Source organism: Orcinus orca, chromosome 3, assembly GCF_937001465.1.
Source record: "Orcinus orca chromosome 3, mOrcOrc1.1, whole genome shotgun sequence".
NCBI lineage: Eukaryota > Metazoa > Chordata > Mammalia > Artiodactyla > Delphinidae > Orcinus > Orcinus orca.
Window position 1 is genome coordinate 178,632,779 of NC_064561.1, and position 121,896 is coordinate 178,754,674.

Here is a 121,896-nt window from a genome sequence, read left to right on the forward strand (position 1 = left end):
ATTTGGTACTTGACCATGACTGATGAGATTTGTGTGCATATCGTGGACCAATACGCATTGTGAACCAATGGTTCATAAACATCTAAGCCATGCATTTCACCAGATTCTGCAGTCAAACCTCTAAGACATTTCAAATATCTTATGAAATTTCACTTGAATGGCTGTGGTTTGCTGAGTAAGACTAAAAAAAATCAAAGTATTATAAATCCCTAAAGCAGTCTATTAAACTTTCCCACAGAGAGTTATTATGTTTTCATATCCTACACAGCTCATTAAAACTTCTATTTTCCTCTTTTTAATGTTTGTTTAGTACCTTTCTGCAGCTCATGCATTTATTTTCTGGAATTAAGTTGATTTTTTTCTCATTTGTTGCTTTTCTTTCAAAATGGAAATGGCATTATTTTTCTTATTATAAAATGAATGGGCAGTCACAGAAATAAGTCACATAGGAAAATATTAAATATTTAACCTACCTTTCCAAAGCTTTTTCAAGCACACATACACTCATATACATGTAATTATACAACAGATTATAATACGATATTATTAAATTACCTTACTAGTTTTAGATGCTTAAACTAGTTGACAACATCTGTTTGCCAAAGCCTCCCGCTTTCCTTAGCCTGTGCTAGATACTCTAGTAAGATACCCTCAGCTACCTCTTCCTCAGACCTGTTCTACCCATGGTCAAAACGATGGTGTAGCTGCCTCAGGTAAGCAAGGAATTTCAGGGTCGTTGTTCTGCATCACTTTTCTGGCTCTCAGTGACCCTCACCCAACAATCCTTGAAGACCTGATTTCTGAGCCCCTTGAGATTTTTCACTCTGCCTTCTTGGAGACCTGTTGCTCTGTCTCTTAGGACTTGGATGTCCTGTTCTCTTGGATCCTTGATGGAACCCAGCTTACACACATGGCTCAGATTCACAGCCTAAAGTAAGATGTGCCACAGCCTCAACACAGTCTGATTTGGTCACTTGATCCTGGATCCCTGACTTTGCCTTAATTAGGAGCTTCCAGAACCTATTCCAGGAACAGGAACTCTCACCTTTGCATATTGTCTCAAATCTTACAGTGTTTACAGTTCTGACAACAAAACCAAGTATTTTATTTGAATAATTAGAAATGAGTTGGAAACAACAACATCTGAAGGAATGTATTTCATTTCCTAAGGCTTTTGTAATAGATTACCACAAACTTAATCATTTAAAGCAACAGACATTTATTCTCACCCCAGTTCTGGAGGCCAAAAATCTGAAACCACGATGTCAGCAAGGCCATGCTCCCTCTGAAAGCTCTAGGAGAGAATCCTTCCTGGCCTCTTCCAGGTTTTGGTGGCCCCACCTGTTCTTTGGCAGCATCACTCCAGTCTCCCCCTTCATCTTCACAAGGTCTCCTTCCCTCTGTTTCTCTGTGTCTTCTCTTTTTATACAGACACCAGTGATTATGTTTAAAGTGCACCCTAATCCAGGATGAATTGACCACTAGATCCTGAGCTAATTACAACTGAAAGACTTTATTTCTGAACAAGATAAATTCTAAGATTCTGGATGGACATGAATTTGTGGGTGACTCCATTCAGCCCACTACAGACAGCAATATATGGTTCCATCCCACAACTGGAACAGAACTCGCAGGACATAAGGGGAAATTAAGGACATGTCTTCAAAGAGATTCAAGTGTCATAAATGTTTTTCAAATAAATTCACCATCCCATTCCAATTCCAACAAACAGGGATACAGAATATTATTCTCTACAATTGTTATATGGATCTTTGAGTTATCATATTGAGTTTCAAGATGCCAGTTAGATATTGAGACTGATCACATGCATTTGTCTCCACTGCCTTCCAAATGCCCTTAAGATGACAGTTAAGCTCTAAAAACAAAAGCCAGAGAGGATATACCTGGAAGGCATCAACAAAATTTGGAAGGTGGAAGGCAGATGGATTAAATCATAACTGACCTAAAAGACTCAAGATGCTGATAGCCAGGTACCTGCAGTGAAGGATGCAAAGAACAAATCAGTTCACACCACAGAGCCCCAGGAAGGTCCAGGAATCAAGAATAGGTGTGAGTGGGGCTGAAACAGAGGGACTGGTTAGAAGTCTGTACAAGAAATAGTTAAAGCCCCAGATCGCCTTTCTCACAGTACACAGTCAAACAAACACCAAGATCCCGAACCAGCAGAATATTGACATTTCAATTCCCTAAGTAGTTGAATAGGAGAGATGCTGAATTCATGACAAGAGGTGGCTGCAGGAATGAGTGTCATTATGAAAACAGGAGAACTGAATGAAAGTCTACTATAAAATGGTGAGTCATCCCTGTGCCTTTCTAGCTTAACTCTAAAAGCACAGGGGAAAGACCTTATGGCCTAAGCAGGAGCTGGGAGAGTTCTTCTCTTGGAGAACACATGCCCAACTGAAAATCCTCCATGTAAATACTGGGTCTGCTGCTGTGTGCACAGCAAAAGAGTTGGGCTCTTGCATGATTATCCTGTGGTGAAGCCCACCACTCAATAAGCCCTGTCCCTACCCACAGAACTTCCCAGTAGCTATTTATGACTCGCTAGTGGCTATGAGTAGACAATCAATCAAGACCCAAGATTTGAAGAAAACCTCTATCATGAAAGGCGGTATAGAAAGCAACAAATAGAAAATAAGAACTACAGAGACAATTTAGGGAGCAAAATGGAATTATGTAAAAAATAAATAACTGCTTCAGAGAAATACAGAAAGAGCACCATAAAACAAAAAGAGAAGGAATATTTTGAAAGAAAAATACAAAGAACTTGCAAAAATTAAAAACTGACACTAAGGTATTTGTCCAGGATCTCACAATGGTAGGTCTAGGGATAGAGCTGGATCTGCTAATTTCTGGTCCAGAGCTCTTTATTCAAAACTGCTTTCCCAACTTTACCTACCATTATTTCTACTTTTAAAATTTGATGTTTTAATATAACTTTACTAAATGAATGTCAGAATGATTCTAACATTTGGTATGATTTTAATAAATTTCCACATGTGGGTACAAGTGCTTCCCCCACTGAAGTTGTGACTTAACTTCAGTTCTGTTTTATCTAAGCTGGATGCTGTGAAGATGCTGTGAAGTCACCAGAGCCACTGGTGAGTGCAAACCTGGTGCGATATATTTGCCTCTGAATGGTTTACTAATTGATATTTCTAAATCTTCAAATCATGGCTTAAATATTCAAAAGATTTTTTTCCTTAGTGGTATTTCAGAAATGTCATTCTCAGAGAATCTGTGGACTTACATATTTCATTTCTCATCAATGTATAATTTCTATGAACCCATCAATTCATAATTCTTATGAAGCCAAGAGTGATTTTCACAAGGGCTTGACATTAAAAGTACTGTAATCCTTGATAGACTCTGTGACCTTGAAGAGTTTGAAACAATGACATAGAATGTCTCTCTATAAAAAAATAATATGCATTTTTTGTAAAGAACTTTGATTCTTATTGGCAAGCATTTAGAAATATATATGTTCTGTAAGGCCAAACTCCTCTTATAAAAGTCAGCTATTTTTAACATTATGTGTCACTATAGATATAAAAATGGCACTTACTGAATAAACAATAGTATTGAAAAACACTAGTTTTCTTTTAAAAGAAATCAGTATCCAAATTCTTAGTATGCATGTTGTGTAGAACTACAGAAAAATTTTAAATGATGTTTCAGTGAGAGTTAAGGTAAACTAACTGCTTTAAGAAATGGTTCCAGTATATGGTTTTCAAATATTTTCTCCCATTCTGTAGGTTGCCTTTTCATGTTGTTGATCATTTCCTTTGCTTGTGCAGAAGATTTTTAGTTTGATGTAGTCCCACTTGTCTATTTTTGCTTCTGTTGCCTGTGCTTTTGGTGTCATATCCATGAAATCATTACTTAGATGAATGTCAAGAACTTTTTCCCCTATGTTTGCTTCTAGGTGTTTTACAGTTTCAGGTTTTATGTTTAAGTTTCTAATCCATTTTGTATGGTGTAAGGTAGGAGTCCAGATTCATTTTTTTGCATGTGGATATCCAGCTTCTCCAACACCATTTGTTGAAAAGAGTATCCCTTCCCCATTGCGTATTCTTAGCACCCTTGTCAAAGATCAGTTGGCCATACATGCATAGGTTTATGACAAGGGACAAACTACTATGACTCAACAGCAAAAAATCATAGTAGTAATAACCCAATTAAAAATAGACAAAGGACTCAGACTTTTCTCCAGAGAAAGCACACAAATGGCCAATAGGTATACGAAAAGATGCTCAACCTCATTGTCAGGAAAATGTAAATTAAAACTACAATGAGATACCACTTCATTCCTGTTAGGATGGTTACAAGGTTAAAAAAAAAAAGGGGGAGAAAAGGGTAACAAGATTTGTCAAGGATGTGGAGAAATAGAAATTGGAATCGTTGGGGGTTCCAATACCCCAACTGTTTGTGAGTATTTAAAATGGTGTAGCAGCTATAGAAAATAGTATGGAGGTTCTTCAAACAATTAAAAATAGAACTACTATATGCTCCAGCAACCCCACTTCTAGGTGTATATATCCAAGGAGATTGAAATAGTGATCTCAAAGAGGTATCTGCACTTCTGTGTTCATCACAGTACTATTCACATTAGCCCAGATACAGAGACAACTAAAGCGTCCATAGACGGATGAATGGATAAGGAAACTGTGGTATATTCATACAATGGAATATTATTCAGCCTCAAAAAAGAAGCCTCCAGATATAGAAATCCTTCCATTTGCAACAGCATATGGGTAAACCTGGAGGACATCACACTAAGTGAAATAAGGCAATCACGGAGGAAAAAATACTGCATGCTTCCACTTCTATGAGGTATCAATAATAGTCAATCTTACAGAGCAGATAATACAACAGTCATTGCCAGGGGCTGGGTCTGGGGGGAATGGGAAGATGTTTAATTGTTATAAAGTTTCTGTTTAGCTAAATGAATAAGTTTTAGAGATCTGCTGTACACCATAGTCCCTACAGATAATAGTACAGTACTGTGCACTGCAAAATTTAAGAGGCTAAATCACAGGTTACAAATTATTACATAAATAAATATACATATATATATATATTTTTTAAATGAGACACAACGAAACTCTGGAAGTTGTTGGTTATGTCTTTTACCATGGTTATGATGATGGTGTCTCAGGTATTTGTATATGTCAAAACTCATCAAATAGTACACATTAAATACGTACAGGTATTTTTATATCAATTATATGTCCATAAAGCTGCTTATATCTGTCTATCTGTATAAATCCATGGTTCAAGCACCACTGAAGTTATATTTTCTTATTTATGTTTGTTTCTGGGGTTTTTTTGTATCTTTGCTCAGATAAATCCTTCCAGGTCAGGAGAGGAGTACAGGGAGTTCTCTGCTCTGCAGTCATTTGAAAACCTAGATTGGAGGGTTTCTGCCCTTGTCCACACTCCAACTCTGCCCATTTTCAGTTAGAGACACTTTTGCTCCCTGCAGTGGAGGCTTCACTGTGAGATATTTGCCCCTGCCTTGACACCTAATATTAATTCTAGACTAGATATTTTAATCAATTTTTTGAGCTATAAATTACATAAAATAAAATTCAACAGCTTTAAGTGTACAATTCAATAAGTTTATTTGTGGGCTTCCCTGGTGGCGCAGTGGTTGAGAGTCCGCCTGCCGATGCAGGGGACACGGGTTCGTGCCCTGCTCCGGGAAGATCCCACATGCCGCGGAGCGGTTGGGCCTGTGCGCCATGGCTGCTGAGCCTGTGCGTCCGGAGCCTGTGCTCCGCAACGGGAGAGGCCACAACAGTGAGAGGCCCGCGTACAGCAAAACAAACAAACAAACAAAAACAACAGCAAAAAAAGTTTATTTGTATTTATGTAGCTACCATCACAAGATATAGAACATCTACATCATGCAAAAAATTTTCCTTGAGCTTCTTACAATCAATATCTTCTTCACCACCCCTTCTACCCTCCAGCAAACATTATTCTGCTCTCTGTCACCATAGTTTTGCCCTTTCTAGAGCTTTGTAAAAATGGAATTATGCATCGTGTAATTTGTGTGTGTGGTTTCTTTCATGTCATGTAATGCTTTTGAAATTCACTCCTGTTGTTGTGTGTACGTGTAGTTTATTCCTTTTTCATACTGAGTCGTGTTCAATTGTATGAATGTACAACAGTTTGTAAATCCATCCACTAGTGGACCGACATTTGGGTTATTTCCAGTTTGGGGCCATTATTAATAAATCTGCTATCAACATTCATGTGAAGTCTTTGGTTGGACATATGTTTTCATTTCTCTTTTACTGAGTAGCTAGGAGGGATCACTGAGTTGCATGATGAGTGTATGTTTAGATTCATAAAAAACTGTCCATTTGTTCTTAAAGTGCTTACATACCATTTTGTTTTATCATCAACAATTTTGTGTCACATGTGAGCACATATGTGTGGACCTATTTCTAGACCTACAACAGTAACTTGAATTTCCTACCTTCACTTCCTATGTGCCATTGTCATCCCTCTTTATTCTACCCATATTAAAACCCTTCAGTATGTTATGACTCAAACACTCATTTTCTTCTGATGAGTTTAAAAAATGAGAATATCTTTTATTTTTTACCCACATACTCTTTCCAGCATGCCTCCTCATTTTACGTAGATCCGTATTTCCATCTAGTGTTATTTTTGTTCTTCCTGAAGACTTTAACATTTCTTTTAATGCAAGTCTACTGGTAATTAATTCTCTCAGCTTTTGTCTGAAAAAAAAAATCCTTTATATATAGTAGTGTGTGTATGTTAATCCCAAGCTCCTAATTTATCCCTCCTCCCCACCTCCCTGTTTCCCCTTTGGTAACCATAAGTTTGTTTTTGAAATCTGTGAGTCTGTTTCTATTTTGTAAATAAGTTCATTTATATCATTTTTAAAATTAGGTTCCGACATATGAGTGATATCATACATACACTACTATATATAAAACAGATAACCAACAGGGACCTACAGTGTAGCACAGGGAACTCTACTCAATACAGTATTCTGTAATAACCTATACAGGAAAAGAATCTGAAAAAGAATGAACATATGTATATGTATAACTGAATCACTTTGCCATGCACGTGAAACTAACACAACATTGCAAATCAAAAATACTCCAATAAAATTTTTTAATCCTTTATTTTATTTATAAAAGATATCTTTGCTAAAGTTAGAATTCTATCTTGATAGCTTTTTCCTCCAGTACTTTAAAAATGGTGTTCCATATTCTTCTGCTTTACATAGTTTCTGGAAAGAATTCTTCTCCTATCTTACCTTTGTTTCTCTGTATGTAATGCGTCTGTTTCTCTAGCTGCTTTAAGAGAGTCTCTTAAAAATTTGATTATAATGTCCCTTGGTGTGATTGTCTTCATTTTTCCTCTGCTTGGGTTCTGCTGACCTTCTTGAATCTGTAGGTTTATCATTTATACTAAATTTGGAAACATTTTGGCCACTTATTTCTTCAAATACTTTTTTCTCCCCTTCCTTTCCTCTCCTCTGAGACTGCAATTATAAACAACCACTTCGTACCAGCCACCAGCGTTCTGTTATTTCTTTTACAGCCTCTTCTCTCTTTGTTTCATTTGGGATAATTTTTATTAGTATGTTTTTTCTTCTGCAGTGGGTAATTGGCTTATAAATTTTGAATTTCAGGTATTGCATTTTTCTTTTTTCTTTTTTAATTTATTCATTTTATTTATTTATTCTTGGCTGTGTTGGGTCTTCGTTGAGGTGTGTGGGCTTCTCTTGTTGCGGAGCGTGGGCTCTAGGCACGTGGGTTTCAGTAGTTGCAGCACACGGGCTCAGTAGTTGTGGCTCACGGGCTCTAGAACACAGGCTCAGTAGTTGTGGCGCACACGGGCTTAGTTGCTCCACGGCATGTGAGATCTTCCCGGACCAGGGCTCAAACCCGTGTCTCCTGCATTGGCAGGCAGATTCCCAATCACTGCGCCACCAGGGAAGTCCCCACAGGTATTGCATTTTTCAAATCTGAAAATTCCATGTAGGTCTTTTAAATTTTTTTACATTTTTTTCTTCATTGTATTCATGTTCTCCTTTATGTTCTGGAGGCTATGAAGAATATTTATAATAGGTCTTTAACATTGTCTGGTAATTAATTCCAGCATCTCTCTCATTTCTAATTATTGCTCTTTTTCCTGGTTTGAGGTCATAGTTTCCTTCTTATTTGTATGCTTAGTACTTTTGAATGATTCTTAGAAATTATGAGTTTTATTTTATTTTGTCATTTTATGATGCTGATTCGGTTTTTTATCTTTTAATATTCCTTTATAGAGTGCTGGACTTCAGTTCTGGCATTCAGTTAAGTTACTTTAGATCAATCTGATTCTTTTGAGGCTTTGCTTTTAAGCCATGTTTTGGTAGGTCCATGACAGACTTTATATAGACTAGTTTTTAACAATAATTTCTGTACTAATCTCTTCGATTACATGTAGTATGAATTAAGAACCCCAAACCAATGCATATTACAGGCTGGATTTTCTGTTTTCTCATGGGTTTCTGTTTTCTAAACATAGCTTACAACTAGAACTCCACATGGGCACTGGATCCCTAAAGAGTGAGCAGAGGTTTTTCAAGTCCTTATATTCTGTCCTTTTATAAAAAGTTTATTTCCAGTTCCACTCATATCAAGAGAATATTGGCCCTGCAGGGACATTGAACACCTAGTATTAAGACAATATCTGTTTCTGATATCCCATGTACAATATAATCAATGCCAACTCAGGCTCTGTATTTAAATCCCCCCTCATTTTAGGCACCTGTGGTGTTTTTTATCCCTTGCAATCTCAACTCTGCATTTTAATTTTACACTGACTATATTTATTCAGCATGGGCCAGTTTTTGACATGTGTTCATTGGTGGAAGGTTAAAGAGAAATATATTCCAGGTCAGCACAGTCTCCCTTGGACTAGAACTCTCACAGTGCTGTCTGTCTAAGGGAGATGGTCCCAGAGGCTCACAGCTGCCATGGGTGCTGGAAGAGCTGTTGACAACAGAATTTGGGTCTAAATGAGCCTTCATGTGAATCTATTGATAAATGTCTTGGCTTTTCCGAGTGTCCAAAATAAATGGAACAACTCTTTACAGCAAAAGTTGGTATCTGCTGTGTTACAGAAAGAGAATACACAGGAAATTCAAAAGTTTCATATACCTAAATGTGAATTAGTAATCTACCTGAGGTCACTCTCCTGAGACTTTGCTAACTCTTCATTTCAACTGTGTGAGTCAATGAAACACCAGTAATTTAAACATGGAAAGCAAGAAGCTTTCATCAATATAAGCTCAGTACTGTCTGCCTTAATGCTAATTAGCAAAATCTTCTTTTTTTTTTTTTTTTTTGCGGTACGCGGGCCTCTCACTGTTGTGGCCTCTCCCGTTGCTGAGCACAGGCCCCGGATGCGCAGGCTCAGCAGCCATGGCTCACGGGCCCAGCCGCTCCGCAGCATGTGGGATCTTCCCAGACCGGGGCACGAACCCGTGTCCCCTGCATCAGCAGGCGGACTCTCAACCACTGCACCACCAGGGAAGCCCAAAAATCTTCCGTTTTAATACAACTTAGTTGAAGGGGCGTTAGGCATTTTTTCATAAACATTTTGGGTGTAAAGTGTTAGGTAGCCAAACTTTTTCTGAATTTGTTTTTATTTTTATTTTCTTAAAGCTATTCTTTGAGTCTTAGCAGAGTCAGCTGCAGCGAAATGGGAGGCTTAGGTCTAGGACACACTGGTCACAGTACTTTGGAGGTGATACAAAAGCAATGTAGGCAGCTTTCCCACAGCAAATAGTTTCTCTCCTCAAAACCCGACCTATCACAAAGGAGAAAATCCAATGTTATTTAGCAGACACAATAAACTTCTCAAAAGAGACAAAAATCGCAACCTTCTTTCTAATGTATGCATTTGAGACAGACACATTATCTTGGTTTGCTGCTTCAGGCTGTCAAAGTTTTGTAAATATCTATGTCCAATTCTGGAAGGATGAATGTAGGATTGAGACGTGCTCTGGGTTTTTGCCCTTAATCCCTTGCTCTCCTTTGTTTCCCAACATCTAATCTTTATATATATATATATTAGTGGGATTAAACTTGGGCCAAGTGGGTAAAACTCTGTGTCCTCCTCGGTTGGATAACAACTCATTGTTGGCTCCAAATGATGGTGGCCTTCCCTCACAAAGAACCACTTCCACAAGCTGCAGCAACTCATGCAGTCCCAGAAGAGGGCCTGCTGTTACCCAGGTCCCAGCTTCATTTTATTACACTGCTGAAACTTGTTTTCTGAAAAGCTTCCAGAAAATAACCTGACCACATTGTAAAGTTCACAGTGATGGGTTTTAAGATAAACAGGACGGCTGGCTATTTTCTAAGCACTGAGAGCTCACCCTGGTGAGCGTCCTGGTCTCCAGGCCTGGCAACCTGACATTTGCTGACTGCCAAGGATCGAGGGCCCAACACAAGCCCAGCCCCTGCCCAAGGGGCCTTCCGTGTTCTCAGCACACCTATCTTCCCTCCTTCTTTCTCTCCCTCTAGATCACAAAGCCGCTTTCCCTAGCTGTGCTGCGTTTGTTGCCTCTGGGTCTATGAAAGGACCATCCCTTCCCGGTGATGTCTTCCGAGCGCTGATTCTTCCCAAGGCAGCCATGTGGTTGGGAGTTTGGACGGTACCTGCGGCCCTGGCCATGGATGAGAGCTTGGAAGAAGGTCTCTCTACGCCTCGCCATACCAGCTCCACTCTTAACTGTTCTAATTGTGCTTCACAAAAATTTTATTTTAAAAAGAAAGGAGCCGCACAATTTAAAATAAACAAAACAATAAGGCCACTCATTTTGCGTTGTTTGTGTTTTTGACAAAGGCTCCCAGCGCCGTCCGTGGCGGGCCCCTCCTGACCTTTCTAACTTCTCTCTCCCCTCACCTGGCTCCACAGAAACGCTCTGTCCCCTCAAACTCTGCTTCCTCCAGGCCTCGCAGCAAACTGCCCCAAGCAGCGTCTCGGGCTTTCACCAACTAATACTCTCTGCTTTGCCTGGACATACGGCTGCTGATTGTGACACCTGCCCTTCCTCTGCTCGGTCCCCGCCTCCCAGGAAAGAGGCCGCAGGGTCTCTCAGGAGTCTCCTCCTCCCTGGTCCTGGCGACTTCACACCAGAGCCTGACGCCTCTCCTCCTTCCAGGCACCCAGGGCTGCGAGCAGAGGCCTGGCTGCCCCGCATCTGACAGCCCCTCGCCGCTCCTGTGCCCACAGCAGCCCGCAGAGTGGCCCGCTAGCCGGGAGCCAGCAGTCACCCCAGCTTCACGAATTCCAGTTTTGCATAACTTTAGACAGAGGTTTGCGTTTTCAGGAAGGCATCTTCCGATGAGATTGCTCCTATGAAGGAGTAGGTTTGTATTTAAATTAGGCTGCTGTCAAAGGGATGATTTTGCTGAATTACGTTTATCCGAGCAGGTGCCGGTCCCTCCCCAGGGATGAGGCGTTTGGATTCAGTCAGTCGACCTGATCTGGCACGCGGTCTCCCTCTTGCGAGGACAGGGACCTGCGGATGAATGGGAGGAGGAAGAAGGAAAGAGAAAAGCACCGAATCTGGGTATCTCTCGAAGAAGGCCGATCACATCTGGGTGCGGGCAGTTGTGGAACTTACTGAGATGCCTGATGCCGCCGTCCTGCTGGCCGTCCTCAAGCCAGGCATTTCCCACGTGGCGCTGGCGTTTCTGAAGGGGTTTGCAGGCCCTCCCACTGCACGTGCGGCGGCTGTGCTGTCGTGATCACGCACACACCATCCCACGCTCCTGCCGCCAACTGCGCACGGCGATGCGAGGCTGTCCTCTCGCGCATGCGGAGCTCGCTCGCGCCCGTTTCTAGGCACGTCTGGTTTAGCTGTGAGCGCTCTTTGGCCCGGGTACCTTTGGGAGGTGACGCGCGGCAGGTGGGCTGGAGCAGATGTGCTCCTGCAGCTGATGGACACCTGTGGGCTCCGCGCTTCGGCCTTGCCTGCCCTTCAGGTGCTCCGCAGGTGCTCGGCCCGTGGCCACCTGCACCCCAGGACCTCGGGAGCCCGGGGCCGTGTCCAAGGGCAGGACGCGCACCCGTGGCCACACCGCAGGAAGGGGTCCCGTTCTCCTCACCTGGGCCCACTGCCCTCCCTGAGATCAGCACCTCCGCTGCTGCCTCTGCTTGCGGTTGCCACCACTCGACACCACCCCCAGGGGAAAGGCAGGGGTCTCGCCCAGGGCACAGCTCTCGTTCCCAAGACCCAGGGCTCAGGGGACGGAGAGCTCTGGGCCCGCACACAGCGAGGGAGACAGTATTCTCCCCACCACTCTTCACTGTGATGGCTAAACTGATTTTAATTTCCCCAAAGAGTCACAGGTCTCTCATGGGAGAGAGTTCATTCCAGAGCCGGCCCCAAAGCATCACATCAGCTGGGCTCTCACTTCCAGGGTTGAGCGGGAAACAGACCCATCACTGTGTCAGCGCTCCTTGCCAGTATTCCCATCCTCACACCTGAGGGCTGCCCAGATTCCCCCACAGTACCTGCCTTCCTCCTCAAAACCAGAAAAAGCACATAAACATGTAAAATATATCTATATAAATGCCATTTATTTACCCAACAGCTGCTAAACTCTCAACTTCCATCATCTCTTTTGTCAAAAAAAAAAAAAAAAAAAGACAAAAGAAAAGCCAAACTAAACTAAAATCAAATCAAATCTACCTGGCCTTAAGCACTCATGTCTTTCTGATGATCTCAAGGGCAGAGTCTAAGATAATTAGCAATCTTGACTCATTGAGCACAGCTATCTTATCCATAATTTCTCAATGAATTAAAGTATCTCACACGGTTCTTTGGAGGCATACCCACTAATTACGACAGTGTTATCTTAGTTGTAGAGAAAGCCTTCCTTCCTAAGAGCTCTATGAATATTATGTGTTTGAACAAGTCCTTCCATCACTGGAGGGCAGGAAATGGCTTTGCTCTGACAGGTTACTCTGTATTTCACAGAACAATGAAGAATCTAAATGGCTTCCTTGATATTGACAACTCTGCCACAGAGAATTATAACTTGTTTATGATTTTGTAGAGCCCTTAAAGACTCCCAAGGTTATATCATTGCCCAAGTTTTATTGACATGTGTTTGTTCCTGCTTTTCTAGTATCCTTCCACTCTTCAAAGCTGCGTATTTTTTTTCTTTTTAATTGTACAAGCTCCCAGCTGCCACAAGGACATTTTGGTAAAATATTACTCCTTGAAATATTATTTACATTTACGCTCAATCTAATGATAGTAATAATAACTTACTTTTGTTGAAATTACATTCCTACCTGGCCAGGAATTTTTCTAAGTGATATATATATATCTCAACTCAATGAATCATTAGCATGTCCCTATAGGTGTTATAATTATCCCCATTTTGCAGAGGGAAAACTAAGTCATGGAGAGGTCAATTAACATCCTAAGGTCCCGGTAAGTGGCAGAGGGAGAGGTTGAGCCCAGGCAGTCCCGCTTGTGCCCACCCACTCAGCTGAACAATCTTCATTCCCACGAATGGACAATCATAGTTCCCTTTCACAACTTGCCAGATTATTTTGAGGGTATTATTTTTTAAGGGACCGAAGTACACTTTGGAAGATTTAAAAGCCAATATACATATGCAGTATATACTCTGATATTTTGTACAATTGAGGGCTTTTACATTTTTTCTTCTCTAATCTTTGTATGGTAAACGATAAGTTAAATAATTTTGAAAAAAGACTGAATATAATGTAACAAAGGTTTGGAAAAAATGTTTCAGACTATGTGATCATAATCTCTCAAATTATGAAAATGTGAAATATCCCCTAGACCTGAATTCACCCCAAAGACCAAATAGTGTAGGAAATTACACTGAAGCTCCCAGTTACCCACCCCGACTCCCCAGGCTTCCTATCTTGCACAGCTCACGCTAACGGGGCGTAACTCTGACCGCGGAGGGATAATTCATTCCCAGGGTCTATTTTTCCTAGCTGCTCTGTGATCCTCTTGAGAGCAGGAAATTGAATCCTTTACTTCTTTGTATCAGTGCTGCGTCTCCAGAATTAATAAAAGTTTGTGGATTAGTCTCCTCTCCTTGGCACTTCCCAAGCTAGGAGCACAGAGCTTTCCGACGTCTATTAGCATAGTGAGGTTGGCAGATTTGGGCACAAAGTGTATTTTCACTTCAAGCCGAGACTTGCAAGGATGTCTTCATTTCTACTGCTCCAGGCACTTTGCTGGTACGAGTTGGTTTTCAGATTCCGTCAGATTTATTCAGGTCAAAAAGCCACTCAGAAGCAAAGCCAGACATGGACCTCATAACTGATGGAGGCTGGTCTTGCTCTGAGCATTTGGCTTTTTTTCTAGATTCTTCTTTTCTTAATAGAACCACAGTCCTCTTGCTGTTTCTAACCACGGACACACTTTTCCCAGGTGGTGCCAAATGCTGATCTCACTGAGGCCAGGAGCTTCTCCTGGGAGGTTGAACTGATAGAGATGCCCCAGCCTGGACCACGGCTTAGAGGATGCCTTCCCACGTGCATCAATACATGGTTGGTTATTTTGCAATCACCTATGCGTTCCCTTACGATGCACTGGGATCTAGGCATCCTCTCTGTTCTTCCCCGTGGTCCCTTCTCTCTGAAACACAGCTCTGCTCCTAGCAGGCTCGGCCACCCTGAAGCCTGTCCCTTCCCCCAGGTCGTTAGAAAGTACATTGACACCATCCATCATGACAACCCCAGTGACTTCTCACTCCTCACCTTCGTACTCTAGGAACTGGCTGTTCAATCAGACTCTTCTTCCCCCTCACAGGCAGCTGCTCCTGCCTAGCCCTCTATGAACTGCATCTTCCTTAATCTCTTGTGAGCAAGTTAGCAAAAGGCCTTCATATCTAGGAAATGTTGCGCGTCTAAATAAATTATGTCTCCTGAGCATCCTTTACCCACGACTATGTCAACCTCAAAAGTTCTATGATATATTAATTTTGTAAAAATTGGCATTCTCTACTTTTCCTGTTTTTATTAAATCTCTATTGGCTAAGGACTTACTTTGTTTTCTTTGTTCCTTTTCTCTTGTTTCTCCTGACATTAGAGGCCAAATCTAACCATATCCACTGGACTCATGCTCACTTCAGATTCTTCTTCTCTTTTCTTTTAAGGATGTCATTCCTCATTGAATTTGCATTCTCATACAAAACCAGTCAGTGACATCTTTGGATGCCTTTTGTCAGTGTCTGTAGAGTAATTACCAGGACATCTGTGTTGATCTTGAGAGTTTATTCATAAAAGAATGTCTGTACTCTAGTTGGACATCTGGTCACCCCAGCATAAGATCTGACATTTCACACCTCTGCCCTTAAGCCTGATTACATCTGCAGTGATGAGGCTCCATCCTGGGGTGAAATTAAAGCCCCATTCAATTTCTTATCCAAAGACATGAAGTTCACATTTCACTCTAGAAACTTAAGTACTGGGAGCTATTCAATTAGGAAATATCTATCAAGAAATGTTCAGATTACCTCTCTCATGGCCTATGTGTCATGCAGACGTGTCCAACAAGCAGTGAGTCCCTTGTGGAGCTGCTCTGAGGACAGATGTGGGATGTAGATCAAGGAAGACCATTGGACCATGACAGGGTTAGTGTAATGGATTCTACATTGTGCTATCACAGCTGGAGAAGACCTAGGAAAGGAAAGGACATATATGCATACTGGATTACCCTAGAAAGAGCCAGGGTCCATGACTGAAGCTTCAAGAGGAGGAGGCTAAGGTTGATGTTCTAATCAGAGTGGATTTTTATTGTCCCATAAGGGGCGGCTGCCCACACTCTGATGGCACACAGGTCTCACGAGTCCTGAATGGCAGAGGCAAATCCTCTATCAGTCACTCTTCTCCCCTCCTCCCAGGTCAGATTTCTGGTGCATCAGCATTACGAGGGTCCATAGTGCTGGTCTCAGCTTAGGGATGACCAGGAGAGCAAATCAAGAAAAGACAGAAGGGAGCTGTTCTGCCTGAGAGGTTTCTGGGAGGGGCACCCAGAGAGGACCAGGTCTAACTTAGACTGTATCTCATGACTCCAAAAGACCAGGAGAGCCTTCCAAAGTGGGTGATGCAACCTCATTTTTTATCCCATATCTGATGACCATAAGATAGCCCTTAGACTGAATTGACCTACTGCAAATTCATTTGTTCACTTAAACACAGAATGCAAGTGTCAAGAGGCAGAGCAAAGAGAAGAGGAAAGAGAGAGAAGGCAAGGATGCTGGGGGTGGGGTTGAGTAATGTGGGAAAGACCATGAACTGCGAGGTTTAAGGAATAGACAATCCTTAAATGCTGGGTGGGGAGCACTGTAGAGCCAAACGTACTTGGTGTCTAGGCACCCTGGGTTCTGGGAATTCTTTGGATGCCTCTACTTTATCCCCATCAGTTCCCACCTGTTTTTACCTCAGCATCCCTGACCATCCCTCCCACTAGCTACCAGGATCAGCAACCATCTTGCCTTACTGTCCTTCCCTTCCATCTGGTCAAAGCCCCAGAAGTGGATAATTTAACATCAAGCACTCTTAAATTCCATAAAAGACAATCTGCAAGTTAGAAAGAAAAGAAAGGAAGAGAAAATCTATTGATATAAACACATTAGAATTATTGTTTATATAACAAGAAAATGTCAACATCTGTTTTGGCATATCTCTAGAACTGGCAGACTAATTTGTTTAGCACTTTTCTACCAGGGGTTGGTGATATTTCAAATGTTAAATGAAAACAATGAGACTGTGTTTTCCATAGCTTGACTCAATCACTAAAATGGAAAAAGGTACGATATTTAAATTCTAATGTATGGGCTTGGTTGTTTTGATTTATTGAATCGATAGTGCCAAGTACGCAGTATCTTATAATTTCTGAATTGAGATTTTTAATTATATAAACCATTAGGTTTTATAACATTTATGATAAAGTCTTAAAGACCAACTACTTCACTTAAAGGCAAAAGTAACGATAATCTCTTACAAATGTCTCATAATGTCAACCTAATTTACCTTGAGTTAAATATGGAAACGTTTCCCACTCTTTATGTGTTTTGTTGTGTAAAACGGCTCTAAATCCCTCAACTTATTTTTTAGCACTTTGATAGATCGATTTAATACTTTTAACTCTTTAGAAGAAAAATTATACAGAAAGCCCGAATCTTTCTTTGCAAACACAGGTACAATCTCCAGTGCTCAGAAGGACATTTCCATGTGTTGTCTTATATCTGGAGAAGATTTTGGACCATCACCGTAAATTAGAAAAACAGAACAATTTATTAGTTTCTTGAAAGGAGTTGAGAAGTAGATACTACATTTTTTCAGAAAGAAAAACAGAACTAAAAATCTGTATGCGGTTAATGAGATAAAATAATGATCCGGGAGTTGTCTCAATCCTTCGTGTTTGTTTCCCACTCGCCTCCCTCAGGATCAGGGACAAAGGATGCCCACCTCAGTTGGGATCCTGACAGCCCCCTTTTCCAGTCCTCTCCCCTATCCAGGTCACCTGTTTCTGAGACCCCACCATCTCCTTAAGCCCAGCACTGTATTTTACGGAAATCTCCTGAAACCCGTTACCCTCTCTAAACTGCTCCCTCAGCCAACACACTTTTACAGAAACCACAAGGTTTGCTGGAGGCTGCTTCCGCACCTGACTTCTTCCCCCACCTTGGAGGAAGGAGGGAAAGTTTCTTCCTCCTGGCTGCCAGCGAACAGTGTCAGCATAGTGCATCATCGTCTTTCCCACTTCTCTCTTGGGAATCCCATATCACGTGATGATCCCTCTGTATTCTCCAGCGGTGCCATGGCTTACTCCTCAATTCACTGCTCCTCTCTTGTTTGGGGATGCCACCCGGGTTCAGCGTTCTTGCCTCCACCTCATCCCTTGCCAGCACCAGAGTTACTAGGGCCTCCACATTCATGCCTCATTAATGACATGATATCAGCTCCAGTAATAACTTCCCCCTGATGTCTCTTGTCTTCAAATGGCATGGCCACACCGCAGATGATGCCATTACCCAGGATGGCTCCACCTTGAAAGAAACAGATCTGAAATTCTCTGCCATGGTAACAGCCCTCTTTCTTTGCCCTTGCCCCGTGTACCATAACTCACTCTTAACCTGCTGAAATTGATTCCTTACATTCTCTAGGCCTTCATCCTCTCTGGGCTGTATTTCTCCCATTAACCACCTGCCTCTCACCTCACCTTTTCAACTTCATTCTCATGAAGGCTTATAATCCACCTCCCTGTAGAATCTCCCTCCCTGCCTTGCATTTTCCCCACTGAGGTACCCATTCCTGGGATGCTGAGTCATGCTGGAGAGAAGTGAAGAGCTGCTGTCAGAGTCATTCCAGACTCAGATTCTCCCATCATCTGCACCTTCAGGGCAGCTGTGGGGTCCTCTCACTCATCCCTGGTTAGTGCATTTTTTAATTCCTCATGATGTTATACTTTTCTCCAAGGATTTATACCTCCAGTAACACCTTTTCGCTGTAGATGTTCTTCCTGAGCACCTCATTGAAAATAAGACGTCATTAGCTATGAACTACTTTAGTGTTGATAGGCTTTTCATCAAATTCTGACTTTATTTTCCTTTTTCCTTATCTTTTCTAAGTTAGAGGAAGGACTCTTGTTTCCAGGGCTTACCCCATCACAATCAGGAAAACTTGTGAATACCATGCAGCATAAATACAAAAACAGCCACACTTAGGCACATCCTAATTAAACTGCTAAAAGGCAAAGACAAACATTCCATGTGGTTTCACAATCATGAAAGTTTCAAGGTGAAAAATAGTGCAAAAAGTTTTCCTCACTTCTCTGCAATGTCGTCTTCTGCAGAATTGTGTGAGGTGAAGTCCTGCGTTTTGTTTGTTTTTAGTTTGGTTTGCTTTGGTTTTGGTTGTCCTTAACTCCAAACGTGTTTCTCTAAGTCCTATGAAACTGATAAAAGCTTTGAGCTGCTGCACTTTGCCCAGCCTCTAGATCCCTTAGAGCTTCTGAATCAGTAATTTGCATAAAGAAAAGAAAAAGCACAGAGAATGGACTTTCTTCAATATTTCCTTCAGTTATCTAATATGTTTGTTTATAAGTGATCTGGATCCTAGAAAATTTGGTCAAAAACTATTTATGGAAATAAAATTTCTTTCAAATATATGTTGACTATCAAAACAATTAGATAGAAAGGTTAAACTACATATTCATTGGCTTTCATACACATAGGAAACTATATTGTGGTTTTGTCACCTTTTCCTGAACTTAAAGTGGTAACATTTTTATGTAAGTTTTCACCTTTACTTTTCAAATCAATTTTAGTCAATTATTCCTGTTCTATATTGTGCCAGAGCGAATGTAAGGGTATATACACCTGTATAGGAAAAAATGCAATAAAAGGAATACCTAGCAATTGCCAGATTTAACTAATAAATCAAATTAGGTTTTGAAACTTTTATCAGATTTCTTAGAAAGAAACAAATTATATTTCTATGTATATATGTGTGGGTATGTGTGTGTGCATAGTGTGGGTGAATATATAGACAGTGGCTAAAAATCATGGGCTCCAATAACCAACAGTTGTGCTTCTATCCCAGTTCAGCATTGCCTGAGTGGTGCCAATGAGCAAGTTTCCATTTTGCTCCTTTTTATAATTTCTGTCTCTTTATTTGTATTCTCTATGTGGTGAGACACCCTTCTTATACTTTCCTTTAATTGTTTAGAGGGCTTTTTTTTTCTTTTTCTAATTTTTTAAACATATTTGCAACAGCTGATTTAAAGTCTTTGGTAAATCCAGTGTCTGGGCTTGCTCAAAGACAATTTCTGTCAATTATTTTTTTCATATATATGAACATTAAAGTTACGCTTTCATGTTTCCTTGAATGTATCAGAATTTTTTTGTTGAAAACTGGACATTTTTAATTATATAATCTGGCAACTCTGGAAATCAGATACACACTCCCCCAAGGATTACTGTAGTCACTGTTTGTCATTGTGATGCTGTAGTCACTGTTTATTGTTGATGTACAGGGATAATAACAACCCTTACTTCATAAGATTATAAGTATTTGAAAAATATAAAAGCATGCAGAGTATTCCAGGAACATATAAGTATTCACTCAATATAAGCTGTTACAATTATGAGCAGAATCAAATGTGGAGGGACATACATAACAGTGTTAACAGTAATTGTCCTTGGGTAGATAGAATTATGGATATATATTTTTAGCTCTATATATTTTGGGTATTCTATGATGATGCATTTGTAACAAAAAAAGGGAAATATAAAAATATAACAGAGATAAAATCTGTCAGTTTTCAAAAGTTTGCATTTTTCTCTCTAACTTATTAAATAAAATATTTAAAGCCAATGATGCCCCCTCTGCCTATATAGTAATATTTTTATGTTTGATTGGAAAGTACAAGGAATAAAAGACATAGATCACCTTCAGTAATTTAAAATTCTTCAACAATCACATTTCCTTCTCTTGTACTTATTAAATGACATTCAGGTAGGGATCAGGGATGTGTGCCTGGTTTCCCATGAGCAGCAGAGAGCTGTACATCATTTTGTGTTGGTATCCTGGGGAGGGAGCCAGCTTCAGGTTGTGGTTGTGTATGCACCTTGGGAGAAGTGACCCACTTCACTGGACCCTAGTCTCACTAGAGACCCCCTCACTCTCTAGTCACAGTTTGTGACATTGAGTGGACCACGTAGCCTATGGGTGTCTTGGTTTTAATCAGCATTATTAAGTGCTAAAACATGAGTGGTATCCTCCATCCTCCAATTTTTGGTTCTATGGACTTTTCTTCTTTGGATCATGGAAGCTTTGCACCATTTGGAGGAGAGAGATTGGGTGGGGAAGGTCCCCAGATTAACTGAGGTTGAAGATGAGTTAACTGATTCAAATATATAAAAGTGAGCTATTTCCTGTACATCTGAGTTTGCGGACTCAGTTGTGAGTGTTGTGGAGTCTTACATTATCATAACTCTCATTGTACATTTAAGTTGATTTCATGAAAAATTATTAAAGATGTATATAATTTTTGAAGATTATTTTCTGTTGCAATTATAATTATTAGGACTAAGACAAAGAATAAACTATGACTGGGAGGATTTATTTCTGCCCCTATTATTGCTTTGACCAAATTGCCACATAGAGCAACTTGCTGCTAACAAATCTGATTTAAATTAAAACATATTTAACTAGATGATGTGCCACCTGTTTCTTCTTATGCACCCATTTACCAGTTTGTTCCCACCTTCTCCCTGCCATCTTGAGGTATCTACTCTCCACTCATCTCTTTGTAGAGTCTTAGATGAAGAGTCACCACATCAGGGCTGTCTTCTCCTGCTCCTGCAATGCTTGTATGCCTGAATTATCATAAAAGGAAAGAAAACATGTCTGCTTATAAATAGCTTTGTGACACGGTCAGAATCATTTGTCCCATCACAAATTACTGATGAATATGACCAAGCCCACACCCACTAAGATTTTTTAAATCATATTACAGCAAAGGTTTCTCGCTGTTCTCTAGCAAGACTTATTTTCATAATACCAGCAGCAGTTTTTCAAAATATAAATTAGGATTTATCAATAGCAGCTCTACTGATGTTTGGGGCTAGATAATTCTATATAGTTGGCTGGGCACTCTCCTGTGAACTGGAAGATGTTTTGCCTAGTAGATCACAGTAACAACCCACCCTCCAGTTGTGACAACCAAAAATGCGTGGAGACATTGCAAAATGTACCCAGGGAGATAAAATCACGCCTAGTTAAAAACCATAATAGAGGTGAGCACTTCCTGTTCCTGTACATTGTACATAGGACAATTTTACAGAGGATTATCTTTGAATTTTATTTCCTCTGTGATTCTTTCAGTAACTACAATCTTAAGAGCTTTGAATTCCCAAAACGATGTTTATCGCACTATTCTCACTGTGATTTGCAAAGGTGAGGTGAGAACTTCAAATCTTTCCACAAGGAAATTTATGCAAAACAGATTGAGAGAAAAGCAATTTCAGATTTTATTTTCATATCTACTATGAAAAAATCAATCAAGTATATCCTCCTTAAACGAAACCGGTTCAGATATTATTTTAAGAACAATTTCTGCTTGTAGTAAACATTTATGGAGATGCAGTGGGTGCAAGCAATCATTTCTGCTATTCTTCACACACTCTGGGCTCAAGGAAACACTTTTTTTTTTTTTTCGGTACGCGGGCCTCTCACTGCTGTGGCCTCTCCCGCTGCGGAGCACAGGCTCCGGACGCACAGGCTCAGCGGCCATGGCTCACGGACCCAGCCGCTCTGCGGCATGCGGGATCTTCCCGGACCGGGGCACGAACCCGTGTCCCCTGCATCGGCAGGCAGACTCTCAACCACTGCGCCACCAGGGAAGTCCAAGGAAACACTTTAAGTGGAAAATTACACTATATATTTCAAATACGTCCAGACAGAAATTTTAAGTTACATTTCACATTTTATTTTATTTAGAACAAATAAAGCAGATTCTAAGTAGAAGATTTAGATACACAAGCATCATGTGAAACCATCCAGGTTCCAGAATATAGACCTCTATAACTGCAAAGGAAGTTTCAGAAAAACAAGAAGCAAGAAAGCAAATTTTTTCAACCCGCTCACCTTCTGAACTGAGAAAAAGATGTAAACAATTACTGGAATTCTTCAAAAGTTCAACGTTTCATTACTTGGTGTTTTGGGTGTTTTGTGGGGCCTTTCTATTGAGATTTATTTTGTCTTTTTGATCAACTGAAGATTTCCACACAAGGTTTGTTTCAATGGATGTATTTACTATCTTCATTGTGGTGATGATTTCACAATGTCTACATATGTCCAAACTCATCAAACTGTATACATTAAATATGTACAGTTTTTTGGTATATACATTATACCTCAATTAAAGCTGTTAAAAAACAAAGAGGAAAACCTTTTTTATGCAAGGAGGAACAAAATACGGTGTGCTGGGCAGAGGGTCAGTATAATAGGACTTAATAAATCAATCATCAACATGACCAGGTACCAACCCCTTGTAAATTAAAAACCTGGTTGACTTTCCTTACCTCCCATCTCCTCTGGAAATATTTGTGAAAATTGTTTGCGACGTCACAGAATCATCACAAAGCTTGTTGGTCCCATCCGGGCCTCACCCAAGAGTCCTTCGGATCTGCTCACACAGGAGCGTGTTATGGGGTTTACCCACGAGGTCCTCTGCAGCTTCACTCTGATGAATGTGCTTCTTAAAGGTTTACAAAGATCTTTAAGTAGCAAGCACATCTGGGGAGACAGAGGCCACTGGGGCTACACAAAGAAAAATGCCGCTAAATTGTTTCCTAAATGGCCGGATTTATCTCAATGCTCGCTTACAATGGAATGAGACAAACCATTTACATAAAGCTTAAGTACAAAAAATATAATACAATTTTTACTGTACATAATCAGGATTCTCTTATTTTGTCCCCAAAATGTTGGCAGATAGAGATGAAGAGGGGCTGGTATGGAAGGAAGCTTGTTGGCAATACTCAGGATCATCCTTCATGAATTTATTATTCATAAAAGATGCAGAGGTTTGGGTTATAGAACCTGGCAACTCGCCAAGAGCAGGGAGTGAGCGGGACACTTTCATTTCTGGGACACCACCTCATTTTACCTTATAAATATGTTTGTTTTCCTCTGAGTTGAGGCTGGGAGCCGGTGAGAGTTGGTTTCCGCTGACTGACTGGGAGACACCTGCCCACGCTTTCCCTGAACTTCCGGCATTGATCCAGGGCAGCGGGCGATGGGCTCCCTGCCTGCACTGCTACAGCTGGTGTCTTAAACTGATTTTGAAAACAACGTATCTGTCTGGTGTCATCAGACAACTTTCTTAGATATAGACCTGGACAGCTCTCAAGCGAGCATTTAAGACCAGTAAGTTGATGAGCAGAAAAGATGAAAGTGAAGACCACTGGAAATCTGTATTACACATTTCTAACCACCAAGTTTCCGATGACTGTAATAATTAAGATCGTAAGAACTGAGAAACTGAACGGTGCATCCAATGACCCAGTGAGGAAATACCCGGCAAAACAGGAGCATTCCAACAGGACAACCAAAATTCCATTTTCTCCTTCAGCTGAAGGGATGCTCACTGTTGTGGCCTCTCCCGTTGCGGAGCACAGGCTCCGGACGCGCAGGCTCAGCGGCCATGGCTCACGGGCCCAGCCGCTCTGCGGCATGTGGGATCTTCCCAGACCGGGGCACGAACCCACGTGCCCCGCATCGGCAGGCGGACTCTCAACCACTGCGCCACCAGGGAAGCCCTGATATCAACATTTTTCATGGGTAATAAGCTTGATTTTTTTCAATGGCAGAGCTAATATGATCTTTAGAAAAGGCTGTATATGAGGTGATTTTTGCTAGGAACTATACAATTGGTGTCAGGTTCTGAATTAGGTTTAATGGGGGTCTAAGTCACTTTGCTATGGGAACTATTTTCAAGAAGATAACAGGTCTCTATTCCTGTTGATTCTGATACCAAATTTTTGATAATAAACTATATTAAAGTTGAATCAAACCTTGTTCCATCTGCTAAAAAAATGTATAATTCACCTTTAATGTAAGTCCATTTTAAAAAGGGCATGGAGGGAATTCCCTGGTGGTCCAGTGATTAGGACTCTGCACTTTCACTGCCGAGGGTCTGGGTTCAATCCCTGGTCAGGGAACTAATAAAAAAATTTAAAAGAGCATGGAATACAGTCATTTAAAAAAATCACTGCCGACACTTCAGCATTGCGGAGAGGCAATCAGGCAGGGATAATATATCTCATTCATCGTTTTTCAATATCCAAAAGAGAAAAGAAGCAAAGATCAGAGCAATATATTTTCTTTGGATTTGTAATTTCAAAACAAATAATGCATGCCTTGGTTCTGTCTTTATTGAGTTACAACACATCCTTCAGTCAATTATCAATCAATTATTATGAGTGATCTCAATAGGGGAGAACAGCAGAAATAAATTCCAAACTAGTGCCCAGGCTGCACATATTTTATCCTACATGGTAATGCACTGTGCAATATTTGGTATTCCCTTTTGTGCATTTCTCAGGTCAAAGTAAATATTACTGTACGTTCTCTCATTTCACAATCACTGATCAGAGAAGCAAGGGAGTCAGAATGGCTTTCTGGCGTCTGCTATAGATAATTCACAGGTGGGTAATCAAATATTAATCAATATTAGCTACGCCGTGTCAACAGAATCTCCAAATACACTGTGTCAACAGAATCTCCAAATACACTGTGGATGAACGGATGCCCTGGACATGATTGATGCAATCACCTTGAAAAGAATAGCAAGAATTTGGATATGAGTTGAGTTAAGAGCATCATTTGAATACTCTATTTATGTGGAAATTTACTACTGAGGCAGTGGTACTTGAACAGGAGCCCCACACGTGCAGGGTGGTTACTTCTGAGGCCCACATAGTTGAGTTCATTGTATTTGCTCATGGTAGCTGTTGTCTGCTGTTATGTGGCCGTCTTTTGATAGACAAAGGCTGAATTCGGATATAAGCAATGGAGGTACTTCCAATACCGCACACATGAGAAAAAAAAACAACCACGAAGACTCCCTAGGCCTAAAGAAAGTTGATGCCCACGGAGCAAAGTCAATGCTGAAAGTGGTTTGACGGTGTTGGGGTAATGGACATGATTGACTCTAAAAGTGAGGGAAATCCCATAAAGGGGCACTGGGATATTTTTAAATTCAGACACTAAGGAGGCTGCACCTCCAATGTGTATTAAGGACGTGTTTACACAAAATGACTAGCTGAACGCAGACCTGATACATTTTTTAATAAAATCTCCTTTGATCTGTGGTTACACAAACAGCATCCCTTCAGGTAGCCCCTGGGATTCCCCTGCTGAGACTTTGTCCATAACTTGAAAGGCATCTGACTCACGAACTCTACCAAAGTCTCCAGTGGGAACTCTCACCACGCAGGCTTTGATTCTCATTAATTTCACCCTTTTGCAAATAAATAAGGAAATAGAGGCACCTTCGCCTGCACTCTGGGCAGTTGATCCCGCAAGATCCAGGGATCAGCCCACAGGACTGCGCAAGCGGATCGTGGGTCCCCACCTGGGACTGTCCAGGACACTCGGCTGAGAGGGACCAGGTCCCCTTCTTTTCAAGGTCACCTTCTCCCACATTCACTTCCTTTCTCTTTGCATCACTGGTGAGTCAATGGGGCCAGACACGTGGCTCATGCCGTTCCCATGGGCTGAACCCTCCTGGGGACAGAGGCTTCTTCACAGCAGGGGGCCCTCACGTCCACTCACCCTTTACTCCTCTCAGTTCCTTTAAAATCTCTGCCCACCCTTGACACACACAGGGAACCCTCTTTTTTCCCAGTATTAATGCCGATTCTAGTCAGAATCTATAGGCTTAGTGAAATGTCTCTGAAGGAGCAGGGAAGTTCAGAACCTCCCATAAGCATCCAGGGGCAGCAGCACAGAAACATGCCTAAAGCGAGTCAGACAACTGGGTAAGGAAACACCCAAGTCTGGGGATGCTGGGTCTTCACGCAACAGAGGCTGATCCTGTGCCCCCCAGAGCACCTCAGAATTCACAGGAGTCCATCTCATTCAGGGTGACAAAGCCCTCAGTGCCATCAAAGCCATCATCTTCAGAGCTATTTGGGGAAGGCCACCCGCTATGCAGTGAGCAGGGACCCTGTGGCACTGCAGGGTTGATTTTGGATATTAGAGAAAGCACTGAACACTGAGAATCACTTCCGAAGAATTTCAGTGTGAGACTAAAGCCAGTTTCCTAATGAAAACAAGCCAAACTTCAACTGTATCCAGAAATAACCCTAGAAATTAAACTGTGATTAATGTTGCCGTCTAGTTCCTTTAGCACGATTAAGTTGCTTAGTGCAGCTTATTCAGCTCTAATTGTGCTTCTTATGGTGGAAAAAGAAAAAAGAGTGAAAAAGTCACACAGAAATTGAAGATGTGACCCGTGTTGGCAGGAGTCCCAACCATCGTAGCCTAAGGAAGAGCTGCTGTGTGGAGGAGGTCCCAGCAGAAGTGTAGACACCACCATGAAAGCCCACCGCATGGCGGCTTCATGGGGGGGTGTGGAGGGGAGGCAGCAACAGTCGAACAGTGACGGGAAAGCAGAGAGTCCACGGGAGGCTAAAATGCTTGGACTACAGCTAACACTATTCTAAACCAGTTGTTCTTCTATTAAGTAATCATTCAAAATGATAACACCCACATACCACCACGCACCGACTGGGACGGCTAAACTCCAAAAACTCGGCAATACCAATTACCAGCGAGAATGTAGAGCAAGAGGAACTCTCCCTCATTGCTAGCGGATGCAGCCATTCAGCCACTTCAGAAGACAGTTTAGCAGAGTTTACAAACCTACCGGATCCTGATTTAATCAGAGAGGACCAAGGGGGAAAAGAGCACACTGGTTGGAAGGAACTTTAATTACAAAGGGAAATGACATGGGTAGAATGGGGGAGGGAGAGAGCAAATCATTTCCTAAGACATTATTGTCTCCTATTTATAGATGGAGAAATGGAGACTCAGAGGGTATGAGCCACTTTCTCAAGGTTACATGGGTCACTTGTGCCCAGGGTTAATGTCCCTTGCCCCCTTATTCCTGGGGGCTAGGAGACTAGCCTACTACACAGAATGTCTGGTTTCAACACTAGTGGCTTAATAGTCCACTGCAGAAGAAAAAAGAACAAAATGCACCACCTCAATTGCCTTACAGGGTGCAGAGGACCTTTGCTGCACTTGAAAAGGATTCGAAGGTGGAGCTGTAAACAATGCAAACGTTGTCTCGGGGCGCCATCTAGGGGACAATTCGTGAAGTGACACTCTTTTCCTCAGATGAAGACGGCAGGTCTTCAGTTCTTGCTTTTCCCGTGTTCCTTTGGAATCTGTGTACCCAAGGCGACGTGCCACGGTTTCACAAGCAAAGTTAACAAGGCAGTTCATCATCAGGGGGGTCCTTTACCTTGCCCCCCACCCTGTCACCTGCGTCACCACCACTGAGCTTTGCCGGCAGCCCTCAGGGTCCACCTGCCTTCTCTGCTCACCTGGCTGAGGGGGGGTTGCTGATCCCTTGCCTTGATGGCGTCCACCGAGTCACACGTGTCCAGCTTGCTGACGTGGTTAGTTTTGTGGCGCTGCGAAGGGCGGTTGCGACGGGCTGGCCTGGCAGTTGGGGCGCCGCCGGTTTCTCTGGCAGTAGGCTTAGCCCGAGGATGGGCGGCCATCACGTGGACCACAGGTTCAAAACAACGTCAGTTCCTCTTCCCGACGTTTTCCTTTTCCCCTGCGCCCTCTCTTCCTTTCCTGAACAATTCAGTCCTCAGTGCAGAGCCAGGTAGGCGCGTGAGATGGCATCAGGGAGCGGTGGGACCCAGCAGGTGGCCGGCATCCCGGCCTGGGTAGGGGGGGGATGCCATCCACGAGGGGGGTGGCCCCGCTCGGGAGGTGGGCCCTGCTGCGCACACCGTGGACCCGGGGTGGCGTCACCAGGTGCAGAGCGAGGCCCCTGGGGAGAGCCTGCAGGTTTGTCCCCTGCGCTCAGGTCCCCGGCGTGTTTGCACCCTCATCACCCGGGATCCTCCCAAGCACTCTCTGAGCCACCTTCGCCTCACCTGCTATCTGCAGCACAGGTGAAATATGTCTCATCTGGCCCTAAATCCGGGGCTTCTCCCTCTAAGCTGAGCCTCTTCGATGCTCCTGGAACCCGAGGTCCTGCCTGAGAGGTGGATTCGCTCCCCGAGGTGGACGGTTCTCTGCAGCTGTAACCTGCACGGAGACTCCAAACAGACAGGCTCCTCTTCAGCACCGGCAGCTGGATAATCCAGGACGTTACTAGAACATTCCACCAATATCGCCCACTTCCTGACATCCACCTCAGCTTTTCACTTCTCTATTATTTGGTCACTGGCGTAAGAAAGTGAAAGGAATCCATGAACCTTTGGCCTTTCCTGATTTTGTCTGAAGCCTCCAGGGCTGGACAGCTCCTAACCTGGGACGGTTGGATAAAGCATCCAGGGGTCATTCCACCAGCAACGCTAGAAGCTTCCACTCTAACCCTGAAGCTGCCCTCAAGATAAGCAAGAGTGATTTCACACCTGTTGTCATCTCTCGATACTTTGGCCGTTTGGACTCCCCAGAGTTAATGTCATGTACAGATAAAAGTGCTTCTGCTGCACTAACATATGATAACACGTGGAAGATGTATGACTCTCTCCATATGCAGATATTTTGTCATTAGTCAAATGAATCATTCCTGCAGGTGCCTGGGGAAGTCTGGGGCCAGCTGACATCTTTATGATGATTGTGTAATCTTTGTGCCTCATGCAACTAAAAATAGCTAAGTTGGAACAATTCCATAGGCCTACATTTTTTCTGCATAAGTGAAAAATGTGCCTATTAAGTCTCTCGAATCTGCTTAGCATGGCTCTTTGCTTTAAATGTGCTTTATGCTGTTATTGGTCAGTAAGCTGGCCTGGAGACCCCACAGTTCGTTAGGTGGCTGACTTTCTGTGCAAAGTCTAACTGATTTCTCAGCAAACAAAAGAAAGAAGTCTGTATTGTCTCCCTAAGCATCCTATAGCATTGCTGTTAGCTAACTGCTTGTGTTTACCTGCCAGTCCTAAAATGAGATCCATCCAAACTCTTACCTGTCTCCTTGCTGATGTGTTAACATGAGCAGCCTAAAGAGTTAGAACATCATTTCTGAGGATTATAGAGTAATTAACGTTTCTGTGCGTTCAATCAATATCCCCACGAGGCATGCTTCTGGGCTCTATCACCAGTTGGTAAGTTTGGCTCAGACACAAGGAAGCAGCATTTCAGTACAGGCATGAGCTTTGCCCCACGTTGTCCTGGATGCTCAATGCCCTTCAAGGACTCCTGTATCCTAACCCAAGAGGGCCAGCTGGGGGAATATCTGCTGCCCTCCTATCCAGGTGTGTTTGTGACATAGACAAGTACTTTAGTGGCTTATGGATGGCACAGACAGAAAAGTTCAAATCTGTAGTTGATGTGAACCTGAGAATGTGGTTTTTTATCATCCAGTATTGTAGAAAGTTTAAAGGATGCAAGTGAAAGCTCATACCTTATTATAATTGAGTCACCCCGAAGGCTGGACGCTTATATTGATTGCCATGGATCTGCAAAGCAAATGTACATAAATGCTTCAACCCCATTTTACTCTTGGGAAATTTAAATCTAGGTATCAATTATTTAATAATGGAATATGTATAATTAATGTTCAAGGTGTTGGGCGGTCTATGCAGTGTCTTCAGCCTGTTAATCTTGACCACCGGAAGAAGAAACAGTTTATAAAAAGAGGGGAGGAGACATGATCAGAGACTATCAGAAAGTAAGTAGACAGTTGAAGAAAAAACTGACCTACCTTTTCTACATAGTGGATCTTGCTACCGATACCTCTGGAAGAACAAAGTTTATAGAACAATGATGATTTTAAAGCTTCTCTGTAAACAGACCTATTTTTATTTTTACATGACTGGTGGTTCTAGAAGCTTGTTTTATGACAAAATTGCAATCTGTAGGTGCTGATGTTTTCTCCATAGGGTTTTATATTTGTTGTCTACACAGCTGTTTTTGGAGGAGGGGCAGGAAGTTGCCTAGTGCTGCACCTTGTGCTGAAGCCATGGCACCAGCCTCAGCAAGACCCCCAAATTTTGTACTCAATTTCTGGTAAAATGCATGTTTCCAGCTATGGAACCCTAGACAGGGCTTGCCTGTGGTCCATAGTGTTACTGCCTCAGATTTTTTGTTTCATCAAAGCCAGTGCTGTCCCACTCCCTGGAGAGGGGTATCAGTCCATGAGCTTGTCCACATGCACCTGGAAATCAGCAGACCACCACTAGTCATTAGATAAATGCAAATTAAAAGCACAATGAGAAAATGAATCTAGTCACAGCCCTCACACCCTTCACAAAAATTAACTCAAAATGGATCACAGACTTAAATGTAAAACATAAAACTATAAAACTTCTAGAAGAAAACATAGGAGAAACTTAGATGACCTTGGGTATGGCAATGACTTTTTAGATGCAACACCAAAGACATGATCCATGAAAGAAATCGTTGATAACTGGGACTTCATGGAAATTGAAAACTTTTGCTCTGCAAAAGACAGTATCAAGTGAATTAAAAGACAAGCCACAGGCTAGGAGAGGATATTTGCAAAAGATACATCCGATAAAGAACTGTTATCTAAAATATACAAAGAACTTTTAAAACTCAACAATTAAAAAAAAACAAGTTAATTAAAAAATGGTCCAAAGACCTTAACAGACACCCCACCAGAGAAGATGCAGATGGCAAATAAGTATATGAAATTATGCTCCAAATCACGTACCATCAGAGAAATGCAGATTAAAACAACGAGATACCACTACACACCCATTAGAGTGGCCAAAATCCAGAACACTGACAACACCAAAAGCTGACAAGGATGTGGAGCAACAGGAACTCTCATTTATGGCTGGTGGGAATGCAGAATGGTACAGCCACTTTGGAAGACTGTCTGGCAGTGTCTTACAAGACTAAACATACTCTAACCATATGATCCAGAAATTCTGCTTGTTGGTATTTACCCAAACGATTTTAAAACTTATATCCACACAAAAACTGGCACATGGATGTTTATAACAGCTTTCTTCACAATTGCCAAAACTTGGAAGCAACCAAGATGTCTTTCAATGGGTGAATAGATAAATAAACTGTGGTACATCTGGACAATGGAATATTATTCAGTGTTAAAAAGAAATGAAAAAAAAAGAAATGAGGTTGAACCTTCAAGATGGCAGAAGAGTAAGACATGGAGATCACCTTCCTCCCCATAAATACATCAGAAATATGTCTATATGTGGAACAGCTCCTACAGAACAGCTACTGAACGCTGGAAGAAGACTTCAGACTTCCCAAAAGGCAAGAAACCCCACGTACCTGGGTAGGGCAAAAGAAAAAAGAAAAAACAGAGAAAAAAGAATAGGGATGTGATCAGCACCAGTGGGAGGGAGCTGTGAAGGAGGAAAGGTTTCCACACACCAGGAAGCCCCTTCGCGGGTGGAGACTGTGTGTGGTGGAGGGGGGAAACTTTGGAGCCGCGGAGGAGAGTGCAGCCACAGGGGTGCAGAGGGCAAAGTGGAGAGATTCCCGCACAGAGGATCGGTGCGGACTGGCCCAAGAGCCTTGTCTGCTCACCCGCCAGGACGGGCGGGGTCTGGGAGCTAAGGCTCGGGCTTCGGTCGGAGTGCAGGGAGAGGACTGGGGTTGGCGGCATGAACACAGCCGGAAGGGGATGAGTGCACCACAGCTAGCTGGGAGGGAGTCCAGGAAAAAGTCTGGACCTGCTTAAGAGGCAAGAAACCACTGTTTTGGGGTGTGCAAGGAGAGGGGACTCAGAGCACTGCCTACACAAGCTCCAGAGACAGGCACGAGCTGCGGCTATCACCGCGGACCCCAGAGACGGGTATGAGATGCTAAGGCTGATGCTGCCGCCACCAAGAAGCCAATGTACGAGCCCAGGTCACTACGCACACCTCCTCTCCTAGGAGACTGTGCAGCCCACCTCTGCCAGGGTCCTGTGATCCAGAGACAACTTCCCCTGGAGAACACATGGCATGCCTCAGGCTGGTGCAATGTCATGACAGCCTCTGCTGCCGCAGGCTTGCCCCACATTCCGTACCCCAGCCTGAGTGAGCCAGAGCCCCCGAATCAGCCACTCCTTTAACCCCATCCTGTCTGAGTGAGAAACAGATACCCTCAGGTGACCTACATGCAGAGGCGGAGCCAATTCAAAGCTGAACCCCAGGAGCTATGTGAACAAAGAAGAGAAAGGGAAATCTCTCCCAGCAGCCTCAGGAGCAGTGGATTAAACCTCCACAGTCAACTTGTACCCTGCATCTGTGAAATACCTGAATAGACAACAAACTATCCCAAATTGAGGAGGTGGAATTTGGGAGCAACTATATATATTTCCTTTTTCTCTTTTTGTGAGTGTGTATGTGTATGCTTCTTTGTGTGATTTTGTCTGTATAGCTTTGCTTTTACCATTTGTCCTAGGGCTCTGTCTGTCCGTTTTTGTTGTTTGCTTTTTTTGTTTTTTTTTTTTTTGTTTTTTTTTTTGTATAGTTTTTAGCTTTTGTTATCCTTGGTAGATTTGTTTTTTGGTTTGGTTGCTCTCTTCTTTCCTTCATTTTTTATTTCTTACTACTTTTTAACTTTTAAAAATTATTTTTTATTTTAATAACTTTATTTTACCTTATTTTTGTTCTTCCTCTCTTCCTTCCTTCCTCCCTCCCTCTCTCTTTCTCTCTCTCTCTCTCTCTCTCTCTCTCTCCCCCTTCCTTCCATCCTTCCTTCCTTCCTTCCTTCCTTCCTTCCTTCCTTTCTTTCTCCCTTTTCTTCTGAGCTGTGTACATGACAGGGTCTTGGTGCTCCAGCAGGGTGTCAGGCCTAAGCTTCTGATGTGGGAGAGCCAAGTTCAGGGCATTTGTCCATCAGAGACCACCCAGCTCCATGTAATATCAAATGACGAAAGCTCTCCCAGAGATCTCCATCTCAATGCTAAGACCCAGCTCCACTCAATGACCAGCAAGCTACAATGCGGGACACCCTATGCCAAACAACTAGCAAGACAGAAACACAACCCCACCCGTTAGCAGAAAGGCTACCTAAAATCATAATAAGGTCACAGACACCCCAAAACACACAACCAGACACGGTCCTGCCCACAAGAAAGACAAGATCTAGCCTCACCCACCAGAACACAGGCACCAGTTCCCTCCACCAGGAAGCCTACACAACCCACTGAACCAAACTTACCCACTGGGGGTAGACACCAAAATCAAGGGGAACTATGAACCTGCCTCCTGTGAAAAGGAGACCCCAAACACAGTAAGTTCAGCAAAATGAGAAGACAGAGAAACACACAGTAGATGAAGGAGCAAGGTAAAAACCACTGGACCAAACAAATGAAGAGGAAATAGGCAGTCTACCTGAAAAAGAATTCAGAGTAATGATAGTAAAGATGATCCAAAATCTTGGAAATAGAATGGAGAAAATATAAGAAACTTTTAAAAAGGACCTAGAAGAACTAAAGAGCAAACAAAGAATGATGAACAACACAATAAATGAAATTAAAAATTCTCTAGAAGGAATTGATAGTAGAATAACTGAGGCAGAAAAACGGATAAGTAACCAGGAAGATAAAATAGTGGAAATAACTATTGCAGAGCGGAATAAAGAAAAAAGAATGAAAAGAATTGAGTACAGTCTCAGAGACCTCTGGGACAACATTAAAAGCACCAACAGTCGAATTATATAAGTCCCAAAAGAAGAGAAAAAGAAAGTGACTGAGAAAATATTTGAAGAGATTACGGTTGAAAACATCCCCAATATGAGAAAGGAAATAGTTAATCAAGTCCAGGAACTGCAGAGAGTCCCATATAGGATAAATCCAAGGAGAAACATGCCAAGACACATATTAATCAAACTATCAAAAATTAAATACAAAGAAAAAATATTAAAAGCAGCAAGAGAAAAACAACAAAAAACATACAAGGGAATCCACATAAGGTTAACAGCTGATCTTTCAGCAGAAACTCTGCAAAAAGGAAGTGGCAGGACATATTTAAAGTGATGAAAGGGAAAAACCTACAACCAAGATTACTCTACACTGGAAGGATCTCATTCAGATTCAATAGAGAAATTAAAACCTTTACAGACAAGCAAAAGCTAAGAGAATTCAACACCACCAAACCAGCTTTACAACAAATGCTAAAGGAACTTCTCTAGGCAGGAAACACAAGAGAAGGAAAAGACCTACAAGAACAAACCCAAAACAATTAAGGAAATGGTAATAGGAACATACATATCGATAATTACCTTAAATGTAAATGGATTAAATGCTCCAACCGAAAGACATAGACTGGCTGAATGAATACAAAAACAAGACCCATATATATGCTGTGTATAAGAGACCCACTTCAGACATAGGGACACATACAGACTGAAAGTGAGGGGATGGAAAGAGATATTCTATGCAAATGGAAATCAAAAGAAAGATGGAGTAGTAATTCTCGTATCAGATAAAATAGACTTTAAAATAAAGACTATTACAAGAGACAAAGAAGGACACTACATAATGATAAAGGGATCAATCCAAGCAGCAGATATAACAACTGTAAATATTTATGCACCCAACATAGGAGCATCTCAATACATAAGGCAAATGCTAACAGCCATAGAAGGGAAAATTGATAGTAACACAATCATAGTAGGGGAGTTTAACAATCCACTTTCACCAATGGACAGATATCCAAAGTGAAAATAAATAAGGAAACACAAGCTTTAAATGATACATTAAACAAGATGGACTTTATTGATATTTATAAGACATTCCATCCAAAAACAACAGAATACACTTTCTTCTCAAGTGCTCATGGAACATTATCCAAGATAGACCATATCTTGTGTCACAAATTAAGCCCTGGTAAATTTAAGAAAATTGAAATCATATCAAGTATCTTTTCCAACCAGAACGCTATGAGACTAGATATCAATTACAGGAAAAAAGCCTGTAAAAAATACAAACACATGGAGGCTAAACAATACACTACTTAACAACCAAGAGGTCACTGAAGAAATCAAAGAGGAAATCAAAAAATACATAGAAAAAATGACAATGAAAACACGACGACCCAAAACCTGTGGGATGCAGCAAAAGCAGTTCTAAGAGGGAAGTTTATAGCAATACAATCCTACCTCAAGAAACAAGAAACATCTCAAATAGACAACCTAACCTTACAGCTAAAGCAATCAGAGAAAGAAGAACAAAAAAACCCAAATTTGGCAGAAAGAAAGAAATCATAAAGATCAGATCAGAAATGAATGAAAAAGAAATGAAGGAAACAATAGCAAAGATCAATAAAACTAAAAGCTGGTTCTTTGAGAAGATAAACAAAATTGATAAACCATTAGCCAGACTCATCAAGAAAAACAGGGAGAAGACTCAAATCAATAGAATTAGAAATGAAAAAGGAGAAGCAACAAATGACACTGCAGAAATACAAAGGATCATGAGAGATTACTACAAGCAAGCATATGCCAATAAAATGGACAATCTGGAAGAAATGGACAAATTTTTAGAAAAGCACAACCTTGCGAGACTGAACCAGGAAGAAATAGAAAGTATAAACAGACAAATCACAAGCATTGATATTGAGACTGTGATTAAAAATCTTCCAACAAACAAAAGCCCAGGACCAGATGGCTTCACAGGCAAATTCTACCAAACATTTAGAGAAGAGCTAACACCTATCCTTCTCAGACTCTTCCAAAATATAGCAGAGAGCAGAACACACCCAAACTCATTCTATGAGACCACCATCACTCTGATACCAAAACCAAACAAAGCTGTCAAAAACAAAGAAAACTGGGCTGCCCTGGTGGCGCAGTGGTTGAGAGTCTGCCTGCTGATGCAGGGGACACGGGTTCGTGCCCTGGTCTGGGAAGATCCCACGTGCCGCGGAGTGGCTGTGCCTGTGAGCCATGGCTGCTGAGCCTGCACATCCTGAGCCTGTGCTCCGCAACGGGAGAGGCCACAACAGTGAGAGGCCCGTGTACCACCAAAAAAAACTACAGGCCAATATCACTGATGAATGTTGATGAAAAAATCCTCGGCAAAATACGAGCAAACAGGATCCAACAGCACATTAAAAGGATCACACACCATGATCAAGTGGGGTTTGCATTTCCCAGGAATGCAAGGATTCTTCAATATACACAAATCAATCAATGTGATACACCATATTAGCAAATTGAAGGAGAAGAAACATATGATCATCTTAATAGAAGCAGAAAAAGCTTTTGACAAAATTCAACACACATTTATGATAAAAACTCTCCAGAGAGTAGGCATAGAGGGAACTTACCTCAACATAGTAAAGGCCATATATGACAAACCCACAGCCAACATTGCTCTTAATGGTGACAAACTGAAACCATTTCCACTAAGATCAGGAAGAAGACAAGGTTGCACACTCTCACCACTCTTATTCAACATAGTTCTGGAAGTTTTAGCCACAGCAATCAGAGAAGAAAAAGATATATAAGGAATCCAAATAGGAAAAGAAGAAGTAAAGCTGTCACTGTTTGCAGGTAACATGATACTATACATAGAGAATCCTAAAGACTCTACGAGAAAACTACTAGAGCTAATCAATGAATTTGGTAAAGTAGCAGGATACAAAGTTAGTGCACAGAAATCTCTTGCATTCCTATACACTAATGAGGAAAAATCTGAAAGAGAAATTAAGGAAACACTCCCATTTACAATTGTAAACAAAGAATAAGGTACCTAGGAATAAACCTACCTAAGAAGACAAAAGACCTGTAGGCAGGAAACTATAAGACACTGATGAAAGAAATTAAAGATGATCCAAACAGATGGAGAGATATACCATGTTCTTGGATTGGAAGAATCAACATTGTGAAAATGACTATACTACCCAAAGCAATCTACAGATTCAATGCAATTCCTATCAAACTACCAATGGCATTTTTCACAGAACTAGAAAAAAAAATTCACAATTTGTATGGAAACACAAAAGACCCTGAATTGCCAAAGCAATCCTGAGAAAGAAAAATGGAGCTAGAGGAATCAGGCTCCCTGACTTGAGACTATATTACAAAGCTACAGTAATCAAGACAGTATGGTACTGGCACAAAAACAGAAATATAGATCAATGGAACAGGATAGAAATCCCAGAGATAAACCCACACACATATGGTCACCTTATGTTTGATAAAGGAGGCAAGAATATACAGTAGAGAAAAGACAGCCTCTTCAATAAGTGGTGATGGAAAAACTGGACAGCTACATATAAAAGAATGAAATTAGAACACTCCTTAACACCATATACAAAAATAAACTCAAAATGGACTAAAGACCTAAATGTAAGGCCAGACACTATCAAACTCTTAGAGGAAAACATAGGCAGAACACTCTATGACATAAATCACAGCAAGATCCTTTTTTGACCCATCTCCTAGAGAAATGGAAATAAAAACAAAAATAAACAAATGGGACCGAATGAAACTTCAAAGCTTTTGCACAGCAAAGTAAACCATAAACAGGACGAAAAGACAACCCTCAGAATGGGAGAAAATATTTGCAAACGAAGCAACTGACAAAGAATTAATCTCCAAAATATACAAGCAGCTCAATATCAAAAAAGCAAACACACCAATCCAAAAATGGGCAGAAGACCTAAATAGACATTTCTCCAAAGAAGATATACAGATTGCCAACAAACACATGAACGGATGCTCAACATCACTAATCATTAGAGAAATGCAAATCAAAACCACAATGAGATATAACCTCACCCTGGTCAGAATGCCATCATCAAAAAATCTACAAACAATAAATGCTGGAGAGGGTGTGGAGAAAAGCAAACCCTCTTGCACTGTTGGTTGGAATGTAAATGGATACAACCACTATGGAGAACAGTATGGAGCTTCCTTTAAAAACTAAAAATGGAACTACCATACGACCCAGCAATTCCACTACTGGGCATATACCTTGAGAAAACTTTAATTCAAAAAGAGTCATGTACCACAATGTTCATTGGAGGTCTATTTACAATAGCCAGGACATGGAAGCAACGTAAGTGTCCATAAATAGATGACTGGATAAAGGAGACGTGGCACATATATACAATGGAATATTACTCTGCCATAAAAAGAAACGAAATTTAGTTATTTACAGTGAGGTGGATGGACCTAGAGACGTCATACAGAGTGAAGTAAGTCAGAAAGAGGAAAACAAATACCATATGCTAACACACATATATGGAATCTTAAAAAAAAAAAAGGGGGTTCTGAAGAACCTAGTGGCAGGACGGGAATAAAGTCACAGATGTAGAGAATGGACTTGAGGACACGGGGAAGGGGAAGGGTAAACTGGGATGAAGTGAGAGAGTGGCATGGACATATGTACACTACCAAACATAAAATAGATAGCTAGTGGGAAACAACCGCATAGCACAGGGAGATCAGCTCGGTGCTTTGTGACCACCTAGCGGGGTGGGATAGGGAGGGTGTGAGGGAGAAGCAAGAGGGAGGAGAAATGGGAATATATGTTTACGTATAGCTGATTCACTTTGTTCTAAAGCAGAAACTAACACACCATCGTAAAGCAATTATACTCCAGTAAAGATGTTAAAACAACAACAACAACAGAGGAATGGATAAAAAGAGGTGGTACATATATACAATGGAATATTACTCAGCCATAGAAAGGACGAAATTGGGTCATTTGTAGAGACAAGGAAGGACCTAGAGACTGTCATACAGAGTGAAGTAATTCAGAAAGAGAAAAACAAATATCATATATTAATGCATATATGTGGAATCTGAAAAAATTGGTATAGATGATCTTCTTTACAAAGCAGAAATAGAGAAACAGACATAGAGAACAAACGTATGGATACCAAGGGGGAGGTGGAAGGGGGGTGAATTGGGAGATCGGGATTGATGTATATAAACTATTGATACTTTGTATAAAACAGATAACTAATGAGAACCTACTGTATAGCACAGGGAACTCTACTCAGTGCTCTGTGGTGACCTAAATGAGAAGGAAATCCAAAAATTAGCGATATATGTATACATATAGCTGATTCATTTTGCTGCGCAGTATAAACTGACACAGTATTGTAAAGCAACTATACTCCAATACAAATTTTTAAAATTTTTTAAATTAAATAATAGTAGAAAAAAAGCAGGGTTGTAGCAGTTGATCAATGAGCATTTGTTGGATGGATGAGTGGAGTGAGTGGATGGATGGGTGGTTGGATAATGGATGGATAGGTGAATGGGTGGTGGATGGGTGGATAGATGGATGGATGATGGATGGATGAGTGGATGATGGATGGATGGATAGGTGGATGGATGATGGAGGGATGAGTGGATGATGGATGGGTAGGTGGATGGGTGGATGGATGATGGATGGATGAGTGGATGATGGATGGATAGGTGGATGGGTGGATGGATGATGGATGGATGAGTGGATGACAGATGGATGGATGAATCAACATGTACATTAAGCTGAAAACACAGCTCCCAGCTTTGTAGCTGGGCCACTCAGTAATGTCCCTGCTGCTCCAGTCCTCCTCCGCTGTCTCTGTCTGTTTCTCCAGCCTCAGGAGACTCTCCGTCTGACCCAGCTTTTCCAGCCAAGTGATGCTGAGGAGCTGAAAAGGTCACAGAGCCCATTCTTTCCCACAGCCCCAGCATGGAGAGTGGGAGGATTCCTCCCCTGCAGCTGGGAGGGAGCCTGTGAAGTGACATCACTCGATTAGAGTCCATGCTGTAAACTTGTCAGAATCCCACCCTCGCCACCTCAGGCTCCAAACACGATTCCTCGCCGTCATCAGCAGATGCTTGGGTGCTGCCAGGGACAGCACTCATCTCAGAGACACCCTGTTAACATGATCTGCTGGCTGTTTTTTACTGTTTTAGCCTTAATATCTGGGTCCCACAGCTGTTCCTTCCCACCCCCTCTTGCTAAACCTGAATAGCTAAGCCTCAAAGGCTGATAAACTCCAGAAAAATTCCTTTCTTCTGAGAACCATCTTTGACAAGCTATTCCAGAAACTAACTAAACATAGGCTGACGCACTTGCTTCATCATAGAAGGAAAACTGAGAGACACGGGGTTCTAATACCTGTCGACTTGGGGACTCGGCTCAGGCCAGCTTTGGCATGTTGGAAGGAGGAATTAAGCCCCATTTAGGCATGTTTGAGTCCCTCTAAGAAAACCAGGGCATTTACTGCCCTATGGGGAACTATTTTGAATTTTGGCTACTATTACTTCATTTATCCAGCAAGAGGAACAGCAGATCTGATATTCTAGGGAGAAGGTGGGCAAGAAGTATCTCCCTTCACTTTTCTCTTGACCTTTGATTTCACAGTCAACGATGTCGTCTCCCAGAATTGTGACACGTGCTGGGCACTGGGTCTGAAATTATTAAAGCCCATCAGTGCATCCATAAGTGCCTCCCCACAAGGCTGCCTGGTTAGCAGTATGGTCCCAAATCTTACTGGAGCAAATCACACTCATCCTCCGGGTTTTTCTAGTCCAGCTCCAAACGAAACCCTCCCCAGTTTATCCCTTTTGACTAATAATTAAGCAAAAATGCAGGTGAGCGATAACCTGCTACAACCCTAGCTTATTCATCCGTAATGGCCGTTAAATAGTGTTCAAATGGGAAAATAATCTGTGCATGTGGCTAGGTCTCCTCGCTGCAGTAGGTCTCGTGACAGTAGTTCACATATCTTCCTGACAAACTTCTTACAAAGAAAATACAGCTTTCTCACTTCCCCTTGAAAATACTGAAGAAAAAAAATCTTAATAACCTACAGATACGTTCTGAAATAAAGGCAGAATTTAACTGCTCTTAGACCCAATGGAGTCATGCTCTTTTGTTAAAGTCATCCATCTGGAAAAACAGAAACATGATTTAGACCTTTTCCAAACCTGTTCCTTTACCTGTTAACCTTTGGACCATGAATTAAAGCTGGTGAGAGGTGCTGAGTTAACTGCTATTGAATCGTGGGCCAGGGAGACAGATGTGAGCTCCGGAACCACGCAATGGGGTGGGCGCTTGCCAGGGAAATGAGAAATGTATCAGAGTGACCTTGCCATACATCAAACACACTTCTGGAATTCAGAGCACACCCAGCCACAAAGGGGTGTTGCAGGAATAAATGTAGAAGTTCTAGGGGCAGGAGCAGAGTAGCAACAGGACTAGTATCAGCAATGAATAGCAGCACACTGTAAATCCTTATTTTGTATCTGGCATAGCTCTAAGGACTTGAAATCTGTTAACTCATCTCATGGACCGTCATCAAGATCCCTGTTCACTTAGGTTAACCTTTCTACCCAGTTACCAATATTGATAAAGGTTTAATAATTTTCGCAGAAGATAGTGTGACACAGGCTTTCACACCAAGTCTACCGGGCAGAATTCTAGGTCACGTGAAGGCAAACAGACCGAGAGATGTATGTGCCATTAAGCTGCACCCCGCTGCCCTTTACCCAGAGCTGCCAGCTCAAAATACCGTCGGGATTCTTTGCAGAGAAAAAGATGTGAGGTATCACTCCGTGTACATCACTGACTTTATGATTAACCGTTAAAGAAATACTAGGCAATTAAGTCTCATCCTGCACAGAGTAAAAGAGTGTCCTGTTGCCTTTTCAGAAAACCTGTATCAAAAGTGTGGATGGAGTTGTGAGGAGAACTTGAAGCCATAAAGACTCGCTGAGTTTCCAGGCCATTTTAAGCCACATTTGTCTTACACCATTAGAGGAAATGAAAGGTGTCTTTTATAATGAATATTGCACTTGTCCTTGGCTTATCGTCTAATATTTATTTTTTAAAAATCAGCTTTTCTTATATGTATTTGAAAACTGAAGTTAAAAAAAGGTGAATGTTCAGAAACTAGAATGTAATTAATACATACAGAAACACCATCATACATTTTCTCAATTCGATGCAATTTAAAAAACAAAAAGATCCGGGCAGACTGCTTTGCAATCTTTGGATAAAGGGCTGGGGTGGTGATCACTGGTCACCGTGGAGCTGAGTATCTTACCGTTGCCAAAGCCCATCCGAGCTCACACCAGCCACACAGGCCTTCAAGAAGATGTGTGTGTGACTGTGACCATCCATTTCCCCCTCGACCTTCACGGCTGCCATGTTGCTCCATCTGAGCCTGTGCGACCCTTATGGCCAAATGACAAGCCCAAGGGAACAAAACAATCCTGACCAAATTCCACTTCGTATTCTGCTAATATATTACAGCAGACATGAAATTCCACTTCAGCAACCTCACGCCCACCAGTGGTCATTCAGAGGCCGTGTAAGATGCTGAACGATGAAGAAAGTGCATTTTTTTTTAATGACAGAAATAATGAAAGCAAAGGAATGATGGTCATGTGCTAGACGTTCTATATTCCAATTTCTTTATCTTAACATAGTAAAAAAAAATATCGCATGTTAAGAAAACGGTAAACATTTTAAATCTTTTTCTTTTTCTTTCATTAGTTTTTTTTTTTCTTTTTTTTAAATGAAAGACTTCTTCCTTCCCAACAGAAAGCACCTCCCCCACGAAGCTGTGTTCTTTATTATTATGACCCCACAATACTCCTTTTTTCTGAAGCCAAACTTCAGGTCAGCAGCAACCTAATTAACATGTCAGACACCTGGTAGATCATGGTTTACCATCACCTCCTCTTTGTGACAATTATTTTCAGTAGTAGCTATGTAGTGAAACACATAATAATAATGGCAAGAAAGAAACAGTAAAAATTTCCTCTTATTGCACTTGATATACGTATAATCATTTTTAATTATAAAAATTAAAATGAAATACAATAAAAAGATAAATAGCAATGAATTGCTTCTTTTAATTGCACTAATGCACTTTTTGAAGAAAGGGGGAAATTTATACCTACGTATGAGCCTAATGCCTTAATAAATTACAGTACAGCATCCACTTCAATCTGTAACTGCTGCATATTTGCCAAAATTAACATTCTTTGCATATTCATGTTCAGTGGACATATAGAAAGATATTTCATGTCCCTTTCCCCATAGTTAATCGGAAAACACTTCTTAAACGTTAAGTTTGGAGTTCCGGCTGAGAGCGCGGTGAGAAGCGGATCTCGGCCTTCTAGCCCGGGGCCCTCCAGGCCCTCTGGCCTCCGGTCGGCAGGTGAACTGGGGGGCCCCCGGGACAGGCTCAGGCTGTATCTTGCCGAGCCCCAGAGCCCTCGCCGCAGCTGCCCACCGGCAGCACCCGAGCCTGGAAGCAGCAACGAACTGCTCCCCCACCCCACCTCCGTGACCTAACGGCGGCAGCCCCTCGGAGCCCAGATCCTGCCCACCGCCGGGTCTCTAGACCCCACGCTGCAGGGGTTAGGCGAAGCCTCCGGCAGGCCACCGAGGACGTGGCACCTTTGGGCGTCGGGCGTAGCAGGGTGAGAAGCATGGCGGCCATTGGAGAGCCTCGAGGGCCTGGGAAGGGGGGTCTACGTGGACGCCAGCTCGGCCACCCTTAGGCCTTGGAGCCCGCGCGATCCTGGACCTGAGGGGACCTCTCTGTCCCAGTGGGATGAAACCTCACCTCGTCCAGACAACGACGGACAAAGGCCTGAACGGGCCCAGAAGGTGAGCGGAGCCCCGGTCGACGACGGGTGGAAAGTTAGCGGGTCATCGGGCGGTTGGTCGTCGTTCTACCAAGACCTTGATGTCGGAAGATAGAAATGGTAGAATCACATACCACGTGCGGCCAATAGGAAGTGCCCGCCACCCTTCGGGAAGACTTACTGGCCGTTTATAGAAGGCTGTGTATATAATATGAAAAAGCTGCTCTCAACTTTCCCCCAACCTTTCGAAAGAAAACTTTTCGCTACATCTAGGCCTTCTAGATGTGAAGAGGTTAACGACGTATGATAGAGCTAGAAAATCACGTCTTGTAAATGCCATTTGTTTCTTTAAAATAAACCATAGAAAAGTAATGTCTTCTGGAAATGACTTTTCGAAATGGAGTTGTTTGACCGCCTCTAGAGGCGACATCAGGAGCCACAGAGGTCCACGTTTGTTCCGTGGGTTAGAGGACATGGAATGGAAGACGTTGAGGAGGAAGAAAAGAAGGTTCTGTGCCAGACTGGTCACAGTTAGAAGACATTTGCATATTAGAACCATTGGTTTGTGTGTGCATTTTTCTCCTTACTACTGTATGTGTAGTTGACAGTAAGTACTTTTTTGATATATCTAGTCTTTCTAGATCTTCTAAAGTGCCTGATGTATGTTCAAAGTAGAGGTAGTAAAAAAACATTTTGTAAATATCTTTTTGTTAAAACTCGTATGAAATGTTTTGGGGGGGAGGGGTGGCCAAACCACCTTTTTGAACAGTACGCGGTATGCACTGTGTTTGTTTGTGCACTGGTGCAAGGTCGGGGGGAGGAGAAGGAAGTGCAAAGAGCTCTGTGCCAGTGTGTTTATAGTGAGGCAAGATTAACCATTGTCTTTTTTATGTTCCTGCATTTTGTTTCACTTTGCTGTGTATATAGTGTATATAATGGACAAATGAGTCCTAATTTACAACACCTAGTCTTTCTAGATGTTAAAGAGGTTGCCAGTGTTTGACAAAAATAGAGTTAGTAAATAATACATTTTGTACATTTTGTGTTAAAATTTCTAGGAAAGATTGTCTTCTGAAAATTTGAGCATTATAGCCCTCTGGGTTGGTGGAGCGAGGAGAGAGAGAAGGGGATTGGTCTTAGAATGGCTAGAATGCTGGTATTTTGAAGACACTTTCAGATTACAACTCTTAACATGTGTTCAGTTCTTTCAATACTGCTCTGTATATAGTGGACTGATTAAGTCCTTATTTGAAACATCTAGTCCATCTAGATGTTTAGAAGTGCCCAACGTATGTTAAATGTAGATGTAGTAAAATATCACTTTGCAAATAACTTTTTGCTAAAATTCACAGGAAGTACTGTCTTTGGGAATGTTAAATGTTAAACCACCTCTCTGAGCAGTATACTATTGTCTGTACTTGTTCAGTGGTTTGGAGGAGGGAGGGAAAGAATTGCAAAAGGTAATATGCTAGTGTGTTCATACCTGGACATTTTCAGACAAAACCATTTTTTGTATGTTCATTTTGTTTTGCTCTGTATATAATGGACAAATTGAGTCCTAATTTTGCAACATCTAGTCTCTAGATGTTAAAGGGGTTGCTAGTGTATGACAAAGTAGTTAGTAAAATTAGCACATTTTGTACACTTTATTGAAATTCATAGGAAAGCTTGTCTTCTGTAAATGACTTTTGGATATGAATTTGTTCAGCCACCTCTGAGCATTACACATGCATATACTTGTCCACGGGATTGGCGGTGGAGAGAAGGAATTGAGGGAGGAAATGGTTCAGGCCAAAATGGTCATATTTAGAAGATACCTCAGATTATAACCATTGTTACATGTGTGCAATTTTATTTAACAGTGTTGTGTACATAGTGGACAAGTAAGTTCTTATATGAAATATCTATTCTTTCTAGATGTTTAGAAGTGCTTGATGTATTTAAAAGTAGTTTTAGTAGAGTAATGCTTCTTGTAAATAGCTTTTAAAAACCGATGGGAAATACTGTCTTTGGAAATGGAATTGTTAAACCTCCTCTCTGAACAGTATACTCTATGCTTGTTCATTGGGTTTAGGGAGGTGGGAGGGAAGATTGCAAAAGATGTTTTGCTAGCAGGTACTAGAACATTTCAACTTATCCATTGCTCTATATGTTACATGCATTTTGTTTAACTTTACTGTATATATTTTGTATATACTGGACCAATGGGTCCCAATTTTATAATATCTAGTCTCTAGATATTAAAGAGGTTGCCAATGTATGACAAAAGTAGAGTTAGTAAACTAACACATTTTGTACACTTTGTGTTAAAATTCATTGAAAGGCCATCTTCTGAAAAGGACCTTTGGAAGTGAAACTGTAAATCACATCTAAGTGACACCTGTGCCTATACTTGCCCAATGTTGGGTGGATGGCAGAAAGGAGGTACTGGGAGAAATGAAGTGTTCTACATTAGAATGTTCCTATGTAGAAGACACTTTCAGATCTAACCATTGTTACACGTGCGTAGTTTATTCAACACTACTGTGTATACAGTGGACAAACTTTAGTCCTTATTTGAAACATCTAGTCTTTCTAGATGTTTAGAAGTGCACAAAGTATGTTAAAAGTAGAGGTAGTGAAGTAACATATTTTGTAGATATATCCTTTTGTTAAAATTCATATGAAGTACTGTCTTTTAGAAATGGAGTGATCGAAATGATCAAACCACCTCTCTGAGCAGTACACATTATTTTATTTGTGCTGGTTCAGGAAGAAAGAAAAAGTGTAAAGGGCTTTATACCAAGACTAACCATTGTCTGATATGTCTCTGCGTTTTGTTTTACTTGGCTGTGTACATAGTGAAGGACAGAGGTCCAAATTTACAACATCTAGTCTTCCTAGATGTTAAAGAGGTTGCCAGTGTATGACAAAAATAGCCGATAAATACATTGTGTACACTTTGTGTTAAAATTCATAGGAAAGACTTCTGAAAACAACTGCAGGAAGTGAAATTGTTAAAATCCCCTCTAAGCATTACAGATGCTTATTATTCTTGTCCACTGGGTTGACAGAGATGAAAAGGGGAAGTGTTCTAGGCCAGAGTGTTCCTGTTTAGGAGACACTTTGTGACTATAGCCTTTGTGTGCAGCTTCTTCAGTGCTACTACATATATATATATAGTGGGCAAACTTAAATCCGTATTTGAAACATCTAATCTTTCTAGATGTGTAAAAGTGCACAACATATGTTGAAAGTAGAGAGTTAAAAGTAACACCTTTTAAGTATTGTTTTCTTTTTAATTCATAGGAATGGTTGTATTGGGGGAGTGGAAATTGTTAAACTTGAGTCTTGGAGAGTGAGCTGACTATTCACTGGGTAGTGGGAAGGCGGGAGCGGACAGGGAAGGAGGTACAGAGAAGGGATCTGTGCCCATGAGTCTTCAGACAAGTTCAGATTGTCTAACCATTGTTCTATTTGTGTGTTTTAGTTAATATTGCTGTGTATTAAAGAATAAGCAAGTCCTAATGCCCAAAGTATATTAAAAGTAGAGGTAGTAAAATAACACCTTAATAAATGCCATTTTGTTGGTTTTTAAGAAGGGCTGTGTCTTCTGGGAGCGTCTATGTTAATCCACATCTTGGAGCTAGATATAGTCCTGTACTTAGTTGCTGATATGCTGGAGGAGGGGTAAGAGGAAGGGTGAAGGGAAGGGCTCTTGGCTAATATCTCCATATCTAGAAGACAGTTTTAGGTTATAACCATAGGTCTAAATGTGCATTTTTGTAAAGTACCAATGCTTACTATGGACAAAGTTCATTCATTATTTTGCAACATCTAGGCTTTTTAGGAGTCCTGAGGTGACAATGTATGATAAAAAGTAGAGCTAGTGAATTAACCAATTTGTAAATATCTTTGTTATAATTGATAAAAAAAAGTAGCATCTTGGACATGGAATTGTTAAACCATCTGAGAAATGTACACTAGGACTTGTTCATTAGGTTGGCAGCAGAGGGGCAAAAGGAAGTATAAAAGGGAGGGAAGTATGTGGATGTGTTCCTTTTTATATTTTGATGATAACCATTGATGTGTGTGCGTTTCTTAGCTGTACGATAGGAATACATTGTTAAGTAATTCAGTGGAAACATACCTCCTTGCTAATACTTTAATAGTTTAGATCAGATAATGAATCCTCTTAAAAGCATTATACTTTGGGTACTCTGTTGCTTTATGTCTCATTTTTAATTGAACGTTAAGGGAATATAGTATTTTAATCATAACTTTGCCAATATCTTTTTCTAGATAGAGGCCTGTTGCCGTTTTTGTCGCCAAGAAAGGATTACATTTTTTCTCCTTCCAGATTGAGTTGGTGTAGTATATTTTTGGTTATCAAAATACTCATAGCTTTGGGACTTTGAAATGGTAAATATTCATGATGTGTGAAAAAGCATGATACATAACTGTATGATCTTAATTACATAAAAATGGATGCTTGGTTGTGTTTAAATATACAAACGAGACCTAGAAGGACACATCAAATGGTAAACTGCTTGTGATGATGGATGACTTTGTTTTTTGCTTCTTGTGTTCTTTGGTTTCCTGTGATGCACATGTTAACTTTTAAGAAATAAATGTTATTTTCAAAACCTTAAAAAAATGTTAAGTTTGGAAAGTTTTATTCATGTAAAGAAACAGATATATGAATTGTTAGGAAAAGTCTTAAATGTAAGTTTGTCAGAGATCCATAAAGAAAAAAAATCACATTTCACAATAAATTCCAGAAATTGAAATACTGCTATTGTCTTTGTTCCTTCAGGACTGATTCTAATGGCTTTCAAATGTCTCTGCAGTCAAGAATTTCCTCTAACATACCTTCACCATAAATTTCTATTAAGTGAAAATGTCCAAAAGAGTCTGAGAAAAGGGCTGGATGTTAAGAAACATTGAGAATATTTAACCCATTGCTTCAGAAGAACTGTCCAGTTCTTGGTGAAATTAATAAAATACTCAAATGTGCCCTGCAGTTCCTTCTGGCAGCACAAGGCCAGCCCCTTTTGTCCTTTCTCCTGACGTTCTGCCTTAAATTGGATTTTTTTTCTGTACAAATGTCCATTTACTTAAGTTTTACTGTTGTTTGGTTAATGGTTTTCTCCACAGTTTCTGTGTGCTGATCTTCAAGGAACAGTTTTAAAGTGTGGGTTTCACTATGTCATTTTTAGGGTTGATTCTGGCTGTTTATAAATATTTTTATATCTGATTTACTTGATTTAAAAGTTTACACCAGAAAAGAAGATGGCTCAGGGAAAAAAAAAAATCACCTACAGTAGAGAACAAAATCTGAGAAGCACCTGTCGTATCCACGTTAATTTTCAGACAGCAATGCACTTCAGAGGTTGAGGTGGATGTCCCAGCGTTGGTCTGTAGTCCACGCAGAGCTTCTTAATGAGCACACCATATGATCACGGCTACACCTATATTTCAAAGCATTTTTCACCTATAAAGGAAGACTGAAGCAAGTAAGTGTTTTCCAATGTTAAAAAAAGTCACCATGAAGAAAAATTTCAAGCGGTCATACAGAATAACAAAATTCAAGTAACTCAAGCTCTGTCTCTTTGTTTCTATCATCTCCATGCCATCGTTTGAAATTTTGACTCTCCTGTTTGAATGCGGTAACACATGACACCACGGAGACCGCAGACGGGACAGTCCTGAAGCTGTAACAAGGCTGAGCTCCTAGTAATTTACTCTCAGAATAAGTGCACGAGCTCTCAGCCATCACTGGTGGGAATGCAAAACAAGACAGCTGCATTGGAAGACAGTTTGGCAATTTCTTAGAAATTTTATTTTTTAAAAGGAAAAGAAAAGAAAAACTTAGCATCTGACCCAGAAATCCCACTCCCACATACTTATTCAAGTGAATTGAAAACTTATGTTCGTGCAGAATATTTCTTTCAATCGGTGAATGAATAAGCTTTTGTATATCCATGCAACGAAATATTACTTAGCAATAAAAAGGAACTAGATGTCAATTCACACAATCACATGGATGAATCTTAGAGACATTTTGCTAAATGAAGGAAGACCCACCCAAAAAGCAGCCTGTTGTATAATTCTAATCAAGTCATAGTCTGGAAAAGGCAAAATTAGAGAGATAGAAAAGAGATCAGTGGTCATCAGGGGTTCTCTAATAGAAGGAATCAGGGCTCTTTGGGAAAATGTTTGATTGTAACACTGGGGCAGGGAGAATACAAGATGATCCTGGAACACCTCAGAGTGCCAGAAAATAAGGAAGTACTTAGAAAGTAAAACAAAGGGGCATATTGCAGGGACACAAGAGTCAACCTGAAAGACCTTGCAGTAGTCAAAGATGAACAATTTGAGCAAAAAAACCCCATAATATTATAACCCATAGTATTTAAATAAATACCCATGAGTCGATCTGATAGAAACAGATGATAAAATAAAATACATAACTTGGAGAAGGGAAAAATTTCCTTACAAAGCATAAAAATAATATATATAGATACTCCTCCAGGAGGTCAAGCTTAATTTCACTCCCTTTTAATATGGGCTGGACTTAGTGACTCATTTTGAAAAGGAAAAATAGGAACTTCCCAGTGGAGAAAGCCAGCAGGTTCCACCTTAACCAAGTGACAGGGTTAACCTCACCAGTGATTAATCATGTTATGCCATGTGCTCCCAGAAATAAGGTGACATCTCACCTCTGGTGTATTCTCTAAAAACCATGATCCCAGTGTAACCATAAGTAACTATCGGGCAAACCCCAAACAAGGGACCTCCTACAAAATACCTGACAAGTGCTTTTCAAAACTTCAGTGTCATGAAAAACAATGAAAGGCTGAAAAACTGTCACAGGCTGGAGGAGACCGAGGAGATAAGAACACTAAATGTAAGGTGGTGTCCTGCGTGGGGCTCTGGAACAGAAAGATGTTAGTGAGAAAAGCGGCAAAATCAGAATAAAGCCTGGAGTTTAATTTTTCTAAGCTGATCAGAATTAATTCTACAATAATATTATTATTGTGTGGTTTAGTAAAGCTATTTAATATTATTTGATAAATCTACTAAATTCCTATGATTAATATTATCTATATCCTATTTTCAAACTAGCTTTTTTCAAATTCTAGAAAGTCATTTAAAGTTTTTAAAAAGTAATTTAAGAATCACAGAATATCCAGTGTTCCTAAGAATAAAATGAACAAAAGATGTATAAACGCTGTGTGAAAAAAATTACAAAGCTTTACTGAAGGACATTACAAAAGATTTAATCAAATGGAGAGCAGAATCATTTTCATGATAGCAAGCAACAATATGGCAGAGATTTCAGTCCTACCAAAATGTATTCAAGGCAATTCCAATTTAAAAATCTCATCAGGATGTTTTGATGAACTTGAAAAGCTGATTCTAAAACTTACAAAGAATAACAAAGACCTGAGAATAACCAAGACACTCATTTAGAAGAAAAATAAGGTTGTGTGAGTTTATGGAGCAGTTAAATCTTCTTAGCCAAATCTTCTCATTTGCAGACTAAGAATAACAACACGTATCTCACAGAATCTCAGTGATGACTCCGTGAGGCCCACAGGGTTGACACACAGGGGTGGATAAACTCTGTTAACCCTGGTATGAGACACATGGCAGAAGTGGGCAGACCAAGGAAGCCTAGGTTCTGAACTGGGTTTCTTCTCAGATCATGCCACCCACTGTTTACAATGGTGGGCCGTGCACACATGTACACTGAACGTAATAAATGCTGAAGAGAGACTGATCAGACAATAAAATGCATTCAACATACTTCGGCCAACTCTAGTTTAATATTCTTAACCTAAAAGAATACTTTTAAAAGTAAAAGTTGTCCTAACCTAAAAAACCACAGCTGAACCTCAGGTCATGAAAATTTAATGGATGTCAAAAGCGGTATTTGGATCTCCATGAAATGTCAATCAACCTCATTTAAAAAGAAAAATGCTAGCATTAAACAAAGCATAGATGGAAGCCTGGAAGAATTGATTTAACAACACTGTGAGTAACACTGCTTTTAATAGTGTTTAACTTGAGGATACAGGGAGGGGGAAGGGTAAGCTGGGACGAAGTGAGAGAGTGGCATGGACATATATACACTACCAAACGTAAAATAGATAGCTAGTGGGAAGCAGCCGCATAGCACAGGGAGATCAGCTCGGTGCTTTGTGACCACCTAGAGGGGTGGGATATGGAGGGTGGGAGGGAGGGATACGCAAGAGGGAAGAGATGTGAGGACATATGTATATGTATAACTGATTCACTTTGTTATAAAGAAGAAACTAGCACATCATTGTAAAGCAATTATACTCCAATAAAGATGTTAAAAAAAAATGTTCCTTCCTGAGTGGGAAAATTTATCATATCCATTCAAATATTGCAAAAGTATTTAAATTATCTCAGTTTTCAACTTTGATGAAAATAAGCCACCTTGACATGTATGTCCACAAACATTTGGTAAACTGCATCACCTGAGTGACTAGAAGGACTAATCTTTGTGGCTCACAGAGCAGGAGGGAAACCAGAACTGACCAGACCTTATCACATGGGACATTCTACATGGCAGTCAGCATGTGATGCAGGGCATTCATTCATCTCACCAAAAATTGTAATTCAGGCAGCTCTGGGTCTGTGTAGAGCTATTTGAAATTGTCCATGTTCATGAATGCTTACTTTCATGTTTGAACCATTAAATATTTATCACTAATACCTCAGAAGCAAAATAAATTGAGAATCTTACAGGACCAGAAATTATCGTAGTTTATATCTCAGCATTTTATAGAAAAAAATGGAAATATATATCACAGAGAAAACAAAAACAAAAATCTGAAGTTGTTATCATTAATAGCAGTTCCACTTATAAAGGACTCACTGAATGCCAGGAGCTAGTCTAAGTTCTTTATATAAATTAGCTCATAATCCTCATTTAACAGACTGAGGCAAAGAGAGGTTAAATAACCTGTTCAAAGCCATCAACCACGCATGAGAGCTGAGTTTCAAACATGTGTCTGTTTCAAACATGTATTTATGCTATTAACTACTGTGCTCTCTGTCTCTCTAAGGAGCTGCAGCTCTTAAGTTTCTGATTCCAGACTATGAACTTTCCCCCCATTCCCACCACAATGCCCCTCAAGCACATACTGAAGCTGAATGAAACTTTCCATCACCAAACATGAAAAAAGAAAATCATGGAAATCTCTGTGTAAACCAAAATGAGCTAAGCACTTCAATTAAAAGAAAATAAATAAATGGATAAAAATTTAAGTCCCCAATCATGGCAAAATACAAATCCAGTTGAGATAACTTTAAAGTATAATTAGTGCTGTGATTAAAGAACTTAAAGCTTAAATTTATTAATGTGGATATTCTTTCCAGTATTTTATTAATCTGACTGATTAAAGATGAAATTGAAGTACAACCCACTCGGTGATAACATTTTAGGAAAATTCAAATAAAGCCAAGTCATGTCCAGTGAAAAAAATCCACAGAGTGAAGAAACAGTCCTGAATAGGCAAGAAAGCAACACACCTTAGAAGCCCCAGGTTATTGGAAATCGTCTTATTGCCATGGGGATTTTAAAGCCAAGGTATAACAGTTTAGGCACTTGGGAGCAGTGGGAGATCAGAAGGACACACTAAAGTTTGATCAGAAAGTCCAGGTTTAAGACTTACTTAAACTTACTTAAGGTAACTGTTTATTTTTCATGTAGCAAGTTTTAAATTTATAGTAACAATCTGGATGTACAGAAATACAATATCCTTTATTTTTTCCTAAGTGATCATAGCTTGTTCATAAATCTCTTAATTCAGGCTTGGTAACCAAACTGTTTTCACTCACAATACTTCTGACATCAAACGTGCAGGTATTTTCTTATTATGTTGAGGTACGTTTCTTCTGTACCCAATTTGTTGAGAGTTTTTGTCATAAAAAGATGTTGAATTTTGCAAAATTATAAGACATAGATGAAAGAAATTGAGGAAGACACAAATAAATGGAAAGATAGTCCATGTTCATGGATTGGAAAAAAATAACACTATTAAATGTCCTACTATCTATAGTGATCTATAGATTCAGTGAAATTGCTACCAAAATTCCATTGGCCCTTTTCACAGAAATTGAAAAAACAATCCTAAAATTTGTATGAAGCCACAAGATATCCCAAATAGCCAAAGCAATCTTGAGAAAGAGGAACAAAACTGGAGACATCACACACCCTGATTTCAAGCTATATTACAAAGCTGCAGTAATCGAAATAGTATGTTACTGGCATAAAAACAGACACACAGATCAATGGAACAGAATCTAGATCCCAGAAATAAACCCACACATACCCAGTCAACTAAGCTTTGACAAAGGCACAAAGAACACACAATGGCAAAAGGACAGTCTCTTCAATAAATGGTGTTGGGAAAACTGGATATTCACATGCAAAAGAAAGAAACTGGTTCCCTATCTTATACCACTTACAAAAATTAACTCAAAATGAATTAAAAACTTAAATGTAAGACCTGAAATCATAAAACTCCTAGAAGAAAACATAGGATAAAAGATCCTTGACATTGGTTGGCAATGATTTTTTGTTATGAAACCAAAAGCACAGGCAACATAAGCAAAAATAAATAAATGGGACTACATCAAACTAAAAAGCTTCTGCACAGCAAAGGGAACCATCAGCAAAATGAAAAAGCAGCCTATGGAATGGGAGAAAATATTTATAAATAATATATCTGATAAGGGCTTAATAATATCATATATATATATATATATATATATATATATATATATATAAAAAACATACAACTCAGTAGTAAAAAAAAAAAAATTGCAAAAGACAACAGACATTTTTCCAAAGAAGACACAAATGGTCACCAGGTACATGGAAAGGTGTTCAGTATCACTAACCATCGGGAAATGCAAATCAAAACCACAATGAGCTATCATCTCACACCGGCTAGGATGGCTCTTATCAAAAAGATAAGAGATAATAAGTACTGGTGAGAATGTGGAGAAAAGGGGACACTTGTGCCCTTTTGGTGGGAATGTAAATTGGCATGGCCACTATGGAGGTTCCTCAAAAACTTAAAAATAGAACTACCATATGATTCAGTAATCCCACTTCTTGATATACATCCAAAGGAAATGAAATCAGGATCTCGAAGAGATATCTGCACTCCCATATTTGTTACAGCTTTACTCACAATAGCCAAGGTATGGAAACAACCTCAGTGTCCGTCGACAGATGAATGCATAAAGACGATGTGGTATATATCGTTACATTAACTAAACAAGGAGGTCGGTAGGCTGAGGTGGCTTTTTTTTTTTTTTAACACTTAACAATATTTTTGTTTATTTATTTTTGGCTGTGTTGGGTCTTCGTTTCTGTGCGAGGGCTTTCTCTAGTCGCGGCGAGCGGAGGCCACTCTCCATCGCGGTGCGCGGGCCTCTCACTATCGCGGCCTCTCTTGTTGCAGAGCACAGGCTCCAGACGCGCAGGCTCAGTAGTTGTGGTGCACGGGCTTCGTTGCTCCGCGGCATGTGGGATCTTCCTGGACCAGGGCTCGAACCCGTGGCCCCTGCATTGGCAGGCAGATTTGCAACCACTGCGCCACCAGGGAAGCCCTGAGGTGGCTTTAATGCCTTGGCAGCCCATGTAAGCCACCCAAACCTAAGCCTGTAGTGCCTCAAGGTTAGGAAATCAAAACCTAAGGACAGACAGCCAAATCGGAAACAGCCAAATCGGATTTCCCAAATAACGTACCTGCTTAAGCCATGGCCAAGCAGACAACCCCCTTGCTTTGCTTCCTCATCTTCCTCATTAGTCTTTCCCTAGTTTCCATAGGTGGAGCACTCCTGAAAGTTTCCTGTTTGGTGCTGCCTGGTTTGAACTAATTTTTGCACAAATAAAATCATAAAATGTTTAATATGCCTCAGTTTATCTGTAACAATATACACAATGGAATATTACTCAGCCGAGAAAGCAATCCTGCCGTTTGCAACATGAATGAACACAGAGGACATTTATGCTAAGTGAAATAAGCCAGAGAACGGCAAATATTGTACAGTCTCACTTATATGTGGAATCCAAAAAGAACAAAGTCAAAGTCACAGAAATAGGAGAATGGTGGTTACCCCAGGCTGGAGGCTGGGGAAATGGGGAGATGCCAGTCAAAGGGTACAAGCCTTTGGTTATAAGATGAATAAGATCTGGGGCTTCCCTGGTGGTGCAGTGGTTGAGAGTCCGCCTGCCGATGCAGGGGACACGGGTTCGTGCCCCGCTCCGGGAAGATCCCACGTGCCGCGGAGCGGCTGGGCCCGTGCGCCGTGGCCGCTGAGCCTGCGCATCTGGAGCCTGTGCTCCGCAGCGGGAGAGGCCACAACGGTGAGAGGCCCGTATACCGCAAAAAAAAAAAAAAAAAAAAAAGATGAATAAGATCTGGGAATCTAATGTACAGCATGGTCACCATAGTTAATAATACAGTATTGTATACTTGAAATGTGCTAAGAGAGTAGATCTTAAAAGCATTCTCATCACACACACTCAAATATGATAACTATGTGAGGCAATGAATGTGATAATTAACCTGATGTGGTCATCATTTCACAAAGTATGCATAGATCAAATCATCACGTTGTACATTATAATTCTATACAATTTTATTTGTTAATTATACCTCAATAAAGATGGAAAAAATCTTAAACAATTTTTGCGCTGCTGGTTTTCTCTATTATACCTTGTTTTTTCTATTTCATTTTCTTTTATCTTTACTACCTCCTTTCATATTCTTGGTAGTTAACGTACTGATCCTTTTCTAACTTCCTAGTATTAAAGCGTAGATCATTGACTTCTGAGCTTTCTTAATTTTATAAGAATTTAGATGCACAAACTTCCCCCAGAGCACTGATTTAGCTGCATACTACAAATTTTGGAGCCTTTTTTCATCTTCATCAAAATATTTTCTAATTTCCTTGTGATTTTTCTTGACTCATAGGTTACTCTGTGTTGCTTATTTTCCAAATATTTGGAGGTTATTCTAGTTTCATTTAGTTATTGACTTTTAGTTTAATTCTCAGAAAACCTATTGTACAGTTTCCATCTCTTTAAAAGTTGGTCTATTCTGGTAAATATTCAATGTAAACTAGAAGACAAGTTCTATTCTGAAGTTGTTGGTGTTAGTGTTTTATATACATCAATTAGATCCTATTGTGTTGTTAAAAATCTTTTAAATGCTTACTGTCCTTTGCTTGTTCTTTCTATGGTATAACTTTCCAAATGTGATTTTGGATTTGGCTTTTCCTCCTTTTAGTTCTGACAATTGTTGCTTTATATATTTTGCAGTTTTATTGAGTGCATGCATATTTCGGATTTTCATGTCTTTCTCATCAATCGACTCTAATCACCATGAAAATATCTCTTGTGATATTTCTTGCTTTAAGCCTCCTTTTTATATGAATTTAACTACACTTGCTTTTCTTTTGTTTGCATGGTATTCTTTTCCAAACCTTCCAACTTAAAGTCTATCTCTTCTAAATAACATATGGGTTGGTTTGCTTAATCATCTTGCTTTTATTTGGATTGTTAGTACAATTACAGTTAATATAATTACTGAATACTTTTGGTGGGATGTCCTTGGTTTGTCTACAGTGCTCACCTAGATAAACCTAGGATGCACAGATTTATAGGGCTTGGCGTTCCAGAAAGTGTTGCATTAGCTGTGTAATTTTGGGCATATAAAAGAGATATTCCATGACCTAAATAGTCCCTTTTGTGTAAGTGATGCCCTATTTGCAATGTATGCGTTTTATGATAATCTCGGTCTGCAAGGGCCTAATGCAGCAGGAAGATTCTAGGGAGTGGTGGAGGCAGTCCTAGGTTTCTCCCTTCTCCACATGTCCTGCATTTACCTGCAAACTTGACATTAGTAAAGCTGGAGAAGGTTAAGATTTCTGACTCTCGTGAGTCTGATTTGATGACCGGACCCTTTGTATTATGTCAACTCTCTAAGTGATTTCAATGGTTCAATCCTTGGCTCTTTCAGTTCAGTCTCAACCACAACAGCCAGAGTTAAGTCCTGCAGAATGTAAACTATCAATAGATCATGTGATTCCTCTGATCCAATGGCTTTCCAGTCACTAAGAGTAAAACCCAAAATCTACAATGACCTCAAGGCAACACATCATCGGATTTCCCCATTTCTTTTCTCTCCCTCCAACTTACCAGACACTGTCCTACCTCAGGACCTTTGCACGGACTGCCCCCTGTCCTGATATCCACAGCAGCCGGCTGCCTGCTCTCTTCCAGATCTCTCCCTTCTCAGTGAGCCCTTCCCTGACTGCTCTGTCTGGTTGCACGGCCCTTCCAACACCACATACCAAAGCCCCTTTAGCCCGGTTTGTCCTTCTGCATGACGCTTATCACCTTCTCAGACATCGTAATTGGTATTTATTTATTCATTTATTTATGGCTCTCCTCAAATAGAAATGTAAGCTCTGAGAACAGAGGCATTTTACCTACTTTGTTCACTACTGTATCAACTGTACTTCAGTACCTGGCAAAGTAGGCCCTCAAAATATCTGTGAAATGGATGAAATTTCCCTCCGGGGTGTTCCTTTGGCCACAACCGTGTGTCCAGTTAGCACTTTAGAAGAAACCAGTCCTAAATCTTCTGTCATCTAGTTTTATTTCCTATGCCATGAATCATTTGCATGTGTTTAAAAATTCTTCGATGTGGCCTTTGTGGGCTTTTTATAGTTTTTAATTCTATTAGGATCAGCAAACAATGCCTTATTTCATGCAATCTGTTGAGTTTTCCTTTATGGCCAAGTTCATGGTCAATTTTTAAAATGTTTCGAGTATATCTGAAACCAATATGGGTACCTAGTTTGTTGGATGCAGCATGTACATCATCTACTTTGCTAACTGCAAAGGCCAAATTCTCCGAGTTTTTTATCTGATAGTTTATGACTAAATAGATTAGTATCCCAGTGTTACGGTGCCTGCCTGGAATTCAGTCTAGAATACTTCAGATACACAGGTGTGTTAGAGAGTAAGGAATCCTCGGGGTGCAGTTAGCATTGTAATGAAGAAAACCTTAATGCAGACAGCTACCCCAAGCTCTTCTATTAATAGATTTCATCACTGATCAACATTATGTTACTGACAATAATGTGTCCAACAGTAGATTCTTAGAAAAACTGAGGTTAGAAAGGGGCTCTTACTGAATACCTAGCACTATTAAGATATGATGGAGTTTGAACAGATTAACTCAGAGGTACTCTTCACTGCAGTATAAACCAGGTCAAAGACTTTTTCTAGCAAGACCCTTGGGGTAGCGCCTGAGGCATAAAATAGCACTGTGTCCAGCCAAAGGGTTGGAGGGTAGCTCACAATGCTGCTAGGAGAAACAAAACCCTGCTCCTGGAGTAGTCACAACCACCTTGAATAAACTGACAGAAGATGTGAAACTTTTTATGCAAGATGTAGCTGGCCCAGCTAGAGAGACAGGGCTGGAACTTCGTTAAGCTTACATGACAGGCTGTAAGATGTTTTATGCCTGACTGCTAGTAAACTATTAAATACCTGCATGTGCGGCAGAACCTGGCCTGGGATCTAGTTTCACCATCACTTGCTGGCACACTGTGAGGCAACAGCTGATCAATACTCACCTGAAATTGGGATCTAACGACTAACAGAAATCACCCGGATGTTGTGCATAAATCAGATGGCTCGGGTCAGGTTCTGGGGCCACTACAGACACTCCTCAGTCTGTCTTTAGGGACCTATCAGTTTTGGGGTCACGCATGGACAAACAACAATACGGACAAAACTTTTTTTTATTGGAGTATAGCTGCTTTACAATGTTGTATTAGTTTCTGCTGTACAAGGAAGTGAATCGGCTGTATGTATACATATATCCCCTCCCTCTTGGACCTCCCTCCCATCCTGCCCCTCTAGGTCATCACAGAGCACCAAGCTGAGCTCTCTGTTCTATACCGCATGTTCCCACTAGCTATCTGTTTTACACATGGTAGTGTATTTATGTCAAATCTAATTTCCCAATTCATCCCACCCTCCCCTTTCCCCGTGTCCACACTTCCGTTCTCTACATCTGCATCCCTATTCCTGCCCTGGAAATAGGTTCGCCTGTACTATTTTTCTAGATTCCACATACATGCGTTAATATACAATATTTGTTTTTTTCTTTCTGACTTGCTTCACTCTGTATGACAGACTCTAGGTCCATCCATATCTCTACAAATGACCCAATTTCATTCCTTTTTATAGCTGAGTAATATTCCACTGTATATATGTACCACATCTTCTTTATCCATTCATCTGTTGATGGACATTTGGGTTGCTTCCATGACCTGGCTATTGTAAACAGTGCTGCAATGAACACTGGTGGGGAGATCTTTTATTGACACACCTCCTAGAGTAATGAAAATATAAACAAAAATAAACAAATGGGACCTAATGAAACTTAAAAGCTTTTGCATAGCAAAGGAAACCATAAACAAGACGAGAAGACAACCCTCAGAATGGAAGAAAATATTTGCAAATGAAGCAGCTGACAAAGAATTAATCTCCAAAATATACAAGCAGCTCATGCAGCTCAATATTAAAAAACAAACAACCCAATCCAAAAATGGGCAGACGACCTAAATAGACATTTCTCCAAAGAAGACATACAGATGGCAGAGAGGCACATGAAAGGATGCTCAACATCACTAATCATTAGAGAAATGAAAATCAAAACTACAATGAGGTATCACCTCACCCTGGTCAGAACGGCTATCATCAAAATATCTACAAACAATAAATGCTGGAGAGGGTGTGGAGAAAGGGAACCCTCTTGCACTGTTGGTGGGAATGTAAATTGATACAGCCACTATGGAGAACGGTATGGAGGTTCCTTAAAAAACTAAAAACAGAACTACCATACAACCCAGCAATCCCACTACTGGGCATATACCCTGAGAAAACCATAATTCAAAAAGATGGACACAAGTTCTTAATTGTCATATATTCTTGTTAGTTATCAATAAGGAATATTGTTCTTTGTCCCCTTTCCTGTTTTCACCTTGAGTCTATTTTGGTTGATATATATATAACATATGCATATAATTCTGCTTGCTATGTTTTCTTATGCCTTTTGTTTTTTTGGAAATATTTCTATTGTAAAATATATGAGATTAGAGATTATAATAAACAGCCATGAAGCCTTAACAAATCTTAAGATTATATAATATTTCCTTCAGATCTTCATTTTTCAAAATGACCAGAAACCTGTGACAGGTGAAGATTTGTTTTTTAAATGCCAATCTCTTTCATAAAAAAAACAATATATACCTGAGAGTAGGAGAAAAGTTTTCATACCCCTTTTACATTTTGATTTCCATTCTGACAAAATCTTAAAAGAGAACATGTCACCGGGAATTGTCTTAGTCCATTCGAGCTGCTGTAACAAAATACCACCAGGTGGCTAACAGACAATAGAATTTCTCACAGTTCTGGAAGCTGGAAAGACCAGGTGCCAGTGTTGTCGGGTCCTGGTGAAGGCCTCAGGGTTGCAGACAACCGACTTCCACGATGTCCTCACAGGGGGAAGGAGCGGGGAGCTCTGCGGGGCCTCGTGTAACAAGGGCGCTGACCCCATTCCTGAGGGCTCCAGCGTCATGACCTAACCATTCCGCAAAGGCCCCAGCTCCCACCACCATCACACTGGAGTCAGGATTTGAATATATGAATTTGGAAGACATAAAATATGCAGACAATAGTAGCAATTTTAAAAATACAAGGATATTAAGTAGGTATTTTAAGCCCAGGTTACATCTTGTGTGATATCATGAAGGTAAAATAGATTATGTGGAAAAACTAAAAAATATGCCAAAAGGAGCAGAAATGAAAAGGTGGGGAATGGGGGTGGGCTGGGGGCTGGACAGAGGAGGAGAAAAGGGTGTAGCTTTACTTAAATATGCATTTGCTCGCATCTGTAAAGTGAATGCAAATTCCCTAAATTCTGACACTGTGATATTAAAAAGAAGTAATTGTGGTAAATAAATCACATGCCAGAGTGGAATTTCAAAATATATTTCAGATTTCTAGCATAAAAAAAATCCCTATAAGCATTACCTTAAAATATTTTTTATCAGAAATATAGTTTTGGTAATAAAAAAAATTTGATAAAATTATATAATCAGATACGCTATGCATATGTAATTTTAATGCGCTAATATGAATATTTTTATCGTATATTTTACATAAGAATATAAATTATTTTTAGATTATTTAAAAAGAAACGGTGACTAGCTCACAAGATTTAACTATCTACCCAGGTGATGCTCGTGCCCATATCCCGTACTGAGAAGCCTTCACATGTACTGCTAGAGATGCCCTGTGATCTGGTCGCAGTCCCTACAGAAGCTCTCCCGGAGGGAGAGGCGCCCCGGGAGGTGCTGGCGGGAGTGCGGGCTGCCTTTTTCAGCTCAGGGCGGTTTGGGGAGGGTTGGGGGGGCAGATATGGGAACCTGAATTGAAAGCTTCCTACACTGTGAAAAGGTCCACTCCCCATGCCACCCCCCGACATCCTCCAAGAAATGGTCAAAAAAATTTTTAATTTTAAAAATCGGAAGTCTCAAGCTTCAGTAAAGTTGTCTTTTAGTACTTTCAGCCAAAAAGCTTAATTCTCTTCCTTTATTTTCCAATTTTTTCACCAAATATCCTGAAGATACCGTTTTTCTTCTTTTAAAGTAGCCAATGTTTTCATTGCTTCTAGTTTTTCAACTCCAACCTCTTTGCTTATTATCTCCACAAGGACATCATTTACATCCTTGGCCATATTCTTAGCATCTCTAAAAAAAAGAATAACGGTATTACTGTTTAAGAAACAGTGATTTTTACCAAATCCTCCTTAATTCACAAATCTCACTGCTGAGACTCTGTCACTACACCTTAGTCCTCCCTCCATTTCTCTGGAAAGTGTCCCTCAGTCTCCAGGCACCTACTGCTCCCCCAGGGACAGGCCTCCGCCCAGGACCACTGTCACATGCAATGCTGACCACCCCATTCACAGCTTTAAACACTTCAAAGGCGTCCGTGCTCTGGGAGCAGCCGAAATCTTTAAATGTCTGAGGACCTCACAATCGGGCCCCTCCTCACCTGTCTTCCTCTATTCTCAAGGCATTCCTGAGGGCAACAAGCTCCCGGACATGTCTAAGCCTTCATATGCACGCGTGCACACGATGAGTTATTAACAGACACGTTTACTGAGAACTTGCCAAGGGCTGGCCCTCTATTAAGTGTGTTTCCACGTCCCAGCTCTTTCATTTACAGGTCGGGCAAGGGGCCCCTCCTGTGCGCTCCTGTGGCCCCTGCACAGCACCCGGTATACCGTGAGCATCTGCTGACCTGGCTTTCCCACAGGGAGCAGGTGGCTTGGGATAGGAGTGCATCTCATTTACCATTTCTCTCTCGACATCTGCACAGTGCCAAATACTTAGTAGGCACTCGAATGTTTATTGAATGAAAGTGTCTGACAGGACTCTAACGTCTCAGGAATTGAACTTGCCCTGCCCCTCACAGTAAAATTTCCTGAGAAAGTTTTAACGGCTGTCATGCTCTCCCCTCAAGTACTCTGAGATCACTTCTATCCCGACGGCCCTTCCCCATGTCCCGCGGCTGCAGCTGCCAAACCTACCGGCCCCTCTGCTTCCCACTTGACTATCAGCAGCAAAGGCTCCCCTTTGAGTCAGTGTCCCCTGGACTTAGGGACAAGTTCGCTCCTTCCTCAGTGGCTGTTCTTCTCAGTCTCCTGTGTTCGGTCCATGTTAGAGTGCCGTGGGGTGTCACTCTGAGCCCTCACCTCTGACCAGCTATGAACGCTATCAGCTTCACTTCACGGATGTGAAAAATGAAGCACCAGTGACGGTGCAGTTATTTCTGGGTTACTGTTTTAGGAGTTTTTTAAGATGTTTAAGAACCCCTCCAAGTTCTCAATTACCAGTTACTCATATATTTGTACTTCTGTTTGCACAATGGACTTCACCTCCATTATTAGAGCTGCATCTAAGCCTTCAACCTATATCTGACACTGACAGCACTGTCCTCTGCAAACAAAAGAAAGATCAAATGCTTCACTAAAAGTAAATGAAAATGTAAACCAACACAGAGTCCAGAAGCTCTGCCCTTTCTGACCTAGAGCAGCGTTTTCTAGCTGAGGAGTCGTTAATGGGTCATGAAATCAACTTTGTAGCCAAAGTCAGATTTTTGTAAAATGATAGAACAAACGAAATATAAGTTATCAGAATGTGTCATAAAAAGTAAGTAGAAAAAGGAAGTTTTGTTTTATGAACCTTTTCAATTATATTTATATGTATTCTACGTCACTATACCAGTAGTTCTTTCTCTGTATCATAGTTTAAAACAAACAAACAAACAAAAAAACCTGACCTGATGACTTACGGAATGTTTTAAATGCCAGGGATGTGTTAGGATAAAAAAAGAGTAATTTCTTCTTTCAAAACTCCTTTTTAACTGGTAAACATTTTTGAGTTCCATTAAAACAAGTAGCTAAGTTCCTAAAATTTTTATTGTCTATGGCAATCTTGGGTTTCTATAATGGATCTTATATCAAAAAGTAGATGAAACATAAGAATGACTCCTGGCTTATGTCAACTTTGACATCATAAATTATGCCTTAAAGAAAAAGGATCCTAGACCCACATTCTCAGAGTCAAAACCAAAGCTGTTTTCCTTGGCTAGGTCAACTGCACAAATCACATATTCACTATTTACTGATACAACAAAATCAATCCTGAGACAGAATGTAACGTTAAGAGGCTAAAAACGTATTTAAAACAGCACAAAGCATTCCCCAATGCATGAGTTAATTTTCTTTTTTTGGTGGGGTGGGGCCACGCTGGCCAACTTCTTGGCTATTAAGTGTATGTTAAAAATCATTTTAGAGCTTGTATTTCTATTCCTGTATTTAAGAATCCAATCTCTCATCCATACATGTCCAGATCATTAACCAATCGGTCCCTGGTCTCTTTAATAAACATTACTGACTGCCCTCCCCTCCCCGGCACTTGAGCATGATGGCCACTTACCCACACACGTAAACATGACCATTCTCCTGAAGAAGGACCTTTGCCACCTGCTTGCTGTGACGCTGGAGGCTGTCTTGCACATACTTTGCTGGGGCTTCTTCCTCCCCCACAGGAGCATCTCTTGAGAAGGAAACTTTCAAGTGAGTGAGAATTCCACACTTAAGGAAATGTCTGAGCTCCTCTCTGAAATACAATATCTAATAGGTCACTGGAAGGTTTGTAATTTAAAGTTGAAAAAGTCTGAAATTAGCATTGTACGGCATGGCTGAGTCTTACAATGCTAGAATTGTGAAGTACCTGAATAAATAATCCCTATCCTTATGTCTGCAGCCAAAAAACAACCACATTGCTCCAAAGTGTCCATCTGGGTGATGTTCTTGCAGTTTCTCTCTAAGTAAAAAAGAAAGTTGAGATGTTTGATATAAAGAATAGGTAAAAGCAATCTTTCTTTTTCCTTTTACCTCTCCAGATAGGCCTGTAAAATCCACCTTCGCAGTCACTCAAAGTCCATGTACTGAATTAACATTTCACTACCCGCAGGGTACCTGGGCCACTCCAGCAGACACTACAAAAAGTAAGCTTACCTACGAACTGCAGACATCTATGAGCTTTACATGACATCTCTGTAGTGAGGATAATTCAAATTATCACATTGTGAAACCCAGACTAATTTCTACATTAAATATTCATAACAATTTTATGAATAAAAATTAACTCTCAATTAACATAATAGAAAAGTGGCACTGGGATTTTTTTTTTTTTAATAAATTCATTCATTTTCTTTATTTTTGGCTGCGTTGAGTCTTCACCGTTGCGCGCGGGCCCTCTCCAGTTGTGGCGAGCGGGGGCCCCTCTTCGCCACGGTGTATGGGCCTCTCATTGCAGCGGCCTCTCCTGTTGCAGAGCATGCATGGGCTCTAGGTGCACGGGCCTCAGCAGTTGTGGCGCACGGGCCTAGCAGTTGTGGCTTGCAGGCTCTAGAGCACAGGCTCAGCAGCCGCGGCACACGGGCCCAGCTGCTCCACAGCATGTGGGATCCTCCCAGACCAGGGATCGAGCCCGTGTCCCATGCATTGGCAGGTGGACCCTCAACCACTGCGCCACCAGGGAAGTCCCGGCACCAGGCTTTAAAAGGTAGAATGGTCTGCTGTGAAATGTTTCAGAAATGATGGACACGCCCTACTTTTTTGATTTCTTAAGAAAAAAAGAAAAGAAAAGAAAACAACAAAAAGACTTTGTACAAAGAATATTACTCCACTATCTGGGGAACATTACCTAAGAGTTGTTATTTCACAAACAGGGAGAGAAGCACAATTTTATTTATTTTATAAAAAATAGTTGTGTTCTGATACAAAGATACATGTATTAATATCATTCTGTTGAAAATTACTGATGTTAAGGGTTTAACTTTGAAACTGCTGGTGCACTTGGATCTTTGTGACTACCAATTTTATCTAGCTAAGGAATAGATGGGACAGCTGCACATCACCACAGCATAAAGGTGTGCTTGAAATTTGTCCCCAAATACATGCACTATAAACTATGGTTCAGCAGGAGAAAAAGAAAAAGAATGTACTAGAGTAAAAATGGAAGTTCCAGTACAAAGCACAATTTCTAGAAGATATATTTACTTTTCCCATGGTGACAAATTATGCTATGCTATCATATATTTGATAATAATATTTTAAAATAAAAATTTTACAAAGTCCAATATCCTCAAAACCACTGAAAAACAAAAAAGCTCTCTATTACATACTTCCACCCAGGACCACAAGGGACACATTTTCTCACCAGCCAAAGAAAACACATACCTATGTTGCAGGAAGCCAATGAAAGGTGCTATGCCGGTTCCTGGACCCACCATTATGATGGGGACTGAGGGGTCATTTGGTAAATGGAAAAAATTTGTTGCCCGAGGAGATATGGATATCTGAAATATTAAACCAATGCTCATAAGTTCGGGAAAAAAACCAGACAAAAGCATATAACCAAGGTGATGCCTGCTAAAGAAATCAGAAAGTGCAACTTCCCCTCAAAGAAGCATCATAAAATTAAATTGCAGCATTAAATCTTACTGAAACCACAAACACATTTGTCAGTACAGAGAAATAAACAAGTCTGTCTTGTAAATTTTTCTTTTCTATCCAAATCAAAGGTATTTTAAAAATGACAGGCATGATATTTCTGAGGTAGAACACTGAATAAATAATAATTGAGTTGTTTTTCTAGGCCCAAGAAAAAGATCTGCTTCCTAGTAGGCAACCCATTACAGGTGTCATGAAGAAATGCACAAAAAAATGAAGACATTCTTCTTCATGTTAGGACATAAAGGGGCAATGAAGATTAACATCAAGATGGGGTGAAGGTTTTAAGTGAAAATTAGGCAAGCGGAAGAGAAATTAAGGGGCTGCCCCAAAGATACTAGAGCACTGCTACATTTGCTACTCTAGGTCCCATGTTACCTGTGTTTGTTGCAAAACTAGAATAAGTGATATATAGATAAACAAAATCTTTTTGCTATAATTTCAAAAGGGTTTTCTTCTAAATCATGTGCCAGGGATACTTAAGGGAATCAATTTGTAAATATATTCATCTTTCAGTTTCAGTTTGCCATATGCTTTAGTTACACAGAGTGATAATAACAGTTAAGAGTGACAGGAATCTTCCCTCCATTCCCTACTGGTATAATTGTACATAGTTTAACCTTTAATTCAAGGAAAATTGTCTGAAGTTCATCAACAGGATGAACACAGTACTTTTTAAACGGAGAACTGGCAGAGCTATATCAACTGATTGTTCTCATTCTGGAGTGAAACTGTAATTAATATTATATTAGCCTTATTCACTTGATTCATCCACTGAACAATGTTATTGAAGGTACTCAATATGACAAACACTAGGACAGAGAAATGAGCAAAACCAAATCTGTCTTCATGGGACTTATATTCTAGTGGGTGGAAAAGACAATAAACAAACATATATTTATAGAATGACAGGTAATGATAAGTCCCAGGAAGCAAAAGAAAACAGGATAGGATGGGTATGGCAGGAAACTGCTAAAGAGACCACACTTCCTATGTTCCAGGGATGGCAAAGAGACCAGAACACTAGTCAGCTCCTGCTGTAAATCTCCGATGGCTTACAACAGCAAACGCTTACTTCTGGCTCTGCTCAACGGCTGCAGCTCTGCACCATGATTTCCTTCACTTGGATCCAAACCCAAGGAGCATCCCTGACCTGAATCATTCCATCCGATGTCAGAGCGAAAGAGCAAGAGAGGCAAGCCACAGCATCCTAATCAGGTTCAGAGAGCCTGCTGAGATGTGGCATGATCCTGTCTGCTCACCTTTCACTGGCCAAGGCTGGTCACATGGCCAGGCTACACATGAATGGGAGGGAAAGTCTACTCTTCCTCAGGGGGCAGGGGCATCTGTGAACAACAGTACTATCTACCAATCGGGGGAGGGCATGCGGTGGACGGATCCTGAATAAAATATGGTGCTACACGGCACAGCGAAATTTAAGTAGCTTTAAATTATATCCTTTCTATATGTACCTCTAGTGCCTCAACACTGGGTAGTCAACAAAGGTCTGTTAAAATGTGGAAAGAAGAAGAAAAGGGCAGGAGGGAGGAAAGAAAGAATATGTGAAAGGCACGCAAAGGTGTCTGTAATACAGCATCAATATACTTTTTTTTTTTTTTTTTAGCGTTCTGGAGATCATCTGCTATTTTTATGAGATCATGAAGTGACACAATACTTTCATGTCAGCACTACAATATTTCTTTACAAAAAAGAAGTTTCTCATGTTCTCAGTATTTTGTTGATATGAGGGACACACACGGTAAAGAACCTGCTCCAGGCAGCAGATTGGGAAAATACCAAGTTAAAGGGCAATTTTAAGCCCTAGTCTTCCCTTAAGCTCACTCAAGTGTGTATCAGAAGTCTTAAATCCCCCTAAGTGCTGTCAACGTTTTAACTTCAGTAACTTACAGCAACCAAACCAGTAATAAGATAACATTACAACTGACATGTTCATTCTTCAATACCATGGAGAAGACTTCATGACAAAGACTGAAATTTCTTTTAAATTTCAACCATCCTCGTCGGTGAGGAGGGAGAAGGTAATTGCTCCCTCTGCGTACGGTCTCGAGTGAGATTTTGCCAAGTGTGGATCAAAATATAAAATAACACCACGGCTCCAACAAAAGGGGAAGAAACGGGCAGGGTAAAATCCTACCCCAAACTGAAGGATGTAAAATTAATCTCTGGTTGTCAGCTGCCACTTTAAGATGACTCCTTTGGGGCACAGGACACCGACTGAGCACAAAATGAGGCTCTTCCTCATTGCCAGCCTTCACCGCGCACTTGACTCCTCCTGTGCCAAGCTACCAAGAACACTGATGCAAGGTCTTCTCCTTTATGAATGTGACAAGCAAGAAGCAAAGAGCGTATGCATTATACAACATTCATGCTTTACACATTTAGGAAACACATGGACTACACTGAATGAAAGTAATGTTCTCCTGACTTTCCAGGAGATATTAAAATTTAAGTAGGGCATAAATTTTCCTTTGAATAATTTGAGGGGAATGGACAATGCAGGGGACCCTACATTGTTTTTTCTAATCGGGCAAAGAGCACACTTCTAATGATACCCAAACTGCCCACTCCTAGTACCTCGGGCGCCAGGGCCTTCTCGCCGTCTGCCCGGGAGGCACGTGTGTTCGGCTGAAGAACCGATTCAACCAACGTGGCCAGCCAGCCCGTGCACACGCCCTTCCGCAGAGCCACCGCCGTGGTGTCAGACCCAAACTCCACGATGTTAAAAATGAAATGAAGCTTCCCTGGGTGAAACAGACTCGAGCTGCAAAGACACAGATAAGTTTGTAAACTCCGCCTCAGGACTAACACATACAGGCCAAGCTAGGCCTTTTTTACTGCATGAGGGTATTTCCTAATGGGCTCTAAACCTACCTTCTTCCTCTTCAGAAAACAGTTCTGCTGCTTACTTCAAAGCCCCCCCCACCCCGACCTAGTTTTGCGATGTCATTCAGGACAGTTTCTGGTTACCTGTTTGCCGCCAAGACTGAATGAGATTTATACCAGCTTTCCTCCCTCTTCCCTACGTCCACCCAGGGAAGGTGGCCGGGCACACCAGTAAAGGCCACAGGTGAAGGACCTGCAGACTCGCTCAGTGGGGACACGGCTCTGGACCACGGGAGCCACACCCTATGAACTCCAGGAGGACACAGTCCAAGCCTGCTCTTCTTCACTCCGCATCACGCCTGCTACTGTCCTGCACAAATCTGCTAAGTTTTCAGTAAATGGATTTGTAGCTACTAAGCATTTGGAAGTCAGAGTTTCATTACATTTTAGGAGAAAGAAGCTAAGTATTATGTTAATAAACGTCAGTACCTTGCACATGAATATGGTCTGGGTTGGAGCTTAGGAAGATGTTCTAGAAAAAAATTAAAATAAGCAATTATTAATTCATTCCTACTGAAAATAAATTATATGTATATATGTAAATTATATGTAAAGATCTGAATTTGATTCCTATTTTCTTATTTAGAATTTCTAAATAACTTGTTTTAATTCTAAATCGTATTTTAGAGCACACATAAATTCACTGTGTCTAAGTAAAATATCACTAAATACTATTTTCCAATTCTTAAAGACCAGACATATCACATTTCCCCAATCTGAACTCAGTATTTCTACCTAAAAGCTGTTTTTTTTTTTTTTTTTTTTTTAAACATCAAAGGGCAGTAAGAGTAGGGTCCATGAATGGACCTCAGAGTCAAGGAACCAATTACACTATTTTCTGGGGTGTGTCCAGAGTTTCCAAATTTGAAAAAAGATCATGACCCAAAAAAGATTAAGGACTATGGAAAATACTTAGGCTTGAAATATTCTTCCTTCATAATATTTATATGATAATAACAAAAAAACAGGAGTGTAATGGTGGACATTTTTCAGTCAAGTTATCCAGAAACCTAGTGGTTTTAAGATACACAGGTACTCTTTTAAAAGAGATTAAGAAGTCAGTATTTGAATATCTGATTGTCCACTATCAAACCCTGATAATTTTTTGTGCTCCGTATGTTATATTTTTGATAGCTATTTAGCAAAAATTTAGAAAGACCTTTCTGAAATGTCTGACAGTTGTAATAGGATAAGGTTTAATAGAGGGCTCACCTTAATACTTCAGTTATATTAAGTTTTCTTACAGAAATGAGAAAATAATTAAAACTTTTATGTCTCAATGCCTTTAATGTTTTTACATAACTATATAATAAATGATACATATAAGCTTAAAAAGGTAACAGAAAATCTATAAAAAGAATTGGAACAATTTTTCCATGATTAACAGCTTTACAAGACTTCTTATAACTTCCCTAATGGGTGTTCTGGTTGTTATCCCAACACCTCTATTAGCTCAAAAGACTCAACTGAGGAGGGGTAAGAGTGTTCATTCGCACAGGAACGCAGGAAGGGCAGCCTCACCACTCTGAGGAGGAGGAAAGAGAATACTAAGAAATAAAAAGGGAAAGGGGCAGGGCCTGACTTGTAAAGCGGAGTGTCCTTAACCGTACTCGGCATCAAAAGGGACCTTGGGTAAAAAGTACATGTTTTCCTGTCACCAAACACAAATGCAAATTTTAAACATTTTACTATTTATCACCAAGGAAAACAGAGAGGAGACGACAAAAGCACAAGCATAGGAAAGTAACAAGGGTTTTAAAATCCTGTAAGATTCTTATAGTCACTGTCCCTAGTAAACGTCTCCAATTCCTGAGGCCAGCTCCTCAGGGAAGATCTTAAACTCTCTTCCGTTGGAGTATGAGGACCAGAAGACACAATCTGGGCAAAAAAAACAGCATATGATCTTTTTACATCTGGATGTTTTGTCTCTCCCAAGGCTAATGCCCCGGGGCACCGTGAGTAAGGCCACTTGTTTGTACTGGTGGACCTGCCCAGGTGGGAACATTTCTGTATGCTGCACACAGAGCACACGCTTCACCAGACTCCATCAATTATCACTATCTTTGAAAAAGATCCTTTTCTTGGCAACCTCATTTTTAGATAAAATTTGGCTAAGAGAATTAAGGCTGGCTATATTAAGAGAGCAAATGACAGTGACAGTGGTAGGAAAGAAAAATTAAAAAATAAAAATTTAAGCTTGGAAGAGAGATTCTTCGATTTCAAGAAGGCAGTTCAGCTGTCAAGGCAGCGTGAAGAGCAGCTGTAAGACGCTTACTTACTGATCACAGTGATCGAGATGCACTCCCACAGGCCTGCAGAGAACTCAAAGGTGCTCTTACCATGGAGAGGCTGCCCCCCGGGGCTGGGGTGACTGTGACAGCATCCACTCACCAAGCAGGAGGCTGAGCGGAGGCTGGCAGGACGGAAAGGCCAGCAGGAGGTCTGAAAGGCAGGCACGGGAGTCTCTGACGAAGCGGTTGTAGTCGGCCGCCCCCTGCCTGCTGCACAGCTCCTGCAGCCGTCGCTTCTCCGCGCCGTCGCCAGTGTGGTCCACGAGGGCTCGCAAGAACGCCTGTGGCCGAGGAAGCCGACTTAAATCACCACGCGCTCTGTGGTTACAGCCGTTAGAATGCTGGCTGAGTACCCACCTGGGGATGTGCCCAGTTATCCAAGAAAAAGTGAGTGTGGTCACTAGGAGTGTGGTCAGGACAAGAGCATTTCATCTGTTATTCATTTTAATGGCAGCCTGTTAGGCAAACCCCACTTTCATGTTCCATTTTTGGTCACCTTCCCTATATCTTAAACCAACCCAATCTCAAATTACATGGCAGGTATATGTGAGTAATCAGCAAGTCTCACAACTTAACGTTTTTATCTCGGGACACAGTACCTGTTCTCGCCTTAGCTGATGATTGCAACCCAGATTTCTACATTTATTTGGCCACTGTTACGACAGGCACTGGGCAGGTAAAGTATGGGGCAAAGAGGACGCCTAACTTGCCCAAAAGGCTTCACAGGCGAGTGACAGCAACAGAAGTCAAGAAGTAACCAGTGTGCGACAGGCTGCCTATCCACCAGGGCACACGGACGTTCAGGGCTTCTGAGGCCAGAGGCTCCCAAGAAGGCAGGCTTGAGCTGAAGGCGGGCTGCACGGAAGAAAGGAAGTGACGGGCAACCAAAGAGATGGCAGAGCCACAGGAGGGCACGGGAGGCAGGCAAAAGCACGGCTCCTGGGGAGCACGTGCGCTTCAACACAAATGCAAGGAAATGCGGACACGGGCAGAGGCTGACAAACAGTGAGGGCCAGAACATCCAGACCCCTGCACAGGAACTCTGAGTCACCTCGGCTCCATCGTGGAAAGAGGAGGAGAAGAACACAAATAAAGCAAAACAAGAAAGTCCCAGATCCCTAGTCTCAAAGACTGAACCAAGTCCAAACTCTTGGGCAAAAGACCAAACTTGCTAATGACAACTTTTGGTTCTAATGCAATTCCAAGCACATCCATCATGGCACACATAAAACTCTCATTACTCACGGGAAGCAAAGAACTTTGGCAAGTCATCTGCATCAAAGCTATCTGAAACGCGAGTGGGCTCCCACATCCCGGAGGGCTGGATGCCCTTAACAGGGAAAATGAGATCCATGTTCCTGTGAGGGTCACGGGTTTCCACTGGCCCAGCCAAGAATCCCTGCTTAAACTATCCAGATACCAACAAATTACATGGCTTCTTCAAAGTGCTGGACATAGAACAAGCACCTGGGAAACGTCGTGGCGTAAAGCCCCAGGTCTCTGCATGGATCTCTGGTAAGACAGGAGTTTACCAAGAACACTTCACACCACGCTTTCTCAAGTCAATAAAATTCCCTAAATTACAGGCTAAAACAGTAGCAATTGTAAATCCTTTACAATATTTTTCATTTTACAATTACAGAAACTTCATGGTACTAAAACAGGAAATACAGCACTGTGCAGAAAAAAAACTGACAAACGTTACTAAAACTTAAGTTAGAAATATTTTTAACACAGTAATTTTACTCCAAGGAATTTATTTTTTAAAAAAGACTTCAGGGGGCTTCCCCGGTGGTCCAGTGGGTAAGACTCTGCCCTCCCAATGCAGGGGGCCCAGGGTTCGAACCCTGGTTGGGGAACTAAGAAGTCCGCATGCATGCCGCAACTAAGAATTCGCATGCTGCAACTAAGACCCGGCAGAGCCTAAATAAATAAATAAAAATAAATCTAAAAAAAAAGTTAAAAAAAATTTTTTTTAATAAAAATAAAAAAGACTGGCGGTCCAGCGGTTAAGACTCCACGCCTCCAATGCAGGGGGCATGGGTTCGATCCCTGGTCGGGGAACTAAGATCCCACCCAGCGCAACCAAAAAATAAATAAATAAAAATAAATAAAAACATAAAAAAGACTTCAAACAAGTGTGCAAAGATGAATTAGAATGTTCACCTATGTAGGTTTTTTAAATAGTGGAAAACTGGAAACAACCAACTGTCCATAATCAAATCAACAATTGTTTTTTTCTTAAAATTTTTTTAAATTTATTTATTTTATTTATTTATTTCTGGCTGCACTGGGTCTTCGCTGCCGCGTGCAGGCTTTCTCTAGTTGCAGCGAGCAGGGGTTACTCTTCGCTGTGGTGCGCGGGTTTCTCATTGCAGTGGCTTCTCCTTGTTGCAGAGCATGGGCTATAGGTGCGAGGGCTTCAGCAGTTGTGGCACGTGGGGTCAGTAGTTGTGGCTCTCGGGCTCTAGAGCACAGGCTCAGTAGTTGTGGTGCACGGGCTTAGTTGCTCTGTGGCATGTGGGATTTTCCTGGACCAGGGATCGAACCCGTGTCCCCTGCATTGGCAGGCGGATTCTTAATCACTGCGCCACCAGGGAAGTCCTCAAATCAACAACTGTGTTGCACCCATAGCATCTTTTAAAAGTATCTTCAGTACCTTTCCATGCTGGCATATCCAAACTCATTTCCTTTTAAGTAAAAAAAGGCATGCTGCGGAACAGCACATATACTACATGACCTCATTTTTCCTTAGCAAAACAAAATCCAACTGTTAATTGCGGGGGTTTGATTATGAAGGACTTTTGCTTCCTGAGTTACTAACTTTTGTGTCCAGACTTTTTATAAGCATATTACTTTTGCAGTAAGGAAAGATATATTTTTAAATATGTAGTTCACGAAATTTTCAGAAACGGAAGAGTTAAACTAAAACTGTGAAACTATTTAATTTAATCAAGGAGTTCTCATCACAGTGAATCGTAGATTTACTCAAATTGTATCTAGGACTAAGCCCCTCCATAAAGTAGTTCACTTCCCAAAGACTACAAATGCAGTAAACACAATAATAAAATACAGAATAAACACTGCATTGCGGATAGGGTAGCCGAATAATAGTACTATTTATGCTCACTGGCAATACAAGTTTGGTAAAGCACAACTTGGAAAGTTTACCCATGAATATCCACTTGAGTAACATGGTTATAACAAAATCAGTAGTTCCCGGCATAACACTGACATCTAGTGGATCTTTCTGTCTCCAAATTCATCTAAACATCAATATAACCTACCAAAACCCTTCAATGTTCCCTGCAGAATTCTGACATAATAAATAAGTACAGGTTTTTACACAAAAGGGGTCTTCACAACATTAAACAGGTGGCAAGCAGTGGAAAAGCCCTACACGCCAAGCTTCCTGCCACCGATTAGAGAGAAAAAGTGTCCACGTACAGCTGGAAAACACATGCTACCTAGGGCCACTTTCATCACTAATTACCGTGCTACATCAAGTTAATGTCTAGAAAAATAAGATTAAGAAAAAGCCCTACTTTAAAAATCTCATTTCAGTAGAAAACAAAAAACTTCAGTGTAAGCACAACATAAAAATATTTGTCCATGACAATTACAAAAACACTGCACACCTTGGGAACTATTTTGAACACATGCTGTGAAGAACATATTTTCTAAGCCTTCAAAGGGCAAATACCAGATTTAATAAACCCTACAAAGAGGTGAGCATATTTTTAAATAGTCACCCAAAGAAGAAAGAAAAATACCTTCTTAGGAACCGCTCGTATTTCAAGGCACCAGGTAAGAAGGAACTGGAGAGAGCACTTCTCAGGTATATGCTGGGGCAAGGCTGCTCCTTTTCAGGCAGACGGGAAAGAGTCAATGACACAGAAAATAGAGAAGATAATGTTTTCCATCCCTAAAAACACTAATAGCTGTAATATTTTACATTATAGTGCTATCAAAGTACTTGTGGCAATATGACTTGTGGCAATGTTTATTCAGTTAAAAAATTTCCTCAAAAGGAATACAGAAGAAAAAGCCTAATTTACAAAAACAATGGTTATAAATTCAACAGGATTACTGTACCAGCCATACCTACCAAATCTAAGTACACCAAACAAAAGAAAGGGAAATTATCCAAAACCACTGAACAAAAGAAAGGAACAAAAAGCCAAAAGACGGCAGTGGTCCAATAACACTGCCTATCATCCTCAAAAAGAATTTCAGAACTGACTGAATTCCAGTTCAAGATTCTAAGCAAATAACTAAAAACTAACTTCCTTTAATTATGGAGCAAGCAATTAGTTTCATATATTAAATAAGCAAAAACAAATATGCTATGAGAAACAAACATTAAAAAAAATTTTTTTTTTCTTTTTTTGTCCGTGCCATGTGGCTTGCAGGATGTTCCCCCGACCAAGGATTAAACTTCAGCCCCGGCAGTGAAAGCCTGGAGTCCTAACAACTAGGCCACCAGGGAACTCCCAACAAAAGACTTTTAAAAAAGATTCATATAATACAGTTTTTTTTGCGTGACAATATGCTAACCTAGAAACAAAATAATGCTGATTGCAAAAAACAGCCTAACAAATCAGCCCTAGTCAACTAACCAATCTGCTTCTCCAAAACCAGTTACATTCATTTTTTTAAGCGTTCCCCAGTTTGCTGCAAGCTTGCTGATTTCCAGAGTTTGGAAAAAGCTGATTCTTCAACTTCACTTTTAATGTCTGTAAGCATCCAATAAGCATAAACTCTATTTATGCATAATAGAGTTTATAATAGAGTTTATAATAAGCATAAACATCTCATTCAGTGTAACTGACTCATTCAGGGTACTTGACGTGAAAGTTAAAAACCTCCAAGACCAGCAAGTGGCTGTGTTCCGCCTGCTGATCCATGGCCGACCCCCGGGCATCTGTGCAGACTCGCCCTGGCCACCTCCAATCCCTTGGCCCAATGACATCCTGGGGAAATAAAAGATCAGGGCTGTACCTTTCTTCTTCGTGTCGGCCTTAATGTTCAAGATGACACAATGTTCTCTCCTGTCTGTGAGCTGCAGTCTTTGGAGTAGGTGCTGTACCTCTGAGTCACTGTTGGGACAGATCACGTTAAAGGCATCTCCAGGCTGGTAGGAAAAATCTGTTTTCTAGAGAAGAACCAACATGAAATACAAAAAATTCCACATGAGTTAAAAGAGTTTTAGTTGTGGGGTAACAGAATTTTAAATATATGACCACTTGAATAAATGAATTAGTTTATTGCAACTAGAATTATTTTGTTTCTGACAAATAAGCCCAAGTAACCAAACAAACATACTTTTATTAGGGGTTATTTTTTAAAGAAATTCTGTAGCTATCCAATGTTTTGCTTTACACTGAGTATTCATAGACTAGAAATTAAGACCCTCTGCCTCTTCTAAAAATTAAGGTGCTCCGGTAAGTAGTGTTTTAATAATCCATGTAAAAGTCCGCTCATGAAAACATACACACACACACATTAGGAGCAAAAGAAACTACTTAAGGCCGTCTGCACTGGTTTTCAATTTCCTTTCTTTACTCCTTTTCTCTGGGGAGGAACAGGGGTCGGGGAGAGCAATTTCTTTTCCCTTAATGACACACGACGTCAAACCGCCTGGCTCGGTACTGGTCGTGCACAAACCCGGGCTCCAGGTGGAGCCACCGCCCACAGCAGGTCTACTTAGAGCAGTGCGGGGTGTGGAATGCTCTGGAGAGGGGCTTCTGGCCACACACGCTCACACCTCTAGCCTGGGAGGGACACAGGCTGTCCCTACCAGGCGGCCAAACCTTGCCTCTTTATGACGAAAGTACAGAACAAGAGTGAAATGGTTTGGTGTACATATGATATTTAGCAATATGGATTAAAATGTTCAAAAGGAAAATGGAACTACTCAATACTACGTAAGCAAAACCATCTAGTTCTGATGCCTGTCACATTTCTTTCTTTCTATGAGAAACTCAATTAAACCCACATCGACAGCCTTGGTGCACCCTCTTCTGAGAGCCCAGCCCACGGAACCTCACAGGGCCCTCGTCAAGGGTTGAGCTACGTGGCTGTGAGGACGTACAACCACAGTTTCTTAACCTGAGGCCAATGAGGCAGCGGCTGGGGAAGCCTCATGGATGGGGTTCAGAGAGGGAGCACATCAACGCCCGAAAACTGTGTGCAAAGTGGAGAGGGGGTACATGATTTCTTCCAGATCCTCAAAGGAACAAGGACCACCACTTTGAGAAGTGAATGTCACATGACTGTCTAGTCTGGCTCTACTTCCAACTAGCCGCTGACCTCAGGTAAACAGCTTCCTTTCCAGGGGCTCTTATACGGAAATACTGCTCTGATTCCATTATTCTTTCGTGGCTTAATGAGTAAGGCAGCAACACTATGCTCTCAAGTAGAATCACCTCCAGTCACTCATTTTAGGCCCTCCTTGAAGTGAAAAGAAAAGGTATGAGGCAGAGAGAAAAAATGATGGGTCAAGAATAAAAAGGCCGCTGTCCAGCCACAGACCTCACTCTTCCTGAGTGTGTAGATGAGGACACAGCACAAGTCTCTGCACTTGCTGGCAACATCCCTGCGCTCAGAAACACATTCTGTAACTTACTGAAATGTCCAATTCTATCAGAAGAGTGGTTTTTATGGCATCATTCGTAGTCAGTTGAACTGCCTTTGAAATTGGAACGTGAAAAATTGGATCCACTGAGGTCACAGGTGCTTGGCTTTCCTCCTTGAGAAACAAATGTGATAAAATATTACTAAATGCAGTTTTCAATTATACTTACCACTGCTTCACTTAGTGACAAGGTGAGAGCTACAGGATCTTTTAAAATGCCCTATTTAAGTATTCTTCCCTAAGGTAAATGGCTACAGACATACACCTCTCAATCTTTCAGAAAAGAAGCTCATCTACACCTTAAACTTGCCTATTAGACTTTAGAATTTCTGAGATATACGGAAAATATCAGATACTACCATTTTTCATGTAAAGGTCTAACAGTCTTCCTAATGAACTATGCAAAAAGAAATAGCACGTGGCATGTGGACAAAGGTTTAGCTAAGGTGCTCTTTTCCATCTCTATCCATAAAGAGGACTAGACACGTTCACTTTCACTTGAACATTTACAATTTTGCCCCAAGACCATGACATCGTTCCTGCTTGCTGGTACAAGACAGTGCAAATAAATGTAGAACATCTGGACACTCAGCAAAACATCACACTAGTCCACAGTATCAACACCATTATGCTAATCAGATGATGCCGGAGTCTTCTGTGCCTTACGGAGATTGAGGGCCTGTGGTGTAAGTACAATTTTTAGGATTCCAATGTTTGGTGCGTGTCAGGACATCCCCCCCCAAGTAAAGCATACACTATCTCATCTTGCACTTCACTTCACCTAGAGAGATGCATTACACCTGGCAGGCCTCTCTTCAGGCTCTGGGATACTGAGATACTGCTCCAACCCAAACACCAGGTGACACAAAAGTGGCCAGCTTTGAGGGGGGCCCAGAGCAGGAAGGAGCTCTGCAGCAGGACCCCGTGACACGCTCATCGGAGGCTGTGTTGCTTGTACTACACAGTCCAGGAGATCCCACGGCGTTAGAGGCAGAAGGGATGGGGAGACGACACTGTGTGGCCTGAGTGGGTCCAGCTGAAGGCTTTCTTATGGCTGCACTGAAGCTCAGCTTCCCACTCAGCCAATCCTGCTTCTACCCTCCCCTCTCCCACCCACCCAAGGTGATGATCCCAAGAGGATGCCCTAAAAAAGGAAACTTTTTTCCCCAACCCCTTATCCTCTAGGTATATCCTTTGAACAGATTTACACAAGTTTCCCTTAAATAGTTGAGATTTTTAAAAATCCTTTAACCACATTACCAACAACTCAAGCCTATTTAATGATACCTACCATAAAAGAAACTCTCAGCAGCTTCTCAGTGAAGTGCCTTGTCAGATCAGTCAGCGCTCACAGCCTCTGCCACATGCACCCGGCCTTGCAGCGAGCACACGGGGGCTGGCTCTCCACAAGTCCATGCACCCTGCTCCCACCAGCCCGGCATGTTTACTAGAGCCACCCATGCCTGTTCCCAGCCCTGACTACCATGTACTTATTGTGATTTACCCCACTTAATAAATAATGAAGTATAAGTGCAAAGGCAATAACCCACGGCTGGTCATATAAAACCATACCTGTTTATCTGAATGCATTAGAACAACACTACTAAAGGTGGGGTTTATGTGAGAAAGCCCCTGTGGGACTCGAATCAGCCACTCTAAAACAGAGGGCTTGGCTCTGCATTACAAGATTGGCTGCACTGGAAATTTATTCTAAGCACGCTGGAAGAAACTTCAGGGTACCATACACCGGCAATCATGGGGTAATATTAGCTATTATTCAACTCGATGCTCAAAAATTTACAGACCACTTTAAAGTCATTTATTTATTGATAGGAAAAATACTCTAGGCAAAGAGAAAAAGACTTAATATAGACAAAAATATATGTGTCAGATATTATCAAGAAAAAGAAAAACCCACAAAGTGAAGTAACCCAGAATACCAAAAATCCATACTGGAAAAAGATTTTCCTATAAATGAGTCCTCTGAGTTTGGCTGCTGAGATAACTTCCTGACTGCCCACAACAACTTGTCCTCATCTGGCCAACACATAAAGTGAGAAACCAAGAAGTTAATTCTCCAAAATAATGGAGAGACTGAGCTGTTAACCATTTCCTTCTTCAAAGAAAGGGAATGTAACAACACAAGCAGGTGTGCAATGCGTGGAGGTAGCACCTCTCCAGTGACTACTCAGTTCTGCCGCTGCAGTGCAGAAGCAGCCACAGGCACCGCGTGAATGGAGAGGCATGGCTGGGTTCCAATAAAACTTTATTTACAAAAGAGAGGTGGGAGACCACACTCTCCCTGCACGCCACAGTCTGCTGGACTCCATCATAATGTAATTTAAAAAACGCCACCACCACCACCACCCACGGCACATAAAGTAAAACTGCTTACCTGGCCAAAGGACTCCTCCAGATGCACCTGTAAATATTCTGGTGGTAAAGCAGGAATATTCAGAGAGGCCTGTGAAAGCGGGGGTATTGAACGGGCAAGCGAGGGCTCAAAGTCTGCAACCAATGTATTCGATTGACCTCTGTCCACTGCATTTTCCTCTAAAACTTCAGCATCCTTTCGTCTGGAATCATCTAATCTCAGAAGTCCGACCTGTGATTCAATGTGTAGTGATTCCGGTGTCACGGGGTCTGTCCTCCGGGAGGCATTAGATGCCATTGTGAGAGTTCCATTCATCCCCTCTTTTCCTTTACTCAACAGAAAATGCTTCGCCAGGGCGGCCCAGAGTCCATTAATCCATGGCTCAACCACAAGTTCTAAACTGGATTGTTGTAATAAAAAAGGAAAAAGGAAACAAATGCCTCAGTTCTCCATTTAAATACATAACAATTGGATAATGGCAGAATCTGTCCATTTGACAGAACGCTGTGCAACTGTCAAAAACACTAAATATGGAGGCTATTCAGAATACAAAAAATACTTATGAATGATTAAGCTAAAAAGCAGAACATTAATGTGTTCATTAGCGCTGCGCTGTACAAAATTCAGAGAGCAAAAATGAAGATAATTTAGTAAAAGGTAATAGGAGTGTGATTCCTCTTAACTTCCTAAAGTAGAGTTGGTAATTTAAGAAGCTGTAATTTTAGACAGGCATGCTAAATTCTGATGAGGCTAACAGTACTTACCCAAAATCCAAGTCTACTCTAATATCACAAATGATAATTACATCAATCGAATGCACCTTTTATTTTTTTTTTTTTGCCTAGCCAATTTACTGATCTTTGTTTCCCACAGATTAAAATATTACCAAGAAACCACTCCAGATTAATGCTCTTTTGACTAATAGTTCAAACCTTCGATCAGTTCTGAGCAATTATTCCGGTAAAATTTCCAGGCAGGCTGACCACAGGGGAAAAAAGCAATCATCCTTTAGGAGAGCTGAACTAATCATAAATACAGGGGACTTCCCTGGTGGTGCAGTGGTTAAGACTCCAGTCTACATTCTTAACCCCTTCAATGTGGTGGTACTTTAAGCCAAGATGTCTCCTTGAAAATATTTTAATTTTAGAAAAGAGTACTTAGGTTGACAACTTAAGAGTTGCAGGCTGCTGAAATATACATACAAGAATTTTAATGCTCGATCCAATAAATGAACAGGGAAACCGAAAGCCTTTGAAGTAAAATATGAACTGAGCAATAGGACTAATGGATTTATAAGGGTTTAGCAATTAAATAGCTCATACAGGACAATAAACATTTAATGCCAACAAGCTTCGGTGTTGGGGGGAAGCCCAATACAAAGGGACAAAACTAAAAGATAACGTGCGAGGAAATGTGGTAGAGCTTTGTCACCAGACAGGACATATGCCCTGGGGAGATGGAACAAACCCACAGTATCACAGCTGCAGAAAACGATGGATGTAGTGGACTCAAAGGCTGAGTTATGGGGAAATAGAAGTGTCTCCAACACGCCCAGGCAAGGTGATATACGTAGAAAAGCACGACCTTTGCTGAACTTGTCATGATGCATAAACACAGATCTAGTGGGTGAGATTTACTTAGTACATAGGCCTAGTAGAAAAAGAATCAAATGCGTATGTGTGCTGTTATCTGGCTAAAGCAGTTCAAGGATAAACGACAGCATAAGTTGTAGCACAGTACCTGTAAGGTTTCTGAATTAAGACATTAGGAACATTTGAAAGGTGGCACATAGAGTGAAATGCTGAATTGTAAAAACAAGAAAAAAATAATGAAATAGAAATTATATTTCCGGTTGGCATGGTGGCAAATGGCCAATAGGAGGGAGAACACCAAGGAGCCGGTGTGCCAGGAAGGCCTCTGACCCGCATCCTCCAACCGTAACTCGTGGCCTGCTGGGCACCTTCCACATGGGAGGTCCCGAGTCCAGTCGCTCCCGTGGGCACACGCTACCCAAGTGCCTAAAGAAAATGCTGACTTTCTGCAAACACCTACACATTTTTAAGACTAAGGTAACTGTACTGGGGCACCTCTCCTAGTTTCTTCCATTAACAGATACTGAGATGGATAAGGCACATAAAAAAAAATCAGCAAAATAGATAAGTGAAACTCTGGATGGTCTTCTTTGGTGCTAGAATTAAAAACAGCTAACAAAACTAAAATAAGACTTTCAAGATCGAAGTTTAGTGCTAAATCAAAAGTGAACCCCTTTTATAAACTCACTAAGTTTCCTCATGTACAAACAAGGTTTACTGGAAATGACAGAAAATACATTGCTCTTACCCTACACAGTCATCCGCGTGGCCAGTGTCATAGAAACGCTGGGCACCAAGCTCTTGAAATCGTTTATCAATTATCTTCCCCCCATTACAGAAGTACGTGTATTCTGAATCACCCAGACCTAAAGAGACCAAATAGGTTATTAGTATGCAATAAGGTTTAAATTTAACCACATACAGAAGAGAGAAACAAAACATTTAAAACAATACCATTCCATGCTGTTGTTGATGGAACAAGAAATAATGTATAGCTTCACGTTTTATTTTTTCCTTGAGAAATACTAAGTATACAAATAGAAACAAATAAATTCTTTGGACCACTATTAACAGAAATAGATCTCACACTTTTGTTTCCATGAATCTGTGTAAAAATATGGCAATCTGTAAACAAGGATTAAAAACATGTAATATCTGTATTTGAAGACTTTTCCAATCTACTGAAGGGTCTGCAAACTATAGCCTGTGAGCCAATTACCACCCACTGTCTTTGTGAATAAAGTTTTATTGGAACACAGCCAAGTCTACTGGTTCACACCTTGTTATGGCAGGTTCAAGCGACAACAACAGAGATAAGTAGATGGTATAGAGACCAGTGGCCTGCAAAGCCTAAAATATTTACTATCTTGTCCTTTACCGTTTACTGACTCCTAATCTAGAACATGAAGAGGTTACATCTGAAACACAACCAACCATTTATTTGCTCTGTTTCTGTGTTGGATAAATTAAGAATTGCTTCTATGTTTCCTGGTAAGAAATGGACTAATATTTCATACCTAGTTGAAAATTTAAAATTAAAAGCTTAAATTTCTTAGTTGTTTAATTGTCTTCCTGGATTTTTCCTACAAGAATGAGGTAAGCAATTGGTGGGTCCATATATGGGCCTAAGACTGACTAAAACGGCTGGATAAGCTTCAGTGTTTCCTTTTAAATAATTTTTGGAGGAATTTTTAAAGCAATATGTACAGGTCCACTCTTGAAAATAAAGAAACTGGAAAAAAACAAATTAAAAAGATGTGAACACTCTAAAATGCTCTCTTGAATACATTACAAGACAGATCTTGTCCAGGGTCACAACCTCAAATCTCTAACCAATTATTTATCGTAGCACATTCCATCCTTCCTAGGTACCTTCCCCAAACTAGTTCTCAAAGGTGAATACAGATCACAAGCCAGGCAAATGGACCCTGAATTCCCTCTCTCGTGTCCTATCTTGCTGAGCTGGTCCTCTGATCCTTTAATATTTTAAACCTGTACTTCACAGAGCCCTAGGCCAGTGCTTCTTAAGCTGGGATACATATTAGAGTCCCCTGGGAGCTTTAAAAAATACTGATACCAGGACCCTACCTCAGAACAATTAAGTCAGAATCACTGGAGGGGGGCTCAAAATAATGGAGTTGGAAGGAAAACTCCCCCAGCGGATCCCAGTGCATGGCCAGGCTTGAGAACCACATCCTAGGGGAATGGGTCTTCCCCTAGGAAAACTATCACGTCCACCTGAGAGCTTTAAAACAACAACAACAACGCCAAAAAACACCAGCATGCCAGGTCGCTCCTTCAGGGATTCTGTTCTGGCAGGTTTAGGGTGGGGCCTGGCCACTAACATCGTGAAAATATTTCCTGGTTGAATCTGGTATGTGCCTGGGGTTAAGGTGCTACTCAGGGGCTCTGCAGAGGAGCTGCTGTGGGGTGAAGACTGGGGAAACAGCATCTTATTTACATTCAAATATTATACATACATAAAGTATTTATATAAAAACCTAAAAAGGACAAAACCCAGGCAATTACACACCATGGCTTTGAAAGATACATTTAGATACTAGAGTTAAATCCAGCAGCAACAGTACAGTAAGTGCACAAAATACAGTCCACACCTAGTAATCCATACCACAGGTGAGCAAAGAAGTCACCCGGCAGTGTCTTGTCCTGTATGGCTTTAACAAACTTGCGGGCTGTGTCTGGCAGGTCTCCATCGCCCGTGGTAGAAACCACCACCACAAGAGGCGCTGTTTCAGTTTTCAGATCATACTATAAAATAAGGGTGTCATGTCAGAGATCTATTACTATATGTATTTTTGACGACTTAACACATCAGCAAAGCAATCAGGTTAATTTTCCGTCTTGTTGTCTGTATCGCATAACGGCAGAGAGGTACACAGAGCATTTTAAAGTTGGCAAAGGAAGTGTTACTCCTCAGAAATCAGGAAACCTGGCTGTCAGGAAGGGCCCGACTCCCTCAGGGTTCCAGAGAGCCGAGAATATCATCAGTGGTAAACTGAGATCATCAGTGTTTCCGAGTCTTACAAACCAAGTTTCCTTATTCTAATTCTCAACTAAATCTAAGTATTTCCAATAAAGCACTTGCCTGTCTCTATTCGTATCGACTCCATGAGCTCTGCTCCTCAAGAATATCATCTAACTTGGCACAAAGGAATTCATCACTTTATTTTTCATGCTGATATAACAGGTAAAGACTTGAGCTAACATTTTACCGTGCTTATAGGACACAGCACAACTCTATGCAGTTTAAAGTCACTTTAGTTTGAAAAAGACTACCATGATCTAGGAAGCATAGAGCTATCAACTGGAGAAATCACTCAGCTGGAAAGAGCAAACAACATGACTATGGTGGCAGCAAAAAAATTCACTACTCACCTAACTTTCAAATAGCTGCTGACCCCACTGGGGTCACTGGTGAGGGGGCCAAACCAGGGCTGGTTATATGATGCTGATGACTTTGTAGTAACAGATACAGACTGTACTCCACCCTGTGGCAGCAGCAATGTGAATTCACTTTGAAGGTGCTGTAGAATCACGGAGCCTGCGATTGCTGGTGTCCCCCAGGACCCTCCCTGCTGGGTGACTGACTCCATCGGGGCCACCCTAGCCCTGCTGCATCAAGGAACTTGATGGTTTCCCTGCTATGCACTGAGTTTATAATTCACCTCTGCTGCTGACAGGCTAGTCTTTACAACTAGAGATGCGGGAAAGACCAGAGGAGGTTGTGAACTTGAGAGTGCACTGCAGGGGTGGGTTTTCAAGTACAGAGCTGAATTCGAGGGCTTAGTGGCTGGCACATCACTGTGTGGTATTAGGGAGGAGCCCCTGCTCGTTGCTAGGGCCTGAACTGTATGAAACTATAATCTGAGGGTCTCAATCAAACCAGTTAGTCTGGGCACAGATCTGTTACGATCTCATGTATCCTAAGGTGGGAACTTCTGCAGAGACTGAACGTGATAAAAACAAGCAGTCCCAAGTCTTCTGCAGATCCTTATACCTCCACTTTAACTTCTATTTCATCAAAGAATTCAATGGTTCTTCACTTGGAGGAACTCTGGCATGAATTTCAGGGAAGTTACAAATGGGGCAGCAGGATTCGTGAGGTGGAAAGCGCCCATGTTCCTGTGAACACGCACAACTCATTTGTTCCCAGGCACCCCGTGAGAAAAACAAGGCGAGTACTACTATTCCCATTTACAGTTGAGAGTAGTTATTCGTCTTAGTTTTTAAGACTATGTAGTTTAATTCAAAACACACACACACACACACACACACACACGTAGAAAAAAACTGGCAGGAATCTTGCAACACAGTTGATAAAATAAATTTCTAAGTGTTAAAAAAAAAAAAAGGATCACGGTGGCATTCAGCGTCCCACTTCGTTGTTTAACGTCGCTTCCCAACCAGAATACTTCAAAGTATGAAACCCCGTAAAAACCATGACTTACCTTATGAGACTCACTAATACAGTGAAGATCTGCAGAAAAACCATATGCAACTGCTTTTTCACTTATTTCTTCGGCTATGGCCTTTGCCTGTCCTCTCTGTGTAGCATAGAGTAACAAAAACCTCATCACTTCAAAGCATCTGCTACAGCTGTGACAGTTACACTGACAAATAGAAAAGGGAAAAAGGGATTTCCTTTTTAATGAAGTAGTAATCAACCTGCAGGTATGAATTCTCTTAATTTAAAATAACTGCAACAATATCCACAGATAATACGAAATATACTCCTAAGTTTGTTAGCATTAATTCTAAAGGTTGAAGAGAGAGAATTCATTAAACCAAGGAGGATACAAGGTATGAAGCTCGAATTCCGCGGCACACAAATCACACTCTGGGGCCAGACTACTGGGGCTTGAATCCAGCCACGATGGATCACTCACAAGAGCAGAACTTTAGGCCAGCTTCTCAACTGACCGGTGGCTCAGCTCCCGCACCTTCAGAGCGGGGACGATGACCACAGCCACCCGACGAAAACAACGGTTGATGGAAACGGCACCGCTTATTATCATAACTAACGACCCGGAGCACTTCCCAGGAGCCACGCACGATCCTAGGAGCTTCAGAGAATGAGCCCCTCAGCCCCACAACGACCTCGTAGAGCCTCTACTGCACCCCGCATTTCTCGGGGTCGGCTCGCTGGCACCCGCAGGGCAAGGTCCGGCGGAGAAACAGCGGAGCATGAGCCTGCGTCCGGCCGGGTCCGCGCTCCCAACATTCCGGACCCTCCGGCGCCCCGTCCGGACGCCCTCGCCTGACCCTGCGCCCGAATGTGCCCTTTGACCCCGTCTAGAAAAGTGCCGACGGAGGAAGCGCCCACAGGGACCTGCGGGACCGGCTCCGCTGTGCAAACGCCGCGGCGCCGCCGGGGACCCGCTCCCAGAGGCAGTGGGGAGGCCTCAAGGCCGAGTCCCCGGCGCAGCCCGCCCTCCGCGCGCGCCGCCCGCAACCCCGAGGGGCCGGGGTCCTAACCGACCCGCAAGCGCCCAGCCCGGCTGGGGGAGGGACGCGAAAGCCGGTGCCCTCGCCGACCCCCAGCCGCCCACCCTCAGTCCCGTGCTGGGCGGGCGCCCACATCTGGAAACTGCCGCCCCCGTGCCCTCACCTGCGGGGGTCCGGCGGGGACGCTGGGGAAAGCGCAGGTACCACGACCCCTGCTCCCGCGCCTGCGCACACAGTCGGCGCCCGAGACCAATAGGAAGCTCGGGAAAGGAGCTGGGCCAATCACGGCGCGCCGGACGTGGGGCGGCTCCTCTCCAGGCGCAGGCGCCGAAGCGCTGGGCCCCAGTGCGGCGTGCGCGTACGGGGCTCCAAGAGGCTGCTGTGCGTTCAGGGTTTGCTGGGTCCCCCAGCGAGACGAGTCAGGTAGGTGTCCACGCCGGGTTTGGGCTCGGTTGTTCCGGCCCGGCGTGCGTGGCCCGCGGCTTCGCTAAGGCGCCCGCGCTCCCTGGCTCGCCCCGCTCTTCGGGCGCCGCTCCCGGCGGTTTAGGGGGGCTCCCGGCCCGTGGGGTCCTTTCCCTCCAGGGAGGACGCGGTCCCCGGGGTCCCCCGTCCTTCCCGTCCCGCGCACTCGTGTTCCTAGGTTCCACAGCGGGGGTGTTCAGGTGTGGGCGCGCCACCCACCTTACCCCGTCGTTTACCAGCGTCTTTTTTTATTCTACTGACATTTCTTTCTTCCCATCTGCCAGGCTAGACCTTCTTGTTCCTCAGTCCTGGAACAAGATCCTAACTGAGGGGAAACCAACACCTCAAGGCCCTTTAAGCGCTTTTTTCACCCTTGCTTTGACCCATCCGAATTAATGGCCACTTTACCCGTTGCCTCTTTTGGGGAAGTTGAACGAAACGCAATTCCTCCCATCAACCAACACATAGGAGGCGTACTTAGGATCCAGACTACCTGAGTTGAAGCCTAGCTCTGCCCCTTAATAGCTGTGTAAACTGGACCACGTGACATCTTTGTACTTCAGTTCCCTCGTTTCTAAAATGACATCGAAGTATTTAATTCGTTGTGTTGTTGGGAGAATTAAGTACAGCATTGCCTGGCAAATGAGAGCGATTATTACGAGATCCAGCCGCTGTTCTAAGCTCTAGGGTGCAGAGACGCTGCTCTTCTGGTACTTCTGTTTGAGTGGGAAATGTTTAGTGGGAATCATTCGTTTTGGGGTACTCATCCGTAGTTCCATAAGCATTGATGTTGAATAAACTATGTTCTAGTATATTTGACCGTGTTATTTTTATTCTTTTAACATAGTTATAAATCAAGAGGAGTTGAGAGTCTGGTGGCATGGCTTTAATTACCTTGCGGAGGAACCTTTGTCATTTATCTGATTTTCGGATACATGGAACTCTGGCTGGTCTGAAAACTCAACGTGTAAATTGTGTTCACAAGACAGTCAAGGAGCATCTGTGTCCATGGTTCTGGTCACTGCAACTTGAGCCTGTTAGGGTCAGGTTCCATCATGCCCATTCTAAAAAGTTCCATTCAGAAAACGGAAATGACCTTCATCCAGTTGGCGAGCCAGTGTTCTCTCCAGCACACGCTTGGGACAGGTCTGAACACAGTGTTAAAAATGTGGATGAACAGATATTTTACAGGAAACTAAACAGCTTCACTTCATCGGAAGAAGTCTTACATTATATAAGCACACTGCAGACTTTGCCTGACACTATGGCAGCAGGAGCCTTACATCGGATTTGTGAAATGGAAAAAAAAGATGACGATCAAAGGTTGCCAAAAGAAATACTGGAGAATAGCGCCTTTCAAGCTTTGTGTAATCAGTTTGCACAGGACCCCTCAAATCTGTCAAACACGGGTTTGGTGACTGCCTTGCAAGCCCTGACCCTGTATGTGGATCCCCAAAGTCGCTTGCTGCTAAGCCTCCTGGCAGAGTGCCAGCATCGTCTCGAAATGGGTAGCCTGGACATTCACAGTCTTTGTATCCTGGGGGAATGTCTGATTAAACTGCAAGGTCCAGGTTGTTCGACACTAGACCTGATTATATATCAACTGCAAGGTGAAAATTTGGAAGAATTTACCCCCGAGGATATTGTGACCCTTTACAGAATACTGCAGGCATGTCCTGAAAAAGTTGACCAACACCAGACGTTTTTACATAAGATAAATAACTTTTCTCTGTCAGTAGTTCCCAACCTGAGTCCTAAGTTTCTGAGCCAAATGCTCACCGCCCTGGTGGTACTTGATCAAACTCAGGCACTTACGCTGGTTATAAAATTGGGTAAATATGTTGTGAGGCATATCACCCATTTCACTAATGAAGAGCTCAAAGAAGTCTTAGAGGCATTCATCTACTTTGGGTACAATGACAGATTTTTTACAGAAGCCCTAGAGCAACATGTCGCTTCCCTCTGTCTCACTCTGGATCCCGAGGTTGTCAGCAAAGTCATGGAGTATTGCAGTAGAAAGCTGATTTTTTCAAAACCCATCCTCAATGCAGTGGCAGAAACTTTTGTTTGTCAGTCAGAAAAATTTTCACCTAATCAAACTGCTGAGTTAATTGAACCATTTGGAAAACTCAATTATTTGCCACCAAATGCCTCTGCTTTATTTAGGAAGCTAGAAAACATACTGTTAACTCGTTTCAATTATTTTCCACCCAAAACACTATTGAAACTTCTCCATTCATGTTCACTTATTGAATGCCATCCAGTCAACTTTATGGCCAAAATATTCAGCCCGTATTTTCTTCAGCAGCTGCAAGGTGAGTTGGTTATTACTTCTGAAAGTCGAAAACTTAGCGTTTGAACTTGTGATGTTTTCAAGTCACATATGTACCTTTTTTATTGAGCAGTGCTTTCTTTGCCTTTATTTTTTCTTCCATAACGATCTAACGAAGAAATCTGAAGCTGCAGATGCTAATATAAACACAGAATTAAAGAATGCTAGAACATTGCATGGAGAGAGAAAACAGTTTCGGGTAAACAGACTCTGCTGCCCTAGCTGAGAAACTGAGTCTTCTTGCAGGGATCTGGTGATGGCTGTGGCAGTGTCACAATTACATGTTAGCGTCTTTGATGAGAACAACTGTATCACTCCTTTTTTTTTTGAGAAGATGTTCATCTTAATTCAAAGCCACCCAAATATGCCGGAATCTAGATCTCCATAGGTAAAGGAAATTCCTACAAATTCTACTAACATACATTTGTCACTTTTAATTATATTCTCTAGTTAGGATCATGCGTTTTTGGAAGCCAAAATGAGATTTCATTGAGATGGGAGGCAAGAAGGTATAATTAATTCTAACAAGTTCTTTTCCTAGTGTCATTTAAAAGTACCTTACTGGAGTGAATTAATTAATGTGCATTCTGGATATTCTTTTCTCTTATCACACACACCAAAGTTCAAGCTTAATTATGACTGTGATGCTTTTTATTTCAGGTGAAGAGTCCTATTTGGACAGACTGAGCCTAGCACAACTGACCCAACTTTTCTTAACCGCGATTCTAGAATGCCCGTTCTATAAGGTAAAAGCATGAGCTGCATTGCTTTATTTCCCTACAGGGATGGTATTCTTTTGCCTCCTCCTTCCTCTCCAGCACCTCCCCCGCTCCCGAATCTTTTAAGTTCCTTCTCTTTTGAGCTGTCTCAGTAACCTCATTAGAAAGGAGAATTTTCATTCACTTGGAGTAGTTGCCACCAGATAGCCTTTTCTCTAATAAATTGACCCTATTCCTGTGTTCTTGTCCTTGAAAGACCCACTTCCTACGGTGTAAGATTCTTAGAAGGTTTTATCAAGTATGGCAGGCTTATGAGTCTTAGTGCTCTTAGACTTTCTCTAGGGATTTTAAAGGGTTTTAGCATTCGCCATGGCTGTTGGATATAGAGGTGTGAATTTATGCACTGAACAGATCCTGAACCATTACTGAGTATGTTCTTAAACCAAGCAGAAGTTTCACTCTGACGTGATAGAATTCAGTTTACATGGAGTTCGAGCTTTGTATAAAGCTTTCTAAGGATTCATTCTCCTAACTTAATCAGGCACGTTGTTTAGGATCAGAAATGGTACCTCCAGCTTGCTCATTCCTGCCTGTTCTCCGTACTTGACTGAACCATGTTTATGAGTAGCTCATAAACACCATCTAGTTTCTCTCTTTTCATGGAATGGGACTATTCAAACTACAATTTGCTTTTATTCCCAGTATATCATGGACATTCTTCGGGGGTAACAGGTAAAGATCAAATGTATACTTTTAAAGAATGGTCTGATATTTCACGGCATTTATTCTACTGTCCCACCATTGATGGATTTTCAGGCTTTTTCAAACGCTTGTCTTGATCAGCCATGCTGTCATAAACATACTTACATATCCTGTCATACTGGAACCTTTTTGTTGTTTTAATCTAAAGACTAGATTCCTGAATGTGGGATTACTGGATTAATTTTCAATAGACTGACATTTTCTTTTTCCCGTATAGTTGTAGATGCCATATTTCACCAGCAGTGAATGAAGGTGACCACGTGTCCCCATTTGTGTTGCGGTGTGTTCTTAGTCCCTTTAATTTTGTCATTTGACTCAGTGAAATGTCAAGTCACATGCTTCAGTTGCACTTTAACGAGCGATAATGAAGTTGAGCATATTTTCACGTTTACTGGTCACTTACATTTGCTACGAATTGCCTTGTTACACCTTAATTTCTGTTTGTATAGGGTTGTTTGTCTTTCTCTTTTGTATTTGTTTTTTGTCCTAGAACACATTGTAAAACATATTAACTGTTAAATACGTTGTACACATTTCTTCCTGGTTTGTGGTTTAAAATTTTTTTTAGTTTTAATTTAATATTGTTTATGATGCCTTTTTGCTATATAGAAATTTTTAAGTTTTCTGTAGTCAAAATTATTCATTTTTTATGGCTGCTGGGTATTGTTTAGGAATATTTTATGACTCCTAAGGTAATATAAATATTTTACTAAATTTAAAAAATATTGTTTTCCATACTGTATTTAGATCTTTAATCTACTTGAAATAGATTATAGTCTGTAATGTGGGGCAGAACTCTTAGTCCTTTTCCAGATGGATAACCAACTGCTAGCACCATTATTACATAGCTGTCCTTTTCTTTCTAAATTGAAATGTCAGCTTTATCCCAATTTCCACTATTAAAAACTTCAGCTGTGTTTCCTCAAGGCCCTTAAAGCAATTCTGAGAGTTCCAAAGATGTTTCTTGAGCTTTCTTTCCTTCTTTCTTTCTTTCTATCTGTCTTTCTTTCTTTCAGTGACCATTGGCTACATTTAAACACATTTAAAAGATATTTTGGACTATTGGGCTTGAACTATAACAAGAATATTTGGCGTTGTCATTTTGAGAAAGGTATTTGTCCTAAGTCCTGGAGAAGCATCATGCCTATAAAGTAATATTGGATCAGACTTTTATACTCAGGCAACCTTCATTTTATTCTCTGATTTTGTATCTTATTTTTCTTTCTCATGTTTGCACATACATTTTTAGGGTCCAAAACTTCTTCCTAAATATCAAGTGAAATCATTTCTTACTCCATGCTCTTCCCTGGAGACCCCCATGGATTTTCAGCTATATAAATCTGTGATGATTGGACTGATTGACCTTTTAGGAGCAAGATTGTATTTTGCTTCAAAAGTGTTAACACCCTATTGTTACACGATAGGTAAGTAGTAGGGAGTTTTGTTGTTGTTAACTAAACCTCAGTGTGCTGTCCTCTGATGGAACACATGGGGCTTAGTAGCCACCAAAGGTCTGGAAACAAAATGAAGTTGGCCCTTCCCTGAAGGCAAATTGGAACGGGTGGACGGTAGGGCTGAAGAGTCAGGACTCCATGTTAGCCACATAGTAGCTGAATGCCTTTGGGCATCCTTTCAGGGCATTCATTTGCTTGTTCTCATCTGCAAGATGAGAGTAAGAGGAGTAGTGACCTCAAAGACTTGTTTAAGGACAAAATGAGGTAACTCAGACTAATACCTGGGAGACAGTAAGTGCTCAGTAATTGTTAGCTGCTCTCATCCTCTTGGCCAGTGCTGTCCAATGTAATAGCCACACATACCAGTAGCTACTTAAATTTAAATTAATTCCAATTTTGAAAATTCACAGTTCAGGTCCCCAGTTGCACTAGCTGCACTTGAAGTGCTCAGTAGCAGGTATAAGCGTCTGCATCATCGTGGACAGCGCTGACTACAAAGTCCTTCTCCTTTCAAATTGATGAGTAAAGGACAGTGAGCTCAGGGAGGACAGTGTTTCTAGGCTTCAGGTGGTCACATCTCACTCCCCTCCTTTATGGGCTCCTTTGACAAGGAAGGAAGGGGGAGCCTGCCGGCGCCCAGGGCCCACGAGTTGGGCTGCCGGCTGCTTCACCTTCCCTGGGCACTGGAGCTCCAGGGATGCAAGGTGCCAGTTGTGCAGGTGTCTGACTTTACTCAAAGGATTTTCTTCACTATTCCCACCAGTTGTTATAAGGAGAGTAAAAGTGTGTGTGATTCACATCATGCCCCAGATACCTTGAGGGCCCCCTCCTTGTTTTAGTGCAGTTAAGGCCCTCTTAGTTTAAAGCTGACTTGGTTGGGCAAAGCTCTGATTAAATTAAAATTCTCACCATTGTCTGGTGTGGTCATTACTTTGCAGCCTTCTGCCCAGTTGATAAATGCAGTATGGAAGAAATCAAAACAACAAGGAGAAAAGGAAGCTAGTGTTTGTGAGGGTATCACACGAAGAATTTTTCCTTTCTTCTCTTACCAGATGTTGAAATTAAATTAGATGAAGATGGATTTGTATTACCATTTACAGTTGATGAAGATATACATAAAAGGTAAAGAAAACTGTTGTGGTTTATATGTTATAAGACTTGTTGAGGTTAATACACAGGGATTGTTTTCTTAAGAAAGTGAAAAAAGTAGACATGCTTCTGAAAATTAAAACACTATGGCATACCAGTTTTGGAAATTCCATGTAATATCTTGTGAACCTTAATTTAATTAAGTTGAGTGCTTTTTCAACAGATTAATGGATAACAGTCATGATTCATTTGAAAATAGTATTGGCACGAAGGAATAGCCAAATCCCAAATAAACTCTGGCAGCTAAAACCATATAAATACTTTGGATTGTTTTAAAAATGAAGTTTCCCTCTCCTCTTTGGTTTTTTAGGGTAGCACTGTGCATTGATGGTCCAAAAAGATTTTGTTTGAATAGCAAACACTTACTGGGAAAGGAAGCTACTAAACAAAGACATCTGTACTTACTTGGTTATCAAGTTGTCCAGGTATGGTTTTGCCTTTTTTTTTTTCCTAAAAGCCATTTCTAGTTCAGATTTGCTTTCTCCAGGATACTAAGTAGTATGCCAGCCCAGTGGACCAAGCCTCTTAAGTCTGGTTTAAATGCCAGCTTTGTTCATTAGGCTTAAGTCTCTTGATTTGTAATTTGAAATCACGAATTTCAAATTTTCTCTTTTCCAAAAGTGAGACATACCTAAATTCTGTATGAGCTGTGCTTTACTTTGCTTTTAGAATTACTAAATTATTGGAATATCTGTTTTGTTTTAATTTCCCTTTGATTTAATGACGAGAATGTACAAGATGACCCATTAAAAGCAGGACCTTCATTGGTTTTTAATGTTTAAGACTCTTATTTGTATTTACATCGTAGATCACTTAGCAAGGTCTTAGGTGATGAGTCGTGATGAATGTCCACGGAGCTTTCCATTCTCTAAGCTGTCTACCAATCTCCTGTCTGCTTTCCTGTCTGGTTACTTTTTTCCTTTCCGTCTTGTACATACCCAGATTAATTTTCCTAAAGTGAATCGTGCCAGTGTGTGCCTAGAAACCTTCATTGTTTCTTTACTGCTTATGGGATAACGACTACATCTACATCTCAACATTCTAGACCCTTCGAGGTCTGCCCGCAGCCAGGCCCTCTGCTCCCAGCTCAGTGGTCTCTTCTGTCTGGCCTTTCTTCCTTGCCGATGCAAGTCAGGTGGTCCCCACCTCTCTGAGTGTCTAAATTCTGGCTGTTCATCAACTCCCAGCTCAGGTTGACCTTTCACCCTAACCTGAAGTGTCGACTCCCTCTCAGCACTAGAACACCAATTTGTTTTGCATGTTCTGCTTAGTATTACTGCCTACTTTTTGTATATTTTAAGTTAGCACCTGACTTGTAAGTTCCTGGAGGGAAGGGATTATGTCTGATTTTTATTTAGACATTCTACCTGTTGTTGAGCCTCTGCTACCTGGCAGCACCATCACAGGCACCGCTGGGATCTCTGCCTGCTGGGAGCGTACACACTGCTGTGGGGAGGGTGTGGTAGGCGGAAAGGGTAACCAAACCCAAGGTAATTTCAGATCATGAAGGATGAGGATGTATTTATTTTCCTCTCTTTACAGATTCCCTATTACGAGATTGAGATGCTAAAATCAAGACTTGAATTAGTGGAATATTTACAAAGAAAACTATTTTCTCAAAACTCTGGTGATCACTGGTAACAAGAATGAATACTGACTTCAGAACTCAAATAGTGAAAGAACTTGCAAATTAGCTGTTTATTTATGTACTTTGGTGATCTGAAAGGGGTCTCTAGTTTCCTTATACCATGTATACGCTTATCAGTAGCAAATTTAAAATTAATTTTAACCTTCATTTAATGCTGGTATCAGATACTTTTATACATCAAACAGAATTGATTGAGTACAATAAAGGAATGTAATGAGTAAGTGTCATAATTTTAAGTCTTGTGACAGTTATTGCTAACTGAAAATATATTCTTGAGAGACCTTTGTTTCTTCTTCTAACAAATATAAGGAAGAAATCTTATCTGCCGGTTTTTTCTTTTGTATTTTGTTAGAGGAAGTAATATATGGTAAGGAAAAGGAGCAATGAAAAATAGACTAGTACTTTGGATGTAAACATTTATAACTGTAGACTTATGCAAAAATAACCCTTTAGTTAATAATATTTTGTATCGGTATAGGAGCTTTATATATATATATATGTGTATATATATATATATATATATATACACACACATACACGTATATATTATAATTTTTTAAATAAAGAAATAAAGATGTAAAAAAAGCAACTTAAGTAGGGTTTTGGGGGGTGTTTGGAGGGAGAAACTTCTAAATTTTAAATTAAGCATGGATTAAAATTCTTTAGTTCATTGCAGATGCTTCATTGTCCCATTACGGTCAAGTTAAAGTTTCCGGATAAAAGGGTTCTGCACCCAACTACAGTGTACGCATTGGCCAAGGGGGCGGGGTGTGGGTGTCCCACACAGCACTCAGCAGTGCTCCAACACCAGCTGGGGGTCCGCAATTCAGCTCCATTCTGACACTATCTACCTGGAGGCAGCACCAGTTCCCACACGTTGAGGGCTCAGTCCCACAAGTCTGCCCGCTTCCCACCACCCCCCGTTTCAGATGCCAGTCACAAGTCCAGGTTGTCACATGACCTGTGCTTCTGACCAACTGGCTATAGATTGGGGGGTCCAGTGACCCCCTCCTTGGGCTCCATTAATTTGTTAGAGCAGCTCATGGAACTCAGAGAAACATTTTACCTACCAGATTACTAGTTTATTACAAAAGGACATAACTCAGGAAAGCCAGATGAAAGACACTCTTAGGGGCAGGTATGGGGAAGGGTGTGGGGTTTCCTTGCCCTCTCCAGGCAGCACTCTCCCCTAAACTCCACCTGTTCACCAACCTGGAAGCTCTGAATCTGGTTCTTTTGGGTTTTTGTGGAGACTTGATTACATAGACTTAAATAGCCACACAAAGAGGTAAGAGCAGTCTGTTACAAATGCTATGAAAAAAACAGTATAGCCTAAAACCTTCTTCCTCCGCCTTTTCCATTTATCTAAATCCTTCTCCATCCGGACTTTTGTTCCTGGTTGCCCTAATTGGAATGAGATGCTCCTTCTTCTGCACTTTCAGTTGCATCCTCTCCTGAGCCTTTGTCTCATTTAGCTCTCCCTTACCCTCTTCATTCATTCATTCATTCATTCATTCAACATTTTTTTTTTTTTTTTTTTTTTTTTTGCGGTACGCGGGCCTCTCACTGTTGTGGCCTCTCCCGTTGCGGAGCACAGGCTCCGGACGCGCAGGCTCAGCGGCCATGGCTCACGGGGCCATGTGGGATCTTCCTGGACCGGGGCACGAACCTGTGTCCCCTGCATCGGCAGGCGGACTCTCAACCACTGCGCCACCAGGGAAGCCCATTCATTCAACATTTATTAAAGAGCTGTGATCATGCTGGGTACCCACTGACTGTTAGAGCTGCAGAGGGAAGCAGAAAAGAGCTCCTGCCTGGAGGGGCTATGGGTGATTATAGTGATGGGCCAGCTGGCAGTCCTGATGCATGAGCAGGACCCTGGGAGGCAGAAGACGTCAGGCCAGCCTGGGGTGCAGGAGGAGGCTTCTTGGAGTGCTCTGTGAGCTGAATTCAAAGAAAGGGAGGCAGGTCTCTGGTGGGAGAGCATTTCAGGCATCGCCATGGCCAGAGCACCCAGCACAAAGCAGACGGTCGCCATGGAGAGTGAGGCCAGAACTGACTTTGTTTTAAAGCAAATTTTAATCCTGAAAATGTGCATGGATATGCTATGAAAATAGTTTAGGCTAATAAACAGATACAAGAGTGCTGATTTCACCAATTGGAGTAAATTTGGCAAGCTCTGTAAGATTATAAAGCCATATGTCCTTATAAACTGAATCCTCAGGCCACTAATATTTTAATGTCTACCTATGTAAATAAATATGACGTGAATTTCCTTGTTGAAATTACATATACAGTATGATAACTCCTGGTACCATATATTAATAATGTTTTCAAATAAGACATACTCTTGATGTTGTTTTTTAAAAGTAAAAGCAAAGCAAGGAAAAAAAAGTAAAGCAAAGAAAGCAAAATAGGTGAAAAAAAATTAACTTGCGAGCATAACCCCTGAAGCAACAGTGATCATCTTCAGACCAGCCGCGAGAGGGCAGCAAAGGTGAGGACATCTATTGGGCTTCAGCAGCGGAATCGAGATGATCCCTGGTCGCAGGAGGAGAGAGTGTATCCTGCGCGCCTGCTGGGGGCGGGGGGTGGGGGGGGGGGGCGGCAGGCTGGAGCTGTGGAATGGTGCGGTGACAGTTATGCCTGAACAAAACAGGCAATTTTCCATACCTTGACCTAAAGAAGGAATGCTGTTTGGCTGAACCAAGCCTAGACAGGGAGGGTAGATGGTATCTTGGGATGAAGAGATGCTGGTTGGTTCTTTGACCAGGATTCTACCTGCTGACTCTGTACACCTGGGTGCATATGGAGACTTGGTAAATATTCATTAGGTAGAAGAAAGAATAGGAAGGAGCAGGAACTGAGCATATTTGATAGAATTCTGGGGGGTAAAAAGTCAGTTCCCTCTAAAAAAGCTGGACCCTTCCCTGAATTTGTACACAAATTCAGGGAGGGGGTCCTGGCACCATGGTGGTGAATAAGCCTCCAAAAGCTGAGATTTCCCCAAACTGGAAACATATCCAGACCCACCTGGAGTCTAAATACATAGTGTTGGATTGTTACCAAACCAAACTTGGGTCTGCCCACCCACGTGCAGCAAAGCCAATCTCCTGACACGGGGCTGTGGTGAAGGAAAGTGCAGCATCTGTGGCAGGCACCAGGCACGGAGTCCAGGCAGCTGGTGCTCAGAAAGCCTGAACCCCCCGATGGGCGTCAGCAAAGCATTTTTAAAGGCCAAGTGAGGGAGGGGGTGTCCCAGGATCTGTGATCAGCTAGTGCACAATTCTCTGATTGGTTGATGGTGAGGTCACAGGGTGGTGTGTCAGGGGTTAATGTTGTCAGTCCTCAGGTGCCAGTTAGGTCTGGGGGCTACTTCTCATGGTCATCAGGTAGTTAATTTCTTCCATTCAGTGGTGGTTTTAGCATCTGTAAAACAACTCAGGAAATGTGCATCAGATACCATTATCTATTATCTGGGTACTTCAGAGAGGAACTGCAGCAGAGGACATGGGGGAGGGGACTGTCCCTGAAAGGCCTCTTAGGGTCCTGCTCTGTTTCAGGATCATGAAATAAGTCGTGCCTTGTCAGCTGTATGGCCAGTACCTGGAAAACAGTAAGTGCTCAGCGAGCCATGAGGGCTCTTGTTGTCATTGGTACAAAAGTTACGTTGCAGTCAGACTTCATTGTTACAGCTCGTGGAGAGGGAGCCCATCAGGGATGCTCTATAAGGAGGAGCACCATTGCCTGGACGGTTAAGACTCCTGGGGCAGCAGCTTGAACCAGCAGCCACTCCTTTTGCTAATTAGCATCACAGACACCCTGCTGAGAAACCTCATTCTGTAAAACCTTTACTGTAATAAGAATGCAACACACCTCTATTGCCTGCAGGATCTGAGCCTCCTGGGTCATTCTGGTGCAGAGAAGCAGCCTTGATTTCCAAGACGATGCAGAGCTTCAGATAGAGGGTTTGGGACACAAACCCCCTTACCTTTTTCTTATCTTTGAGCATCCTGAGTCGTCTTCTCAGGCCAGGCCTCATGTTAGTTCTCTTATACACAAGCTTGCTCTCTGCATCTCCAACCCAACTTCATTCAATTTCACCCAAATCCTCTACCCATCCTGTCATCCCTCTGCCTGGTTCCTCTGGTGTGCCGGCTCCCTCGCCTGTGTAGTCAATAAGCCTTACCTTTTGTTGGTGTTCTTTGGCTGTTGGCTCCATCATAAGAAATTTTGCCTTAATATACTTGAAATCAGAAAAAATCTAAACATCTCTGTCCCCATCTCTTCCCACAGTCTCTGGCATATAGGGCACACTATTTGTGTCTTGAACTGATATTCTGGGTTCTAATGTTTGCAATAAACAATATCTCAGTAATTCTACTGTAAATTTTATTATGGAAAACACTGAACACACATAAGTGTAGAAAGAATAGTATAATGAATTCACATGAGTCCCTTTATTCAGCATGGCAAAATACCCAAATTTTCCAATTCTGTTTCATCTATTTACTCCCATATTCTTTTTTTTCTTTTCTTTTTTTATTGGAATGTTTCTTTAAAAATCCAAGCTATCATATACTTTTATCCTAAATACTTCAGTATGAATCCATAACCAAAAAACTTTTTTCTTTTTTATTTAACTATTCTGCCATTATTACAATGAACAAAACTAATAATTTTTTTTTTTTTTTGCGGTACGCGGGCCTCTCACTGTTGTGGCCTCTCCCGTTGTGGAGCACAGGCTCCAGACGCGCAGGCTCAGTGGCCATGGCTCACGGGCCTAGCTGCTCTGCGGCATGTGGGATCTTCCCAGACTGGGGCACGAACCCGTGTCCCCTGCATTTGCAGGCAGACTCTCAACCACTGCGCCACCAGGGAAGCCCAAAACTAATAATTATTACCTGTGATCATTTAATACCTGGTCTATATTCCAGGTTTTCTATACTGTCTCAGGAATATTTTTTTAATTTTTTTTATTGAAGTATAGTTGATTTACAATGTTGTGTTAATTTCTTCAGTACAGCCAAGTGACTCAGTTATATATACATTCTTTTTTATATTCTTTTCCATTATGGTTTATCCCAGGATATTGAATATAGTTCCCTATGCTATACAGTAGGACCTTGTTGTTTATCCACTCTATATGAAATAGTTTGCATCTACTAACCCCAGACTCCCCCTTGGCAACCACAAGTCTGTTCTCTACGTCTGTGAGTCTGTTCCTGTTTCATAGATGGATTCATCTGTGCAATATTTTAGATTCCACATATGTGGTATCATATGGTATATGTCTTTCTCTCAGAAATATTTTTTAACTGTTGATTTGTTTGAAGCAGGATCTGAACAAAGGCCACATACTACTTTTAGATGTTAGACCCCTAAGTCTTAAGTCTCATGTCTGTAACTGCCCCCCTCCCTCACCTGGTTTCCATGTTATTAATTTATTGGAGAAGTTAGATCAATTGCCTTGTAAAATATCCCACAGTATTGATTTGACATTTTCTAACTGATTCCTTTGCTATATTTCCTGTTAAACTAAAGTTTACATCCAGAGGCTTGCTTAGATTCAGCTTAATTTTTTCAGCAAGGATGCTTCAGAGGAGATGCTGTGTATTTGTTTTACATCATACCGTAATGTCTCGTTACCCTCTTAGTGATACTCATTAAGATTGATAGTGGGTTCCGGGATCACCACCAGCCTGATCCATCCACCATATAGTCCCCGTCAACCTGTCACCTAATGGCTTCAGCATCTGTTGATGACTGTTGCCTAGATTCATTATTCCAACAGGTGTTTAAAAAAAAAAAGGATTTCCTAACGCTATCATTCCTTTACTTTTATTATTTTTATTATCCTTTTATTTTATTCCTTTACTTGTATTCATCTATAAAGAAGAAATTTCTCCCATCAACTATTTTTGAACTCTAAAATAAGGTTTATACACAAACTTATGGTTACCCAGGGGAAAAGGCGGGGGAGGGATAAATTGGGAGATTGGGATTGACACACGCACACTACTATATATAAAATAGATAACTAATAAGGACCTACTGTATAGCACAGGGAGCTCTACTCAATACTCTGTAATGACCTACATGGGAAAAGAATCTAAAAAAGAGTGGATATGTATATGTATAACTGATTCACTTTGCTGTACAGCAGAAACTAACACAACATCTTAACTATACTCCAATAAAAATAAAATAAGGTTTATACAGGAAAAGAAAATGAGATAAATGTGTCTTTCCTTGTGTCAAGGTTTAGAATACAGAGGCGGTTATCTGGTCAGTATTTTGTGTGTTTGTTTAGGATACTTATGAATTCATGACATTTTATGTACTTGATGTGCTTCAGCCCATTACAGTCATCTTTTGGATGCATAACATGTCCTGTTTTAGATCGGTGGGATACCCTTCAGGATGGCCTCTTTGTCCTTTTGACCTTGACACATTCGATTTTGAAAATTTCTCGGCAGAAGAGGATGTCCCAGGCTCACTTACCATTTCCTGTCTCAGCCCTGGGGTCCAGCCTCTGTAAGGAGCTCTGGTTCTGGCACGTGGTCTATGCTCACTGCTAGAGCCGTCAGTATCGGGGGTTTTTCATTGGGGGCATCTATAAAATCACATGCATTTTGATTTCAAAATCGACAAGGTGAACTAGCCAAAATTAAATTTGCACTTATATGTCTTGATTCATAAGTTTGATGCTTAATGTGACTCCAAGGGACTCCATCAAGTGAGTGACGCAGCCTACAGGAAAAACCTGATGACAAACATGCTTTCTAAGTCTACCAGCAGTACTCACGCCTCGTTACCAGGGAGGAGGTGTCGAGTGAGGTAAAGGCGTGTTACCCCACCACAGACCACTGCCCGTGCCCCAGAGCCTGTGGAGATGCTTTGGAGGACGGGCAGTGGCTCCCCTGTCGCAGGAGCCAGGGTCATGCAGTTACCCTCACTGTCAAACAGCACTGATGGGGGATCTGGAAAAGGTGCAGCAGGAGCACCCTTTCATACCCCTTGAGTTCATAATGACCTTTAGGTTTGCTGGGTACACAGACGGGCAGTTCTCCTAGCCGGTGACGGATATGTGTGTTTGTCCATCCACCCCTCTTAACTCTGAACCATCATAAAAGCAGAGGAGTACTTAATCCAAGGGATGTTAAGCTGTTTTAAAGCCTGTGAATTAAAGTCCAATTATGTTGGGCCACTTAAATGAGTTTACAGTGACATTTACAAATAACATGATTGTAAAAGCTTTCAAACTTAAAATGGAGATATCAACCTTGTTTTAAAATGTCTGCATTTTCAACAGATTTTTTAGAAAGATGATGGCATTTTCATGTATTCGTAGGTGATGTTCCCCCCTCTCTCCACCTCAGTTAACAAAGGTTTACCAGGTGGAGAGGAGGCCATCTGGACACTTTGTTCCTTGGCTGTGTCAGTGCGCTGGCTGAGAATCGCGGGCTAAAGCTTTGTGCTTTGTCCAGGCTGTGGCCCCATCTCTGAATGGTCTGAGGGCTCCAAAGGAGAAAATCATTCCCTCAGACCAGCCCCCCCCTTTCCAGATATTCCATACACCTTTCAGGAGGGGCACCCACTGCCCTGTCACCTGCATCAAGTCACTTATCCTACCTACATCTCAGTTTTCTCATCAGCATAAAGAACCAGAGGGTTCTTCTGAACTTAACAAGTCTGTGGGCTCATGAGGACTCATGATAAATATAACACACACACCGCCCAAGATGTGCTGAAACCACCACTAATGTGACATGTGACACGCTGATGTCACACAGCATTAGCTTTCTCCTTCCCTGCCTCAAATTAACAGAACTTCTTCCTACCAGGTCTCCCCCTGCTTACATTTTGCCCAGATGTCAAGAGAAACGGGGCAAGTCCCAGCTGCAGTTTGGACTAGGCGCCTCCAATGCTCCCATGAACTGCCTGAGTTTCTGCAGTGGAGGCCGCCCTCCAGTGTGTCATCCAGCGGGGAGCTGCAGGCAGCCGAGGCCCCGGTGGACCTGCAGAGCAGGATGCATGAACAGTAAGCGGTCAGTACGCCCATGTCAACCTAAGCCAGACCAGTGCAATGTCATCACCCAGGGTCAGCTGCGGGCGCCGGTGTATATCCATGAGGCTGGCATGGGATTAGGGGGGTAGACATCCCAGACTACTGAGGTTGGCATTTGAAACAAAGCTCATCTGTGCACCCTTCGATAGCTCAGCTGGTAGAGCGGAGGACTGTAGACCTGAACATGTGAAACAAAGCTGATCTGATCTCCTGCAGAGTTAACTTGTACTCAGCGTGCCTTCTTGTACTATTAACCCACTTATTTTAAGAGCAGGGTTTTCATTCTTTTATCCTTCCCTCTCCCCACGCAGAACTTTGCAAGTACAAGTCACAGACACAAGGGACTTAAATACATTAGACTCTTTGACCTTGTATTCCACTCATGTCCCCAGAATACATAATAGGATCATAGAGGAAAAATGTTATTTTATAAAGGAACTAAAATCTCTTGATAATTGAAACTGGCAAAGTTGGTCTTACCTGTTGTTTCCTCCACCTCTGCTTCCCGCCCTGCAGCCTCTCAGCCTCACATCTGAATCCACCCCCAGGGTGGTGGCCGTTCCATGGGGCTGCACCCACCTCCTGACAGCAGCACGCTGCCTCAGGTTGATGCCTTGTGCCTGTCACTGTCAGCCCCAGGGCTTCTCTGGCACCGAGGAGACCCACAGGGAGCCTAGGCAGCACTGGGCAGGGGTCCTACAAAGTCAGAAGTGAACAAACCCGAAGGCAGTCTCACCCCAGGAGGACTGGGAACAAGAAATAAAAAGCGCCTTCATGTTGAACTGCAGGTGGTTCTGAGAGGCTGCTCCAGGCTCCTCAGAAAGTCTTGGGCAAAGTCGAGCTCCAGCTGCCCTCAGGGGTGACCTTGAGAATTCAGCCTTATACAGACTTCCCTGCTGCACTCACTCCTCTGGTCCCTCCCGCCTGCTCCTTGGAATTACCTCCCAAATAAAGCAAGAGCATCCAAGCCCTTGTCTCAGACTCACCTTTAGAAGGTACACAAGCCATTATGGCAGCTGTATTTCTTACTGAGTCACCAAGTATCTGTTGAGTACCTACTGTGTGCCAGACTTGGGCCATCAGAGCGAGTGTATGTGTGCAACCATGCCCTGTGCAGCTGTCAGTCTGGTGCAGAACAAATTGAAATTGAAATCGAAGCTAACAGAAGCACGTCCACACAGCTGTGGAAAAGGATTTTTCAATGAAACGATTTCGGTCTCACTTGTAACTGAGGTCTCAAGATAATTGGTGTCGACTGCTCCCATTTTGCAAAGTGTGAGATCAGATCACCTGTGTAAGGCTTGTGAAGACTCCTGACCATTAGCTGAGCTCCTATATCCGGTCTTTAAAAGAGACTGGAGAGGTTGAAAGTGGCAGTAGACTATAAGAGGTTTTTTTTTTTTTCCTTTGCTGGTGCTTTTATGAGGACCTCTGCCCAGGGGAGGATGAGAGCAAGGTTGCCAGAAAGTTTTACATTACACACGCGGCCCTCTCTATCTTCTTACTGGGCAGCACTGTCCCAGACCCTCTTCAAGTTACTTGCGTTTTCACACCTATCACCTGTCTTCGTCATCAGACTGTCAGATCCCGGTGGACAAGGGCTGCTTGGTTCAAGGCTACATCCCCAGCGCCGGCACTCAGTAGATGCAAGGTCATTAACTGCCCAGCGAACAACGGTCTCTCTGAGTGAACGAACCGACACTGCGTGGAGAAGGGTAAGCAGGGTGGAAAGTGCGGATCCCAGAGGTGCCTCCCACCCGGGAAACCCGCAGCGGCTTTAGCCGGTGAGGTTCCCCCGACGCTCCAAGAAGGAAAGACCCGGGGGTGCACAGAGGTGCCGGGGGGCGGGGGAGGGTCGGCCCCACCCCCCCCAGCCCCGCAGTCCAGCCTAGCTTTGCGCCCCCTCGGTTTCCAGGCAACGGCCGAACGCGGGCGCCGGGCAGCCTGCGGCGGGCTGACTGGGACCAGACCCCTCGGGGGGCGGGACCGAGCACTGCGGCCGGATGGAGGACGAGGAGGAGGAGATCACCGCCGCCACGCTGCGGGGCAAGCCCCGGCCGCCGCCCATCTCCGCGCAGTCCGCCTTCAGCTACGTCCCGCCGCGGCGCCAGGACCCCAAGGAGTACAGCTACTACTACCGCCAGGGCAGGGTGAGCGGCCCGGGGCGGGGCGGGCTGGAGAGCAGGGACGGGAGGTAGGGGGGGGATTGAGGGCAGCGCTACACTGCGGGGGAGGGGCCAGGGAGGTGCTGGGGGCGGGGCTGCAGTCCGGGGAGGGGGTTGGGGGAGGAGGGAGAATAGGGGCGGGATCACACTGCCTAGGAGGGTGCTGGGGGCGGGGTCACACTGCCTGGGAGGGGACTCGGGGAGGGGAGATGGGACGGGGCTACCCTGCGGGGAGGGTGCTGGGGGCGGGGTTTCACTGCCAGGAAGGGGTCCTGGGGGCCTGGCCGCACTATCCCGGAGGGGCCTGGGGGAGGGGGAATGGGGCACCTCCGGGGAGGGCGTTAGAGGGAGAAGGGATGGGGCGGGGCTACACTGCCCGGGAGGATGCTGGGGGCGGGGTTACACTGCCGGCGAGGGCTTCTGGGGGCGGGGCTGCAGGCCGGGGCCGCCCCGCGGAGTGTGGAGGGCCGGGGAGGTGGGGCTGCAGATTCAGGTTAGGACTCCGGGGGCGGGGCTGCACAGAAGAGCTGGGGCGGGCTTGAGCCGCACTACCTGTGCGGGGTTCGGGGCGGGGCGCAGGGAGTCAGGGTGCGTACGGGTCAAAGGGGGTGGGAGGGTGGGAGAGTGGCCTCCCTCTGGGGCTCCTAGACCCCAGAGTACCGCGACTACGACCACCGGCGTAAGGTGGACCCCCGCGCCCCCCACGAAAGCATGGGCAGGCTCGGAGCCGGGTGTGGGGATGGGGGGAGGGGAAAAACGCTCACCTGGAAGGGGGCTGCGAGGCCGGGCGTGCGGGCTGGGCGGCCGGGATTGCTCAGCGGGTGTTCGGAGCCTTTTAGGGGTGAGTTAGGGCCGAGCTTTCCCCCGGGAAGTGAGGGAGAGCCCCTGGGCTTCTACTTCTGCCGGGAGCAGCAAGGTGGGCCTGGTGCCCAGGATCTGGAGGAGGGTCGCAGGAGCGCGGGGCCACCCAGCCGGCAGGGGCACCGCTGCTTCTGGGGTCTGCCTGCCGCAGGCCTGGGCCGGCCCGAAAACAGCCACTACCTGAAGGCTTTCGCCGCAGTGACTGCGCCCGGACCGCCCAGGGCGCGGAAACCCTCCTAGAAGCCCGCCTGCGAACAAGGAAACCTCGAGGCAGGGCTGAACTGCCGCTGGCAGGGAGAGCGCGGCTGGGAGCGTCCCAGGATTGTGGCCGGGCCTCGCCAGGCACACACGAGTCGTGGGGAAAGCCTGAGGGTCTGCGAAGGCCACCCTGCAGCCAAAGCAGGAAGAAAAGCGGAAGGAAAAGAAACGTTCAAAATTTGCGGGGGTCATTTATTCCTTTCTTCTCCATGTTTTTCCTAAAAGTCTCCATCCAGTGTCTTGTACTGTACGTTGCTGCAGCCTGTCTTGCAGCTGGGGAAGCAGGGGCATCATTATTAAAAGGCGCATTGATTGGAGATGCTCAGCCTGCAGTGATAAGGGGTGGCCTGAAGAGGGATCTATAGATTAACCAAGTGCCTGGGAGGAAGGAGGTCTTTCCCTCCTGATGTGTGAGGTGTTCCCACCAAACACATCCTTTTCTCCCTACCCACAATCCACAGAGCCCAAGTGAATCCCCATTTAGATCAGGTCAGCACACATTTGAGAACTTGCCACATGTGAAAGGATACCACGGAGCTTAGCTGTGCAAACAGAAGCAGTAGTTTCTAGTTTAGACAACTGTAAGGGGTTGAACCGTGTCCCCCTATTATTGTGTTAGAGTCTTAATCCCCTGCACCTCAGAATGTGACTTTATTTGGTGACAGGGTCTTTACAGAGGTAATCAAAGTGAGGTCCTTAGTGGGGGGCCCTGATCCAAAATGACTGCTGTCTAGGAAAAGAGGCAATTTGGGCACAGAGACAGACCTGCATAGAGGGGAAATGATGTGAATGGACAGGGAGAAGACAGCTGTCTGTAAGCCACGGACAGAGGCTGGGAACAGATCCTTCCCTCACAGCCCTCAGAAGGAACCAGCTCTGCTGACACCTTGATCTCCGACTTTGGCCACCAGAACTGTGAGACAGTGTATGTCTGTTGCTTAGCCCCTGGTTCTGGGTACTTCGTGTTTTGGCAGCCCCAGCAAACCAACACATAAACCTCAGCCAGGAGGATCTCTTGTATCTGGTAGCGCCTCTCTGCTTGGCTTTGACGATATGGAAGGACAAAAGGACAGGAGGAAGAAAGGGGATGCCTGTAGCTCATGTCCTTGCCTCCCTGTTTCCTGACTGGCCCGGGCTTGAATATCTCTGCTGACCATTAAGACAGGAATGGGATTGAGAGCAGTGGTTCCCAACCTCACAGCCACCATGGACCTCATATCTTTTCCTCCCATGAGCAATATATTTTGAAAGAACTTATTGCCAGTGAATTTATGAGTCACGCATAGCATTAATGCACAGCATGAGAGAACCAGCCAAAAATCAAGGAGTCTTGATGTTTTAAGTTGGTCCACGCTGTTTTATTGAAAGTATATAAGTATTATCCGGCTTCTTGACGTAATGAAAAAAATCACAGTACACCACTTTATGTGTATCTTTGAGGGGTCTTATTGATTACCACTTTGAGGCTATAGGGAAATAAGATAAAGGATTAAGCAGGTGGGGGCCAAGATACATATCTGTCAGAGAAAAAAGCCAGGGTGCAGGATCCCGCTAAGGACTCTGGGCAAATGGGTTTGGGCCTGGGGAGACTGAAGCTCTGAATCAGATGGATTTACCCATCCAGCCACTAGAGTTGTGGGCGCCGGGAAAAGCAGAGAAGATCCCCTCTACCCCCTGTGGGCCAGACACTACCAAGGGAAAAGGGGCAGAGTTGAGTTTGGCAGACTCAGTTTATTCTTCCTAAATTCACCAATCTGACACATGGCTCCACCTTTCTGGGGCCAAATCAACCAAGGGGCAGAGAGACGCCCAAGGTATGAGGTGACCAGGGTTCCGTACTTGGAAGCAGATCGGAAGTAGGCAAGAAATGTACCCCTCTGGTGCAGGGGCCATGCATAGGAAGCCTCCTGGGCCAAATCTGCCCTGCCACCTGAATTAAGAAAGTTTTATTAAAACACAGTCACATGCCCATGTGTATAGTATTGTCAATGGCAACCACACAGAGTTGAATAGTTGCAACAGTGACCATGGCACCTGCAAAGCCTAAAACAGTGACTATATGTCCCTTTACAGAAAATGCTTGCCAACATCTGCTCTGATGTCTTACTGCCAATGGAGGGATGGGCCTTAGACAAATTAATGCAAAGCAGATTTTAAGAAAAAAAATTCAGTACTGTTGATAGCTGGGGTCACAGGCAAATTCAAGTCCTGAGGCCTTTAGCGTCACAGGGAAAAAAATGACAGGAGAAAGGTTAACAACTAAATAAAAAAGCCTTCAAAGCAGCAAGAACAACAAAAGACATTTCAAAGTCCATTTGCAAGCCAGCTACCAATGGCAGTAATGACCTTGTATGTGCTGGTATTCAATCAGCTACAGGATTCCAGAAGCTGATTCTCTGACCTTGAGATCATTTGGACTAAAAAGGATGAACTCTGTATCACAGGTTTGCTGGGGTCTCACCTGCCCCTAAATTCTTTGTAAATAATTCCAGGCCCCGCTCAAAGCTGGGAAGAAACATTGCAAAAGTAGCTCTTAAGTCAGTTGCTGTGTGTCACACTCACCTGTTAGTTCCTTAGTAGCACAGGCCCAGGAGTCCTGCATTATTAGTCCTCTGTGTTATTAGTTCAAGTCACAGACCAAACACTCTGTCTCACCTTGCCCGTCTCGGGATCAGGGATTGAACAGCACCAAATGCATGGAGCTCTTATGAGAATTAATTTAATTAATGGGTGGAAAGTGGCACGTAGTAAGCCCAATGTAAGAAGAGCTCTTCTTATTATTATTTGTTCTTCTTAGTGATGATTAGAGTTTCCTTTCATTGAGGGACCGGTCCTGGGGCCTTTTATCCTCCATCTTGTTCACTGTTGGAAATGAACGCAGGTGAGGCAGGTAGTCTGCGTGTCACTCTGGTGGTTCCTGATGTTCTATAAGGCATCTCCCCCGCAGGAGCCCAGAGTCAAAGCTCTTGCAGCAGCACACTTAGTTAAAGCCCCAGTAATACCCTGGATCTTAAGACAAATTTGTCCTCTAAAGCTGCCAGCGAAAATGCTATCAAGTGCTGTCCTGCTCCCTAGGGAGCCTCTAGCAGTGTGGGCTTTTTCTACGAAATAGTGTTCCATAGATTCAGTTCAATGATGTTTTTAAATTACTTTTTTCTTCTTCTGCCTCGTGCAACATTTCTGCTACTGAAATGGAAAGGCTAAGTCAAAGGAGAATGCCCTTTTATGACAGTTTTGATTAAATTTCTCAAAGTCTAAAAGTTACATTAAAAAAAAAATCTTAGGCAGTTTTAGAATATGCTTTCCTTCATGCTAATGTGAATTGTGGGTAGCTGTGTCTTGAGTGAAGCTTTGCTCAGAAAATCTAACCTTAGTGTTGGTGGGATTAGCCGACTTTCTGTGACGGTGTGTGGTGGAGAGAAAGAGGCAAGGGGCTGACTGTTTCTTTACCCTCCTGATACTGAATTTCCTTTGCCTCGTGCAGCCAAGCGCTTGGTAAACATAACGATGGGTGTTGACTGCACAGAGGTGCAAAGGGGTGTCCCTATGTCCACGTCCAGGATACAGGAAGCATTAAGTACCAGCTCCCCAAGCCCTTCCTGGACCCTCTTCACCTTTAGGCATCAAGTACATCTGCCATACAGGCTTGGCCACTCCTAGGGGCTGTGGAGGACACATGAGCTCCAGTTCTGTTGCTGGGCCACCTGTCAAAATCTAGGCAAGTTTCTCTCTCTTATCCATCTTGCACCCGCGTGCACTCCCGTCCCAATGTGTACTAGCCAAATGCAAGTGTGCGTGCCCCGCCCCCTGCCCACCAAGGCACACTCCCCATCCTGCCTGATCTTCTCCTTTGCATGTATTAGTATCTAACCTACTAAATATTTTACTTGGTTATCTTGTTGGTTTTTTCTCTCCTATTGAAATATGAGCTCCATGAGGGCAGGGATTTATTTGTGCGACTCCTCTATCAGCGATAGAAAGAGTGCCCACGGTCTCATAGTTGGTGGGTCATAAATAGCCGCTGATGAACCAGTGAGGATGAATAAATGAATAAATGAATAAACAGAGAGACAAGTCAGCGATTGATGAGCTTAGCTTCTTAGACTAAACAGAGGTTTCCTTTTGGATTATCTGCTGTTTGGGTTATCCTTGACCTTGCTCTTCTCCTCGGGGGACTAAACTTGGGAGTGGACTCTGGTTGCCTCTCTCTGTCTGGGCTGACTGCACTTGTACTCTTCAGTGACCTGCCCCTGGGAACTTAAGGCCTGGAGGGTGGGGCTGAGTGTCTTCCTCCAGGGCAGGTGGAAGGGGGGCAGGTCACCCAAGAGGGAGAAAGGAGTGAGAGGAGAGGTCATGTGTGCCCTTCTAGCGGAAGTGATTCCTCTGGAAGGAAACACCAGGAATAGGGAATTTCCTACCAGTTGGTTCCCACCAGTCATGACCACCCATGTGAGCACATGGTGCATGCCTTTCCACATGTGTTTATGAATGCAGTCATGTATGTCAAACTTTTAAATATAAGAACATGTTCACACACAATCACACATCTACGTGTGTATATTTGCAGCATGCTCTTTTCATTTAATAGTGTATCTCAGACTTTTTTTCAAAATCATCCCCTTTTAAGAAGTACAACAAGCAAATGATACATGAAAACAAACAGCATTTTCCCCAATATATTTGACCAAGTGACAACATGTAAGAGTAGATTCAGGTTTCAGCCCCCGTGGATGGCCCTTTCTTCCTCGATGTGAATTGCTGGGGGGCAGGGGGCGGAAGAGGGGGCGAATAGGGAGCTGGTATCAATGGAAGAGAGAAGGCAACTGGCTTCATTCTTATTAAATTGATAAACTATTCAGATTATTTGGAAAGTTATGAAAATTTCCCAAACTTGTGATCTTAACACACCAGAGAGGAAATACAATCTTTGCCACAAACCAAAGAGAATAGTTGAGTATTGTCCTTTGTAAAAAGTTATCATTATGTCCTTGACAAGCGACATTTCTTCTGAGAGATAGAATTTTGAACAATATTAAAATTAATGAAAACATACTCCTTAAGCTTCATACACTGCTTGACTCCCAAGGAGAAGCACTGAATTTATCAGAAGTAAAATGAGGCCCTTATGAATCAAAGAAAACCATTTTCAGTCACCTTGGGAATTTTCAGTTTTAAAAGTAGGTCACAAAGCTCTGGGTAGGCAAACAGTACCTGAATGCCTCCAGGTGAGAGAGAGCAGTACTATGGCCCCTGAGGAGAGGAGATGAGAGGAGCTCGGTCATAACCTTATTAATAAAGGTGGGCTAGGATGTGCTATGCAAACAAATGGGCCCCAAACCCTGAGAGTCTTAACTAGTGGTGTGTCAGAGCCTGATCATACTGACAAAGAGGGGACTTTTAGCATCTCTTCTGAACTCTGCATTCAATTGGAAGCCTGAAATTGGCCATGGTGGGAGTATTTACACCACAGAAATTAGCAAACACTACAAATCAGGTCTTTTTTCTCCAGAGAGCAGGTTGTTAACATAAGTGCGCCGGTGGCCTTAAGCATATAAACATAACGTAATGAAATACAGCCCAACATGTATGTTTCTCCTGGGCGGGCCTTCTTAATGCAGTTACTTGGGAAACTGAGCTTCTCTGTTTTAGTGACTCCATTATTGCCAGGGCCTGGGAATCTTTGGGACTTTGGGTCTTTCCCTGGATCCTTTAAATTGCTGGTCAGTGAGCAAGGAGAGAGAGTGTGGAGGCCTGCTGTGAGTTTCTTAGGGACCAGGCCTAGGAGATGGCGTCCACTGGTTTCACCCACATTTCCTGGCCAGAGATGGTCACTTGGCCCTGGCCTAATTGTGATGGAAACTTACAATGAAGAGTGCATTTATATGCAGAATGGTCTGAAAGGGAGGAGAAAATAAAGGATTTGAATCTCAGTTTGCTCAAAATCTTCCCCCAACTATTTGTGTGAGAGTTTGTGTAACTTCTGGGAGGAAGAGAGCTTCCAAGTTTGGGAGAAGGCACTGGGTATAATAAAGCCCACAACCCCAGAAGAGACAGCCCCCAGGCACCCTGTGGGCTGGAGGTGGTAGGCTAGGACTTCTTCCTTGTTTATCAACTTGCATTAGTCATGATAAGCTAGGTTATGCTGCAGTAACGAACAACCCCCACAGTCTCAGTGGCCTGAAACAAAGCTTATTTCTCATGCTAAGCGTCCAACAGGGATCAGAAGGGTGACTCTGCCCAGTACCGTCCCTCTGTGGCCACCGTGGAAGCTGTCCCCCCGCCTCTCTCCCTAGCTCAGCTGTCTTCTCCCTGTGTCTCTTCATATCATCTTCACTTTCTGCCCATTTGTGTCTGTGTGCAAATTCTTTTAATAAGGGCACCAGTCTTATTGGATTAGGGACCCACCCTATCCCAGTCTGACCTCAACTAATTTCACCTTCAGTAGTCTTATTTCCAAATAAGGTCATGTTCTGAGGTACTAGGGGTTGGGACTTCAACATATGAATTTAACACACAGGGAGCTTACTCCCCAGTGGCCTTGGCTACAGTGGTGTGGTCCCTCCTGTCAACTTCATTTGCATCCACTTGTTACCCCCAGGCCAGACAAAAGCTGATCCTTCCTTCTTTGGTGCTTACTGTACTTTGTACATACCTCTGTTCCTCCCTGGGTGTTATGTTGAGATATTTTAATTAGTGGGTTTATTTCCATTCCCAGCCTTTAGGTGGTCTCCTTTAAAGTAGGGTCTCCCTATTTCTGTTCCAGAGTCTAGGAGAGTGCCTGACACAAAGTAGACCCAATGTGCTTTGGAGGCTGAAAACTGAAGGCCCCCACTGGTCTTACGGCGTCAGCCCAGGGTTACAGACTGGAGTGATTTTTCAGTGTTAGGAGTAGGGGTCACCATAGGGAAACTGATGGTGGGCGATCAGACACCACGACCAGAATAAGACCAGAATACATTATAATGATACTCAAAACACAAAGGAGCTAAGGAAATCATGAGAGAAAAATAAAGGGGCTCTGCTTTGCCTTTAAAAAAAAAAAGTCATCTGTGAAATAGAGGAAATCCCTTGAGAGATTTTAATAGCAAAATATCAGGAACCCAGAAGCTCTGTTTTGTGGCAGCATCTAAATCCAGTTTGGCTTTTCTTAATATCATTTTGCTTCAAATCATAAAGGAATAAAGAAGACTGAAAGAAGAAAGATTAATAATTAAAATCCGGGAAAACCCAGACTTTTGGTTTGATTAGGATTTGGAAATGGACAGTCACATTACTAAGTAAGGCTGCCTGCCTGGTGATGGATTAAATTTTTCTTATTTTTCAATGATAGAAAAAAACTCGTTTTTACTCTGGAAAGTCCTGAGTAAGCAAAATCCCCACACAGAAGACTTAAAGATTCTGATCACATCCGTCAGCAGTGAGATTTCCAATAAAGACTCTTCTAAGATATAGTAGGCTGTTGGTACCTAATCCTGGGGATGGGAGTCCGGCATTGCTGCTCATAGATCTTACTTTCATAGAGTATTTTAGGAGACCCAATTAGAATGAGAAGAAATAGGCATTATTCTGTAAAGCTGCATATTGCAGTGGGTTTCTCCATCATAGGGGACAGAATGAAGCAAGACTTCCTTCCTCGTTCAGGTAACAGCGATGGCATTCTCATTCTGTTCTTGAGTTCGTTCCTCCCTCTTTAGTCTTTCTCCCAGGACAAGTCCAAGGACCCCAGGGGCTTACTCAGTTCAGGAGGGGCAGGCGGGAATGGGCCACCTGCACAGGAAGCCAGCACAAGGGGGATCCCTGTTTCCTCTTCTGTCAGGGCTGAGCCACACACCTGGGAGCAGCTAGTCACTGCAGGGAGCAGAGACTGGCCGCTGGCCTCCTCCTCTCTGGCCCAAGGTTCTCAGGGTGCAGAAGGGCTCTGGCTGCAGGTGCAGCTCCCACTCAGGTGCTCGGTCCTAGGAAACCAGGTCATTCTGTTGCCCACGGCAGCTCTTTCCCGAAACACACCCATTTCACGGGTCAGTCAGGCCAGGAGGGATTCCAGTGACAATGGAAAATCTACATTATGACCAAGAGCCCAGCCTACATTACCGTGTAAATGCGGGCGATGTAGGGGTGATGGGGTTTCAAGTTACTGTTCGTGTCTGCCTCTGCCGGGCCTGGCCAGTAGCTCTGAACCCCAAAGGGAAGGGCCTGCATTGCAATACCCCCTTTACAGAAGGCGAGCATGCTCCTTTGGAGAATTTGTGTCCCACCATCCCAGCAGAGTGGGTGGCATCCTTGAGCTTCTGCTGTGTCTCTGCCGGACCCGCTGGCCTGGTAGCTTACCCAGAAAAAGGTTTCCTGTGCGGTTTGCTTAATCTCTCTAGGCTAGAAGTGAGCACCCAGCCTACCCCACCAGCTTCTGCTTCTGTGGACATCCTACACACTGATGTTAAAGATACTGAGATTTCTTCTTCATTTCCTAAAGGTTTTTTAAGTTTGAATTTTATTTGATAAGCAAATGTCTGGTTTTTACATGGTCAAAGTGATGGATATTTTCTTTGTGATATTTCCCCATTGCTTTCTTGCCTAGGAGGTCCCTTGTGGGTTTTCCTTTCAGTTATTTTTCTAATCCATCCAGAGTTTACTTTTGTCCATAGTGTGATGTGAAGACCCAGCTTTCTTTTTCTTTTTTTCCCAAACAGCTAGCCAATGTTCACAGTACCAAAAGCTGAATAATGTGTCACCTCTCCACTGATTTGGGTCTTTTGCTTTTTAATCCCATGAGTACAAGGTTACCTTCAGGAGGTTGTAGGGTGTAGGTGGCCTTCAGGAGGCGTGAAAGTCAGAGCCGGCCAAACCAATGCGTGCACAGGCCCAGCAGCTGAGTGGGGGAGGGAAGACAAAGCCAAGAAGAAGCTCCTGCGAGGTGACCTCATTAAATGACCATCAGGGCACGGATTCAGAAGCCATGGCTCCTGTCTCTAGTCACTTGGAGTGACTCGGAACGTAGGCAAACCAGGATTCCAGCATCACTGAATAAGTGCCTTGAACGTGGTACCACTGAAATTCTGAAGAACTTGAAAATCATGTTTCTAAAAGATGGCGTTGTTTTCCTGACTAGATGGTTAATGGCACCAGGACAGCAGCCATGTCTGAGTTATCTTCAAACCTTCCCGAGCTGGAGTGGCACGTTGTGCACAGGACAGATGAGCTGTGAAGGAGTTTTCACGGCTGGGCTGAAGGTACATCACACTCCAGCCGTATCCGCTGTTGTCAGCAGCTCTTGAGTTCCCACACTGAGAATGGGCGGGATGTGTTTTCCAACAGACTGCACACAGTGTGCATCCTTTTCACCGTTACCTTCTACCTCTGTGTCCTTCTGTCGGAGGGGGACTCTTCTAACATTACTATTCAGGATAAAAACAAACAAGCAAGCAGAGGTTAGAGGCCCCGCAATCCCAAATTCCAGCGAGGTGGCGCATCTGCCTTTGCTGCTGGAGGATTCAAGGCAGCTGGCCCTGGGCTGGAGGAACAGAAATGACAGGCCTGACTTACAAGGCGAAGATTAAAGATCAGCTAACGCGTGGATTTCTTTTCCTTTTACTAGCTACCAAATGAGGCAGTTTTATTTTTGTAGTAAGAAAATTGGGGATAAAAAAATGGAGATGTTACAGATGGCAGCTCTGTTAATGGGATCATTTTCTAACACATTAGAGCTGTGCGTGTGAGTATTTTATACTATGTTTGGATATATGTGTATATTATACATATGTATATATACACATATATAACATATACCAAATATATGTGTTCATATACATATGAATTACAGTTTTTATAGCTGCCACATATGATTAAAGAAAATATTTCTCTCTAGAGAGGGAGAACTTCTATTTGGGTATATTGTCCTAGTATTCAGTTATTGTTAGTTTTTCAAAGCAGTACAAGCCTATTATACAAAATTTGAGAAATTCAAGAAAAGTAGAAATGAAGGAGAAGGACTTCCCTGGCGGTCCAGTGGTTAAGACTCCAAGCTTCCACTGCAGGGGGCGCGGGTAAGATCCCTGGTCAGGGAGCTGAGACCCCACATGCCACGCGGCATGGCTAAAAAAAAAAAAAAAAAAAAAAAAAAATGGAGGAGAAAACACATATATTGAGTGGATTATCATAATTTTAAGACTTGAGCCCTAGGGTGGAGTCAGGGAGAGCCAGGAGCCTCCTCTGGGAAGAAGGCGTTTGTAACAGTCTAGGAAAAGTGTCCCTGGAAACATCTCCATCCTGTCGGGCCTCTCAGGAACTTGGGGCCTGGCGTCCCTGCTCTGGTCACTGCCCGAGGGGTGGTGACCTTCCCCACACACGTTCGGTGCAGTCGGGAATCTCTATACATCTCCACTCTTCATCAGGGAGAGTTTGGGCTCTCAAGCCGCATGAAGCTTCCACAGGTCAGCCCTTGAATAAACCATGGCTTTCTTTCTCTTTTTATTCCCAGACCGGAATCATTTCCCTCTATGACTGTGTTTTTAAGAGGAACCCAGGTTATAATCAGAAATTGCACCGAGACGACAGAGAACATGCAAAAAGCCTGGGACTTCATGTTAACGAGGAGGTAATAGTAAGGCAGGGTATCGCTGGGTGTGAACAGATTCACTGTGTGTGTGTTTACTTAGCACTGTGTGCAGTTGGCTGCACGTAACTCGCCTTTGTGAGGCTCTCCTCTGTCTCACTGTGCCAGGAAGTGAAGACTAAGCTACTGTCACAGCTCACTCCATTCTGCCATGTTAAACTGTGTATTAATTTTTGTGACTGTTGGTTAGTCCTCTAGAATGTAACAGTTCCATGACAGCAAAACTCAGGAGTTCTTTTCAATAGATAAATAGGTCTTTGCTTAACCTCCCAGGCCTGGCTATCATAGTTCTAAGAACACTGGCCTTCCAGGGATGAAACCACACATGCAGGAAAGAGTATTTCTCCCAAGTTACCAGGCCACTGTATGTACCACATACGGCTCCGTTCTTCTTTTATCTCTGCTTTTATCTCTGGTTTTCTGAGAGGAAGGGCTTTGCTTCTCGTCAGCTGCACAGGGTGGGTGGTGACCAACAGAGGGAACCAAACTCACAGGGTGAGAAGGTCAGGCTCACAGCAGGTACAGGGGGGTGGGTGGTGGGTTGGAGGTGTGGGCGTAGAGAGGGGGGTTGATAGGGATGGGGTGGAGGAAGGAGGCTGTGCATCCCCTTGGCATGGTCGAGCCCACCTGCCGCTGGGTTAGACCCTCTTCCACACTAGGACATTGTCTCTCTAAATCTGATCCGAGGACAGTATGTTTATTAAGATCTGGATTCTGTATTAATATCATAATCTTTATACAATACACAGAAATCTGGATGAAAAAGCTTCTGGTGGGATTCCTTTTTGGATCAGAGGATTTTTGCCTGTGGCAACTAATGTTTAAGAATACCACCGTGTCACTTTCAAAGAAACCTTTAACTGCTGTGAAATTAAGTGATGGAGGTACTATGAAGTATCACCACTTAAGGCACAGACATTAACTTTGTTGTTCTGTTGTTTTGGTTTGAGTTAATTCATTCCAAGTTGGTAGTGAAGTTAGTGCTTTTCTCTCATAAGCACACACCTGGCATGACTTAGATCCAGTCAGAGTTTTTGAGCACCTCCCATGTGCCACTGAGTATAAAGGGAAGAAAACAGAAGTGTCTGTCCTCCTAGAGCTGACATTCCCACGAGGAGACAGAAAAATAAAAGCCAAATAAATAATGACCTGGATGCCAGGTATTGATAAGTGGTATGCAGAGAAATACAGCCTTTTAAGGGGATGGAGAAAATGAAAGGGATGAAGGGGGCTGGGGACATGATGGGGGGCCTGGGGAGATGAGGGTGTCTGGGGGATGGAGCATGGGGAGATGGGGGATAGGGGAGATGAGAGGTCTGGGGAGATGGTAGATCTGGGGAGATGAGAGGTCTGGGGAGATGGGAGATCTGGGGAGATGAGAGGTCTGGGGAGATGGGAGATCTGGGGAGATGAGAGGTCTGGGGAGATGAGAGGTCTGGGGAGATGGGAGATCTGGGGAGATGTGTATCTGGGAGAAGGAAGAAGGCGGACAGAAGACAGGCAGTAGGAGCTCGGGGAGAAGGGAGGAGACGGGGAGGAACAGGACCCTGAAGTCAGTGGGTACCTGTTGCCCCGTGCGAGACCTTGGTCTTTCCTCTGAAAGACTTGAGGACAGCGGCAGGCCCTGAGCAGAGGGGACAGGGTGTGAATTGGTTAAAGAGGTCCCCCTCCCGCGGCGTCAGCGTGGAGGGGTCCTAAGAAGCCAGGTGGAGATGGGGCGCAGATGCGCGGCACGCGGGCTGGACAGGTAAGAGCGCTCTGCTCCCTGACCCTCACCCCCAACAGGAGCGCGAGAGGCCAGTGTGTGTGCTGACGTCTTCTGTCTATGGGTGGCGCATCCACCAGCCTGTGGAGCCCCCGAACCGGGATCACTGCCGCGCCGGCCACGTGAAGGCCGACTTCTACCGGAAGAACGACATCCCCAGCATCAAGGCTCCCGGCTTCGGTCACATTTCTCCGGCCTGACGCCCTCGCATGGCCCGAAGGGCGCGGGCGAGAGGGATGGCACTGGGGGGGGGGAGGGGAAGGGGGGACGCGGTGTGGCGCCGGCCTCAGGGTCCCTGTGTGGACCTCCCGGGCCAGCGGGCGACCCCTGATGTGCCCCCGATGCACTGGGACCGCGGGAAGGACCGCGCAGGGCTGCTTCCCGCACGTTTCCTTGGCGACCAGCCTGGCCAAAGGCTTGCGAGTCTGAGGATGGACACCTACCTAGTATGACGGTTTTCACGCGAACCGATTTCAGATGAAATGATGCTGGAGACTGATCCATTATGAGCATCTGAATACAATGAAAACCTTGCTCCCCCTTGACAGCGGTTGGGCTGATCTTTGTTCGCTCCTCTCCACGTCTGCGAGTCTTCCTGGCGGAGGCACTCGTGGCAATGGTGCGCAGGTCCTTTTCTTACTGGTTATGGAAACCGCTACCGTCTCACAGCACAAACAATACTTAATGGGGAGATAATGAAATTGCCTTTCGGCACAGCTGAACTCTAGCGTCTACAGCATTCCTCCCCCCACCCCGCCACAGGCCTGAGCCACAAATAACAGAATTTTGGACAACCG

General features: G+C 42.6%; 3 protein-coding genes across 5 annotated transcripts; 2 read left to right on the top strand and 1 right to left on the bottom strand.

Moving 5' to 3' along the window:
- Positions 1-60,204: 60,204 nt before the first annotated feature.
- Positions 60,205-90,073, bottom strand: MTRR (5-methyltetrahydrofolate-homocysteine methyltransferase reductase). Its single transcript, XM_004274495.4, has 16 exons — positions 90,005-90,073; positions 89,008-89,331; positions 87,848-88,009; positions 85,994-86,147; positions 84,127-84,244; positions 81,808-82,186; positions 79,404-79,526; positions 77,777-77,930; positions 76,549-76,637; positions 72,876-73,056; positions 70,914-70,956; positions 70,176-70,362; positions 67,308-67,426; positions 65,794-65,886; positions 65,497-65,679; positions 60,205-63,240 (listed from the first exon to the last, which is right to left on the bottom strand). The coding sequence occupies exons 1-16, from the start codon at positions 90,071-90,073 to the stop codon at positions 63,099-63,101; spliced, it is 2,520 nt and encodes an 839-aa protein (XP_004274543.2). The 3' UTR covers positions 60,205-63,098.
- FASTKD3 (FAST kinase domains 3) lies at positions 89,280-97,606 on the top strand. Of its 2 annotated transcripts, XM_004274496.4 has the most exons (6): positions 89,282-91,621; positions 92,299-92,384; positions 94,369-94,543; positions 95,626-95,695; positions 96,033-96,147; positions 97,265-97,606. In XM_004274496.4, exons 1-6 carry the CDS (start codon positions 90,187-90,189, stop codon positions 97,361-97,363), a joined length of 1,980 nt encoding a protein of 659 aa, XP_004274544.2. In that variant the 5' UTR covers positions 89,282-90,186; the 3' UTR covers positions 97,364-97,606. The 2 variants fall into 2 exon arrangements, 1 of the variants encoding a protein (XP_004274544.2); XR_004485650.2 differs by lacking the exon at positions 97,265-97,606 and having other exon boundaries at positions 89,280-91,621; positions 95,512-95,695; positions 96,033-96,112.
- A 9,556-nt stretch (positions 97,607-107,162) lies between these two features.
- Positions 107,163-121,351, top strand: CFAP90 (cilia and flagella associated protein 90). Of its 2 annotated transcripts, none has more exons than XM_004274497.3 (3): positions 107,163-107,591; positions 119,200-119,316; positions 121,120-121,351. In XM_004274497.3, exons 1-3 carry the CDS (start codon positions 107,445-107,447, stop codon positions 121,297-121,299), a joined length of 444 nt encoding a protein of 147 aa, XP_004274545.1. In that variant the 5' UTR covers positions 107,163-107,444; the 3' UTR covers positions 121,300-121,351. The 2 variants fall into 2 exon arrangements, with proteins under 2 accessions (XP_004274545.1, XP_049564200.1); XM_049708243.1 differs by lacking the exon at positions 107,163-107,591 and adding an exon at positions 117,599-117,952 and having other exon boundaries at positions 121,120-121,328.
- The last annotated feature ends 545 nt before the right edge of the window (positions 121,352-121,896 follow it).

Coding starts and splice junctions, on each gene's coding strand:
- FASTKD3 (XM_004274496.4), top strand. CDS start 90,187: ATGGCTTTAATTACCTTGCGGAGGAACCTTTGTCATTTATCTGATTTT. Junction 95,696..96,032: donor GATGAAGATATACATAAAAG/GTAAAGAAAACT, acceptor TTGGTTTTTTAG/GGTAGCACTGTGCATTGATG. Junction 96,148..97,264: donor TTGGTTATCAAGTTGTCCAG/GTATGGTTTTGC, acceptor CTCTCTTTACAG/ATTCCCTATTACGAGATTGA.
- CFAP90 (XM_049708243.1), top strand. CDS start 117,650: ATGACCATCAGGGCACGGATTCAGAAGCCATGGCTCCTGTCTCTAGTC. Junction 117,953..119,199: donor TTTTCACGGCTGGGCTGAAG/GTACATCACACT, acceptor TTTTATTCCCAG/ACCGGAATCATTTCCCTCTA. Junction 119,317..121,119: donor GACTTCATGTTAACGAGGAG/GTAATAGTAAGG, acceptor CACCCCCAACAG/GAGCGCGAGAGGCCAGTGTG.
- MTRR (XM_004274495.4), bottom strand. CDS start 90,073: ATGAGTACCCCAAAACGAATGATTCCCACTAAACATTTCCCACTCAAA. Junction 67,427..70,175: donor AGAAGGCCCTGGCGCCCGAG/GTACTAGGAGTG, acceptor TTAATATTTCAG/ATATCCATATCTCCTCGGGC. Junction 65,680..65,793: donor GATAGGGATTATTTATTCAG/GTACTTCACAAT, acceptor ATTGTATTTCAG/AGAGGAGCTCAGACATTTCC.